The sequence below is a fragment of the Macaca mulatta genome, chromosome 3 (genome assembly GCF_049350105.2).
Source record: "Macaca mulatta isolate MMU2019108-1 chromosome 3, T2T-MMU8v2.0, whole genome shotgun sequence".
Taxonomy (NCBI): Eukaryota; Metazoa; Chordata; class Mammalia; order Primates; family Cercopithecidae; genus Macaca; species Macaca mulatta.
This window is the reverse complement of record NC_133408.1, coordinates 40,620,546-40,764,724: the sequence shown is the minus strand read 5'-3', so window position 1 is coordinate 40,764,724 and position 144,179 is coordinate 40,620,546. Positions and strand designations below refer to the sequence as shown.

The following is a 144,179-nucleotide window of genomic DNA, read 5'->3' as shown; positions in this document are numbered from 1 at the left end:
ATCATCCCACTGGTATGTGAGTCATTTGGAAGTAAGTCGTATTGATAATAAAGGAAATCAAACACAGGAGCGTGTGTGTATTCAACTAAAATAAAATCAGCAAGCACTGAAATAAATCGCATTTGGTGTGCATCAAAATGGCGTCTGGGAGATTCCGGGTCAATCGTCCAGCTGCGAAAGGTGCATCTCTGAAGCACAGTCCCTGACCTGCAGTGAGACTTGTTCATCCGAGGTGGTGTTGCAGTGGAAATGATTGTGGGAAATGGCCCCTTCCTTTTGTGTATTCGCTGATTGGATTTCAGGCTCCGTTTCTCGTTCGGTACAGCGATCCAAGTTGACCAACCCGAGAGGAAAGATGTCCAGGGCATAACTCAGGGCTCCGTACAACCACAGAATCTTGGGTGCAACCCTGCTCAAGCACACAAATGCGCGTATTAACAGTGTCTCTGTGTGTGACGTGTGTGCAAAGTACAGTGTGATGAGCATGACTGGCAGACAGGTGATCCATTGGGCTCACCTGAAAATCAGTTATGAGCATGAAAGAACACCGACGCCCAGGTCCCCGCTTCAGACATAACACCCACCAGCGTCTTGTGTGAAGCCACGGCATCTGGACTGCTCATGCTTCTGGGGATCATTCTCCTGAAAATGGTGGCTCCTTTCTCCCTGTGGAGCAACTCTCTACGCAGCGCTTCTTTCCTCCCCCAGGACTCATTTCATCGGGCCCGGGAAGCCTTCTGATTCAACACACCTGACCCATGAAAAGAAAAGGGAAAGAAAGGAGGCCAAAGGTCACACTCTCCTCATTCCACCATCCTCCCTAAAATCATCCTGATTTCATGGGCCCTGAGACCGGGGATGCTTCTGTACACCTCGAGGCCTTGGCGCCTGGCCCAAATTCTATTCTCTTTCTCATTATCTGAAAACTTTTAAGAAAATCCCTAGAGCCAGGATCTTTATTCCTAGTAAGCCGAAAGTCCCAAAGAAACACCCAAATTCTGTCCCTCTTAGTTTGGGAAATAAGTCTACCTTCATCAGCATGACATTTTCCACCAAATGTGGTAACTGCAAGTCCACCACACAATGCTTAACTGGAATTGGAAGCAACATCTCAGACGATGAAAAATACATGCAAGAATCCCTAAGACAAATGGTTTATTTTTCCCTTTCTTACTAAAACAACTGCCAGTATTAACAATGGTATGCAAATCTCTTTTAGACGCCCTGCTTTTAAATCTCTATGTTTCTTCCTGAGACAGGGACTCATTCCCATCACCCAGGCATTTACAGTGTTTAATTCTGGTTATATGCTATTCTCAAATTTACAACTATTCATTTCATCTCTCTCAAATGTTGATCTATTATCACATACGTATTAAAATATTATCTCCCATGCTGCGTGATATGTTGTTTTTATATTCATCCTTTCTTAAATGAACCAAAGGTTTTAGTTGGATGAGATTGTGATTAGTCAAGTTTTCTGATTTCATGATTTCTTAAATTGCGGTCATACGACCTCAATCACTGGAAATAGAATGTCATGAGTATTTCTCTTTACTTGCAATCATAAATTCGGGGAATGTCATCAATTGGTATGTCGGTGATTGCATGATTTCCTGAAAGTCTTTCACAGTCTAATTTGGGCACTAAGTATTTCGTCTAGGTTCAGTGCACGTTTCCAACACTTGATGCTTTATGATTTGGGTATATAGCTTCCACAAGAGCATTTCCTGCAAAGACATGTCTTGGTCCCCACTGGTAAGTCATTTCACTCGAACACAGAATCAATAGGCCGAACATGGAAAGGTTACTGCTAGAATACTTATTAGACTGCATGGATCTATTCTTTGATATTAAGGAAACAAATACACTGTGTTATTAACTGTACTTCATTGATGATTCTCAAGTCAGAAAGTACAGGTCTGACTTCCTGTCCTTCAATGCCTGAAAGGATGATCGTATCTGCCAAAAGCACATAGTTAGAAGCACATCGCAGCTCAAACACACACACACACCCAGAAATATAAACAAACACAAAGAAACACTCACATGGGCATGATTCTGCATGTTTTAAGTAAACTAACGCATTTTAAGTAAACTACCACTTAAGTTTACTGTTTTAAGTAAACACCACTGTTTTAAGTAAACTAACGCATTCCCCAGGAGTTTTAAGTGAACTCCCTGGGGAATACAAGGGGACACACCCTATGATTCATTCTTTAACTGAGTGCTGATATTGGATGGGTGGACCGCGTACCTGATGGGTGGGTGGGGTGTTCGAGGTAGGCGGGGTTGAGTTATATAAGGGCTGATGCGGCCAGATGGCGTGTCATTTGAAGACTCTCTCGGAAGAGATAGCATCTTTCTGCAACGTGCGGTCCCAGCAGAGAAAGCTTGTGATCCTTGCTCCTGGCGACATGGAGGCCGATTCACTCCACTTGGGAGGTGAGTGGCAGTTCAACCACTTTTCAAAACTCACATCTTCTGGGCCAGATGCAGCTTTTGCTGAAATCCAGCGGACTTCTCTACCTGAGAAGTCACCACTGTCATCTGAGACCCATGTCGACCTCTGTGATGGTTTGGCTCCTGTGGCAAGACAGCCTGCCCCTGGGGAGAAGCTTCCTCTCAGTAGCAGGAGACCTGCTGCGGTGGGGGCTGGGCTCCAGAATATGGGAAATACTTGCTATGTGAATGCTTCCCTGCAGTGCCTGACATACACACCACCCCTTGCCAACTACATGCTGTCCCGGGAGCACTCTCAACTTTGTCATCATCACAAGTGCTGCATGCTGTGTACGATGGAAGCTCACATCACACGGGCCCTCCACCGTCCTGGCCACGTCATCCAGCCCTCACAGGCATTGGTTGCTGGCTTCCATCGAGGCAAGCAGGAAGATGCCCATGAATTTCTGATGTTCATTGTGGATGCCATGAAAAAGGCATGCCTTCCCGGGCACAAGCAGGTAGATCATGACTCTGAGGACACCACCCTCATCCACCAGATATTTGGAGGCTGCTGGAGATCTCAAATCAAGTGTCTCCACTGCCAGGGCGTTTCGGACACCTTTGACCCTTACCTGGACATTGCCCTGGATATCCAGGCAGCTCAGAGTGTGAAGCAAGCTTTGGAACAGGTGGTGAAGCCCGAAGAACTCAATGGAGAGAATGCCTATCATTGTGGTCTTTGTCTCCAGAAGGCGCCTGCCTCCAAGACGTTCACTCTACACACTTCTGCCAAGGTCCTCATCCTTGTATTGAAGAGATTCTCCGATGTCACAGGCAACAAACTTGCCAACAATGTGCAATACCCTGAGTGCCTTGACATGCAGCCATACATGTCTCAGCAGAACACAGGACCTCTTGTCTATGTCCTCTATGCTGTGCTGGTCCATGCTGGGTGGAGTCGTCACAACGGACATTACCTCTCTTATGTCAAAGCTCCAGGAGGCCAGTGGTATAAAATGGATGACGCCGAGGTCACTGCCTGTAGCATCGCTTCTGTGCTGAGTCAACAGGCCTATGTCCTCTTTTACATCTAGAAGAGTCAACTGGAAAGATGCAGTGAGAGTGTGTCAACGGGCAGGGAACCAGGAGCCCTTGGTGCTGAACACAAAGACAGGCGAGCAACGCAAGGAGAGCTCCAGAGAGAACCCTGCCTCCAGGTACCCGACTTGGAGGAGCACTTGGTGGAAAGAGCCACTCAGGAAAGCACCTTAGACCACTGGAAGTTCCTCCAAGAGCAAAACAAAACCAAGCCTGACTTCAACGTCAGAAAAGTCGAATGTACCCTGCCTCCCAACGTGCTTGTGATTCATCCATCAAAATACAAGAGTGGGATGAACAACCGTCATCCTGAACAGCAAAGCTCCCTGCTGAACCTCTCTTCAAGGAACCTGGCACCTCAGGAGTCCATGAACACTGGCACACTCACTTCTCTGCAAGGGAGGACCAGGAGATCCAAAGGGAGGAACAAACACAGCAAGAGGGCTCTGTTTGTGTGCCAGTGATCTCAGGAAAAGTCTCCATGCAAACGCAGGAGTGCATGCGCACACACACTGACACACACACACATACACGTACACACACACACCCACCCACGAGGGGGTTCGCGCGCGCACACACACACACACCATCACATACGCAGTCAATCCGACATAAAGTAATGAGGAGCCCAGGTGTCTGTGTACACAAGAGGGAAAACTGGATAGTGATGGCTGCGTTTCAGGATGAGCCCAGACATGGGAAACATCGAGTTTTGCAGTCGTGAGTCTTCTGAACCTGTGGAGGGATCTGTCTGTGTGTTTGTGTTCACGGTAGATGTCATTCAGTGTGAATTTCTGAATATGACATATTGCGGTGTAGGGTTGCGCGTGAGGTTATTGCAGGGGACGGGGTTGACTATTTTCTCTTGGGGTGTGTTTCATTCGTCAGTTGTTGGTGAGCACCAGAAGTTGAAATTTTGCGAACGTGGGACTTCTGTGGATCCTTCTCGCTACCTTGAGTAGTGGAAACTGGAACGCATTTGAAGAGAGGAAGGGTGTTCTTCTTTTGAACCTGCCTCGCCGTTTTTACATTACTTGTTGAATGGACGTCAGGCGCCCTAGGACTTGTGCCCTTGGTGGAACCCACAGAATGCTGGAGACAGACAGACAGACACACTTGCCTATTGAATGGTGTCCATTTCCAATGAATTGAAGCAGAAAATCATCCCACTGGTATGTGAGTCATTTGGAAGTAAGTCGTATTGATAATAAAGGAAATCAAACACAGGAGCGTGTGTGTATTCAACTAAAATAAAATCAGCAAGCACTGAAATAAATCGCATTTGGTGTGCATCAAAATGGCGTCTGGGAGATTCCGGGTCAATCGTCCAGCTGCGAAAGGTGCATCTCTGAAGCACAGTCCCTGACCTGCAGTGAGACTTGTTCATCCGAGGTGGTGTTGCAGTGGAAATGATTGTGGGAAATGGCCCCTTCCTTTTGTGTATTCGCTGATTGGATTTCAGGCTCCGTTTCTCGTTCGGTACAGCGATCCAAGTTGACCAACCCGAGAGGAAAGATGTCCAGGGCATAACTCAGGGCTCCGTACAACCACAGAATCTTGGGTGCAACCCTGCTCAAGCACACAAATGCGCGTATTAACAGTGTCTCTGTGTGTGACGTGTGTGCAAAGTACAGTGTGATGAGCATGACTGGCAGACAGGTGATCCATTGGGCTCACCTGAAAATCAGTTATGAGCATGAAAGAACACCGACGCCCAGGTCCCCGCTTCAGACATAACACCCACCAGCGTCTTGTGTGAAGCCACGGCATCTGGACTGCTCATGCTTCTGGGGATCATTCTCCTGAAAATGGTGGCTCCTTTCTCCCTGTGGAGCAACTCTCTACGCAGCGCTTCTTTCCTCCCCCAGGACTCATTTCATCGGGCCCGGGAAGCCTTCTGATTCAACACACCTGACCCATGAAAAGAAAAGGGAAAGAAAGGAGGCCAAAGGTCACACTCTCCTCATTCCACCATCCTCCCTAAAATCATCCTGATTTCATGGGCCCTGAGACCGGGGATGCTTCTGTACACCTCGAGGCCTTGGCGCCTGGCCCAAATTCTATTCTCTTTCTCATTATCTGAAAACTTTTAAGAAAATCCCTAGAGCCAGGATCTTTATTCCTAGTAAGCCGAAAGTCCCAAAGAAACACCCAAATTCTGTCCCTCTTAGTTTGGGAAACAAGTCTACCTTCATCAGCATGACATTTTCCACCAAATGTGGTAACTGCAAGTCCACCACACAATGCTTAACTGGAATTGGAAGCAACATCTCAGACGATGAAAAATACATGCAAGAATCCCTAAGACAAATGGGTTATTTTTCCCTTTCTTACTAAAACAACTGCCAGTATTAACAATGGTATGCAAATCTCTTTTAGACGCCCTGCTTTTAAATCTCTATGTTTCTTCCTGAGACAGGGACTCATTCCCATCACCCAGGCATTTACAGTGTTTAATTCTGGTTATATGCTATTCTCAAATTTACAACTATTCATTTCATCTCTCTCAAATGTTGATCTATTATCACATACGTATTAAAATATTATCTCCCATGCTGCGTGATATGTTGTTTTTATATTCATCCTTTCTTAAATGAACCAAAGGTTTTAGTTGGATGAGATTGTGATTAGTCAAGTTTTCTGATTTCATGATTTCTTAAATTGCGGTCATACGACCTCAATCACTGGAAATAGAATGTCATGAGTATTTCTCTTTACTTGCAATCATAAATTCGGGGAATGTCATCAATTGGTATGTCGGTGATTGCATGATTTCCTGAAAGTCTTTCACAGTCTAATTTGGGCACTAAGTATTTCGTCTAGGTTCAGTGCACGTTTCCAACACTTGATGCTTTATGATTTGGGTATATAGCTTCCACAAGAGCATTTCCTGCAAAGACATGTCTTGGTCCCCACTGGTAAGTCATTTCACTCGAACACAGAATCAATAGGCCGAACATGGAAAGGTTACTGCTAGAATACTTATTAGACTGCATGGATCTATTCTTTGATATTAAGGAAACAAATACACTGTGTTATTAACTGTACTTCATTGATGATTCTCAAGTCAGAAAGTACAGGTCTGACTTCCTGTCCTTCAATGCCTGAAAGGATGATCGTATCTGCCAAAAGCACATAGTTAGAAGCACATCGCAGCTCAAACACACACACACACCCAGAAATATAAACAAACACAAAGAAACACTCACATGGGCATGATTCTGCATGTTTTAAGTAAACTAACGCATTTTAAGTAAACTACCACTTAAGTTTACTGTTTTAAGTAAACACCACTGTTTTAAGTAAACTAACGCATTCCCCAGGAGTTTTAAGTGAACTCCCTGGGGAATACAAGGGGACACACCCTATGATTCATTCTTTAACTGAGTGCTGATATTGGATGGGTGGACCGCGTACCTGATGGGTGGGTGGGGTGTTCGAGGTAGGCGGGGTTGAGTTATATAAGGGCTGATGCGGCCAGATGGCGTGTCATTTGAAGACTCTCTCGGAAGAGATAGCATCTTTCTGCAACGTGCGGTCCCAGCAGAGAAAGCTTGTGATCCTTGCTCCTGGCGACATGGAGGCCGATTCACTCCACTTGGGAGGTGAGTGGCAGTTCAACCACTTTTCAAAACTCACATCTTCTGGGCCAGATGCAGCTTTTGCTGAAATCCAGCGGACTTCTCTACCTGAGAAGTCACCACTGTCATCTGAGACCCATGTCGACCTCTGTGATGGTTTGGCTCCTGTGGCAAGACAGCCTGCCCCTGGGGAGAAGCTTCCTCTCAGTAGCAGGAGACCTGCTGCGGTGGGGGCTGGGCTCCAGAATATGGGAAATACTTGCTATGTGAATGCTTCCCTGCAGTGCCTGACATACACACCACCCCTTGCCAACTACATGCTGTCCCGGGAGCACTCTCAACTTTGTCATCATCACAAGTGCTGCATGCTGTGTACGATGGAAGCTCACATCACACGGGCCCTCCACCGTCCTGGCCACGTCATCCAGCCCTCACAGGCATTGGTTGCTGGCTTCCATCGAGGCAAGCAGGAAGATGCCCATGAATTTCTGATGTTCATTGTGGATGCCATGAAAAAGGCATGCCTTCCCGGGCACAAGCAGGTAGATCATGACTCTGAGGACACCACCCTCATCCACCAGATATTTGGAGGCTGCTGGAGATCTCAAATCAAGTGTCTCCACTGCCAGGGCGTTTCGGACACCTTTGACCCTTACCTGGACATTGCCCTGGATATCCAGGCAGCTCAGAGTGTGAAGCAAGCTTTGGAACAGGTGGTGAAGCCCGAAGAACTCAATGGAGAGAATGCCTATCATTGTGGTCTTTGTCTCCAGAAGGCGCCTGCCTCCAAGACGTTCACTCTACACACTTCTGCCAAGGTCCTCATCCTTGTATTGAAGAGATTCTCCGATGTCACAGGCAACAAACTTGCCAACAATGTGCAATACCCTGAGTGCCTTGACATGCAGCCATACATGTCTCAGCAGAACACAGGACCTCTTGTCTATGTCCTCTATGCTGTGCTGGTCCATGCTGGGTGGAGTCGTCACAACGGACATTACCTCTCTTATGTCAAAGCTCCAGGAGGCCAGTGGTATAAAATGGATGACGCCGAGGTCACTGCCTGTAGCATCGCTTCTGTGCTGAGTCAACAGGCCTATGTCCTCTTTTACATCCAGAAGAGTCAACTGGAAAGAGGCAGTGAGAGTGTGTCAACGGGCAGGGAACCAGGAGCCCTTGGTGCTGAACACAAAGACAGGCGAGCAACGCAAGGAGAGCTCCAGAGAGAACCCTGCCTCCAGGTACCCGACTTGGAGGAGCACTTGGTGGAAAGAGCCACTCAGGAAAGCACCTTAGACCACTGGAAGTTCCTCCAAGAGCAAAACAAAACCAAGCCTGACTTCAACGTCAGAAAAGTCGAATGTACCCTGCCTCCCAACGTGCTTGTGATTCATCCATCAAAATACAAGAGTGGGATGAACAACCGTCATCCTGAACAGCAAAGCTCCCTGCTGAACCTCTCTTCAAGGAACCTGGCACCTCAGGAGTCCATGAACACTGGCACACTCACTTCTCTGCAAGGGAGGACCAGGAGATCCAAAGGGAGGAACAAACACAGCAAGAGGGCTCTGTTTGTGTGCCAGTGATCTCAGGAAAAGTCTCCATGCAAACGCAGGAGTGCATGCGCACACACACTGACACACACACACATACACGTACACACACACACCCACCCACGAGGGGGTTCGCGCGCGCACACACACACACACCATCACATACGCAGTCAATCCGACATAAAGTAATGAGGAGCCCAGGTGTCTGTGTACACAAGAGGGAAAACTGGATAGTGATGGCTGCGTTTCAGGATGAGCCCAGACATGGGAAACATCGAGTTTTGCAGTCGTGAGTCTTCTGAACCTGTGGAGGGATCTGTCTGTGTGTTTGTGTTCACGGTAGATGTCATTCAGTGTGAATTTCTGAATATGACATATTGCGGTGTAGGGTTGCGCGTGAGGTTATTGCAGGGGACGGGGTTGACTATTTTCTCTTGGGGTGTGTTTCATTCGTCAGTTGTTGGTGAGCACCAGAAGTTGAAATTTTGCGAACGTGGGACTTCTGTGGATCCTTCTCGCTACCTTGAGTAGTGGAAACTGGAACGCATTTGAAGAGAGGAAGGGTGTTCTTCTTTTGAACCTGCCTCGCCGTTTTTACATTACTTGTTGAATGGACGTCAGGCGCCCTAGGACTTGTGCCCTTGGTGGAACCCACAGAATGCTGGAGACAGACAGACAGACACACTTGCCTATTGAATGGTGTCCATTTCCAATGAATTGAAGCAGAAAATCATCCCACTGGTATGTGAGTCATTTGGAAGTAAGTCGTATTGATAATAAAGGAAATCAAACACAGGAGCGTGTGTGTATTCAACTAAAATAAAATCAGCAAGCACTGAAATAAATCGCATTTGGTGTGCATCAAAATGGCGTCTGGGAGATTCCGGGTCAATCGTCCAGCTGCGAAAGGTGCATCTCTGAAGCACAGTCCCTGACCTGCAGTGAGACTTGTTCATCCGAGGTGGTGTTGCAGTGGAAATGATTGTGGGAAATGGCCCCTTCCTTTTGTGTATTCGCTGATTGGATTTCAGGCTCCGTTTCTCGTTCGGTACAGCGATCCAAGTTGACCAACCCGAGAGGAAAGATGTCCAGGGCATAACTCAGGGCTCCGTACAACCACAGAATCTTGGGTGCAACCCTGCTCAAGCACACAAATGCGCGTATTAACAGTGTCTCTGTGTGTGACGTGTGTGCAAAGTACAGTGTGATGAGCATGACTGGCAGACAGGTGATCCATTGGGCTCACCTGAAAATCAGTTATGAGCATGAAAGAACACCGACGCCCAGGTCCCCGCTTCAGACATAACACCCACCAGCGTCTTGTGTGAAGCCACGGCATCTGGACTGCTCATGCTTCTGGGGATCATTCTCCTGAAAATGGTGGCTCCTTTCTCCCTGTGGAGCAACTCTCTACGCAGCGCTTCTTTCCTCCCCCAGGACTCATTTCATCGGGCCCGGGAAGCCTTCTGATTCAACACACCTGACCCATGAAAAGAAAAGGGAAAGAAAGGAGGCCAAAGGTCACACTCTCCTCATTCCACCATCCTCCCTAAAATCATCCTGATTTCATGGGCCCTGAGACCGGGGATGCTTCTGTACACCTCGAGGCCTTGGCGCCTGGCCCAAATTCTATTCTCTTTCTCATTATCTGAAAACTTTTAAGAAAATCCCTAGAGCCAGGATCTTTATTCCTAGTAAGCCGAAAGTCCCAAAGAAACACCCAAATTCTGTCCCTCTTAGTTTGGGAAACAAGTCTACCTTCATCAGCATGACATTTTCCACCAAATGTGGTAACTGCAAGTCCACCACACAATGCTTAACTGGAATTGGAAGCAACATCTCAGACGATGAAAAATACATGCAAGAATCCCTAAGACAAATGGGTTATTTTTCCCTTTCTTACTAAAACAACTGCCAGTATTAACAATGGTATGCAAATCTCTTTTAGACGCCCTGCTTTTAAATCTCTATGTTTCTTCCTGAGACAGGGACTCATTCCCATCACCCAGGCATTTACAGTGTTTAATTCTGGTTATATGCTATTCTCAAATTTACAACTATTCATTTCATCTCTCTCAAATGTTGATCTATTATCACATACGTATTAAAATATTATCTCCCATGCTGCGTGATATGTTGTTTTTATATTCATCCTTTCTTAAATGAACCAAAGGTTTTAGTTGGATGAGATTGTGATTAGTCAAGTTTTCTGATTTCATGATTTCTTAAATTGCGGTCATACGACCTCAATCACTGGAAATAGAATGTCATGAGTATTTCTCTTTACTTGCAATCATAAATTCGGGGAATGTCATCAATTGGTATGTCGGTGATTGCATGATTTCCTGAAAGTCTTTCACAGTCTAATTTGGGCACTAAGTATTTCGTCTAGGTTCAGTGCACGTTTCCAACACTTGATGCTTTATGATTTGGGTATATAGCTTCCACAAGAGCATTTCCTGCAAAGACATGTCTTGGTCCCCACTGGTAAGTCATTTCACTCGAACACAGAATCAATAGGCCGAACATGGAAAGGTTACTGCTAGAATACTTATTAGACTGCATGGATCTATTCTTTGATATTAAGGAAACAAATACACTGTGTTATTAACTGTACTTCATTGATGATTCTCAAGTCAGAAAGTACAGGTCTGACTTCCTGTCCTTCAATGCCTGAAAGGATGATCGTATCTGCCAAAAGCACATAGTTAGAAGCACATCGCAGCTCAAACACACACACACACCCAGAAATATAAACAAACGCAAAGAAACACTCACATGGGCATGATTCTGCATGTTTTAAGTAAACTAACGCATTTTAAGTAAACTACCACTTAAGTTTACTGTTTTAAGTAAACACCACTGTTTTAAGTAAACTAACGCATTCCCCAGGAGTTTTAAGTGAACTCCCTGGGGAATACAAGGGGACACACCCCATGATTCATTCTTTAACTGAGTGCTGATATTGGATGGGTGGACCGCGTACCTGATGGGTGGGTGGGGTGTTCGAGGTAGGCGGGGTTGAGTTATATAAGGGCTGATGCGGCCAGATGGCGTGTCATTTGAAGACTCTCTCGGAAGAGATAGCATCTTTCTGCAACGTGCGGTCCCAGCAGAGAAAGCTTGTGATCCTTGCTCCTGGCGACATGGAGGCCGATTCACTCCACTTGGGAGGTGAGTGGCAGTTCAACCACTTTTCAAAACTCACATCTTCTGGGCCAGATGCAGCTTTTGCTGAAATCCAGCGGACTTCTCTACCTGAGAAGTCACCACTGTCATCTGAGACCCATGTCGACCTCTGTGATGGTTTGGCTCCTGTGGCAAGACAGCCTGCCCCTGGGGAGAAGCTTCCTCTCAGTAGCAGGAGACCTGCTGCGGTGGGGGCTGGGCTCCAGAATATGGGAAATACTTGCTATGTGAATGCTTCCCTGCAGTGCCTGACATACACACCACCCCTTGCCAACTACATGCTGTCCCGGGAGCACTCTCAACTTTGTCATCATCACAAGTGCTGCATGCTGTGTACGATGGAAGCTCACATCACACGGGCCCTCCACCGTCCTGGCCACGTCATCCAGCCCTCACAGGCATTGGTTGCTGGCTTCCATCGAGGCAAGCAGGAAGATGCCCATGAATTTCTGATGTTCATTGTGGATGCCATGAAAAAGGCATGCCTTCCCGGGCACAAGCAGGTAGATCATGACTCTGAGGACACCACCCTCATCCACCAGATATTTGGAGGCTGCTGGAGATCTCAAATCAAGTGTCTCCACTGCCAGGGCGTTTCGGACACCTTTGACCCTTACCTGGACATTGCCCTGGATATCCAGGCAGCTCAGAGTGTGAAGCAAGCTTTGGAACAGGTGGTGAAGCCCGAAGAACTCAATGGAGAGAATGCCTATCATTGTGGTCTTTGTCTCCAGAAGGCGCCTGCCTCCAAGACGTTCACTCTACACACTTCTGCCAAGGTCCTCATCCTTGTATTGAAGAGATTCTCCGATGTCACAGGCAACAAACTTGCCAACAATGTGCAATACCCTGAGTGCCTTGACATGCAGCCATACATGTCTCAGCAGAACACAGGACCTCTTGTCTATGTCCTCTATGCTGTGCTGGTCCATGCTGGGTGGAGTCGTCACAACGGACATTACCTCTCTTATGTCAAAGCTCCAGGAGGCCAGTGGTATAAAATGGATGACGCCGAGGTCACTGCCTGTAGCATCGCTTCTGTGCTGAGTCAACAGGCCTATGTCCTCTTTTACATCCAGAAGAGTCAACTGGAAAGAGGCAGTGAGAGTGTGTCAACGGGCAGGGAACCAGGAGCCCTTGGTGCTGAACACAAAGACAGGCGAGCAACGCAAGGAGAGCTCCAGAGAGAACCCTGCCTCCAGGTACCCGACTTGGAGGAGCACTTGGTGGAAAGAGCCACTCAGGAAAGCACCTTAGACCACTGGAAGTTCCTCCAAGAGCAAAACAAAACCAAGCCTGACTTCAACGTCAGAAAAGTCGAATGTACCCTGCCTCCCAACGTGCTTGTGATTCATCCATCAAAATACAAGAGTGGGATGAACAACCGTCATCCTGAACAGCAAAGCTCCCTGCTGAACCTCTCTTCAAGGAACCTGGCACCTCAGGAGTCCATGAACACTGGCACACTCACTTCTCTGCAAGGGAGGACCAGGAGATCCAAAGGGAGGAACAAACACAGCAAGAGGGCTCTGTTTGTGTGCCAGTGATCTCAGGAAAAGTCTCCATGCAAACGCAGGAGTGCATGCGCACACACACTGACACACACACACATACACGTACACACACACACCCACCCACGAGGGGGTTCGCGCGCGCACACACACACACACCATCACATACGCAGTCAATCCGACATAAAGTAATGAGGAGCCCAGGTGTCTGTGTACACAAGAGGGAAAACTGGATAGTGATGGCTGCGTTTCAGGATGAGCCCAGACATGGGAAACATCGAGTTTTGCAGTCGTGAGTCTTCTGAACCTGTGGAGGGATCTGTCTGTGTGTTTGTGTTCACGGTAGATGTCATTCAGTGTGAATTTCTGAATATGACATATTGCGGTGTAGGGTTGCGCGTGAGGTTATTGCAGGGGACGGGGTTGACTATTTTCTCTTGGGGTGTGTTTCATTCGTCAGTTGTTGGTGAGCACCAGAAGTTGAAATTTTGCGAACGTGGGACTTCTGTGGATCCTTCTCGCTACCTTGAGTAGTGGAAACTGGAACGCATTTGAAGAGAGGAAGGGTGTTCTTCTTTTGAACCTGCCTCGCCGTTTTTACATTACTTGTTGAATGGACGTCAGGCGCCCTAGGACTTGTGCCCTTGGTGGAACCCACAGAATGCTGGAGACAGACAGACAGACACACTTGCCTATTGAATGGTGTCCATTTCCAATGAATTGAAGCAGAAAATCATCCCACTGGTATGTGAGTCATTTGGAAGTAAGTCGTATTGATAATAAAGGAAATCAAACACAGGAGCGTGTGTGTATTCAACTAAAATAAAATCAGCAAGCACTGAAATAAATCGCATTTGGTGTGCATCAAAATGGCGTCTGGGAGATTCCGGGTCAATCGTCCAGCTGCGAAAGGTGCATCTCTGAAGCACAGTCCCTGACCTGCAGTGAGACTTGTTCATCCGAGGTGGTGTTGCAGTGGAAATGATTGTGGGAAATGGCCCCTTCCTTTTGTGTATTCGCTGATTGGATTTCAGGCTCCGTTTCTCGTTCGGTACAGCGATCCAAGTTGACCAACCCGAGAGGAAAGATGTCCAGGGCATAACTCAGGGCTCCGTACAACCACAGAATCTTGGGTGCAACCCTGCTCAAGCACACAAATGCGCGTATTAACAGTGTCTCTGTGTGTGACGTGTGTGCAAAGTACAGTGTGATGAGCATGACTGGCAGACAGGTGATCCATTGGGCTCACCTGAAAATCAGTTATGAGCATGAAAGAACACCGACGCCCAGGTCCCCGCTTCAGACATAACACCCACCAGCGTCTTGTGTGAAGCCACGGCATCTGGACTGCTCATGCTTCTGGGGATCATTCTCCTGAAAATGGTGGCTCCTTTCTCCCTGTGGAGCAACTCTCTACGCAGCGCTTCTTTCCTCCCCCAGGACTCATTTCATCGGGCCCGGGAAGCCTTCTGATTCAACACACCTGACCCATGAAAAGAAAAGGGAAAGAAAGGAGGCCAAAGGTCACACTCTCCTCATTCCACCATCCTCCCTAAAATCATCCTGATTTCATGGGCCCTGAGACCGGGGATGCTTCTGTACACCTCGAGGCCTTGGCGCCTGGCCCAAATTCTATTCTCTTTCTCATTATCTGAAAACTTTTAAGAAAATCCCTAGAGCCAGGATCTTTATTCCTAGTAAGCCGAAAGTCCCAAAGAAACACCCAAATTCTGTCCCTCTTAGTTTGGGAAACAAGTCTACCTTCATCAGCATGACATTTTCCACCAAATGTGGTAACTGCAAGTCCACCACACAATGCTTAACTGGAATTGGAAGCAACATCTCAGACGATGAAAAATACATGCAAGAATCCCTAAGACAAATGGGTTATTTTTCCCTTTCTTACTAAAACAACTGCCAGTATTAACAATGGTATGCAAATCTCTTTTAGACGCCCTGCTTTTAAATCTCTATGTTTCTTCCTGAGACAGGGACTCATTCCCATCACCCAGGCATTTACAGTGTTTAATTCTGGTTATATGCTATTCTCAAATTTACAACTATTCATTTCATCTCTCTCAAATGTTGATCTATTATCACATACGTATTAAAATATTATCTCCCATGCTGCGTGATATGTTGTTTTTATATTCATCCTTTCTTAAATGAACCAAAGGTTTTAGTTGGATGAGATTGTGATTAGTCAAGTTTTCTGATTTCATGATTTCTTAAATTGCGGTCATACGACCTCAATCACTGGAAATAGAATGTCATGAGTATTTCTCTTTACTTGCAATCATAAATTCGGGGAATGTCATCAATTGGTATGTCGGTGATTGCATGATTTCCTGAAAGTCTTTCACAGTCTAATTTGGGCACTAAGTATTTCGTCTAGGTTCAGTGCACGTTTCCAACACTTGATGCTTTATGATTTGGGTATATAGCTTCCACAAGAGCATTTCCTGCAAAGACATGTCTTGGTCCCCACTGGTAAGTCATTTCACTCGAACACAGAATCAATAGGCCGAACATGGAAAGGTTACTGCTAGAATACTTATTAGACTGCATGGATCTATTCTTTGATATTAAGGAAACAAATACACTGTGTTATTAACTGTACTTCATTGATGATTCTCAAGTCAGAAAGTACAGGTCTGACTTCCTGTCCTTCAATGCCTGAAAGGATGATCGTATCTGCCAAAAGCACATAGTTAGAAGCACATCGCAGCTCAAACACACACACACACCCAGAAATATAAACAAACACAAAGAAACACTCACATGGGCATGATTCTGCATGTTTTAAGTAAACTAACGCATTTTAAGTAAACTACCACTTAAGTTTACTGTTTTAAGTAAACACCACTGTTTTAAGTAAACTAACGCATTCCCCAGGAGTTTTAAGTGAACTCCCTGGGGAATACAAGGGGACACACCCTATGATTCATTCTTTAACTGAGTGCTGATATTGGATGGGTGGACCGCGTACCTGATGGGTGGGTGGGGTGTTCGAGGTAGGCGGGGTTGAGTTATATAAGGGCTGATGCGGCCAGATGGCGTGTCATTTGAAGACTCTCTCGGAAGAGATAGCATCTTTCTGCAACGTGCGGTCCCAGCAGAGAAAGCTTGTGATCCTTGCTCCTGGCGACATGGAGGCCGATTCACTCCACTTGGGAGGTGAGTGGCAGTTCAACCACTTTTCAAAACTCACATCTTCTGGGCCAGATGCAGCTTTTGCTGAAATCCAGCGGACTTCTCTACCTGAGAAGTCACCACTGTCATCTGAGACCCATGTCGACCTCTGTGATGGTTTGGCTCCTGTGGCAAGACAGCCTGCCCCTGGGGAGAAGCTTCCTCTCAGTAGCAGGAGACCTGCTGCGGTGGGGGCTGGGCTCCAGAATATGGGAAATACTTGCTATGTGAATGCTTCCCTGCAGTGCCTGACATACACACCACCCCTTGCCAACTACATGCTGTCCCGGGAGCACTCTCAACTTTGTCATCATCACAAGTGCTGCATGCTGTGTACGATGGAAGCTCACATCACACGGGCCCTCCACCGTCCTGGCCACGTCATCCAGCCCTCACAGGCATTGGTTGCTGGCTTCCATCGAGGCAAGCAGGAAGATGCCCATGAATTTCTGATGTTCATTGTGGATGCCATGAAAAAGGCATGCCTTCCCGGGCACAAGCAGGTAGATCATGACTCTGAGGACACCACCCTCATCCACCAGATATTTGGAGGCTGCTGGAGATCTCAAATCAAGTGTCTCCACTGCCAGGGCGTTTCGGACACCTTTGACCCTTACCTGGACATTGCCCTGGATATCCAGGCAGCTCAGAGTGTGAAGCAAGCTTTGGAACAGGTGGTGAAGCCCGAAGAACTCAATGGAGAGAATGCCTATCATTGTGGTCTTTGTCTCCAGAAGGCGCCTGCCTCCAAGACGTTCACTCTACACACTTCTGCCAAGGTCCTCATCCTTGTATTGAAGAGATTCTCCGATGTCACAGGCAACAAACTTGCCAACAATGTGCAATACCCTGAGTGCCTTGACATGCAGCCATACATGTCTCAGCAGAACACAGGACCTCTTGTCTATGTCCTCTATGCTGTGCTGGTCCATGCTGGGTGGAGTCGTCACAACGGACATTACCTCTCTTATGTCAAAGCTCCAGGAGGCCAGTGGTATAAAATGGATGACGCCGAGGTCACTGCCTGTAGCATCGCTTCTGTGCTGAGTCAACAGGCCTATGTCCTCTTTTACATCCAGAAGAGTCAACTGGAAAGAGGCAGTGAGAGTGTGTCAACGGGCAGGGAACCAGGAGCCCTTGGTGCTGAACACAAAGACAGGCGAGCAACGCAAGGAGAGCTCCAGAGAGAACCCTGCCTCCAGGTACCCGACTTGGAGGAGCACTTGGTGGAAAGAGCCACTCAGGAAAGCACCTTAGACCACTGGAAGTTCCTCCAAGAGCAAAACAAAACCAAGCCTGACTTCAACGTCAGAAAAGTCGAATGTACCCTGCCTCCCAACGTGCTTGTGATTCATCCATCAAAATACAAGAGTGGGATGAACAACCGTCATCCTGAACAGCAAAGCTCCCTGCTGAACCTCTCTTCAAGGAACCTGGCACCTCAGGAGTCCATGAACACTGGCACACTCACTTCTCTGCAAGGGAGGACCAGGAGATCCAAAGGGAGGAACAAACACAGCAAGAGGGCTCTGTTTGTGTGCCAGTGATCTCAGGAAAAGTCTCCATGCAAACGCAGGAGTGCATGCGCACACACACTGACACACACACACATACACGTACACACACACACCCACCCACGAGGGGGTTCACGCGCGCACACACACACACACCATCACATACGCAGTCAATCCGACATAAAGTAATGAGGAGCCCAGGTGTCTGTGTACACAAGAGGGAAAACTGGATAGTGATGGCTGCGTTTCAGGATGAGCCCAGACATGGGAAACATCGAGTTTTGCAGTCGTGAGTCTTCTGAACCTGTGGAGGGATCTGTCTGTGTGTTTGTGTTCACGGTAGATGTCATTCAGTGTGAATTTCTGAATATGACATATTGCGGTGTAGGGTTGCGCGTGAGGTTATTGCAGGGGACGGGGTTGACTATTTTCTCTTGGGGTGTGTTTCATTCGTCAGTTGTTGGTGAGCACCAGAAGTTGAAATTTTGCGAACGTGGGACTTCTGTGGATCCTTCTCGCTACCTTGAGTAGTGGAAACTGGAACGCATTTGAAGAGAGGAAGGGTGTTCTTCTTTTGAACCTGCCTCGCCGTTTTTACATTACTTGTTGAATGGACGTCAGGCGCCCTAGGACTTGTGCCCTTGGTGGAACCCACAGAATGCTGGAGACAGACAGACAGACACACTTGCCTATTGAATGGTGTCCATTTCCAATGAATTGAAGCAGAAAATCATCCCACTGGTATGTGAGTCATTTGGAAGTAAGTCGTATTGATAATAAAGGAAATCAAACACAGGAGCGTGTGTGTATTCAACTAAAATAAAATCAGCAAGCACTGAAATAAATCGCATTTGGTGTGCATCAAAATGGCGTCTGGGAGATTCCGGGTCAATCGTCCAGCTGCGAAAGGTGCATCTCTGAAGCACAGTCCCTGACCTGCAGTGAGACTTGTTCATCCGAGGTGGTGTTGCAGTGGAAATGATTGTGGGAAATGGCCCCTTCCTTTTGTGTATTCGCTGATTGGATTTCAGGCTCCGTTTCTCGTTCGGTACAGCGATCCAAGTTGACCAACCCGAGAGGAAAGATGTCCAGGGCATAACTCAGGGCTCCGTACAACCACAGAATCTTGGGTGCAACCCTGCTCAAGCACACAAATGCGCGTATTAACAGTGTCTCTGTGTGTGACGTGTGTGCAAAGTACAGTGTGATGAGCATGACTGGCAGACAGGTGATCCATTGGGCTCACCTGAAAATCAGTTATGAGCATGAAAGAACACCGACGCCCAGGTCCCCGCTTCAGACATAACACCCACCAGCGTCTTGTGTGAAGCCACGGCATCTGGACTGCTCATGCTTCTGGGGATCATTCTCCTGAAAATGGTGGCTCCTTTCTCCCTGTGGAGCAACTCTCTACACAGCGCTTCTTTCCTCCCCCAGGACTCATTTCATCGGGCCCGGGAAGCCTTCTGATTCAACACACCTGACCCATGAAAAGAAAAGGGAAAGAAAGGAGGCCAAAGGTCACACTCTCCTCATTCCACCATCCTCCCTAAAATCATCCTGATTTCATGGGCCCTGAGACCGGGGATGCTTCTGTACACCTCGAGGCCTTGGCGCCTGGCCCAAATTCTATTCTCTTTCTCATTATCTGAAAACTTTTAAGAAAATCCCTAGAGCCAGGATCTTTATTCCTAGTAAGCCGAAAGTCCCAAAGAAACACCCAAATTCTGTCCCTCTTAGTTTGGGAAACAAGTCTACCTTCATCAGCATGACATTTTCCACCAAATGTGGTAACTGCAAGTCCACCACACAATGCTTAACTGGAATTGGAAGCAACATCTCAGACGATGAAAAATACATGCAAGAATCCCTAAGACAAATGGGTTATTTTTCCCTTTCTTACTAAAACAACTGCCAGTATTAACAATGGTATGCAAATCTCTTTTAGACGCCCTGCTTTTAAATCTCTATGTTTCTTCCTGAGACAGGGACTCATTCCCATCACCCAGGCATTTACAGTGTTTAATTCTGGTTATATGCTATTCTCAAATTTACAACTATTCATTTCATCTCTCTCAAATGTTGATCTATTATCACATACGTATTAAAATATTATCTCCCATGCTGCGTGATATGTTGTTTTTATATTCATCCTTTCTTAAATGAACCAAAGGTTTTAGTTGGATGAGATTGTGATTAGTCAAGTTTTCTGATTTCATGATTTCTTAAATTGCGGTCATACGACCTCAATCACTGGAAATAGAATGTCATGAGTATTTCTCTTTACTTGCAATCATAAATTCGGGGAATGTCATCAATTGGTATGTCGGTGATTGCATGATTTCCTGAAAGTCTTTCACAGTCTAATTTGGGCACTAAGTATTTCGTCTAGGTTCAGTGCACGTTTCCAACACTTGATGCTTTATGATTTGGGTATATAGCTTCCACAAGAGCATTTCCTGCAAAGACATGTCTTGGTCCCCACTGGTAAGTCATTTCACTCGAACACAGAATCAATAGGCCGAACATGGAAAGGTTACTGCTAGAATACTTATTAGACTGCATGGATCTATTCTTTGATATTAAGGAAACAAATACACTGTGTTATTAACTGTACTTCATTGATGATTCTCAAGTCAGAAAGTACAGGTCTGACTTCCTGTCCTTCAATGCCTGAAAGGATGATCGTATCTGCCAAAAGCACATAGTTAGAAGCACATCGCAGCTCAAACACACACACACACCCAGAAATATAAACAAACACAAAGAAACACTCACATGGGCATGATTCTGCATGTTTTAAGTAAACTAACGCATTTTAAGTAAACTACCACTTAAGTTTACTGTTTTAAGTAAACACCACTGTTTTAAGTAAACTAACGCATTCCCCAGGAGTTTTAAGTGAACTCCCTGGGGAATACAAGGGGACACACCCTATGATTCATTCTTTAACTGAGTGCTGATATTGGATGGGTGGACCGCGTACCTGATGGGTGGGTGGGGTGTTCGAGGTAGGCGGGGTTGAGTTATATAAGGGCTGATGCGGCCAGATGGCGTGTCATTTGAAGACTCTCTCGGAAGAGATAGCATCTTTCTGCAACGTGCGGTCCCAGCAGAGAAAGCTTGTGATCCTTGCTCCTGGCGACATGGAGGCCGATTCACTCCACTTGGGAGGTGAGTGGCAGTTCAACCACTTTTCAAAACTCACATCTTCTGGGCCAGATGCAGCTTTTGCTGAAATCCAGCGGACTTCTCTACCTGAGAAGTCACCACTGTCATCTGAGACCCATGTCGACCTCTGTGATGGTTTGGCTCCTGTGGCAAGACAGCCTGCCCCTGGGGAGAAGCTTCCTCTCAGTAGCAGGAGACCTGCTGCGGTGGGGGCTGGGCTCCAGAATATGGGAAATACTTGCTATGTGAATGCTTCCCTGCAGTGCCTGACATACACACCACCCCTTGCCAACTACATGCTGTCCCGGGAGCACTCTCAACTTTGTCATCATCACAAGTGCTGCATGCTGTGTACGATGGAAGCTCACATCACACGGGCCCTCCACCGTCCTGGCCACGTCATCCAGCCCTCACAGGCATTGGTTGCTGGCTTCCATCGAGGCAAGCAGGAAGATGCCCATGAATTTCTGATGTTCATTGTGGATGCCATGAAAAAGGCATGCCTTCCCGGGCACAAGCAGGTAGATCATGACTCTGAGGACACCACCCTCATCCACCAGATATTTGGAGGCTGCTGGAGATCTCAAATCAAGTGTCTCCACTGCCAGGGCGTTTCGGACACCTTTGACCCTTACCTGGACATTGCCCTGGATATCCAGGCAGCTCAGAGTGTGAAGCAAGCTTTGGAACAGGTGGTGAAGCCCGAAGAACTCAATGGAGAGAATGCCTATCATTGTGGTCTTTGTCTCCAGAAGGCGCCTGCCTCCAAGACGTTCACTCTACACACTTCTGCCAAGGTCCTCATCCTTGTATTGAAGAGATTCTCCGATGTCACAGGCAACAAACTTGCCAACAATGTGCAATACCCTGAGTGCCTTGACATGCAGCCATACATGTCTCAGCAGAACACAGGACCTCTTGTCTATGTCCTCTATGCTGTGCTGGTCCATGCTGGGTGGAGTCGTCACAACGGACATTACCTCTCTTATGTCAAAGCTCCAGGAGGCCAGTGGTATAAAATGGATGACGCCGAGGTCACTGCCTGTAGCATCGCTTCTGTGCTGAGTCAACAGGCCTATGTCCTCTTTTACATCCAGAAGAGTCAACTGGAAAGAGGCAGTGAGAGTGTGTCAACGGGCAGGGAACCAGGAGCCCTTGGTGCTGAACACAAAGACAGGCGAGCAACGCAAGGAGAGCTCCAGAGAGAACCCTGCCTCCAGGTACCCGACTTGGAGGAGCACTTGGTGGAAAGAGCCACTCAGGAAAGCACCTTAGACCACTGGAAGTTCCTCCAAGAGCAAAACAAAACCAAGCCTGACTTCAACGTCAGAAAAGTCGAATGTACCCTGCCTCCCAACGTGCTTGTGATTCATCCATCAAAATACAAGAGTGGGATGAACAACCGTCATCCTGAACAGCAAAGCTCCCTGCTGAACCTCTCTTCAAGGAACCTGGCACCTCAGGAGTCCATGAACACTGGCACACTCACTTCTCTGCAAGGGAGGACCAGGAGATCCAAAGGGAGGAACAAACACAGCAAGAGGGCTCTGTTTGTGTGCCAGTGATCTCAGGAAAAGTCTCCATGCAAACGCAGGAGTGCATGCGCACACACACTGACACACACACACATACACGTACACACACACACCCACCCACGAGGGGGTTCGCGCGCGCACACACACACACACCATCACATACGCAGTCAATCCGACATAAAGTAATGAGGAGCCCAGGTGTCTGTGTACACAAGAGGGAAAACTGGATAGTGATGGCTGCGTTTCAGGATGAGCCCAGACATGGGAAACATCGAGTTTTGCAGTCGTGAGTCTTCTGAACCTGTGGAGGGATCTGTCTGTGTGTTTGTGTTCACGGTAGATGTCATTCAGTGTGAATTTCTGAATATGACATATTGCGGTGTAGGGTTGCGCGTGAGGTTATTGCAGGGGACGGGGTTGACTATTTTCTCTTGGGGTGTGTTTCATTCGTCAGTTGTTGGTGAGCACCAGAAGTTGAAATTTTGCGAACGTGGGACTTCTGTGGATCCTTCTCGCTACCTTGAGTAGTGGAAACTGGAACGCATTTGAAGAGAGGAAGGGTGTTCTTCTTTTGAACCTGCCTCGCCGTTTTTACATTACTTGTTGAATGGACGTCAGGCGCCCTAGGACTTGTGCCCTTGGTGGAACCCACAGAATGCTGGAGACAGACAGACAGACACACTTGCCTATTGAATGGTGTCCATTTCCAATGAATTGAAGCAGAAAATCATCCCACTGGTATGTGAGTCATTTGGAAGTAAGTCGTATTGATAATAAAGGAAATCAAACACAGGAGCGTGTGTGTATTCAACTAAAATAAAATCAGCAAGCACTGAAATAAATCGCATTTGGTGTGCATCAAAATGGCGTCTGGGAGATTCCGGGTCAATCGTCCAGCTGCGAAAGGTGCATCTCTGAAGCACAGTCCCTGACCTGCAGTGAGACTTGTTCATCCGAGGTGGTGTTGCAGTGGAAATGATTGTGGGAAATGGCCCCTTCCTTTTGTGTATTCGCTGATTGGATTTCAGGCTCCGTTTCTCGTTCGGTACAGCGATCCAAGTTGACCAACCCGAGAGGAAAGATGTCCAGGGCATAACTCAGGGCTCCGTACAACCACAGAATCTTGGGTGCAACCCTGCTCAAGCACACAAATGCGCGTATTAACAGTGTCTCTGTGTGTGACGTGTGTGCAAAGTACAGTGTGATGAGCATGACTGGCAGACAGGTGATCCATTGGGCTCACCTGAAAATCAGTTATGAGCATGAAAGAACACCGACGCCCAGGTCCCCGCTTCAGACATAACACCCACCAGCGTCTTGTGTGAAGCCACGGCATCTGGACTGCTCATGCTTCTGGGGATCATTCTCCTGAAAATGGTGGCTCCTTTCTCCCTGTGGAGCAACTCTCTACGCAGCGCTTCTTTCCTCCCCCAGGACTCATTTCATCGGGCCCGGGAAGCCTTCTGATTCAACACACCTGACCCATGAAAAGAAAAGGGAAAGAAAGGAGGCCAAAGGTCACACTCTCCTCATTCCACCATCCTCCCTAAAATCATCCTGATTTCATGGGCCCTGAGACCGGGGATGCTTCTGTACACCTCGAGGCCTTGGCGCCTGGCCCAAATTCTATTCTCTTTCTCATTATCTGAAAACTTTTAAGAAAATCCCTAGAGCCAGGATCTTTATTCCTAGTAAGCCGAAAGTCCCAAAGAAACACCCAAATTCTGTCCCTCTTAGTTTGGGAAACAAGTCTACCTTCATCAGCATGACATTTTCCACCAAATGTGGTAACTGCAAGTCCACCACACAATGCTTAACTGGAATTGGAAGCAACATCTCAGACGATGAAAAATACATGCAAGAATCCCTAAGACAAATGGGTTATTTTTCCCTTTCTTACTAAAACAACTGCCAGTATTAACAATGGTATGCAAATCTCTTTTAGACGCCCTGCTTTTAAATCTCTATGTTTCTTCCTGAGACAGGGACTCATTCCCATCACCCAGGCATTTACAGTGTTTAATTCTGGTTATATGCTATTCTCAAATTTACAACTATTCATTTCATCTCTCTCAAATGTTGATCTATTATCACATACGTATTAAAATATTATCTCCCATGCTGCGTGATATGTTGTTTTTATATTCATCCTTTCTTAAATGAACCAAAGGTTTTAGTTGGATGAGATTGTGATTAGTCAAGTTTTCTGATTTCATGATTTCTTAAATTGCGGTCATACGACCTCAATCACTGGAAATAGAATGTCATGAGTATTTCTCTTTACTTGCAATCATAAATTCGGGGAATGTCATCAATTGGTATGTCGGTGATTGCATGATTTCCTGAAAGTCTTTCACAGTCTAATTTGGGCACTAAGTATTTCGTCTAGGTTCAGTGCACGTTTCCAACACTTGATGCTTTATGATTTGGGTATATAGCTTCCACAAGAGCATTTCCTGCAAAGACATGTCTTGGTCCCCACTGGTAAGTCATTTCACTCGAACACAGAATCAATAGGCCGAACATGGAAAGGTTACTGCTAGAATACTTATTAGACTGCATGGATCTATTCTTTGATATTAAGGAAACAAATACACTGTGTTATTAACTGTACTTCATTGATGATTCTCAAGTCAGAAAGTACAGGTCTGACTTCCTGTCCTTCAATGCCTGAAAGGATGATCGTATCTGCCAAAAGCACATAGTTAGAAGCACATCGCAGCTCAAACACACACACACACCCAGAAATATAAACAAACGCAAAGAAACACTCACATGGGCATGATTCTGCATGTTTTAAGTAAACTAACGCATTTTAAGTAAACTACCACTTAAGTTTACTGTTTTAAGTAAACACCACTGTTTTAAGTAAACTAACGCATTCCCCAGGAGTTTTAAGTGAACTCCCTGGGGAATACAAGGGGACACACCCCATGATTCATTCTTTAACTGAGTGCTGATATTGGATGGGTGGACCGCGTACCTGATGGGTGGGTGGGGTGTTCGAGGTAGGCGGGGTTGAGTTATATAAGGGCTGATGCGGCCAGATGGCGTGTCATTTGAAGACTCTCTCGGAAGAGATAGCATCTTTCTGCAACGTGCGGTCCCAGCAGAGAAAGCTTGTGATCCTTGCTCCTGGCGACATGGAGGCCGATTCACTCCACTTGGGAGGTGAGTGGCAGTTCAACCACTTTTCAAAACTCACATCTTCTGGGCCAGATGCAGCTTTTGCTGAAATCCAGCGGACTTCTCTACCTGAGAAGTCACCACTGTCATCTGAGACCCATGTCGACCTCTGTGATGGTTTGGCTCCTGTGGCAAGACAGCCTGCCCCTGGGGAGAAGCTTCCTCTCAGTAGCAGGAGACCTGCTGCGGTGGGGGCTGGGCTCCAGAATATGGGAAATACTTGCTATGTGAATGCTTCCCTGCAGTGCCTGACATACACACCACCCCTTGCCAACTACATGCTGTCCCGGGAGCACTCTCAACTTTGTCATCATCACAAGTGCTGCATGCTGTGTACGATGGAAGCTCACATCACACGGGCCCTCCACCGTCCTGGCCACGTCATCCAGCCCTCACAGGCATTGGTTGCTGGCTTCCATCGAGGCAAGCAGGAAGATGCCCATGAATTTCTGATGTTCATTGTGGATGCCATGAAAAAGGCATGCCTTCCCGGGCACAAGCAGGTAGATCATGACTCTGAGGACACCACCCTCATCCACCAGATATTTGGAGGCTGCTGGAGATCTCAAATCAAGTGTCTCCACTGCCAGGGCGTTTCGGACACCTTTGACCCTTACCTGGACATTGCCCTGGATATCCAGGCAGCTCAGAGTGTGAAGCAAGCTTTGGAACACGTGGTGAAGCCCGAAGAACTCAATGGAGAGAATGCCTATCATTGTGGTCTTTGTCTCCAGAAGGCGCCTGCCTCCAAGACGTTCACTCTACACACTTCTGCCAAGGTCCTCATCCTTGTATTGAAGAGATTCTCCGATGTCACAGGCAACAAACTTGCCAACAATGTGCAATACCCTGAGTGCCTTGACATGCAGCCATACATGTCTCAGCAGAACACAGGACCTCTTGTCTATGTCCTCTATGCTGTGCTGGTCCATGCTGGGTGGAGTCATCACAACGGACATTACCTCTCTTATGTCAAAGCTCCAGGAGGCCAGTGGTATAAAATGGATGACGCCGAGGTCACTGCCTGTAGCATCGCTTCTGTCCTGAGTCAACAGGCCTATGTCCTCTTTTACATCCAGAAGAGTCAACTGGAAAGAGGCAGTGAGAGTGTGTCAACGGGCAGGGAACCAGGAGCCCTTGGTGCTGAACACAAAGACAGGCGAGCAACGCAAGGAGAGCTCCAGAGAGAACCCTGCCTCCAGGTACCCGACTTGGAGGAGCACTTGGTGGAAAGAGCCACTCAGGAAAGCACCTTAGACCACTGGAAGTTCCTCCAAGAGCAAAACAAAACCAAGCCTGACTTCAACGTCAGAAAAGTCGAGTGTACCCTGCCTCCCAACGTGCTTGTGATTCATCCATCAAAATACAAGAGTGGGATGAACAACCGTCATCCTGAACAGCAATGCTCCCTGCTGAACCTCTCTTCAAGGAACCTGGCACCTCAGGAGTCCATGAACACTGGCACACTCACTTCTCTGCAAGGGAGGACCAGGAGATCCAAAGGGAGGAACAAACACAGCAAGAGGGCTCTGTTTGTGTGCCAGTGATCTCAGGAAAAGTCTCCATGCAAACGCAGGAGTGCATGCGCACACACACTGACACACACACACATACACGTACACACACACACACACACCCACGAGGGGGTTCGCGCGCGCACACACACACACACCATCACATACGCAGTCAATCCGACATAAAGTAATGAGGAGCCCAGGTGTCTGTGTACACAAGAGGGAAAACTGGATAGTGATGGCTGCGTTTCAGGATGAGCCCAGACATGGGAAACATCGAGTTTTGCAGTCGTGAGTCTTCTGAACCTGTGGAGGGATCTGTCTGTGTGTTTGTGTTCACGGTAGATGTCATTCAGTGTGAATTTCTGAATATGACATATTGCGGTGTAGGGTTGCGCGTGAGGTTATTGCAGGGGACGGGGTTGACTATTTTCTCTTGGGGTGTGTTTCCTTCGTCAGTTGTTGGTGAGCACCAGAAGTTGAAATTTTGCGAACGTGGGACTTCTGTGGATCCTTCTCGCTACCTTGAGTAGTGGAAACTGGAACGCATTTGAAGAGAGGGAGGGTGTTCTTCTTTTGAACCTGCCTCGCCGTTTTTACATTACTTGTTGAATGGACGTCAGGCGCCCTAGGACTTGTGCCCTTGGTGGAACCCACAGAATGCTGGAGACAGACAGACAGACACACTTGCCTATTGAATGGTGTCCATTTCCAATGAATTGAAGCAGAAAATCATCCCACTGGTATGTGACTCATTTGGAAGTAAGTCGTATTGATAATAAAGGAAATCAAACACAGGAGCGTGTGTGTATTCAACTAAAATAAAATCAGCAAGCACTGAAATAAATCGCATTTGGTGTGCATCAAAATGGCGTCTGGGAGATTCCGGGTCAATCGTCCAGCTGCGAAAGGTGCATCTCTGAAGCACAGTCCCTGACCTGCAGTGAGACTTGTTCATCCGAGGTGGTGTTGCAGTGGAAATGATTGTGGGAAATGGCCCCTTCCTTTTGTGTATTCGCTGATTGGATTTCAGGCTCCGTTTCTCGTTCGGTACAGCGATCCAAGTTGACCAACCCGAGAGGAAAGATGTCCAGGGCATAACTCAGGGCTCCGTACAACCACAGAATCTTGGGTGCAACCCTGCTCAAGCACACAAATGCGCGTATTAACAGTGTCTCTGTGTGTGACGTGTGTGCAAAGTACAGTGTGATGAGCATGACTGGCAGACAGGTGATCCATTGGGCTCACCTGAAAATCAGTTATGAGCATGAAAGAACACCGACGCCCAGGTCCCCGCTTCAGACATAACACCCACCAGCGTCTTGTGTGAAGCCACGGCATCTGGACTGCTCATGCTTCTGGGGATCATTCTCCTGAAAATGGTGGCTCCTTTCTCCCTGTGGAGCAACTCTCTACGCAGCGCTTCTTTCCTCCCCCAGGACTCATTTCATCGGGCCCGGGAAGCCTTCTGATTCAACACACCTGACCCATGAAAAGAAAAGGGAAAGAAAGGAGGCCAAAGGTCACACTCTCCTCATTCCACCATCCTCCCTAAAATCATCCTGATTTCATGGGCCCTGAGACCGGGGATGCTTCTGTACACCTCGAGGCCTTGGCGCCTGGCCCAAATTCTATTCTCTTTCTCATTATCTGAAAACTTTTAAGAAAATCCCTAGAGCCAGGATCTTTATTCCTAGTAAGCCGAAAGTCCCAAAGAAACACCCAAATTCTGTCCCTCTTAGTTTGGGAAACAAGTCTACCTTCATCAGCATGACATTTTCCACCAAATGTGGTAACTGCAAGTCCACCACACAATGCTTAACTGGAATTGGAAGCAACATCTCAGACGATGAAAAATACATGCAAGAATCCCTAAGACAAATGGGTTATTTTTCCCTTTCTTACTAAAACAACTGCCAGTATTAACAATGGTATGCAAATCTCTTTTAGACGCCCTGCTTTTAAATCTCTATGTTTCTTCCTGAGACAGGGACTCACTCCCATCACCCAGGCATTTACAGTGTTTAATTCTGGTTATATGCTATTCTCAAATTTACAACTATTCATTTCATCTCTCTCAAATGTTGATCTATTATCACATACGTATTAAAATATTATCTCCCATGCTGCGTGATATGTTGTTTTTATATTCATCCTTTCTTAAATGAACCAAAGGTTTTAGTTGGATGAGATTGTGATTAGTCAAGTTTTCTGATTTCATGATTTCTTAAATTGCGGTCATACGACCTCAATCACTGGAAATAGAATGTCATGAGTATTTCTCTTTACTTGCAATCATAAATTCGGGGAATGTCATCAATTGGTATGTCGGTGATTGCATGATTTCCTGAAAGTCTTTCACAGTCTAATTTGGGCACTAAGTATTTCGTCTAGGTTCAGTGCACGTTTCCAACACTTGATGCTTTATGATTTGGGTATATAGCTTCCACAAGAGCATTTCCTGCAAAGACATGTCTTGGTCCCCACTGGTAAGTCATTTCACTCGAACACAGAATCAATAGGCCGAACATGGAAAGGTTACTGCTAGAATACTTATTAGACTGCATGGATCTATTCTTTGATATTAAGGAAACAAATACACTGTGTTATTAACTGTACTTCATTGATGATTCTCAAGTCAGAAAGTACAGGTCTGACTTCCTGTCCTTCAATGCCTGAAAGGATGATCGTATCTGCCAAAAGCACATAGTTAGAAGCACATCGCAGCTCAAACACACACACACACCCAGAAATATAAACAAACACAAAGAAACACTCACATGGGCATGATTCTGCATGTTTTAAGTAAACTAACGCATTTTAAGTAAACTACCACTTAAGTTTACTGTTTTAAGTAAACACCACTGTTTTAAGTAAACTAACGCATTCCCCAGGAGTTTTAAGTGAACTCCCTGGGGAATACAAGGGGACACACCCTATGATTCATTCTTTAACTGAGTGCTGATATTGGATGGGTGGACCGCGTACCTGATGGGTGGGTGGGGTGTTCGAGGTAGGCGGGGTTGAGTTATATAAGGGCTGATGCGGCCAGATGGCGTGTCATTTGAAGACTCTCTCGGAAGAGATAGCATCTTTCTGCAACGTGCGGTCCCAGCAGAGAAAGCTTGTGATCCTTGCTCCTGGCGACATGGAGGCCGATTCACTCCACTTGGGAGGTGAGTGGCAGTTCAACCACTTTTCAAAACTCACATCTTCTGGGCCAGATGCAGCTTTTGCTGAAATCCAGCGGACTTCTCTACCTGAGAAGTCACCACTGTCATCTGAGACCCATGTCGACCTCTGTGATGGTTTGGCTCCTGTGGCAAGACAGCCTGCCCCTGGGGAGAAGCTTCCTCTCAGTAGCAGGAGACCTGCTGCGGTGGGGGCTGGGCTCCAGAATATGGGAAATACTTGCTATGTGAATGCTTCCCTGCAGTGCCTGACATACACACCACCCCTTGCCAACTACATGCTGTCCCGGGAGCACTCTCAACTTTGTCATCATCACAAGTGCTGCATGCTGTGTACGATGGAAGCTCACATCACACGGGCCCTCCACCGTCCTGGCCACGTCATCCAGCCCTCACAGGCAATGGTTGCTGGCTTCCATCGAGGCAAGCAGGAAGATGCCCATGAATTTCTGATGTTCATTGTGGATGCCATGAAAAAGGCATGCCTTCCCGGGCACAAGCAGGTAGATCATGACTCTGAGGACACCACCCTCATCCACCAGATATTTGGAGGCTGCTGGAGATCTCAAATCAAGTGTCTCCACTGCCAGGGCGTTTCGGACACCTTTGACCCTTACCTGGACATTGCCCTGGATATCCAGGCAGCTCAGAGTGTGAAGCAAGCTTTGGAACAGGTGGTGAAGCCCGAAGAACTCAATGGAGAGAATGCCTATCATTGTGGTCTTTGTCTCCAGAAGGCGCCTGCCTCCAAGACGTTCACTCTACACACTTCTGCCAAGGTCCTCATCCTTGTATTGAAGAGATTCTCCGATGTCACAGGCAACAAACTTGCCAACAATGTGCAATACCCTGAGTGCCTTGACATGCAGCCATACATGTCTCAGCAGAACACAGGACCTCTTGTCTATGTCCTCTATGCTGTGCTGGTCCATGCTGGGTGGAGTCGTCACAACGGACATTACCTCTCTTATGTCAAAGCTCCAGGAGGCCAGTGGTATAAAATGGATGACGCCGAGGTCACTGCCTGTAGCATCGCTTCTGTGCTGAGTCAACAGGCCTATGTCCTCTTTTACATCCAGAAGAGTCAACTGGAAAGATGCAGTGAGAGTGTGTCAACGGGCAGGGAACCAGGAGCCCTTGGTGCTGAACACAAAGACAGGCGAGCAACGCAAGGAGAGCTCCAGAGAGAACCCTGCCTCCAGGTACCCGACTTGGAGGAGCACTTGGTGGAAAGAGCCACTCAGGAAAGCACCTTAGACCACTGGAAGTTCCTCCAAGAGCAAAACAAAACCAAGCCTGACTTCAACGTCAGAAAAGTCGAATGTACCCTGCCTCCCAACGTGCTTGTGATTCATCCATCAAAATACAAGAGTGGGATGAACAACCGTCATCCTGAACAGCAAAGCTCCCTGCTGAACCTCTCTTCAAGGAACCTGGCACCTCAGGAGTCCATGAACACTGGCACACTCACTTCTCTGCAAGGGAGGACCAGGAGATCCAAAGGGAGGAACAAACACAGCAAGAGGGCTCTGTTTGTGTGCCAGTGATCTCAGGAAAAGTCTCCATGCAAACGCAGGAGTGCATGCGCACACACACTGACACACACACACATTCACGTACACACACACACACACCCACGGGGGGGTTCGCGCGCGCACACACACACACACCATCACATACGCAGTCAATCCGACATAAAGTAATGAGGAGCCCAGGTGTCTGTGTACACAAGAGGGAAAACTGGATAGTGATGGCTGCGTTTCAGGATGAGCCCAGACATGGGAAACATCGAGTTTTGCAGTCGTGAGTCTTCTGAACCTGTGGAGGGATCTGTCTGTGTGTTTGTGTTCACGGTAGATGTCATTCAGTGTGAATTTCTGAATATGACATATTGCGGTGTAGGGTTGCGCGTGAGGTTATTGCAGGGGACGGGGTTGACTATTTTCTCTTGTGGTGTGTTTCCTTCGTCAGTTGTTGGTGAGCACCAGAAGTTGAAATTTTGCGAACGTGGGACTTCTGTGGATCCTTCTCGCTACCTTGAGTAGTGGAAACTGGAACGCATTTGAAGAGAGGAAGGGTGTTCTTCTTTTGAACCTGCCTCGCCGTTTTTACATTACTTGTTGAATGGACGTCAGGCGCCCTAGGACTTGTGCCCTTGGTGGAACCCACAGAATGCTGGAGACAGACAGACAGACACACTTGCCTATTGAATGGTGTCCATTTCCAATGAATTGAAGCAGAAAATCATCCCACTGGTATGTGAGTCATTTGGAAGTAAGTCGTATTGATAATAAAGGAAATCAAACACAGGAGCGTGTGTGTATTCAACTAAAATAAAATCAGCAAGCACTGAAATAAATCGCATTTGGTGTGCATCAAAATGGCGTCTGGGAGATTCCGGGTCAATCGTCCAGCTGCGAAAGGTGCATCTCTGAAGCACAGTCCCTGACCTGCAGTGAGACTTGTTCATCCGAGGTGGTGTTGCAGTGGAAATGATTGTGGGAAATGGCCCCTTCCTTTTGTGTATTCGCTGATTGGATTTCAGGCTCCGTTTCTCGTTCGGTACAGCGATCCAAGTTGACCAACCCGAGAGGAAAGATGTCCAGGGCATAACTCAGGGCTCCGTACAACCACAGAATCTTGGGTGCAACCCTGCTCAAGCACACAAATGCGCGTATTAACAGTGTCTCTGTGTGTGACGTGTGTGCAAAGTACAGTGTGATGAGCATGACTGGCAGACAGGTGATCCATTGGGCTCACCTGAAAATCAGTTATGAGCATGAAAGAACACCGACGCCCAGGTCCCCGCTTCAGACATAACACCCACCAGCGTCTTGTGTGAAGCCACGGCATCTGGACTGCTCATGCTTCTGGGGATCATTCTCCTGAAAATGGTGGCTCCTTTCTCCCTGTGGAGCAACTCTCTACGCAGCGCTTCTTTCCTCCCCCAGGACTCATTTCATCGGGCCCGGGAAGCCTTCTGATTCAACACACCTGACCCATGAAAAGAAAAGGGAAAGAAAGGAGGCCAAAGGTCACACTCTCCTCATTCCACCATCCTCCCTAAAATCATCCTGATTTCATGGGCCCTGAGACCGGGGATGCTTCTGTACACCTCGAGGCCTTGGCGCCTGGCCCAAATTCTATTCTCTTTCTCATTATCTGAAAACTTTTAAGAAAATCCCTAGAGCCAGGATCTTTATTCCTAGTAAGCCGAAAGTCCCAAAGAAACACCCAAATTCTGTCCCTCTTAGTTTGGGAAACAAGTCTACCTTCATCAGCATGACATTTTCCACCAAATGTGGTAACTGCAAGTCCACCACACAATGCTTAACTGGAATTGGAAGCAACATCTCAGACGATGAAAAATACATGCAAGAATCCCTAAGACAAATGGGTTATTTTTCCCTTTCTTACTAAAACAACTGCCAGTATTAACAATGGTATGCAAATCTCTTTTAGACGCCCTGCTTTTAAATCTCTATGTTTCTTCCTGAGACAGGGACTCATTCCCATCACCCAGGCATTTACAGTGTTTAATTCTGGTTATATGCTATTCTCAAATTTACAACTATTCATTTCATCTCTCTCAAATGTTGATCTATTGTCACATACGTATTAAAATATTATCTCCCATGCTGCGTGATATGTTGTTTTTATATTCATCCTTTCTTAAATGAACCAAAGGTTTTAGTTGGATGAGATTGTGATTAGTCAAGTTTTCTGATTTCATGATTTCTTAAATTGCGGTCATACGACCTCAATCACTGGAAATAGAATGTCATGAGTATTTCTCTTTACTTGCAATCATAAATTCGGGGAATGTCATCAATTGGTATGTCGGTGATTGCATGATTTCCTGAAAGTCTTTCACAGTCTAATTTGGGCACTAAGTATTTCGTCTAGGTTCAGTGCACGTTTCCAACACTTGATGCTTTATGATTTGGGTATATAGCTTCCACAAGAGCATTTCCTGCAAAGACATGTCTTGGTCCCCACTGGTAAGTCATTTCACTCGAACACAGAATCAATAGGCTGAACATGGAAAGGTTACTGCTAGAATACTTATTAGACTGCATGGATCTATTCTTTGATATTAAGGAAACAAATACACTGTGTTATTAACTGTACTTCATTGATGATTCTCAAGTCAGAAAGTACAGGTCTGACTTCCTGTCCTTCAATGCCTGAAAGGATGATCGTATCTGCCAAAAGCACATAGTTAGAAGCACATCGCAGCTCAAACACACACACACACACAGAAATATAAACAAACACAAAGAAACACTCACATGGGCATGATTCTGCATGTTTTAAGTAAACTAACGCATTTTAAGTAAACTACCACTTAAGTTTACAACACCACTGTTTTAAGTAAACTAACGCATTCCCCAGGAGTTTTAAGTGAACTCCCTGGGGAATACAAGGGGACACACCCTATGATTCATTCTTTAACTGAGTGCTGATATTGGATGGGTGGACCGCGTACCTGATGGGTGGGTGGGGTGTTCGAGGTAGGCGGGGTTGAGTTATATAAGGGCTGATGCGGCCAGATGGCGTGTCATTTGAAGACTCTCTCGGAAGAGATAGCATCTTTCTGCAACGTGCGGTCCCAGCAGAGAAAGCTTGTGATCCTTGCTCCTGGCGACATGGAGGCCGATTCACTCCACTTGGGAGGTGAGTGGCAGTTCAACCACTTTTCAAAACTCACATCTTCTGGGCCAGATGCAGCTTTTGCTGAAATCCAGCGGACTTCTCTACCTGAGAAGTCACCACTGTCATCTGAGACCCATGTCGACCTCTGTGATGGTTTGGCTCCTGTGGCAAGACAGCCTGCCCCTGGGGAGAAGCTTCCTCTCAGTAGCAGGAGACCTGCTGCGGTGGGGGCTGGGCTCCAGAATATGGGAAATACTTGCTATGTGAATGCTTCCCTGCAGTGCCTGACATACACACCACCCCTTGCCAACTACATGCTGTCCCGGGAGCACTCTCAACTTTGTCATCATCACAAGTGCTGCATGCTGTGTACGATGGAAGCTCACATCACACGGGCCCTCCACCGTCCTGGCCACGTCATCCAGCCCTCACAGGCATTGGTTGCTGGCTTCCATCGAGGCAAGCAGGAAGATGCCCATGAATTTCTGATGTTCATTGTGGATGCCATGAAAAAGGCATGCCTTCCCGGGCACAAGCAGGTAGATCATGACTCTGAGGACACCACCCTCATCCACCAGATATTTGGAGGCTGCTGGAGATCTCAAATCAAGTGTCTCCACTGCCAGGGCGTTTCGGACACCTTTGACCCTTACCTGGACATTGCCCTGGATATCCAGGCAGCTCAGAGTGTGAAGCAAGCTTTGGAACACGTGGTGAAGCCCGAAGAACTCAATGGAGAGAATGCCTATCATTGTGGTCTTTGTCTCCAGAAGGCGCCTGCCTCCAAGACGTTCACTCTACACACTTCTGCCAAGGTCCTCATCCTTGTATTGAAGAGATTCTCCGATGTCACAGGCAACAAACTTGCCAACAATGTGCAATACCCTGAGTGCCTTGACATGCAGCCATACATGTCTCAGCAGAACACAGGACCTCTTGTCTATGTCCTCTATGCTGTGCTGGTCCATGCTGGGTGGAGTCGTCACAACGGACATTACCTCTCTTATGTCAAAGCTCCAGGAGGCCAGTGGTATAAAATGGATGACGCCGAGGTCACTGCCTGTCGCATCGCTTCTGTCCTGAGTCAACAGGCCTATGTCCTCTTTTACATCCAGAAGAGTCAACTGGAAAGATGCAGTGAGAGTGTGTCAACGGGCAGGGAACCAGGAGCCCTTGGTGCTGAACACAAAGACAGGCGAGCAACGCAAGGAGAGCTCCAGAGAGAACCCTGCCTCCAGGTACCCGACTTGGAGGAGCACTTGGTGGAAAGAGCCACTCAGGAAAGCACCTTAGACCACTGGAAGTTCCTCCAAGAGCAAAACAAAACCAAGCCTGACTTCAACGTCAGAAAAGTCGAATGTACCCTGCCTCCCAACGTGCTTGTGATTCATCCATCAAAATACAAGAGTGGGATGAACAACCGTCATCCTGAACAGCAAAGCTCCCTGCTGAACCTCTCTTCAAGGAACCTGGCACCTCAGGAGTCCATGAACACTGGCACACTCACTTCTCTGCAAGGGAGGACCAGGAGATCCAAAGGGAGGAACAAACACAGCAAGAGGGCTCTGTTTGTGTGCCAGTGATCTCAGGAAAAGTCTCCATGCAAACGCAGGAGTGCATGCGCACACACACTGACACACACACATACACGTACACACACACACACACCCACGAGGGGGTTCGCGCGCGCACACACACACACACCATCACATACGCAGTCAATCCGACATAAAGTAATGAGGAGCCCAGGTGTCTGTGTACACAAGAGGGAAAACTGGATAGTGATGGCTGCGTTTCAGGATGAGCCCAGACATGGGAAACATCGAGTTTTGCAGTCGTGAGTCTTCTGAACCTGTGGAGGGATCTGTCTGTGTGTTTGTGTTCACGGTAGATGTCATTCAGTGTGAATTTCTGAATATGACATATTGCGGTGTAGGGTTGCGCGTGAGGTTATTGCAGGGGACGGGGTTGACTATTTTCTCTTGGGGTGTGTTTCATTCGTCAGTTGTTGGTGAGCACCAGAAGTTGAAATTTTGCGAACGTGGGACTTCTGTGGATCCTTCTCGCTACCTTGAGTAGTGGAAACTGGAACGCATTTGAAGAGAGGAAGGGTGTTCTTCTTTTGAACCTGCCTCGCCGTTTTTACATTACTTGTTGAATGGACGTCAGGCGCCCTAGGACTTGTGCCCTTGGTGGAACCCACAGAATGCTGGAGACAGACAGACAGACACACTTGCCTATTGAATGGTGTCCATTTCCAATGAATTGAAGCAGAAAATCATCCCACTGGTATGTGAGTCATTTGGAAGTAAGTCGTATTGATAATAAAGGAAATCAAACACAGGAGCGTGTGTGTATTCAACTAAAATAAAATCAGCAAGCACTGAAATAAATCGCATTTGGTGTGCATCAAAATGGCGTCTGGGAGATTCCGGGTCAATCGTCCAGCTGCGAAAGGTGCATCTCTGAAGCACAGTCCCTGACCTGCAGTGAGACTTGTTCATCCGAGGTGGTGTTGCAGTGGAAATGATTGTGGGAAATGGCCCCTTCCTTTTGTGTATTCGCTGATTGGATTTCAGGCTCCGTTTCTCGTTCGGTACAGCGATCCAAGTTGACCAACCCGAGAGGAAAGATGTCCAGGGCATAACTCAGGGCTCCGTACAACCACAGAATCTTGGGTGCAACCCTGCTCAAGCACACAAATGCGCGTATTAACAGTGTCTCTGTGTGTGACGTGTGTGCAAAGTACAGTGTGATGAGCATGACTGGCAGACAGGTGATCCATTGGGCTCACCTGAAAATCAGTTATGAGCATGAAAGAACACCGACGCCCAGGTCCCCGCTTCAGACATAACACCCACCAGCGTCTTGTGTGAAGCCACGGCATCTGGACTGCTCATGCTTCTGGGGATCATTCTCCTGAAAATGGTGGCTCCTTTCTCCCTGTGGAGCAACTCTCTACGCAGCGCTTCTTTCCTCCCCCAGGACTCATTTCATCGGGCCCGGGAAGCCTTCTGATTCAACACACCTGACCCATGAAAAGAAAAGGGAAAGAAAGGAGGCCAAAGGTCACACTCTCCTCATTCCACCATCCTCCCTAAAATCATCCTGATTTCATGGGCCCTGAGACCGGGGATGCTTCTGTACACCTCGAGGCCTTGGCGCCTGGCCCAAATTCTATTCTCTTTCTCATTATCTGAAAACTTTTAAGAAAATCCCTAGAGCCAGGATCTTTATTCCTAGTAAGCCGAAAGTCCCAAAGAAACACCCAAATTCTGTCCCTCTTAGTTTGGGAAACAAGTCTACCTTCATCAGCATGACATTTTCCACCAAATGTGGTAACTGCAAGTCCACCACACAATGCTTAACTGGAATTGGAAGCAACATCTCAGACGATGAAAAATACATGCAAGAATCCCTAAGACAAATGGGTTATTTTTCCCTTTCTTACTAAAACAACTGCCAGTATTAACAATGGTATGCAAATCTCTTTTAGACGCCCTGCTTTTAAATCTCTATGTTTCTTCCTGAGACAGGGACTCATTCCCATCACCCAGGCATTTACAGTGTTTAATTCTGGTTATATGCTATTCTCAAATTTACAACTATTCATTTCATCTCTCTCAAATGTTGATCTATTATCACATACGTATTAAAATATTATCTCCCATGCTGCGTGATATGTTGTTTTTATATTCATCCTTTCTTAAATGAACCAAAGGTTTTAGTTGGATGAGATTGTGATTAGTCAAGTTTTCTGATTTCATGATTTCTTAAATTGCGGTCATACGACCTCAATCACTGGAAATAGAATGTCATGAGTATTTCTCTTTACTTGCAATCATAAATTCGGGGAATGTCATCAATTGGTATGTCGGTGATTGCATGATTTCCTGAAAGTCTTTCACAGTCTAATTTGGGCACTAAGTATTTCGTCTAGGTTCAGTGCACGTTTCCAACACTTGATGCTTTATGATTTGGGTATATAGCTTCCACAAGAGCATTTCCTGCAAAGACATGTCTTGGTCCCCACTGGTAAGTCATTTCACTCGAACACAGAATCAATAGGCTGAACATGGAAAGGTTACTGCTAGAATACTTATTAGACTGCATGGATCTATTCTTTGATATTAAGGAAACAAATACACTGTGTTATTAACTGTACTTCATTGATGATTCTCAAGTCAGAAAGTACAGGTCTGACTTCCTGTCCTTCAATGCCTGAAAGGATGATCGTATCTGCCAAAAGCACATAGTTAGAAGCACATCGCAGCTCAAACACACACACACACCCAGAAATATAAACAAACACAAAGAAACACTCACATGGGCATGATTCTGCATGTTTTAAGTAAACTAACGCATTTTAAGTAAACTACCACTTAAGTTTACTGTTTTAAGTAAACACCACTGTTTTAAGTAAACTAACGCATTCCCCAGGAGTTTTAAGTGAACTCCCTGGGGAATACAAGGGGACACACCCTATGATTCATTCTTTAACTGAGTGCTGATATTGGATTGGTGGACCGCGTACCTGATGGGTGGGTGGGGTGTTCGAGGTAGGCGGGGTTGAGTTATATAAGGGCTGATGCGGCCAGATGGCGTGTCATTTGAAGACTCTCTCGGAAGAGATAGCATCTTTCTGCAACGTGCGGTCCCAGCAGAGAAAGCTTGTGATCCTTGCTCCTGGCGACATGGAGGCCGATTCACTCCACTTGGGAGGTGAGTGGCAGTTCAACCACTTTTCAAAACTCACATCTTCTGGGCCAGATGCAGCTTTTGCTGAAATCCAGCGGACTTCTCTACCTGAGAAGTCACCACTGTCATCTGAGACCCATGTCGACCTCTGTGATGGTTTGGCTCCTGTGGCAAGACAGCCTGCCCCTGGGGAGAAGCTTCCTCTCAGTAGCAGGAGACCTGCTGCGGTGGGGGCTGGGCTCCAGAATATGGGAAATACTTGCTATGTGAATGCTTCCCTGCAGTGCCTGACATACACACCACCCCTTGCCAACTACATGCTGTCCCGGGAGCACTCTCAACTTTGTCATCATCACAAGTGCTGCATGCTGTGTACGATGGAAGCTCACATCACACGGGCCCTCCACCGTCCTGGCCACGTCATCCAGCCCTCACAGGCATTGGTTGCTGGCTTCCATCGAGGCAAGCAGGAAGATGCCCATGAATTTCTGATGTTCATTGTGGATGCCATGAAAAAGGCATGCCTTCCCGGGCACAAGCAGGTAGATCATGACTCTGAGGACACCACCCTCATCCACCAGATATTTGGAGGCTGCTGGAGATCTCAAATCAAGTGTCTCCACTGCCAGGGCGTTTCGGACACCTTTGACCCTTACCTGGACATTGCCCTGGATATCCAGGCAGCTCAGAGTGTGAAGCAAGCTTTGGAACACGTGGTGAAGCCCGAAGAACTCAATGGAGAGAATGCCTATCATTGTGGTCTTTGTCTCCAGAAGGCGCCTGCCTCCAAGACGTTCACTCTACACACTTCTGCCAAGGTCCTCATCCTTGTATTGAAGAGATTCTCCGATGTCACAGGCAACAAACTTGCCAACAATGTGCAATACCCTGAGTGCCTTGACATGCAGCCATACATGTCTCAGCAGAACACAGGACCTCTTGTCTATGTCCTCTATGCTGTGCTGGTCCATGCTGGGTGGAGTCGTCACAACGGACATTACCTCTCTTATGTCAAAGCTCCAGGAGGCCAGTGGTATAAAATGGATGACGCCGAGGTCACTGCCTGTAGCATCGCTTCTGTGCTGAGTCAACAGGCCTATGTCCTCTTTTACATCCAGAAGAGTCAACTGGAAAGATGCAGTGAGAGTGTGTCAACGGGCAGGGAACCAGGAGCCCTTGGTGCTGAACACAAAGACAGGCGAGCAACGCAAGGAGAGCTCCAGAGAGAACCCTGCCTCCAGGTACCCGACTTGGAGGAGCACTTGGTGGAAAGAGCCACTCAGGAAAGCACCTTAGACCACTGGAAGTTCCTCCAAGAGCAAAACAAAACCAAGCCTGACTTCAACGTCAGAAAAGTCGAATGTACCCTGCCTCCCAACGTGCTTGTGATTCATCCATCAAAATACAAGAGTGGGATGAACAACCATCATCCTGAACAGCAAAGCTCCCTGCTGAACCTCTCTTCAAGGAACCTGGCACCTCAGGAGTCCATGAACACTGGCACACTCACTTCTCTGCAAGGGAGGACCAGGAGATCCAAAGGGAGGAGCAAACACAGCAAGAGGGCTCTGTTTGTGTGCCAGTGATCTCAGGAAAAGTCTCCATGCAAACGCAGGAGTGCATGCGCACACACACTGACACACACACACATACACGTACACACACACACACCCACAAGGGGGTTCGCGCGCGCACACACACACACACCATCACATACGCAGTCAATCCGACATAAAGTAATGAGGAGCCCAGGTGTCTGTGTACACAAGAGGGAAAACTGGATAGTGATGGCTGCGTTTCAGGATGAGACCAGACATGGGAAACATCGAGTTTTGCAGTCGTGAGTCTTCTGAACCTGTGGAGGGATCTGTCTGTGTGTTTGTGTTCACGGTAGATGTCATTCAGTGTGAATTTCTGAATATGACATATTGCGGTGTAGGGTTGCGCGTGAGGTTATTGCAGGGGACGGGGTTGACTATTTTCTCTTGGGGTGTGTTTCATTCGTCAGTGGTTGGTGAGCACCAGAAGTTGAAATTTTGCGAACGTGGGACTTCTGTGGATCCTTCTCGCTACCTTGAGTAGTGGAAACTGGAACGCATTTGAAGAGAGGAAGGGTGTTCTTCTTTTGAACCTGCCTCGCCGTTTTTACATTACTTGTTGAATGGACGTCAGGCGCCCTAGGACTTGTGCCCTTGGTGGAACCCACAGAATGCTGGAGACAGACAGACAGACACACTTGCCTATTGAATGGTGTCCATTTCCAATGAATTGAAGCAGAAAATCATCCCACTGGTATGTGAGTCATTTGGAAGTAAGTCGTATTGATAATAAAGGAAATCAAACACAGGAGCGTGTGTGTATTCAACTAAAATAAAATCAGCAAGCACTGAAATAAATCGCATTTGGTGTGCATCAAAATGGCGTCTGGGAGATTCCGGGTCAATCGTCCAGCTGCGAAAGGTGCATCTCTGAAGCACAGTCCCTGACCTGCAGTGAGACTTGTTCATCCGAGGTGGTGTTGCAGTGGAAATGATTGTGGGAAATGGCCCCTTCCTTTTGTGTATTCGCTGATTGGATTTCAGGCTCCGTTTCTCGTTCGGTACAGCGATCCAAGTTGACCAACCCGAGAGGAAAGATGTCCAGGGCATAACTCAGGGCTCCGTACAACCACAGAATCTTGGGTGCAACCCTGCTCAAGCACACAAATGCGCGTATTAACAGTGTCTCTGTGTGTGACGTGTGTGCAAAGTACAGTGTGATGAGCATGACTGGCAGACAGGTGATCCATTGGGCTCACCTGAAAATCAGTTATGAGCATGAAAGAACACCGACGCCCAGGTCCCCGCTTCAGACATAACACCCACCAGCGTCTTGTGTGAAGCCACGGCATCTGGACTGCTCATGCTTCTGGGGATCATTCTCCTGAAAATGGTGGCTCCTTTCTCCCTGTGGAGCAACTCTCTACGCAGCGCTTCTTTCCTCCCCCAGGACTCATTTCATCGGGCCCGGGAAGCCTTCTGATTCAACACACCTGACCCATAAAAAGAAAAGGGAAAGAAAGGAGGCCAAAGGTCACACTCTCCTCATTCCACCATCCTCCCTAAAATCATCCTGATTTCATGGGCCCTGAGACCGGGGATGCTTCTGTACACCTCGAGGCCTTGGCGCCTGGCCCAAATTCTATTCTCTTTCTCATTATCTGAAAACTTTTAAGAAAATCCCTAGAGCCAGGATCTTTATTCCTAGTAAGCCGAAAGTCCCAAAGAAACACCCAAATTCTGTCCCTCTTAGTTTGGGAAACAAGTCTACCTTCATCAGCATGACATTTTCCACCAAATGTGGTAACTGCAAGTCCACCACACAATGCTTAACTGGAATTGGAAGCAACATCTCAGACGATGAAAAATACATGCAAGAATCCCTAAGACAAATGGGTTATTTTTCCCTTTCTTACTAAAACAACTGCCAGTATTAACAATGGTATGCAAATCTCTTTTAGACGCCCTGCTTTTAAATCTCTATGTTTCTTCCTGAGACAGGGACTCATTCCCATCACCCAGGCATTTACAGTGTTTAATTCTGGTTATATGCTATTCTCAAATTTACAACTATTCATTTCATCTCTCTCAAATGTTGATCTATTATCACATACGTATTAAAATATTATCTCCCATGCTGCGTGATATGTTGTTTTTATATTCATCCTTTCTTAAATGAACCAAAGGTTTTAGTTGGATGAGATTGTGATTAGTCAAGTTTTCTGATTTCATGATTTCTTAAATTGCGGTCATACGACCTCAATCACTGGAAATAGAATGTCATGAGTATTTCTCTTTACTTGCAATCATAAATTCGGGGAATGTCATCAATTGGTATGTCGGTGATTGCATGATTTCCTGAAAGTCTTTCACAGTCTAATTTGGGCACTAAGTATTTCGTCTAGGTTCAGTGCACGTTTCCAACACTTGATGCTTTATGATTTGGGTATATAGCTTCCACAAGAGCATTTCCTGCAAAGACATGTCTTGGTCCCCACTGGTAAGTCATTTCACTCGAACACAGAATCAATAGGCTGAACATGGAAAGGTTACTGCTAGAATACTTATTAGACTGCATGGATCTATTCTTTGATATTAAGGAAACAAATACACTGTGTTATTAACTGTACTTCATTGATGATTCTCAAGTCAGAAAGTACAGGTCTGACTTCCTGTCCTTCAATGCCTGAAAGGATGATCGTATCTGCCAAAAGCACATAGTTAGAAGCACATCGCAGCTCAAACACACACACACACCCAGAAATATAAACAAACACAAAGAAACACTCACATGGGCATGATTCTGCATGTTTTAAGTAAACTAACGCATTTTAAGTAAACTACCACTTAAGTTTACTGTTTTAAGTAAACACCACTGTTTTAAGTAAACTAACGCATTCCCCAGGAGTTTTAAGTGAACTCCCTGGGGAATACAAGGGGACACACCCTATGATTCATTCTTTAACTGAGTGCTGATATTGGATTGGTGGACCGAGTACCTGATGGGTGGGTGGGGTGTTCGAGGTAGGCGGGGTTGAGTTATATAAGGGCTGATGCGGCCAGATGGCGTGTCATTTGAAGACTCTCTCGGAAGAGATAGCATCTTTCTGCAACGTGCGGTCCCAGCAGAGAAAGCTTGTGATCCTTGCTCCTGGCGACATGGAGGCCGATTCACTCCACTTGGGAGGTGAGTGGCAGTTCAACCACTTTTCAAAACTCACATCTTCTGGGCCAGATGCAGCTTTTGCTGAAATCCAGCGGACTTCTCTACCTGAGAAGTCACCACTGTCATCTGAGACCCATGTCGACCTCTGTGATGGTTTGGCTCCTGTGGCAAGACAGCCTGCCCCTGGGGAGAAGCTTCCTCTCAGTAGCAGGAGACCTGCTGCGGTGGGGGCTGGGCTCCAGAATATGGGAAATACTTGCTATGTGAATGCTTCCCTGCAGTGCCTGACATACACACCACCCCTTGCCAACTACATGCTGTCCCGGGAGCACTCTCAACTTTGTCATCATCACAAGTGCTGCATGCTGTGTACGATGGAAGCTCACATCACACGGGCCCTCCACCGTCCTGGCCACGTCATCCAGCCCTCACAGGCATTGGTTGCTGGCTTCCATCGAGGCAAGCAGGAAGATGCCCATGAATTTCTGATGTTCATTGTGGATGCCATGAAAAAGGCATGCCTTCCCGGGCACAAGCAGGTAGATCATGACTCTGAGGACACCACCCTCATCCACCAGATATTTGGAGGCTGCTGGAGATCTCAAATCAAGTGTCTCCACTGCCAGGGCGTTTCGGACACCTTTGACCCTTACCTGGACATTGCCCTGGATATCCAGGCAGCTCAGAGTGTGAAGCAAGCTTTGGAACACGTGGTGAAGCCCGAAGAACTCAATGGAGAGAATGCCTATCATTGTGGTCTTTGTCTCCAGAAGGCGCCTGCCTCCAAGACGTTCACTCTACACACTTCTGCCAAGGTCCTCATCCTTGTATTGAAGAGATTCTCCGATGTCACAGGCAACAAACTTGCCAACAATGTGCAATACCCTGAGTGCCTTGACATGCAGCCATACATGTCTCAGCAGAACACAGGACCTCTTGTCTATGTCCTCTATGCTGTGCTGGTCCATGCTGGGTGGAGTCGTCACAACGGACATTACCTCTCTTATGTCAAAGCTCCAGGAGGCCAGTGGTATAAAATGGATGATGCCGAGGTCACTGCCTGTAGCATCGCTTCTGTGCTGAGTCAACAGGCCTATGTCCTCTTTTACATCCAGAAGAGTCAACTGGAAAGATGCAGTGAGAGTGTGTCAACGGGCAGGGAACCAGGAGCCCTTGGTGCTGAACACAAAGACAGGCGAGCAACGCAAGGAGAGCTCCAGAGAGAACCCTGCCTCCAGGTACCCGACTTGGAGGAGCACTTGGTGGAAAGAGCCACTCAGGAAAGCACCTTAGACCACTGGAAGTTCCTCCAAGAGCAAAACAAAACCAAGCCTGACTTCAACGTCAGAAAAGTCGAATGTACCCTGCCTCCCAACGTGCTTGTGATTCATCCATCAAAATACAAGAGTGGGATGAACAACCATCATCCTGAACAGCAAAGCTCCCTGCTGAACCTCTCTTCAAGGAACCTGGCACCTCAGGAGTCCATGAACACTGGCACACTCACTTCTCTGCAAGGGAGGACCAGGAGATCCAAAGGGAGGAGCAAACACAGCAAGAGGGCTCTGTTTGTGTGCCAGTGATCTCAGGAAAAGTCTCCATGCAAACGCAGGAGTGCATGCGCACACACACTGACACACACACACATACACGTACACACACCCACACACCCACGAGGGGGTTCGCGCGCGCACACACACACACACCATCACATACGCAGTCAATCCGACATAAAGTAATGAGGAGCCCAGGTGTCTGTGTACACAAGAGGGAAAACTGGATAGTGATGGCTGCGTTTCAGGATGAGACCAGACATGGGAAACATCGAGTTTTGCAGTCGTGAGTCTTCTGAACCTGTGGAGGGATCTGTCTGTGTGTTTGTGTTCACGGTAGATGTCATTCAGTGTGAATTTCTGAATATGACATATTGCGGTGTAGGGTTGCGCGTGAGGTTATTGCAGGGGACGGGGTTGACTATTTTCTCTTGGGGTGTGTTTCATTCGTCAGTGGTTGGTGAGCACCAGAAGTTGAAATTTTGCGAACGTGGGACTTCTGTGGATCCTTCTCGCTACCTTGAGTAGTGGAAACTGGAACGCATTTGAAGAGAGGAAGGGTGTTCTTCTTTTGAACCTGCCTCGCCGTTTTTACATTACTTGTTGAATGGACGTCAGGCGCCCTAGGACTTGTGCCCTTGGTGGAACCCACAGAATGCTGGAGACAGACAGACAGACACACTTGCCTATTGAATGGTGTCCATTTCCAATGAATTGAAGCAGAAAATCATCCCACTGGTATGTGAGTCATTTGGAAGTAAGTCGTATTGATAATAAAGGAAATCAAACACAGGAGCGTGTGTGTATTCAACTAAAATAAAATCAGCAAGCACTGAAATAAATCGCATTTGGTGTGCATCAAAATGGCGTCTGGGAGATTCCGGGTCAATCGTCCAGCTGCGAAAGGTGCATCTCTGAAGCACAGTCCCTGACCTGCAGTGAGACTTGTTCATCCGAGGTGGTGTTGCAGTGGAAATGATTGTGGGAAATGGCCCCTTCCTTTTGTGTATTCGCTGATTGGATTTCAGGCTCCGTTTCTCGTTCGGTACAGCGATCCAAGTTGACCAACCCGAGAGGAAAGATGTCCAGGGCATAACTCAGGGCTCCGTACAACCACAGAATCTTGGGTGCAACCCTGCTCAAGCACACAAATGCGCGTATTAACAGTGTCTCTGTGTGTGACGTGTGTGCAAAGTACAGTGTGATGAGCATGACTGGCAGACAGGTGATCCATTGGGCTCACCTGAAAATCAGTTATGAGCATGAAAGAACACCGACGCCCAGGTCCCCGCTTCAGACATAACACCCACCAGCGTCTTGTGTGAAGCCACGGCATCTGGACTGCTCATGCTTCTGGGTATCCTTCTCCTGAAAATGGTGGCTCCTTTCTCCCTGTGGAGCAACTCTCTACGCAGCGCTTCTTTCCTCCCCCAGGACTCATTTCATCGGGCCGGGAAGCCTTCTGATTCAACACACCTGCGCCATGAAAAGTCAATGGAAAGAACCGGGTCAAAGGTCACAGTCCTCTCATTCCACCATCCTCCCTAAAATCATCCTGATTTCATGGGCCCTGAGGCCAGCCTGTTTCTTCACACCTCGCCGAGGCCTTGGCGCCGTGCCTAAAATCTGCCCCGTTTCTCACTCTCTGAGACATTTGGACGAAATCCCTGGAGCCAGGATCTTCATTCCTGGTAAGCCAAAGGACCTGAAGACACACCCAAATTCTGCCCCTCCTAGTTTGGGGATCATGTCTATGTTCATCAGCATGACATTTTCCACCAAATGTGGGAACTGCCAGTCCACCACACAATGCCTAACTGGAAACGGAGGCAACATCGCACATCCTGAACAATCCATGCAAGAATCCATGAGATAAAAGCCTTCTTTTCGCCTTTTCCTCATGAAATAACGGCCAGTAGTAACAATGGTGTACAAACCTCTGTTCCACTCCCTGCTTTAAAATCTCTCTGTTTCTTCTTGAGACAGGGCGCCCCACTCCCGTCACCCAGGCTTTTCCAGTGTTTAATTCTGGTTGTTTGCTTTTGTCAAATTTACAACTTTTTATTGCATCTCTCTCAAATGTTGATCCATTATCACATACATATGAAAACGTCATCTCCCATGCTGTGTGATATGTGGTTTTTATTTTCATCCTTTGTTAAAGGAACCGAAGGTTTTAGTTGGCATAGCTTCTGATTACTCAAGTTTCTTGATTTCATGATTTCTTCAATTGCCTTCGTACGTCCCCAACCACCGGAAATAGAATGTCATGAGTATTTCTCTCTTCTTGCAATCATAAATTCGGGGAATGTCATCAATCAGCCTCTCGATGATCACATGATTACCCAAAAGACTTTCACCGTCTAAATTTTGCACTGAGTATTTCGTCTAACTTCAGTGCATGTTTCCAACACTCGATGCTTTATGATTTGGGTATCTAGCTCCCACCAGAGCACTTCCTGCAAAGACTTATCTTGTTCCGCACTGGCAAGTCATTTCACTCGGATATAGAATCAAGAGGCTGAACATGGAAAAAATCAAGAGGCTGCAATGTCTATTGGATTCCTCGGATCCCTCCATTGTTATTAAGGAAGCAAATACGCTGTGTTAATTACTGTACTTCCTTGACTGTACTCAAGTCAGAAAGCGCACTTCCGACTTCCTGTCCTTCAGTCGCCGAAAGGATGATGGTATCTGCCAAACGCACATACGTGGAAGTACATCCCAGCACAAACACACACACACACAGACATAAACACACACAGAGACACACTCACGCGGGCGTGCTTGCTAGTGCTCGTGTGCTCTCGCCTGCGCGCACGCACGCACGCACACACACACATGCAAGCATACACACACTGTTTCATACGTACACAATTCTTCCCTGGCATTGTTTTACCTAAACTAAGGCAAATGTGTGGCCACTGTCCTAAGCCTTGGTTACACCTGCACCACAGCCTGACCAACAGACACAAACACACACAGGCCTCTCCTCTTTTCCCATGGTCAAAATTAGGAAGCCTATGACGATGGTTTCTGACAAAGAAGGAACACAGATATCTTGTGAATGAGAACATCAAAATCACTGAGTTTTGTATGTTAATTGACACAAGTCCAGATATTCAATTCCCTCACTGATTTTAAAACACAGGGATCCCTGACTCTGCCCACATGTGGAATATGATTTCTGCCTGTAGATAAACACTGTGGGATTTCTCAGAATGTATTATCTCAGCTTTATGTCCTAGCAATGTTTCTCCAACACCAATCACAGCCTTCTGAAGCCTTACTCCACTTTTACTTTCTCTCAATTTCAACTTTTGTATTTCCCCTTGGAACTCGGAAATCAATCAAGTAAGAATCTGTTTTAGGGTCAAGTGCGGTTGCTCTCACCTGTAATTCCAGCACTTTGGGAGGCCAAGGCAGGTGGATCAGCTGAGGTTAGGATTTTGAGACCAGCCTGGCCAAAATGGTGAAACCCCATTTCTACTAAAAATACACAAATTAGCTGGGCATGGTGGTGCTTGCCTGTAATCCCAGCTACTCAGGAGTGTGAAGCAGGAGAATTGCTTGAACCCAGGAGACAATTACAGTGAGCCGAGATCCTAACCCTGCACTCCAGCCAGGGCGACAGAGCAAGACTCTGTATCAAAAAAAAAAAAAAAAATGTGTTTTATAATGGGGATAATCCATTCAGGAATTTATTTCACTTGGAGGGTCAACACTCGCATCCTGCTGATGTGGCCCTTAAAATCCCCTGCATCAGAAATTCACAGCAGTACCTTGGGTCATGGTGTTTCTATCCTGTGTATACAGTCACAATCCTCTACGATGCTCAGAAAACACAAAATGACTTAGGGCTGAGAGAAATTTAGCAGCTCAGTCTGATATTTTACTAAGGTAGTATCTAAAATTCCTGCAATCATGGTTCATATTAGTCTCCGTTAGTTGCAATTTCTCTGATTATCATGATACATATTTGCTGAGAAATACTGATGTCCATGTGTATATTCATACATAGATATGTAGGTATATAGATGGGTAGGTTTATATGAATGCATGTGTTTGAGATGGCAGAAAACATGCATGTATTATTTCCCTGCTAAAAATATAAAAATAATTAAATATACTTTATGTACCACTGATAATTATGTGTCATAAAAAATTAACTGACCCATTTGTACATGAAGTCCAGGAAAAATAAAAAGGGTAACTTTGTATTAATTGTGACATTGTGCTTACAGATATACATAAATTTCTTTATTTAACCCTTATAATAACCCTGCTGATTATAGTTTATTTACTAGTTTAATAAATGATCAACAAAGTTTGAAAAATATGACAAAATTACAAAATTAGAAAATGACACAGCAATACTTTTAATTATATTCTGCCTTGTCACTGCCTCTTCTTGCTTTTTTACAAAATTACTCCCCTAACCAAGGTTCTCTATGATTCTGGGGACTCCAGGATTAAGACCCCAGTTCCCAAACTTCACTGTGTCTATTTTTACTGCCACATTTTAATACACATTTACAGACTTCAACAAGCACTTTCCAGTATCAACTTTTTTCTTATTCCTTGGACTATTTCCTACATCTGTTCATCAAGACTCCAGTAACATACGACTCCATCTGCCTGTCCCTTCCATGAATGTACCTGACAGTACATGTATTATGTTGTCTATAATTCAAGCAGAAAAGATATTCTTTCAAAAAAATAAGGTTTTAGAGAATGCCTACAAAGCTTCAGTGAAACCAGCTGTAACCCTTAATATTATTACCATGTAAACTCTTCCTTGAATATCAAAATAAGATTTGGACTTTAGAGAATATTTGTGTGTGATTATAATCCAAACATGAACTAAAAGTAATTTAAATGGTCATATAGAGACTGTCCCAGGGACAAAAAAGGACAAATATTATAAGAATATTAAAGTGCACTTATTTCCTAAAGGACTCTTGTGTGGAATCTATAAAAACTATTTCAAGATATAGAGATTAAATATATTTCAAAACACATACATACACAAGCAATCTTTAGGATAAACTTTTTCAAACTTATGTTATGGGTCTAAAATTTTCATTAATTCATGGAAAAAATGTATTGACAAACTTCTCACCAGAGCAGGAATAACAACTTACGTATTTGGTGACTGCAAGATGAGAGCCTGCACAGCCTAGTATCTCCCTCCAGATCTCTCTCTCTCTCTCTCCTTTTTTGTTTTTTGACAGAGTTTCGCTTTTGTTGCCCAGGCTGGAGTGCAATGGTGAAATCTCAGCTCACTGCCACCTCCACCTCCCAGGTTCAAGCTATTCTCCTGCCTCAGCCTTCCAAGTAGCTGGGACGACAGGCATGCGCCACCACGCTTGGCTAATTTTGTATTTTCAGTCGAGATAGGGTTTCTCCATTTTGGTCAGGCTGGTCTGGAACTCCTGACCTCAGGTGATCCACCCACCTCAGCCTCTCAAAGTGCTGGGATTACAGGTGTGAGCCACAGCGCCCGGCCCAGATCTCTTAAAAAGACATGAGGAAGGAGCCATTCTGCATCCTCAATATTACCTTAATATTTTAAGGACACCCATAACAATTAAGAGGCTGACTTGTGACTTCCTAGCCCTTTCAGGGCTATTTAGGCACACCTTAGTGAAGTATTAGGAATGCAGTATTAGGTCTCAGGTTCCTGGACACCAAAACCATGTTCTCCAACAGATCTTCAGTACAAATAGCTGATGTCTATATTCTTTTGCCTGTCCTTTCTCTTCCTTTTAATTCAGAATTGTGGTCTCGAAAAGTGCTATCATTTAGTAGATTCTCTCAATTCTCAACACCAGCACTATACAGTGTTGAGTAACATCTCAGGTGCTAGGGAAACAGCAGCTGACATTCTAGCAATGCACAAATAGAAAAGAAAAGATCACCACAGAGTAAAAGAGAATAGATTTTTTAAAAGTATGAAACCAAAACGAATATATATCAGATTACACTATAAATGGAAAATCCTATTATCTTGACTGGATTGCAATTCAAAACCTCCCATGGCCTCCAACATCCAATATATTCAAAGCAGTTCAGGAATGGTGAAAGTGGAATGGAATTTAAAATTATTCAAAGGTTGCATGTGTGAAAGAACCATGCCATGAAACAAAATATTTATTTTTAAAGTGCGTAATGAACACTGCATACAAAGTTTGTATAACAAGAGAGAGAAAAAATCTCACATTTTAAAAAAAGGAATATGCAACATATTCACATATAACAAAATAAAATTAAACTAAAATAACAGCAATGGAAGACACAATCTGATCTCTGAAAATCAAGGGAGAAATCTCTGTTAAATAAACTTGACACAATTTTTAAAGTAAGTTATGAAAAATAGTAATATCTGAATATAGTATGTAAAAGTACCAACACAATAAAGCTAAAACAATATCCGTGGAAAAATTATTTGCTGTATATTATTTTTAAAAAATGATCTAAGTACTTTCCCCAAGAAGGTAGATGAATGAAATTTTAAAATTGCCTCAGAAATTCTGTGAAACGAAATGAATATAGAGAAGCAGAATATAATTTAACTATAAAGCACACAAATAGAATTTAAAAATAAGGCCGGGCACAGTGGCTCATACCTGTAATTCCAGCACTTTGGGAGGCGGAGGCAGGCGGATCACCTGAGGTCAGGAGTTTGAGATCAGCCTGACCAACATGGAGAAACCCCGTCTCTACTAAAAATAGAAAGAAAGAAAAAAAAAAAAAACCAGGTGGGCGTGGTGGCACATGCCTGTAATCCCAGCTACTAGGGAGGCTTAGGCAGGACAATCGCTTGAACCTGGGAGCTGGAGGTTGCAGTGAGCTGAGATCACGCCATTGCACTCCAGCCTGGGCAACAAGAGCAAAACTCTGTCTCAAAGAAATAAAAAATAAAAATAAGTGGCAGCCAACATGCCCAACATGATTTTCTGTGATGAAAGAAATTCTCTGCATCTACATTATCCAATGCAGTAACTACCACACATATGTAGTTACAGAATTTCTAATTTGGCTACCAATTTGGCTATTACTACTAAAGATATGCCATTTAGTTATTTAATTATAATTAATTTACAGTTTATAGCCACATGTGACTAGTAGTTACTCTATTGGTCAATGCAGATCTAGAATCTTGGAGAAGGCAGTTAAAATAATGAGATATGGTCAAAACAAAAATGGAAAAGGCACCCAAATAGTGAACACAGAATATGAGAATGTGAAGTAACAATTCACACAGTAAAATTTACTAATGAGATGCTGCCTTGATGGGACACATGTCTAATGATATTCAAGGCTTGTCTTGTTACAGGTAGAAGAGCAGGAGCAGGGCAGGAGAGGGCTCTTCCCCTACCCACTAGAAATGTCAGGTGATGGCCTGTTAATGATCACTTTGCCTCTCTAAAAACGATAATTAGGCAGCGCCAGAGAAAGGCCATTTCATGGTGGTCTACACCTGTTAACATCAAAAACGTTAATGAAATGCAGACCCCAGGAAGAAGCAACTTCTTGGGCATGCATGTTAAGAGACAAAAATGGCAAAGTATAATCTTCCGGGGACACACTCCACTGGAAGAGGAAAGAAAGCCTCAGATGGACACGCATATAACTCCCTAAACACACCGTGCATGCTCAATTCCGAAGGGTAAGGAAAGCACTGTGCATGCCGGAAACTCTCCCTAAAGAAAGAATCATGGGAAAGAGGCAAGGCCATCCCAGGATCAAGGTTAAAGGCCCTTCTCTTTTCTCTCTTGGACCTTCAGGCATCCACTTGGGTCTCTTCCAAGAGAATTTTCCTTTCCTTTCTGTTCTAAAGCCTTTTGAAATAAACTTCCACTCCTGCTCTGAAACTTAGTCTCTTTTTCCGCTGTATGCCCCTCAGTTGAATTCTTTCTTCTGAGGAGGCAAGGACTGAAGTTGCTTATGGACCCATGCAGATATGCTGCCAGTAACTCAAATCTATTCTACTGGTAACAGTATCATTGTAAGGGAATGAGGCCAGTTCACTTCTCAGTGCTCGGAGAACTCACCAAAAATAAAAAGTTGGAGGATGCTGTGAACTTATCTACCTTCCAAGGAAAGTCCCACAAGCAAGCAGTAAAACTCTCTTCCCCCAAGGTCTTAAACTCTTCTGATGCTCCTTCTCTGGGAAAACGCATCCTCTGATTGGCTTCCCCTTATATAGGAAAAAACAATTAATAAACCTAATTAGCACTACATTCCAAGAGACATGCCCTGACTGCACAGATATTGAACCTAATCAAAACTTCATTCTGGAGACACACCCGGGTCAATTTGATTGGATTTTTGAGACAGCTACTAAAAACCCCACATAAACTTGGAAACCAAAGAGTTAAGGCTATTTTGAAGGAAAAATAGGAAGATTCATTCCTTTTTTTCATTCATAAGTACTTTTTTTTTTTTTTTTTTGAGATGGAGTCTTGTTCTGTTGCCCAGGCTAGAGCGCAGTGGTACCATCTCGGCTCTCTGCAAGCTCCACCTCCCGGGTTCACGCCATTCTCCTGCCTCAGCCTCCCAAGTAGCTGGGACTACAGGCGCCTGATACCACGTCCGGCTATTTTTTTGTATTTTTTTTTAATAGAGACGGGGTTTCACCCGTGTTAGCCGGGGTGATCTCCATCTCCTGACCTCGTGATCCGCTCACCTCGGCCTCCCAAAGTGCTGGGATTACAGGCGTGGGCCACTGCATCCGGCCTCATAAGTACTTTTGAGTGTATTGTATGTACTAGAAAGCATTCGCAGTCATGGGGTACAGCAAGAAACCAGACAAACTAGAGTCTTATGGAGACTCTATATTCTAAAATTATTTGGAAGTAAACTGGACTTGAAAACAAATGGAAAGTGAATAGATATAAAAAGTTTCAATATTCATGATGATGTAAAAAAATAAAATATATTGTAGAAATGAAGTCAGGAAGTGTTAGGGGTCATATGGTACTTTTAAGGCCATTGTTATCCTCTGAAATTCAAGCAGGCTGAAGACATTTGCATAACTAAAAGGAAAGCAGATACTAATAGAAGACAGTGAAGAGCCTGAAAGGCATTTCAGAGACCTTGGCTGGTGGCAGCCCCTCCCTTCAAAGGTCTGGAGGCTTATAAGGGAAGACTGGTTTTGTGGGCTGGGCCTAGGGCTGCACCACCCCAGGCAAGCGCAGGACAGTGCTCACAGCATTCTACCTCCCAACCCCTCCAGCTCCAGCCATGGCTAAGAAGGCCCCAAACACAGTTTGGGTCACTGCTTTGAGGGTGCAATCCATAAGCCTTGGCAATTTCCATGGGATATTAAACCTGCAGTTGCACAAAGTACAGGAGTGCGCTGCTGATAAAGACATACCCGAGACTGGGCAATTTACAAAAGAAAGAAGCTTAATTGGACTTACAGTTCCACATGGCTGGGGGAGGCAGAAGGCGAAAGGCATGTCGTACATCACAGCAGGCAAGTGAGAGAATGAGAGCCAAGCAAAACTGGTTTCGCCTTATCAAACCATCAGAACTCATAAGACTTATTCACTACGACGAGAACGATATGGGAGAAACTGTCCCCATGATTCAATTATTTCCCACTGGGTCCCCCCACAACATGTGGGAATTGTGGGAGTACAATTTGAGGTGAGATTTGGGCGGGGACACAGAGCCAAACCATATCAGAAGCCTTCACCTGGATTTCAAAAGATGTATGGAAAAGTCTGTATGTCCAGTAGAAGCCTGCTGGGGTGGAGACCTCATGGCAAATGTCTACTACAGCAGTGCAGAGGGAGAATATGGGGTAGGAGCCCCCACAGAGTCCCCACTGGGGCACTGCCTAGTGGAGGTCTGAGAAGACGGCCACCATCCTCCAGACCCCAGAATGATAGATCCACTGACAGCTTGCACCATGAGCCTGGAAAAGCTGCAGGCACTCAACGCTAGCCCTTGACTGCAGCCATGGGGACTGACCCTTGTATCCAAAAGAAAATAAATTGTTCTACCATAAAGACATGTGCACTCATATATTTATTATAGAATTATTTGCAATAGCAAAGACATGAATATTTCCTCTATCATTGGATAGAGAAAATGTAGTGTATGTACACCATGGAATACTATGCAACCATTTAAAAAATTATGTCCTTTGCACCAACATGGATGCAGCTAGAGGCCATTATTCTAAAATAATGCAGGAAGAAAAAACCAAATACCATATGTTCTTAGTTATAAGTAACAACAAAGCACTGATTGCACATGGATGTAAAGATGGGAACATGGATACTGGGGACTACAAGAAGGGGAAGGGAAGGTGGGGACCAAGACCTGAAAAATATATACACCATGAAATATTATGTTTTCTACCTGGGTTACAAGATCATTCATACTCCAAGCCTCAGCATCACACAATGTGCCAATGTAAAACCCTGCACATGCATTCAGTGAATCTAAAATAAAAGTTGAAATTATTTTTAAATAGGCGAAGATCTGAATAAACGTTTCCCAGAAGAAGAGATACAAATGGCCAACAAATATATGACAAAATTCTTACCATCTCTAATTGTCAGGGGGATGCAAATAAAAACCACCATGAAATGTCACCTGACACCTCTTAGAATAGCTGTTATCGAAAAGATGAATAGCAAGTATTAGTGAGGATGTGGATAAAAGATAACCCTTGTATACTCGTGGCGGAAATACAAACTACTGTGGCCATTTTGGATAATAGTATGAAGGTTTCTCAAAAAATTGTTAAATAAAACTACCTGCTGATGAGGCTGTTGAGATATAGGAACACTTTTACACTGTTGGTGGAATGTAAATTAGTTCAACCATTGTGGAAGACAGTATGGTGATTCCTCAAAGACCTAGAACCAGAAATATCACTTGATCCAGCAATCTCATTACTGTGTATATACCCAAAGGAATATAAATCATTCTGTTATAAAGATGCATGCACACACATGTTCATTGCAGCACTAGTCACAATAGCAAAGACATGGAATCAATCCAAATGTCCCTCAATGATAGACTGGATAAAGAAAATGTGGTACATATACACCATGAAATACTATGCAGCCGTAAAAGGGAATGAGATCATGTCCTTTGCAGGGACATAGATGGAGCTGGAAGCCATTATCCTCAGCAAACTCACCTGGGAACAGAAAATCAAACACTGCATGTTCTCACTGACAAGTGGAAGCAGAACAATGAGAACACATGGATACTGAGAGGGGAACAACACACACTGGGGTCTGTTGGGAGGCAGGTGGAGGAAGAGTATCAGGATAAATGGGTAATACATATATGCATTGGAATATTATTCAGTGTTACATAATAATGAATCCCTGTCATTTATGACAACATGGGTAGACTTCGAGGGCATTACGTTATATGAAATAGGCCAGCCACAGAATGACAATTACTATATGATTTCACTTGCATTTGAAATCTAAAATAGACAAACTCACAAAAGCAGAGAGTAGAATGGTGGTTGCCAGGGGCTGTGGTGCAGGGGAAATGGGTAGATGTGGTTAGAGCACAAAGTTTCACATATACCATATAAGTAAGTTCTGGAGGTCTCATTTACAGCACAGTGCTTATAGCTAAGAATACTGTATTGCATACTGAAAATTTGCTAAAAGGGTGGATTTTGTGTTCTTACCAAAATTTCTTACCAGTAATAATAATAACAATAATGATGGGGGGGACTTTAGGAGGTGAAGGATATGTTTATAATCTTAAGGGTAGTGGTGTTCATGATGTATACTTATCCCCAGACTCACTGAGATGCATACCTTAAACATGCACAGCTTGTTAAATGTAATCATAACTCAACAAATTGGGTTAAAAAAAGGGGGGGTTGGTTAAAAAATTTAAAAGGAGGGGTAGATGTTCCCTTGTTTTTCTCTCTTGGCTATTTTCTTTCCTGCTGTCTGGAATTAAAAAATGATAGGTGTAGGCCGGGCGCGGTGGCTCAAGCCTGTAATCCCAGCACTTTGGGAGGCCGAGACGGGCGGATCACGAGGTCAGGAGATCGAGACCATCCTGGCTAATACGGTGAAACCCCGTCTCTACTAAAAATACAAAAAACTAGCCGGGCGAGGTGGCGGGCGCCTGTGGTCCCAGCTACTCGGGAGGCTGAGGCAGGAGAATGGCGGGAACCCGGGAGGCGGAGCTTGCGGTGAGTTGAGGTCCAGCCACTGCACTCCAGCCCAGGCGACAGAGCGAGACTCCGTCTCAAAAAAAAAAAAAAAAAATGATAGGTGGGTATTTAGCAGCCAAACTGGAGCCTCTTCTAAAGTACAGCAGAGCAGACAGCTGGAAGGGGCCTGCGTCCCTAATGAATTTGGCAAGCATCTGTACCAGCCATGATAGGTGTAACTATAGATTTCAGTGAGAAAGAAATAAACTTCTGCCTTGTTTAAGCCACTTTGTTCAGACATTAATTTCATATGCATATAGAGAATATATGCTCCTTACGAGTAGGAAAAATGTTTATGCCATATGGTTCATAATGGGTGTTCAGCAATGTAGGATGATCCTGATTATGATGACAATGGTGACAAACAGCATGAAATAATAAGGAATGAAAAAAAGTGGTTTGGGTTAATAGTTGTATATAGATACTTTATTTAAAGATTCTGCTGCTAATATCATTCAATGTATTTGTATGCCGGTGGGAGTTTTATTAGATGTAGACTAAGAAAGTTTACATTATTTAATGAAAAATACTAGATCAATTTTAAAAAACAGTAAAAATATCATGAGATGGAACTAAGCATCTATATTGCAAAGCAACTCTCCCAGTTGATTTTATGCATAGTAATGATTGAGAATCCCCTGATCTACATCCAACAGATCTCAACCTTTATAGGTGCTATCAAGGAAGCACCTAAGGAAGACAATTTTCCTGACTATAACCATACCTCCAGTTAGTAATAAATCTGGAGATCTAGAACCCAAATCCAGACCTCCTGCTTCCATGTGCAGTGGTCTTTCGCTGTTCTGTTTTGTTCCACTTGGTGAAGAGGATTAGAGAATAAATGGCCTCATGATTCAAATCCCTCCTCTGCTCTGAGGAATATAGCCTTGTCCTAGCAAGCAAGAAAATCATACAGTAGTGGAAGAGGCAAATATACATTCACTAATCTAACATACAAGGCAGTAAGCACCGTAACATCAACAAAGCACTTTGGGGTTTCAGACCAGGAGCAAGTGGGGTGATTAATTCTTAGCAGGGCTAGTAAAGTCTGGGAAGTGTTCGCTACAAAAATGTCTGATCATTAACGAAAGCAACGGGTTTCTCAACACAGTCTAACTTATTGTAACAATATAAATGGTTGTTTGTTCATAAACTTTCATCTTTTGCCAAAATGTTTGTAGCTTATATTCCCATTTAACAAGGTTTTCTGGCCAAAACTGTGCACCCACATCAGTCCTCCCATAAAAGCAATTTTGCATGCATAGAACACCTCTATCTATGAATATCCCTAATGAGGTACAGAAAGGCTCTTATTATCCAAACAGAGACATTCCACTGCTGCTGGAGAGCCACAGACGGAAGTTTTCTCTGCCTCCTGGAAATGAAGCCAAACTTTCTTCTTTCTTCAGCCATGAGGATTCCTGTCCTCCTTTTCACCATTTTGTTTATGAGCCAAGTTCTACCAGGTAACAAAATAAACTTGGTAAGAACGGAGTGCCTAACACCTTACAGGGATTCAGTACTTAAAGAAAAATCACCATCATCTATGACCAGATAGGGGATCTCATAGGAAATCTGGAAGACACACCAGTCTCTGGCTCCCTGGTTAGGCCCAGTTCTGTCCAACCCACCTATACAGGCCCCACACACCCGGTGCCCACCAGGCTCCTGTCAGCCAGGAGGACCAGTGCTCATCCCCTGAAATATCCGTGGGAGCCTGCATCCCACAGGGACTCACATCTGGGGGTCTACCTCCATGAGGGCCTCTTGGTTGTGGTGGCAGGGGCGGGGGAGTAGTTGACCTCCAGCCCTCCCATCCTGGCCACTGTATTTTGTGGGGATCATTCAGTCCTGGGAGGTTCCTGGGGACCCCAAAAGGAAGAGAACAGGGTGGTTATGGCAGCCTCAGCCCCAGGCTCTGGGCCAGAAGTTGATAACGACCAATTCAGAGCAACCACTGAATTCAATCCTCTTACAGATACACGAGAAGTTGGTGAAAAACTGAATGTCGACCATTCTATGGTCATCCAGCATTTGAAGCCAATTGGAAAGCTGAAAAATCTTGATAAGTGGGTGCCTCATGAGCTGACCAAATATTTTAAAAATCATCCTTTGAAGTGTCATCTTTTCTTATTCTATGAAACAATGAAACATTTCTTGATCAGATTGTGACATGCCATGAAAAGTGGATTTCATACAACTGCCAGCTCACTGGTTGGACTGAGAAGAAGCTCCAAAACATTTCCCAAAGTCAAACTTGTACCAAAAAAAGGTCATGGTCACTGTTTGGTGGTCAGCTGCCAGTCTTCTGGCAGTTTTTAAATCCACTACAGTTTTTGAATCCTGATGAAATCATTACATCTGAGAAGTATGCCAAGTTAATCGATGAGATGCATGGAAAACTGCAGCACCTGGAGCTGGCACTGGTCAACATGAAGGGCCCAGTTCTCCACAACCCATGACCACATGTCATACAACCAGGGCTTCAAAAGTTGAATAAACTGGGCTATGAAGTTTTGTCTCATCTGCCATATTCATCTGACCTCTCGTCAACCAACTACTACTTCTTTAAGCATCTTGACAACTTTTTGCAGGGAAAACACTTACACAACCAGCAGGATGAAGAAAATGCTTTCCAAGAGTTCATCGAACGCTGAAAGCAGGGAATAAACAAGTTTATTTCTCATTGACAAAAATGTGTTCAATGTAATGGTTTCTTTTCTTTTTTTAAGACCGAGTCTCACTCTGTCACCCAGGCCAGAGTGCAAAGGTGCAATCTCGGCTCACTGCAACATCTGCCTCCTGGGTTCAAGAGATTCTCCTGCCTAGCCTCTTGAATAGCTGGGATTACAGGCACATGCCACCACACCCGGCTACTTTTTGTGTTTTTAGTAGAGACGGGATTTCACCACGTTGGTCAGGCTGGTCTCAAACTCCTGACCTCCTGATCCGCCCGCCTCAGCCTCCCAAAGTGCTGGGATTACAGGCGTGAGCCACTGTGCCCAGTCCATTGTAATGGGTTCTATTTTGATTAATAAAGATGTGTTGCAGCCTAATTATAAAAATTTAAAATTCACGGTCCAAAACCACAATTACTTTGGCACCAACCTAATAATAGAAGAATTAAAAGAGGCCTTTATATTAGAGAACCCATGGATGATAAAATAATAAAGAATATTACAATCTCCATAACCCGCAAACTTGGTAACTTAGACCAACTGGATGAATTAAAAGACACAATCTATTAATACTAAAACATAGGAGAAATAGGTAATCTAAATATATTGATAACTATTTTGAAAATGGAATCAATACCTAATAACCTTACAGAAAACCTATAGATTCCAAAAATCTGACATTCTGTCATGTTATTCTAACTGGTGGGATTCGGGGATTTCCATTTTGATAAGAACATAGGTGAGTCGCACACACTGACTTTTAGTGTTCATTGGTCAGGAAACCTATGTCCACCATAGGATACTGGAGAGCGATGCGTTTTGGAGAATTTAGGCAAGATAATATGATTTTCAGAGTTAAAGGAAGACAACCTGTTTTATGTACAGTAATTCCTCATAATATCACAGGGGATACCATATTTAAATTTTGGGGTATCCCCAGGTATAATTCTTATTTGAGCCACATGTGAATTTCAGACACGGAGGCTGCCCAACTTTGGTGGCTTGCAACAGATGTGGAAGTTAATTCACAACCTACTTTGTGGAGGCATAAAATTCAATGAGCACTCATTTAGCATTTTATTTGAAATATTATTTTTGTAAAGTTTGCATTTCCAATTAGGTGAAATTTTAAACCTGTTTCAGTTCTTATCCACTTTTTTTTTTTTTCCCTGAGATGGAGTCTTGCCCTGTCACCCAGGCTGGAGTGCAGTGGCGTGGTCTTGACTCACTTCAACTTCCGCCTCCCAGGTTCAAGCAATTCTCCTGCCTCAGCCTCCCAAGTAGCTGGGATTACGGGTGCCCACCACCACGCCCGGCTAATTTTTGTATTTTTAGTAGAGATGTGGCTTCCCCATGTTGGTCAGGCTGGTCTTGAACCCCTGATATCTTATTATCTGCCCACCTCGGCCTCCTAGAGTGCTCGGATTACAGGTCTGAGCCACGGTGCCTCGCCTCTCCACTCTTTTTAGGCAGAGGGGAGTAAGGTTTTCTTTAAGTTAGGAGGGACTCCCGTGTACCCAACCCATTTGTGTAAATTTCTTCCTTCAGACTTCTTCAAATCAGCATCACCATTGTTAAAGGCCTCCCGCATGGTAATAATTGTGCTACAGGGTTTTACGAACATGAAGTTTATGTTTGGCTGAATTAACCTCCTTACTGTGACACAAGGGGAGCATAGGTGTTTCCACCAATTATGAAGCGGGTTCACTGTGCAATGGCTACCAACTTTTCTGAGTACAATGAGACCAAACACATTCATACATAAATTCCATGAAGTGAATTTATTACTTACAAATAGCAAACAAAAGACAACAGAAGTCTAGGATTCAATATGAACCGCTACCACAAGATCAGGAAGGCTACCTAGAACAGATGGATGGAGTTTTGACTGTAAATGCTTCACTTGCACCACAACTGAGGGACCCCAGAAAGCAGCCCACCTTGGGTTTTCTCAAATGATGTGGTTTGCTGGACACAAGTGTTAAAGGCCATTCTGTTTCGAGCAGGGACTATAACAGAGCCTGGGCTGTTCTGACCAATGTCACCTGATTATCAGGATATTGCCTTCTCAGCATATCATGCAGTTATCTTGAGAACTACCAGTAAGAAAGGAAGGAAAATGGCCCTACACCCTTAAAACTGAAGGATCAGGATATTTGTTGTGACAGAAGCACAGACAGTAGCAACAGAGTGTTCTTGTGAGCCATCTACTAGTTCTCTTGACCGGAGCATGGCACCTAACTGTCTTTCTCTTTCCTTTCAATGGAAACTGTTTCAGAATATTTTGAATATTTTGAGTTTCTACATCTACAGAGTTGAGGCACATGATCACTGGCAGTGTAGACTCTCTGCATGGTTACAGGAAAGAGTTCAGGAACTCATCAAGTCACATTGGAGGAGACCACCTAATCCTCCAGAGACTGTCACTCTATCTTCCTGGCGTTAGCTCCACACGCAGTAAGGCCATTATGTCTAAGGCCAGCAAGACTTGCCGTCCGAAGATTCGACTTTTGACATGCTGATAAGCAGCAGTGATAAGAAAAGCCCACACACTCGCTAGGAATTTTTCAATGCAAGCAACTGAGACTCTTCTTCATATCCTTCGATAGGGGCTAATGTCAAACTCTTTCTTCCCATTTTCTTTACTCATCAGTGCCTGAACCATGAGGAACCATAGATGTACACCTCATCAGGAGGGTGTATGGAAAAGCGGCAAGGGGAGCAGCAGCACAAGAAACAAACAAGGCCACTACTTCTGCCTACATAATAACTATTATCTTGGAGTGTACAATAATTAATAATGTTCACATGGCTGCCCTCAGCATACAGAGATGGTGACCAGAGTAGATGCAGGGACTACAGAGATACAGCCTGATCCTTGCTAATTAGGACTTAAGTGTTGGCTTATGTGCTGCGCTTTTGTACATTAATAAGTCAGGGCCTCAAAACTGCCTGCTAAGCAAAGGCCAAATGTCATGCTGGGGTGCAATGAAACATTCATGTCTAGGAGATGAGAGCATTTTAGTGTGGGAGAAGATGAAAACACCTGAAGACCACAGAACGCTGTGCAGGCCAAAGGGAAGGCCCATCGTCACCTCACAGTTCTGACTCAGGTGACTGCTGATGTGTTACGGAACCGTCAGCCGACAGCAGGTAGGTCAAGTTGAGCAGGTGTCCTGCATGAGGGCTGGTCCATTCCATTTGTGTTGCCAATTATTTCAATAGCATCTCATGCACCCCACTGGTGAGAAAGGAATGAGTACCCTACGTTTACTGGCACCGTTAAACACATAACATCTATTACTAAACAGAAAAACCAGACATCAGTTATTAATTACATATAGGAGGATGGTGTAAGCTCCCATAGGCCCAAACAGGGATTAACTTAGGAGCAGAGAGTGGTATAGCATGAAAAAAGTGAGGATGTTCCTTTTTTTTTTTTTTTTTTTTTTTTTTGGAGACAGCAAGCTCCGTCTCCGAGGTTCACAACATTCTCCTGCCTCAGCCTCTCTAGAAGCTGGGACTACAGGCACCCATCACCACACATGGCTAATTTTTTGTATTTTTAGTAGAGATGGGGTTTCACCATGTCAGCCAGGATGGTGTGGATCTCCTGACCTCATGATTCACCGGCCTCGGCCTCCCTAAGTGCTGGGGTTACAGGCGTGATCCACTGCACACCCCCGGCCGAGGATGTTCCTTTGTTCCTACAGGAGTACGTGATTGCTTTGTCTGTTGGCTGGTAGGGAACTGAATCATGTCACACAGACTGGTAAGACTGTAATACTCTAAAAAACAATATATAAACTATCATATCATAATGGTGCAATACTATCTACTACAATGAGAAAGGCATCGATGAAAAGCCGAATGATATCATATGTGACTGAGAGATTGAATGCTTCCTCCCTCAGATTGGTTACAACATGTTGTCCTATCACAGTCCTCTCTCCTTCATTCAAAGTGAATGATCCAAATAATAGACAGAAATAATAAAGAATAAAGGGCAACACATGCAAAGAACTCACGAGATGATAATCCATGGTAAAATTTATGTACTTAGGAATTAATACCAAGTCATTATTAGCAAGAAATAAACATCTTTACATCAAGAGTAGTTTTTCCTTTAATAAAGAAAGGTGGAATGTGTATAATGAACAAGGGATAATCAAAATTTACCAAATGAGGCTAGTAAGACTATCCCAACAATTCACAATCATTATTCACTGGTCCATTAATCACAGGACAATACATACAAATGAAACTTACCTGAACGGGTGCAGTGGCTCATGTCTGTAATCCCAGTACGTTGGGAGGCCAAAGTGGGCAAATCATGAGGCCAGGAGTTCAAGACCAGCCTAGCCAACATGGTGAAATCCTGTCTTTACTAAAAATACAAAGAATTAGCTGGACATAGTGGTGGGCACCTGTATGCCCAGCTACTCGGGAGGCTGAGGCAGGAGAATCACTTAAACCCAGGAGGCGGAGGTTGTAGCGAGCCGAGATTGCACCACTGCACTCCAGCCTGGGCAACAGAGGGAGATTCCATCTCAAAAAAAAAAATAATGAAATAAAAAAATTAAACGTACCTACATATTAGAAAAATTAAATTCAACCGTGAATCCAGCACATTATCAAATGAATAGACAAAAATTCTATCAACAAACTTAATATCATTATCTATGAAACTCAAGTACTACTGCTTAAAGAGCATTTACAGAACTCTCACCTCAAGGTTTCCCGCAAAACAAGGTGAAATGCCTACTCAAGACTCTTTAAGAATGAGCCACTGATAAAAGCAATATACTTGTAACTTCTGTAACATTTCATACATTTTTTTCAAGCACTGCACCATAATTAATTTGCATCAGGCTTTCCAAATTAGAAAAGCTTCACTTATAGAACTTCTTTCCCATGGGAGTTTTCACATGACTTTTCAAGTAAATGTGAAAACTGAAAATATTCTTGCAGTTTCTAAACTATTAGAGTTTTAATCCTGTGTACGTTCTTGTATTTACAAGGTCCAGCCAGCTACAGTGTGCATTTTCATAAGTCCCTGAGTGGGTATGAGAGAAATGAAACATTCCCACATTCTGGACATTCATAGGGTTTTTCTCAGGAATCAGCTGATGTCTTCAAATGGAACTAACATAACTGAAGGCCTTACCACAAATTTAGATTCAAAAGGCTTTTCTCCACCCTGAGTCCTCCCAAATCTTCAAAAACAGGAAAATCTGAAGGCCTGACCACATTTCCTACATTCTTAAGGTTTCTGTGCAATGTGAGCCTTTTCATGCTTATGAGGGAATGGGAAAGAGTATATGTTTTACCACATTTCTTACATTCAAGGGGCTTTATTTATTTATTTATTTATTTATTTATTTTCTTTAATTTTGAAATGGAATCTCACTCTGTCACCAGGCTGGAGTGCAGTGGCACAATCTCGGCTCCCTGCACCCTCCGCCTCCTGGGTTCAAGTGATTCTCCTGCCTCAACCTCCTGAGTACCTGGGATGGCAACCATATGCTACCAAACCCAGGTAATTTTTGTATTTCTAGTAGAGACGAGGTTTCACCATGATGGCCAGGATGGTCTCGATATCCTGACCTCGTGATCCGCATGCACAGGGCTTTCCCCCAACCCCCTGTGGCTTTTTATGTCCTTGAAAAAGAACTAAGACAACTGAAATGTGCCACCATGCCCAGTTAATTATTTTCTTTTTTCTTTTTTTCTTTCTTTTTGAGATGGAGTCTCGCTCTGTCGCGCAGGCTGGCATGCAGTTGTGCGATCTCGGCTCACTGCAAACTCTGCCTCCCAGGTTCACACCCTTCTCCTGTCTCAGCCTCCGGAGTAGCTGGCTTGAGCCAGCGTGCCTGGCATTATTTTATTTTTTCTAGAGACAGGGTTTCACCGTGTTGCCCAGGTTGTTTCACACTGTTTTAATCCGGGCTGGTTATGAACTCCTGGGCTCAAGCAATACACACACCTTGGCCTCCCAAAGTGCTGGGATTATAGGCTGAGTCACTACACCCAGCCTCTATATCATGACTTCTTTCATGGCGAGTAAGATGACTGGAACGAGCGTAGTCTTTACCGCATCTCTTACATTCATAGGGTTTTTCTCCAGTATGAATTCTTTCGTGGAGGTGAGGGGAACTGAGATGACTGAAGGCTTGGTCACATTGTTTTCATTCATAGGCTTTCTCTCCAGTATGAGTACTTCTATGGTTACAAAGGGAACTCAAATGACTAAAGGCTTTGCCACATTGTTTACATTCATAGGGTCTCTCTCCAGTATGAATGCTCCATGGTTACGAAGGGAAGTGGAACAGCTGAAGGCTTTATCACATTTGGTGCATGTATCGGGTCTTTCTCCAGTGTGAGTCCTTTCACGCATCTTAAAACAACAAGAAAATCTAAATATTTTCCCACATTCCTTACATTCCTAGGGTTTCTCTCCAGTGTGAGTTCGTTCATGTATTAGACAACAACCGGAAACAGTGAACGCTTTACCACATTGTTTATATTTATAGGGTTTTTCTCCTGTGTGAGTTCTCTGATGTCTTTCAAATGAATTGAGAAAATAAAACACTTTCCCACATATCGTACATGTATAACTGGATTTCCACTGTACATTATCATGTTTCTTCTAACACCTGGAACAGAAACGAAGAATTTCCCACATTGTTCACGTTTATATTGCTTCTCTCCATATGGTTTGTATCCTGAGTGAGCCAGGATGTGCCTATTAAGGAGGGAATGATGTACAAAGACTTTTCCACAAACACTGCTTTCACATTGTTTTAATCCAGTAGAAATGTTCTCATTCAGATCAAGATTTGGAATTTGGCTGACTACTTGTCCATACTGTCTACCTTCTTTGCTTTCACACAGTCTCTGTACCACATGATTTCTGTAAAAAAATGACAAGCACATTATTATTGGTTGGTTTAATAACTTTCCACTTACTAATAGGTCTTGGCCTTACACTGCTACCAATACCAAGGAAAAAGCATTGTTATTATTATTATTGTTATTATTATTTTTGCCATGATTGAATTATTTGAAAGTAAATGGGTTACTACTGAAAACACAGCTACCACCTGCATGGCTATGACCAAATTAGTAACATTCATATACACAATTTTGTAGTGCTATTTTCAAGTAAACTGTTTTCCAAACACTGACTGCTACCTTGAAGTACGTTACATTTTGGGTGAAATTTTTCTAAAAAAAAATAAATTTCAAGTGACTCTATTTGTTTTGATTGCTTGTTTTTAAGTTCATGACAAGCTAAGATTCCTTCAGAGGACTTTATTTCCTCTTCTCAGTGCAAATTATCTTATATCTTTCCCAAGTTTTTCAAAGTGATCTTCAATATTCTGGTCTTTCCATTTGTTTCCTAAAATGCAGACCCACAAAATTATCATGAATTATTACAAACTACAGAAACATTACTAGATTTCATGTTCATTGTACACAGTGCCCATGCCTGATTTCTTCACCAAATCATTCCCTTACCACATTCCAAATCACAAATAGCACTGATGATAGGGAAATACTTCTGTAATTAAGTGAAATGTGTTGTCATTCTTACCTACAGAAGCCAGGTTCCTGCAGGTTTCCTGCATCACTTCTCTGTAGAGATTCTTCTGAGAAGAATCTACCAAAGCCCATTCCTCCTGGGTAAAGTTCACAGCCACTTCCTCAAAAGCCATGGAGTCCTAGAACATTCCACACATGTGGATAGAAGGACGGGTGAGACTGACAGCACTGGGAATCTATACTCAATCCATAAGCTGTTTACATGATTCTAAAATTTCCAAGCATTTATTCTATGACTTGATTGTCACAACTCTTACTCTGTTCACACATACTCCCTCCCACACAGCAGTACTAATGTGAGAATTGAACTATTCAAAAAGGCAACAGCAAAGTAGAAACACCCATCTCATTAGAAAATCCAGGGAGTAAGATGTGCTGCTAGGAGTCACCTTTTAACTTCACTTTGTACATTTCTAGTATCTGTCATAATAAAGTTCTACCTGATGTGTATAAAGGAGTTAATATTATCAGTCCTGAGACTACTTATTCTTAAAAATGCCTGCTCACAAAGTTCCATCTTTGTTTGTATTAGTAACTTACATTTTGAAAGGGATTCCACCAACCCAAGTAATAAGAATGACTCACTGCTCTAAATGGCTTATGCAATATATTTGCCAAAACTTTTTCTGCCGAAGGTCTATTATTTTCACTGCAGTGGTGCTTAGGGAACCAGACACCAAAACACAGTCTGAACACTAAGTGTTCAATGAGGTTCCCTGGTAGACAATATTTTACATGTGCTGTCACTTATTAACTGGGGAGTTGAGCCCATTCCATGTGATTATACCAAAAGACAGTAGGCTTATTAAATTTAATTGAGTAGTAAATAAAACCAATAATTGATATTGGACAATATTAATACAATAATTTTTCAAATTTCTATTGCACAATGTCAAGGTAGAAAGGAATAAGAGGAAATACGACACCTGTTTTTAAAAAAGGACATTAATGTCACCACTTCCAGATGCTATTCCTATGAAATCACATAAATTCCCAAATCAGGTTTTTTTTAGGCAGGAAAAATTACTTTTTCATGCATAGTAAAAATGACAAATGTCTAATGCTTTTTAGTCATCTAAAAAAAGAGTGATGGCTTGTCTAACATACTTCTAAGATTTTCAAGCGAAAATACTCAGGACAGCACAGTATTAGCAGAGAGATGAGCAAGCAGACCAACGGGAAGAAAAGTCTTAATGACCCAGCATTTAAATGGAAAGTTGATGAATGATAGAGTAGGCACTGTAGAATAGAAAAAGAAATCACATGCACTTTAAAATATGAGGCAAACCAGGCTGGCATCTGCTTAGGAAGATGCATTGCATTCTTCTCTATTCCATGATCCATAATCAACTTATTATATATTCAAATATGAAAGATAAAACCAGAACACTTTCAGAAGTCACAGAAAGATTTTTTTTTTTAACGAAGGATTAGGCAGAATTTATTTTATGTAAGAAAACAGTGATAAAGGAACAGACAAACTCAAATATATTAAAATTTAGGGAATAAAAAGAAAATAGTGTGGGCAGGGCATGGTGGCTCACGCCTGTAATCCCAGCACCTTGGGAGGATGAGGTGAGCAATCATCTGATGTCAGGATGTTGAGACCAGCCTGGCCAACATGGCCAAACCCCGCCTTTTTGCCGTTTGTATTTTTTGTTTTTTGAGACGGAGTCTTGCATTGTCACTTGGGCTGAGGTGCAGTGGCAAGATCTTGGTTCATGCAACCTCCACCTCCCGGGTTCAAGCAATTCTCTTGCCTCAGCCTCCCAAGTAGCTGGGATTACAGCTAATTTTTTTTTTTTTTTTTTTTTTTTTGTATTTTTAGTAGAGACAGGGTTTCACCATATTGGCCAGGCTGCTCTGGAACTCCTGACCTCGTGATCCGCCCACCTTGGCCTTCCAAATTGCTGGGATTACAGGCCTGAGCCACAGTGCCAGGCCTAAAACCCCGTGTTTACTAAAAATGCAAAAATTAGCTGGGTGTGATGGTGGGTGCCTATAATCCCAGTAACTCGGGAGGCTGACACAGGAGAATCACTTGAACCCGGGAGGCAGAGGTCGCAGTAAGCAGAGATAGTGCCACTGCACTTCAGCCGGGCTACAGAGCAAGACAGTGTCTCCAAAAAAAAAAAACATAAAACAACACCAAAAAACCCCTCAGATATCCAGATAAGAGGACACAGATGTGTCCACTGTCATAAATTCTTCACCATGCTACAAGAGGGGAACTGACATTTTGGTGAATCCTTGTAAATCATCAATTTATCTATCATACTTTTATTTCACCAGTAGCATTCACAAAGCTAAGTCCTACAATTCCATTTGAAATTACCCTTGAAAAGAACAGACCTTTAAATCTTACTACACTCACTCTGGGGAAGAAATAAATATGAACTTTTAGCAAATAAAATACGTCATTTTACCTTGCTACTTTGGAAATAGTACCTTTATCTTTCAAACTGTACTGACAACATGTATCTTACAGTCAATGAAAAACTGAAACTCATATAAGCGGACAAGCCTTATCAAGGTAACAAACTCAGGGAGAGGCAGCACTGACTCCAACACAGACCTTTCTAAGTGTCACGGCAGGCATTCTATCCCTCGGGACACCCATCCTGTTCAGTAAAGTCCTCAGTGACCACCTAGGAGGCACTGGCACTGCTCTTTGTCCTCCTGTGTGCCTTCAGTGCATTTTCATATTCAGGTTCTTGCACATCCTCTCTGGGGTGGGTTTTCCTTGTCCTTTGGGACAGTTTTTCTCTCTTCACAAGTCTGAGACAATCTAGAGAGCAGAAATCATTTCTGCCTTTTCCCTTCAATATCAGCATCCCATTGGCAGACCGTCAATGTGTCTCTGAGGAATAAAAGCTCCGGCTGGATGAACAGTTTTAATGACCTAGCTTTAATGACATTACGTTGTATTGTCCATTCATTTTAATGTCGTAAAATTTTAATAACCCTAAGGGGTCACCATTTTAGATGAAACTATACCAGGAGATTCCTCTAAGGCCAAGAGCATCCAGCTGCTCCCCTGAGAGACTCTACCCCCTACCTCAGGCTGTCCTTGGGGATGAGATGACCCCGGGGCTGATGCTCACTAGACCCTCCAATAGACATGGCCACAGCGGGTATCCTGGATCATCTCCAGACAGTTCTAAAATGCCAGGACTAGGAAAAGACAGGAGGGTGTCTGAGGACACAACACCCTGTAAAGTTTTCACGGGGGGACCTCAACCTAAAGACATTTTGGTAATATGTACACTTAGGAAAGATGAAAAGAAGAGAGGCACAAAGATTTTCTTTTTATAGTAGTATGTCAGATGATTTATTCTCCGCTTTCCTCTCTTGTAAAATGTTTGGAAACAGAAAAATATTTTGGACAAGGTGGCTCTCGCATGCATTCCCAGCGCTTTAAGAGGCCGAGGTGGGCGATCAGTTAAGGTCAGGAGTTCAAAACCAACCTAACCAACATGGCAAAACCCTGTCTCTACTAAAAATACAAAAATTAGCTGAACGTGGTGGTGGGCGCTTATAAGCCCAGCTACTTGGCAGGCTAAGGCAGGAGAATCGCTTGAACCCGGGAGTCAGAGGTTGCAGTGAGCTGAGACTGCGCCATTGCACTCCAGCCTGACGACAGGGCAAGACTCCGTCTCAACAACAACAAAATATATATATATATATATAAACATACATTTAAAATTACTACATGTAGATAGTATTTGAAGTCATGGGACTGACTGAAGGTAGAAACAAGAGAAGGCAAGGAAAGTTTTTATATTGATATTTATATATAATTATATAAAATTAATAAACATAATTATAATATATAAATATATCATATAGGCTGGGCACAGTGGCTTACACCTGTAATCCCAGCAATTTGGGAGGCCGAGGTGGGCAGATCACCTGAGGTCAGGAGTTCGAGACTAACCTGACCAACATGGAGAAATCCCATCTCTACTAAAGATACAAAAATTAGCCAGGCATGGTGGTGTGTGTCTGTAATCCCAGCTACTCAGGAGACTGAAGCAGGAAAATCCCTTGAACCCAGGAGGTGGAGGTTGCGGTGAGCCCAGATTGTGTCATTGCACTCCAGCCTGGGTGACAAGGGTTAAACTCCAACTCAAAATAAATAAATAAATAAATAAAACAAGAAATATATATTTATGTCTAAATATATAATTATAATACATACATGTATATGTAAATATACATTTATTATAAATTTGTTAATATATGAAATGTGTTTATTTCTGAGACAGGGTCTGGTTCTGTCACCCAGACTGGAGTGCAGTGGCACTATCATAGCTCATTGGAGCCTTTAACAGGTGGCTCAAGCGATCCTCCCACCTCAGCCTCCTGAGTGGCTCCTCCTGAGTGGCTAGGATTGCATGCACACACCACCATGCCTAGCTAATTTTAAATTTTTTGTGGAGACAGGCTCTTCCTTTTTTGCCTAAGCTGGTCTTGAACTCCTGGGCTCAAGTGATCTTCCTGCCTCAGGCTTCCAATGTGTTAGACGTGGGCCACTGCATCTGGTTTAATGCATTTTTTAATTTGCGAGTTTATATTATTTGATATTTTTAAGTACTGAATGTGTTGAACAATCAACTTGCAGAATTCCTGAACAATGGACGGTCAGCTCTCATGTCCTGGTTCAAATCGCCCCAGCACACCACGGCTACAAACCTTTCAGCCAACTTCCACTTATGTCTCCCGGGGCAGGACAATGTCACTTGGCCAATCCCCACTAAGAGGGACTCCGGAAAGGCATGAAACTATTCTGTTTTCTATAATGGAACCTGACCAGGGAGAAGGCAGCTGGGAGGGCCAGCTGGGCCCTCCAACCAGCAGCGTCCACCATCGACCAACTGCCCTAGAACTACACCGTGCTGGGCATTTGGGACACTGTTATGAGCAAGAGTTTCCATTTTTCTTCTCATGGGACCTTCATACTAGTGGCAAGAGACTTTTTTTTTTTTTTTTTTTGAGACAGAGTTTTGTTCTTGTCACTCAGGCTGGAGTGCAATGGTGTCATCATGGCTCACTGAAACCTCTGCCTCCTGGATTCAAGCAATTCTCCTGCCTCAGCCTTCGGAGTAGCTGGGATTACAGGATTGCACCACCACATCTAGCTAATTTTTGTATTTTTAGTAGAGATGGGGTTTCACCATGTTGGCCAGGCTGGTCTGGAACTCCTGAGCCACTGCACCCAGTCAAGAGGGAGATTTTAAATCAATAAGTAGAATTGTGATGAATGCCAGAAGGAAGAATGTGTGTGATGGGGAGGGGACCTAAGTTATTGTCTCACATTTTAACACTTTCATAGGCAATAACTAAAAATGTAGAAGCTTTAAACAACACAAGCCAATTTTGGCAAGCTAGGAGTTGAGCCTATTTAAGCGGGTCCTGTGCTTGGGATCTCATGCTAAGCAGCTGGGCTGCATCCTCATCTGAGGCTCCCCCAGGGCAGAATCCATTTTCAGGTCTGCTGAGGTTACTGGCAGAATTCATTTCCTCAGACCCGCTTGGCAAGGGCCCAGCTTTTTGCTTCCTTGCCTACGGGGCCCCTCCAAAGGTCTTTCTCAGCACAGCATCTCCCTCCAGCAGCACCTGCAGGTGGAACATTTCTCTCTAGTGTGCGAAGGTGATGCACTGTGACAGTGACATCCCATTGCTTTTGCCAGGGCCTATGGCTTAGAAGCCAGTCACCGGTTTTGCTCGTATCTAAGGTCAGGAAGACTATGCAAGGGCATAGGTTATTGGGGGGTCAGTCACTTTAGGGTGTGGCTGTCACCACAGAACTTGGTGAGACTTTAAGGGTTGGTAGGAGCTGGCCAGGTACAGGGGGGAGGGTGTGTCAGGCAGGGGTGAGGGCATGGAGGGGGATGCAGAGGCCTGCACCCTGGAATGTCCTTTCACTCCCTGAGGTTTTGTTCTCCTGATCCCTGAGTACATCCCAGAACACGGTGGGGCCCTAGCAGGGGAGAGGTAGGGAAGCCTGTGTTGTTCATCCGGGGACCTTGTTAGGCAAATCAGATTAGGGGCCAGGCTTTCAGTGGTGGGTGCGAGCGTGGGAGTGATGAGTGTGCAGGTGTGTGTGGGAAGAGCGATGGGGATGGGGTCAGCCCCAGCCACCATGAAGACCTTAACTGTGCATCCACCCATCCCAGCAGCCTCCCTGAGTGAATGCCTTCAGGGTGCAGGTCCTGTTTTGCACATGGAAGTGAATCAGAGTGGGACACTGCCTTGCCTTAGAGAGGTCACACTTCTTCTTCTTCTTCTTTTTTTTTTTTTTTTAATTTGCAACAGAGTCTCACTCTGTTGCCCAGCCTGGAATGCAGTGCTGTGATGTTGGCTCACTGCCACCTCTGCATCCCAGGTTCAAGCAATTTTCCTGCCTCGGCCTCCTGGGTAGGGTAGCTGGGATGATAGGCATGCATTACCATGCCTGGCTAATTGTTGTATTTTAGTTTCACCATATTGAGCAGGCTGGTCCCAGTCTCCTGGCCTCAAGCGATCTGCCCGCCTCAGCCTCCCAAAGTGCTGTGACTACAGGCGTAAGCCACCACACCGGGCGAGAGGTCACACTTCATGCCAAGTGGGTGGCAGCGACTCAGACAGCACCCCAGCTGGTGCTGGGAGTGAGGGGTGCTCAGCGTCCTAGGAAGGCAGAGGGCTGCATGAGAGGTTCGGGGAGGAAGGACTGGAGGAGGATTTGAGATTTTCACCTGAGCAACTGGGTGGATGGAGGGGCTGTTTACAGAGAATCACGAGAATGTGGATGAGCAGGTTAGGGCACTAATAAACCACTTTGTTTTGGCCCACGGAAAATTTGAGATGCTTCCCTGTGTCCAGCTGGGGCTTTGGGAAAGGTCAGGGCTGGGCATCTGACTGGGATGGATGTCTGTGGCAGGCAGCAGAGCATGTGGATGGTTTGTGAAGCCCGGAAGGGCATGAGATTTCCTGTGGCGGTGCCCACTGCAAATGGAAGGGCATTTGGCCTGAGCCCAGACATATACAAGTTTGGCAGAGTAGCTATGGAGGTACAGGAAAACCAAGGGTGTGGGGGCACATGAATCAGGAAGCTCAAATAAGATGAGGAAAGAGGTTTTAAAGACGATCAGGGCTGGGGACAGTGCTTCATGCCTGTAATCCCAACACTTTGGGAGGCTGAGACGAGAGGATAGCTTGAGGCCAGGAGTTTGAGACCACCCTGGGCAACATAGGGAGACCCCATTTCTATAAATAAATAAATTCCATTGGTACTTGGCATTTCAGGCGGGGAACAGCAAACATATGAAAGCTCTGAGGCAGGAAAGGGAAGTGATTAGTGCTCGCTCCTGGTTCCTTTATCAGACCTTAAAGAGATGCAGAGACATTTCAGGCACTCCTTGGCCGAGCTCCTTCAGGGAAGGCCTAAGTTCGCTTCTACTTCCCATCTATTAATTTTTTTTTTTTGGAGACAGAGTCTCACTCTGTCGCCCAGGCTGGAGCGCATGCAGTGGCACTATCTCAGCTCACTGCAACCTCCACATCCAGGGTTCAAACGATTCTCCTGCCTCAGCCTTCCCAGTAGCTGGGACCACAGGTACGCGCCACCACGATCGGCTAAGTTTTTGTATTTTTAGCAGAGATGGGGTTTCATCTTGTTGGCCAGGCTGGTTTCGAACTCTTGGCCTCAAGTGATCCACCTGCCTCGGCCCCACAAAGTGCTGGGATTACAGGCGGGAGCCACCGCGCCCGGCCCTACTTCACTCCTAACGCCCACCATAAGTGCTTCCAAATGTTTGCTGAATGAGAAGGTGAACGAGTGAATGGGACTACGTGACTTCGGGCAACAGGCAATCCTATTCCTTGGACCTCAGTTTCACTTTTTGTAAAGCAAGCCTGTCTCTCGCTGTCTGCCCTAAAAGCCTGAGTTCTGGCCTTGAGATGAGCGCGTCCTGTAGAGCAGACTGCAGGTGGACGTTGAGCTGGGTCTTCTAGGGGGCCAGGATCCGGCCAGCTCTTGGGTCCGGTCCTCCCGCGGGACCCCGCACGCCCAATCCCAGCGCCGCCCCGCCCAACCTGCCTTTGTTCCCCCAGGCCCCGCCCTCTCCGCGCGGCTTGCTCCCCATTGGCCGGAGGGGGCCCTAGGCGCCCGGCTCCGCTGGGGGCGGGGCGGCGGGGCGGCGGGCGGCGGGCGGCGGGCGGCGGGCGGCGGGCGGTGGGCGGGTCCGTGTGCACCTGCATGGTGTGTTTCCTGGCCGCAGCCCCGCGCCAGCTGCAGCTCCTTGATCCGAGCCGGATCCTGAACGGGGAACACGGGCTGAAGCGGCGCGGCTGCCCCGCCCCGGGGCTCCATTGTTGAGGCTGCCGCGTCTCTGTCGGCTGCTCAGCTGCGCTCCAGTGAGCCCAGGCTCCGCGGCCAGGAGCGAGCGATGCGAGGCGGCGGCCTTAGGTGAGAGGGCGCGACGGGCGACGGGTTCTCCGGACCGGGCGGGGGTCTCTGCCCCGGGCGTGGCGGCTCCGAGCTGGGCTCCGCAGGGTCCGAGTTCGGGATCCGGAGTCCTTGCGCCTGGGCTTTGTCTCGGCCTCGTGTGGCACCGGGGGCTTCGCCCCTGCTGCGATAATGCGTGGGCCCGCGCGGCGGTGCCGGTCGCCCTGCGGGTGGGGGCCGGTCCCTACTGCTCCCCAGCTCCCCGCGCCTGCCGCGGAGGGGACTTCATGGACCCGGGCGCTGGCTTCTGCCCGGTCCTCCGCGGCGTGGCTGGTCCCCGCGTGCGCAGAGGGGGCCCTGCGAGAACCCACTCGTGGGGCGGGGCCCGGGTCACCGCGAGTGGGAGACTCCGCCACCCTCCCCGCCTTCCCTCTCAGCGAGACTGCTTCGCTAGACTCACCGAGGGGACTGCGCGGACCCTCGGACGAGGGAGTCCGTGACTCTGGGTGGGGGCTTTTTCCTGGCCCCGCATGACAGTTTCCTGAGTGTTTTGTCACCTATATAGGTGGCTGCGTGGACCCACGCGCTTTGGTCCTGGCCGCCCTGCTAGTGGGGCTGTGCGCCCCCCCGTGGCTCGTCTAGGTCGACCCCGCCTGGGACGCGTGTAGTGGGGGTCCGTGCGCGAGGGTCGCGGTTGGTGGGGTCGCACCGCCCCCGCCGCATGGTTTGTCCTCTCACTTGCCCGGAGGGAGGAAGCGAGAGGCGCGGGCCCGGAGCTGTCGCACAGCGGCCGCACCGACCTGTGTCCCGGCCGGCGGGTCCCGGGGGGCGAGGGGCTGTCACCAGGCGTCCCACCAGGCGTCCCACCGCCGCACTTCCTGCTCTGGCCCCGAGCTGGGCTCTGATTGGAGGGAGCAGGGCCCTTCTGCCGGGCGCTTCTTGATTTCTTCCGTTAGTAATGGGAAGAAAAAAAAATCTGGAAAGCCAGATTGAACTTTGTAACTCTCAGCGCTTGGAGAGTGGAAGAAGCTCTCCCAAGAATTTGGCGCGCTGGAAAATGCGTTTCAAGCAGGAGCATCCACACCCATGGAATGAGGCCAAGGCAGTTACAGTTAGAGGTCAGATTTATGAGGGGAGAGCGAGGGTGAGGTCCGTGGGTGGGGAGATTCTGACCTCAGCTTGATGGGAAGACGTGATGCTGCCCCTCAGACGCCTATTTCTCAGGCACCAGAGAAAGTGGAATCACTCCTTAGTGAATGCTTTCATCAGACTTTTGAAAAACCTGTAATGTTCCAGGAAGGAAAATCGAACTGGACAGTTTTCCCCTTTTAAGAGTGTTAAACGTCCCGGAGACAAACAGCAGAAGGCTCAAGGAGTCCAAATACTCAACCTGAAGTTCTTTCTGAACAAGAGATGGTGTATAAGTAACAGGCATACGAGACAAACCTGAACTAATCACCGCAGCTGTGGCTCCTAGCCCTGTAGCGTGTCATGCAGGCCCTTTTGCCTTCTCTGCCCTCCGCTGTCCCAGACCCCAACGCTACCGCGCACCTCCAGTCATCAGCTCCTGCCGACCCATTGCTATGAACTCTGTTTCGGTGGCTCTCTTCTCTCTGAAGTTTTGCTCTTTCTCCTGAAGTCCTGGTCTTGAAGAGCTTATGATCTGCAGGGACAGATTGGATTTGGGCAGTACATAGTTAACTGTAGCACAGCTTGAAAAATGCTCTGATAGAGGTGGGCAGGCAGTTTGTACATGCGGGTAAATGCGAGGTCCTTTTTCAAAACCATGAATCCAAGTATTCATGCTCTTTTAAGTCTGCAATTCTTTGACTCTCCAGAGGATTTTTAGATTAATTCTTTTTTCTGTTACTCCCTAGTGTTTGTTGCATAATTCAGAGTACTTGATTAAAACTTACCAGGTCGGCCGGGCACGGGGGCTCACGCCTGTAATCCGAGGACTTTGGGAGGTCTAGGCAGGCGGATCACTTGAGATCAGGAGTTCGAGACCAACATGGCCAACATGGTGAAACCCTGTCTCTACTAAAAATACAAAAATGAGTTGGGCGTGGTGGTGGGCGTCTGTAATTGCAGCTACTCAGGAGGCTGAGGCAGGAGAATAGCTTGAACCCAGGAGGCGGAGGTTGCAGCGAGTGAAATGGCTCCACTGTACTCCAGCCTGGGCCATAGAGTGAGACTTTCTCTCTAAACAAAAACAAAAACAATGTATGGGGTCTACCTCCGGCTCTGGAATTTTCCTGGAAGGCCTTCTCTTCTGGGCTTCATTTTTCTCACTTTTGAGGATCGTAAACTACATAATTTCCAAGATTTTTGCCCTACACCTTTAATTCTTTCAAGCAAATAGAGCAGAGAAATATTCTCTTCCCCGTAATGATGTAAGGAATTCTCTCACAGAAGGGAACACATGGGTATGGAGAAGACAGAGGGTGTATATATATATATATATATATATATATATATATATATATATATAAAAATATGTGTGTGTATATATATATAAATATGTGTGTATATATATATAAATATGTGTGTGTGTATATATATGTGTGTGTGTGTGTGTGTGTGTGTATATATGTTTTTTGGGGTTTTTTTTTTTTTTTTTTTTTTGGAGACAGAGTTTTGCTCTGTTGCCCAGGCTGGAGTGTAGTGGCAGGATCTAGGCTCACTGCAAGCTCCGCCTCCTGGATTCACTCTGTTCTCCTACCTCAGCCTCCCAAGCAGCTGAGACTATAGGCGCCTGCCACCACGCCCGGCTAATTTTTTGTATTTTTAGTAGAAACAGGATTTCACTTTACTAGCCAGGATGGTCTCCATCTCCTGACTTCGTGATCTGCCTGCCTCGGCCTTCCAGAGCGCTGGGGACTACAGGTGTGAGCCACTGTGCCTGGCCGACAGAGGATATATTTTTGAGCTCTACATTTCAGAGTTCTTTTCTCTAGCCCTGGCCTGGGTCCCAAGCAGGGAACTTAATTCACTCTATCACTGAAGTAGTCTCTTGCTTTGATACCATTGATATGTTGTCCTAGAGATTTGCTGTGGCTACTAGGAGTGTTTCATAGTTAAGAACTGATGCAACCTCTCTTTTGTCAGTTGATGAGTCTATGAACCATGTTGTTTCCTTTAGTATTATCTGCCTGGAACTGGAAGGTCAGAGATGAAGTTTTCTTAGATTGTAAGTCTCAGTCTTTGCTATGTACCTTTGTCTGTCTCCCATGTCACCTGCTGTTTTTCCCCCCGTTTTTCATTTTAATGTTTTTATTGGATAGGTGTCTATTATTGCAGGCTACCTCAAAACGTTTTTGGATATTGACAGGATATAAGTATGAATAATATGTAAAAGATAACTTCTTCTAGTTCTTTTGAGCAGAAGATTTGGTTTCTACATGTGGCCCTATTAAAGCTTTTGTTAAGTCCAAGTGCTTTCTGAACTTCAATTCCCTTACCTGTAGAATGGAGTTAGTTGTTAGTAATACCTGTTCTGCCTAACTCAGGAGATTGTTTTGAGGATCAAATGAAATCATGAATGTGATGGAATTTTGTAAATTTTAAATGAAATATTGTATTACCTAAGAATTTTTTTTTAATGCCCTATTAAGAATGGAATGAATCTGGGTTTTCCTTTGAAATCCCAAATGTTTAATGTACAGAGAAGTTTTAATGTGTCTGTTGGGGAGCTTCATTAGGATTGTTTTCTATCTTTAACTGGCCAGTATTGTTTTATATTTTAGCATTTTTGGGGAACATCAAAATTTGTGTTTCAGTTATCATTAATATTTTACAAAGTTATTGAATGTGCATGATTTAGTCTTTACCAATCTCTTCAATTATTTACATTCCCATGTAAAAAAATGCAGTAATGGACGTCCATGTAAATAACATTCCCATGCTTTAATGAAGCATAATTTCTTGACATTGCAGTTTCTAAGTGCCCTGTGTTGAGGTCGGGAAAGCTAAAGGGCAGTCAGAGGTCAAGGTCAGCAAAGCACCACCTTTGACATTTGAAATTCAGCAGCAGGTATCACAGTGAACCCCATTCCAGCATCCAGGAAGTTTCTCTGCCCTGCCTCTCCTCCAGCCACCTCGGAATCTGTGTCTGCAGTGTTGGTCCTGCTTTCCTGTCTCTCCTCTGCCTTTTCTTTCTCTTCACCAACTTCTACCGAGTGCCTCTGGTGTCCCAGACAGTGGCAGTGGGAGGACAAAGGCTAATAAACCCGGCCCTGGTCCTCAAAGAATTGATGTTTTCTGTGCAGACATTAAGTTACACTGTCATATATAGTGTTGACAGACATTGACACAGATTTCCTGTGAAGTGCAGAAGCACCATCCTGGAAGCAGAGATGCAGAGGCAGCACCGGTGACTCACACATGGAGAGCTGGAGTTCTTGGTCTAGTGGGATAAACTGACCTGGACATCATTTCAGTGCAGCGGAGTGAGTGCTGGGATGGGCTCCCTCGGGGCATCTGGGGCTGGGTTTGTCTGGTGTTTAGTCTCCTGCTTGGTACTTAGAGTTTATCAGTAAGATGAGCATTGGGAGGTTTCTAAGTGAAAGGAAAGGCAATCACTTACCTGAAACCTGAAATTTGTAGGTGTTCTGGGCCATTTATAATTCACTGAATCTGTTTTGTCAGAACAAGTCTATCATCTATTGTTTTGGATGGAGTGTGGCCAGCCCTGTCTTGCGATGTAAGGAAGTCCGGAAACGCCTGTCAGGTGTCAACACCGTGCCAGACACTCTTCTAGGGGTTTCCATGTAAATCACTGTATTCATTTCTGTTGCTGCTTTACCACATTTCCACAAATTTCGGGGCTTAAAACAATTGAAATTGTATCATCTCACAGTTCTGTGGGACAGAAGTCTGACGTGGGTGTCACTGGGCAAAAATCACCATGTGGGCTGGGCTGCATTCCTCACTGGAGAATTGTTTCCAAGCACTTTTGGCCAAACATAGTTCTTTGTGGTTGCAGGACTGAGGTGTCTGTTCCCTTGCTGGCCATCTGTTGGGGGCTGCCCACAGCTCCTGAGACCTCTATCTGGTCTTTGCACGTGGTCCCATCAGCTCAGGACTAGCTAGGCCAGGGACCTGGTCAGCCTCTCCAGTTCCCCTGTGTGCATTTCTCTTCTTCCACTCGGAGAAAGTTCTATGCCCTATTTTAAAATTTTTTTTGAGATGGAGTCTCACACTGTTGCCCAGGCTGGAGTGCAGTGGCGTGATCTCAGCTCACTGCAACCTCTACTTCCTAGGTTCAAGTGATTCTCCTGCTTCAGCCTCCTGAGTAGCTGGAACTACAGGTGCCCGCCACAACACCCGACTAATTTTTGTATTTTTAGTAGAGATGGGGTTTCACCATTTTAGCCAGGATGGTTTCCATCTCTTGATCTCGTGATCCGCCTGCCTTAGCCTCCCAATGTGTGGAGATTACAGGCAAGAGCCACCGTGCCTGGCCAGTTCTATGCTCTTAGAGGCTCATGGGATTAGACTGGACCTCCCTGGATAGCCCAGGATACTCCTCCTAAGGCCTGTGGCAAAGCCCTTTTGCTGTGTGACATAGTCACAGGTCTCGGGGGGGTTGGAATCTCCCATCACAGTTACTGATCCAGTTACTACAGCAGCCTGGGAGGTGCTTTTCATTGCCTCTGGTTAACAGATACCAATTTTTTTTTTCATTTTTGCAAATTGGCAAGAACATGAAGATCCCTCTTTTTTTTTTTTTTTTTTTTCCAGACGGAGTCTCATTCTCTTGCCCAGGCTGGAGTGCAGTGGTGCAATCTTGGCTCACCACAATTTCCACCTCCCGGGTTCAAGCAGTTCTCCTGCCTCAGCCTCATGAGTAGCTGGGACTACAGACATGTGCCACCAGGCCCGGCTAATTTTTGTATTTTTAGTAGAGACAGAGTTTCACTATGTTGGCCGGGCTGGTCACAAACTCGTTAACTTGTGATTTGCCCACCTTGGCCTCCCAAAGTGCTGGGATTACAGGCGTGAGCCACCACACCCAGCCATGAAGATCCTTCTTAAGTGAAAAAACCGTTCCTCTGAAGTGATGTGAGGCTGTTGGTGAGATTGATAGCAATGGAGACAGGTCCATTAGAAATGGAGCTAAACTTTGTGTTTTGGAGTATTTTGATGGCCTGCCCTGATTATGTAAGTTTTGCTAAGAAGTCATTAGAGTCATTCCTCTACTGGAAGAAACACCCATATGGGGAATTTGGGACCTTGCCTTTTCAAGTTTTACACAAAGGACTCTCTATGAGTGAAAAGTACGTGATTCCAGGTCCATTTCTAGAATGGAAACAGCTGCATCAGCCCAACAGCGATTCACATTCCTGAGTTTGAGAGAATCTGACTATTTCAAGGCTGAAGCCAAAAGCCCGATAAACAATGTTTGTACCTTTATTCATAGTTAGGACTTAGGTGCATCCTGTGGTCAAGAAAACAACTGATGGTGGCCAAGTAGTTTAAAACCAAGCAGGACCTCATTTTATCATGTGGGTGTTTTTGATTTTTTAAATGAAGTTTTTATTTTCCTGTGCAATAAATGACAAGCTCTGACTTGAAATACATTTCCTTTAATAAACCAGAATCTAGGGCTGGGCGCGGTGGCTACGCCTGTAATCCCAGACTTTGGGAGGCCGAGGAGGGCAGATCACGAGGTCAGGAGATTGAGACCAACCTGGCTATGGTGAAACCCTGCCTCTATTAAAAATACAAAAAATTAGCCGGGCATGGTGGTGGGCGCCTGTAGTCCCAGCTACTCAGGAGGCTGAGGCAGGAGAATGGTGTAAACCCATGAGGCGGAGCTTGCAGTGAGCCGAGATCACGCCACTGCACTCCAGCCTGGACGACAAAGCGAGACTCTGTCTCAAAAAAAAAAAAAAAAGAAAAAAAAAAGAAACCAGAATCTATAATCCTAAGGTTTTTAACCTGGCTTTCAGAAATGTATGAAGTCCCCAAAATCCTGTGCAACAATTTTGTGTATATGCATCCATGTGTGTTTATGGGGAGACGATTTATAGCTCTCCATACATTTTCAAAGTGGTTGGATTCCAAAAAATTTTAGAATACGCCACTTGGGCCTGGTGTGGTGACTCACATCTGTAATCCCAGCACTTAGGGAGGCTGAGGCAGTAGGATCCACTGAGATCAGGAGTTTAAGACCGGCAACATAACGAGACCTCCACCTCTACCAAAAAAAAAATAAAAATGCTGGGCGTGGGGGTGCATACCTGCGGTTCTAGCTGCTCGGGAGGTTGATCACCTGATCCCAATAATCTGAGGCTGTGGTGAGTTAGAATTACACCACGGCACTCCTCCCTGGGCAACAGAGCAAGACCCTCTCAAACAAAAACAAAAAACTGTATCACTTAATATACTATTGTTGTTGGTCAAGTATCAGATTTTGTTTAAAAATTAAATACTCTTTCTTTTTTTTTCAGATGGAGTCTCGCTGTGTCGCCCAGGCTGGATTGCAGTGGCATGGTCTGAGCTCACTGCAAGCTCTGCCTCCTGGGTTCGCACCATTCTCCTGCCTGAGCCTCCTGAGTAGCTGGGATTACAGGTGCCCACCACCATGCCTGGCTAATATTTTGTATTTTTAGTAGAGATGGAGTTTCACCGTGTTAGCCAGGATGGTCTCGATCTCCTGACCTCGTGATCCGCCCACCTTGGCTTCCCAAAGTGCTGGGATTACAGGTAAATACTCATTTTTGCAAAGTTGTACAGGCATACAGCTCTAAGAGTCAGAAATTAACAAGGCTTACAATAAAACCCAGCAATCCCCCACCTTACCCTTCACCCTGATCCCTGCTCCTTGGAGGTTACTATGTTTATGTTTTAGCTGGTTCTTCTAGATTGTGTGGAAGACAAGGATTCAGGTTGCTTACCCTCTCCCCTCCTCCTGTTGCCCACGTTTTTCTCCCCCATCCTCTCAGTATAATTATTGTGATAGTGAGGCCAGGCATGGTGGCTTGTGACTTATCCCAGATTTTTGGGAGGCCGAGGCAGGCAAATCACTTGAGGCCAGGAGTTGAAGGCCAGCCTGGCCAACACAGTGAAACCCTGTCCTACTAAAAAATACAAAAATTCGTCAGTTGTAGTGTCGCACACCTGTAGTCCCGCTACTCAGGAGTGTGAGGCACAAGAATTGCTTGAACCTGGGAGGTGGAGGTTGCAGTGAGCTGAGATCGCATCATAAGCTGTACACACCACTGTACTCCAACCTGGGCAACAGAGGTCGACGCTGTCTCAAAAATAAAAAGTATCGTGATAGTGGGATACATAGTACAATAGTGTATATATTTAGTATTCTTCCTGGTTTTTGGCCCAGAGCTTCTAAAACCCTTGTAATTTCCTGAGTGATAGGAACATCATTGGTTATAATATTTGGTCTTAGGTTTCAATACCTGACACAAGAGCTTCTAAGACTTTTGGAATCTCTGGGGTGATAGGAGTGTCTTTTGTATGATAATGAGATGACAGGTGGCTTCGGGCCCCTGGACAGGTTCAGGATTGGGGCTGGTTGCCAGAAAGATGAGTCATGAGTAAAGAGTTGGACATACCAGCCCCACCCCTACCTCTGGGAGGGGAGACGAGACAGGCTGGAGATTGAGCTAGTCATGGGTGGCCAATGGCTTCATCATGTCTATGTTATGAAAACTCCATAAAACCCTCTAAATACTGGGTTTGGAGAGCTTCTGGTTTGGTGAACTCATTTGGTGCTGGGGAGGTGGCACTTCCAGGGACGGCATGGGAGCCCCGACCTCTCTGCCCCGTGGTGTGCCCTGTGCATCTCTTGCATTTGGCTGCTCGTGTGTTCTCTTCTTTGTAATAAACCAGTAAGAGTAAGTAAGTGCCAAGCACTTTGCGTCTGTCACCTCTCTTACTTTTTCAGCAACACTGTGTGGCGGATAATGTCCTCATTTTGCTGGTGACAAAATGAGATTGATGCCTTGAGTAACTTGCTCAAGGTCACATAATAAGTGGAATTCAAGCTCTGACTCCAAAGCCTGTGCTTTTAACCAGCATGCTGCATAGCCGCCTCTTTATTTGTTAGGATTTTTGGTGTCTTTAGGGCCTGACACCAAGTTGGTCGTTGTGGCCTAGAGCTGTTATAAGGGAGCTTTTAGCAGCCCTGCTGAGAACAGAGCCAGCACCTCTGGATTGGCAGGGCAGGGGCTGTTCCTGCTGGGAGCCGCAGGCCATTCATTCCCTGTGGCCCTTGGCTATCTTGCTCATCCACTCCCTCCCTCATTCAGTAGGTCCTGAGTGCCGCCTCCATGTGGAGGAGAAGGAGGCAGCCTTCCAGCCCAGGTGGGGCCTGCAGGTACACACAGTGAGAGGCAGCTGTGCACTGAGCTGGCTGTCGGCTGGGACAGTGTGGCTCCAGACGTGGCGATAGAATGCTCTGGGACTGCAGAGGGAGCACGTGCTTGTGAAAGGGAGGAAGGGGCAGGCACCGCAGAGGAGGTGTACGTGAGTTGGACTTTGAGGGAGGAGTTGCATTTCCACAGTGGAACCGAGCAGCTGAGGCTTTCTCAGCAGCTGAAGATCACAGCCAGCCAGCCTCAAATGTTCAGCTTTTCCTGAATTCTCTTCTTTACAACACAGCAGTAAGTTTTCAACAGAGATGAAGCAGTCACCTCCATGTCATTAATGTTCTGCAAATCCTGTGTGTAGTTTTCGATGCTTAGCAGATGGGGGCAGCCTGGGCCATAAGAGAAGAGCCTGTGTGTCCACCTGTTGGTACATCAGTCAGGTGTGGCACAGGGCAGTGATCACTGCCTGCCCCTGAGGAACTCAGTTGTACTTTTATGTGGAGAGGCCAAAGAAAGCTGTGGTACAGGGGGCAGGAGACATTTCACCTCCAAAGCAAGGCACAAAATACATAGTCTGTGCCCTGCATGAGAAACCGAGCAGAACCGTGTGCTGATTCCCACCCCTGCCTCCCCTCCTGAGAGCGAACCGTCCATTGTACTATGGCGGAAGGCATTTCTGCAGCCTCTGCAATCGGAGTGATCTGTCACTTGCCCATTGAGCCTTAGGGGCAGCAACCAAGTGGTGTGGCTGAAACACAGGCCTTGGCCAGACCTGGTTGGATATGTTGGTTCTGCCACTGATTGTGAATTACAAAACCTTGGAGAAGTCATTGTCTTTCTCTGTGCCTCTCGTGTAAGATGGGGAACACTGCGGCCATTGCAGAAAAGCAGGTAGGTGGAGCGAGTATGAAGTGCTTTGTGTGTGTGTCACACGGTGAATGAAATGGCACTGATTGACATTATTGATAGTAATAACAGGTTTCATTCAGGAACAAAACCGGTAAAGTAGGCCAGGTGCAGTGACTCACGCCTGTAATCCCACCACTTTGGGAGGCCGAGGCAGGCGGATCATGAGGTCAGGAGTTTGAGACCAGCCTGACCAATATGGTGAAACCCCATCTTTACTAAGAATACAAAAACTAGCTGGGTGTGGTGGCATGCCTGTAGTCCCAGGTACTTGGGAGGTTGAAACAGGAGAATCATTTGAACCCAGGAGGCAGAGGTTATAGTGAGCCGAGATGGCGTCACTGCACTCCAGCCTGGGCAACAGAGTGAAACTCTGTCTCGAAAAAAAAAAAAAATCTGGTAAATTGTTTTACCCAGCCTAGGTACGTGTGGCAGAGCCAAATGAAAGCTTAGAAAAAGATGACTTGAGAACTAGCCCAGCAGAAGAATCAGGCGGGATGTGTTGTTACTGAGTAAGTGAAATTTGCACCTGCTTTCTCCCAGGCCTTGCTGAGTTGTGTACAACAGAGAGCTCAGGTGTTGGGGACAGTTGACTGGTTGAAGAATGCATTGCTATTATGTGAGGAACATTGGGCTTTGAAAAAGCAGAACTGGATCCACGTTCTTGCCTGGTAACTCTAATTATCATCTAGTTTGTAAAGGGGAATGCAGTTCACTGAAAAATTCGTATGACAGTGGGACAAGGATTGGGCCTCTGCATTGGTTTGTGTAATATAGGTCACATGAAAGAGCATTTAGGCTGCAGGGAGACTTTTCATCTCTATAAATTTGCTTTCACAGGACAATTCCATCATGATTTGAAGATTTGGGAGTCAAAACTACATTGTTCTGGTATGTGTTTCGGGGCAGATTTATGCATACAATTTGCTTAAATATTTCAGATGATACAAGAATATATGTGTGGTGTAAAAAGCTGAAATTTGCATTCCCCCTTCTCTAGAAGTAACCATTGTGAATAGTTAACTCTGTATTCCAGCTATTTTGTATATTATAAATACACTGTGAACATTTGAGTGTATATATACATGTATGTTACACACATTTTTAGAGATGGAATATTGCTGTGTTGCCCATGCTAGTCTCAAACTCCTGGGCTCAAGGGACCCTCTCGCCTTAGTCTCCCAAAGTTTTGGAATTACAGGTGTGAGCCACAGCGCCTGGCCTGCATGAGTATATTTACTAATTGCTAAGTTACTCTGTTCAATACGTGTCTATTGAACTCCCCATGTGCCAAGCATTGTTCTGAATACCTTATATGCACCAATTCACTTAATTTTTAGAGCAGCTCTATTATTGTGGCCCTTTTACAGTGAGGAAACTGAACCACAGAGAGGCTGGGGACGTTGTCTAACATCACACAGCCAGTGCTGTTGGTATTGAGGTTTGAACCCAGACAGCTGGCTTCAGATCTCTTAGCTGTTATCATAGATGGCACACCCAAACCTTAGGGCCACCTCCCAAGCCTTGCCTCCGATACGGGCTCGCCTGAGCTCTGCGAGAGCCGTGTACGTGAGGTTTCTTTCCTCTTTAAGAACACAAGCCTTGAAATTGTCCCAGACCCTGGAAGGACCTCTTGAGGACCAAAAACAGGGATTCTTCAAGCCTGCCCCAAGGGCCAGATCTCTGATTTAGCTACTTGGAAGGTAGATGTAGAAGAGAGTAATTTTGCCAGAACAAAATGTCAGGATGGCTGGGCTGACTCGGCCAGATGCAGTGGCTCATGCCTGTAATCCCAGCAATTTGGGAGGCCAAAGCATGTGGATTACCTGAGGTCGGGTGTTCGAGAGCAGCCTGGCCAACAAGTTGAAACTCCGTCTCTACTAAAAATATAAAAATTAGCTGGGCGTGGTATCGGGTGTCTGTAATCCCAGGTACTTGGGAGACTGAGGCAGGAGTATTGCTTTAACCCGGTTTACAGAGGTGGTAGTGAGCTAAGATTACGCCACTGCATCCAGCTTAGGTGACAGAGTGAGACTCCATTTCAAAAAAAAAAAAAAAAAAGAAGAAGAAGAAGAAGAAGGGGGAAGGAGAATGGCTGGGCTAACTCATAGGGTAGAGGCCCTACAGCGGCCGTAGGACCTTGGCCACTTGGGTGGAAAAGAAGGAAGGAAGAGCTTCACCCATGGCGGTGACCTGGACTGCAGAAACCACACTAAATATCCACATCCTGGAGCCTGGCCACCCCATTTGCTTCTCTTCTCCTGGGTAGAGGGTGTGGGGAGCTTTCTACCCTGGAGGCTGAGCAGCGCAGCTTCCAACCAGGGTAGGCGTTTGTCTGTCCCTGGGAATACAGACAGCATTCTCATAAGCAGCCCAAATACTCCTGAACAGCTTTTTGTAGGGTGGGGCGGGGCGGGGCAGAGGGTCATTTTGACTCATAGGTACCTTTTCCACTTTCACTGCTGATAACTGTGTTACAGATTAAAGTTTTGTTTTTGATACTGAAGAGGGCTTAAGAGAGTGAGCTATTATGGTACATCTAAGTCTGCTAAAATAGAACCACGGGGTAGAGTAGGAAAATCTCTTCTAAATTATGGATGATATATGGTGAACGTTAGAAGCCATATGTACCTAAGTTGAAAAATCAAAACATGTCTTGTATTTGGGTGACCCCGGTAAGTCTGGATGCCACTGCGCCTTGTGTGAAGACAGGATGCTGAGGTGTAGGGACCAACAGGCTTTTTCTGGACATCTTGTGCTTCTCCCTTGGGGTAAAGTGGGGCGGCAGTAGGAGCGCACAGCTGTTGGGCCCCTAATATTTGTCAGCTGGTTTACATGTGGGATTCCATTTAATGCAATCTTGGAGGTAAAATGATTTTATTGAAGATGAAGATAGAGGCTTAGAGAAGTTAAGAAAATTGTTCAATGTCACGTCATTTGTTTTGTTTTGTTTTGTTTTGAGGCAGAGTTTTGCTCTTCTTGCCCAGGCTGGAGTGCAATGGCACGATCTCGGCTCACCACAACCTCTACGTCCCTGGTTCAAGTGATTCTCCTGCCTCAGCCTCCTGAGTAGCTGGGATGACAGGCATGCACCACCACGCCAGGCTGATTTTGTATTTTTAGTAGGGACGGGGTTTTTTCATGTTGGTTAGGCTGGCCTTGAACTCCCAACCATGAGTGATCTGCCCAACTCGGACTCCCCAACTGCTGGGATTACAGGTGTGAGCCACCACACCTGGCCGAGGCCATGTAATTTCTTAAGTGGAAAGATGAAGTACTTGATGAACTCAGAAGTTTGACTTCAAGGCCCTTCATCTTTCCATAACACGTGGTTCCTTCCCTGGTTGGTGGGAGTGACTGAAGAACTCAAGGAAGCTGTGTTTTGTGGAAAGAAGACCTGAGGGGTGTATGGTCTTTCCAGGCTTGGAATCTGCCATGCTGGGCTTCTGAATTGTATAGCTTGGCCATATAGAGAGAAGCCCCTCATTTAAGACTTATTCTTTGGGGGAAATAAAGGAAGGCCGCCCGCATGAGACAGGCAGAGGTGATTTTCTCAGAACTGCTGTGGCAAGAGAGTCAGCACCATTACTTGCGTGTGGCAGAGACTGACATGCAAGTGAGTGGCTGATGAAGAGTGGGGAAATTTCAGGATGGAAAAGAACGGCTCCCAGTGGAGGCTGTTGTGGGGACTGGAGGCGGCTGTGCAGAAGTGGGTTGTCCTATGTGATTGGTTAGGGGCGTATTTGGCTTTCTCTGAATGATCCTAACTGGAAACAGGGGCCAAAATTAGGGTAGCTGTCAGTTTTGAGTCAAGTCCTGGCCACATGGACAGAGTTGTGGTTTAGTTTCTGGGTTGTGGAGAGAGAGCAGTCTGGCTTCCTGCCTGATGTGCTAGCCTGGCTGGCCTCCTGGCTGTTGACTGTAGATAGGGGATTGGTTTCCTGGGTGGGCAGCTACAGGTTGTGGTCTGAGTTCTGTCTTTATACATATGATCAGGCATGGTCTGTTTGTATATTCAGTCCCTCATTTTTCTTGTCAGTAAAAATATCAAATGACAAATTGGATACATTGGGAACTTTTTAGATGTCTGTGTCCCCTGGAGGAAGTTTTCATGTTCACATTTAATCAGAATGAATATAAACAATTGGGCATTTATCTTAAGATTTAAAATAGGAAATCTTCCACAATACTACCTCGGCGCCATTGCCTCTCTGTCTGTCGTTAGGGAATGTGTTTTTATCCACCCCCGGCTCATCGTCCACCAGTTTGTGGTTGATCCAGTTCTCTATACGTCTTGTCTTGTGTGCATCTCATTGTTTGCTAGTGTTAGCTTTCCCCTTCGTCAGTGTAGTTTATTTGTGTAGCATCTGTTGGTAGGAAGTTATTTGTGGAATTTGTGAATGGAAGGGACCTTGGAGGTCCGCTAGGTCAGCCCAGTGACTTTCAAGATAAACGGAAATACAGGGAAATGTTCCAGCTTTTTTGGTGGCAAAACCAGGAATAGAAAGCAGTGTTCTTTGTGCCACAATGTCATTGAAAGACAGCTCAATGTGGGTCTAAAATGCAGAGTAACTAACTTTCATTTATCTCTGCTTCTGACTCTTGTTATCAGACATTTTAAATTGACCTTAATGTGTTAGCAGAAATATGAAAAGTCCTGACTTGTTTACATATAAGGTACTTCTTTGCCTACTCATTTGGTTGTTTTTTTCAACAGGATTGAAAAGACATTGTTCTAAACTGAATGTTTATGTCTCCCCCAGATTCTTGTACTGGAGCCCTAACTGCCAGTGTGATGGTATTAGGGGGTAGGACCTTTGGGAGGTGATAAGTGTTAGATGAGGTCATGAGCGTGGGCCCTTGTCTCACAGGATTAGTGCCCTTAGAAGAAGAGAAACCAGGCCGGGTGTGGTGGCTCACACCTGTAATCCCGGCACTTTGGGAGGCCGAGGTGGGCAGATCACGAGGTCAGGAGATTGAGACCATCCTGAAACCCTGTTTCTACTAAAAATACAAAAATTAGTTGGGTTTGGTGACATGTGCCTGTAATCCCAGCTACTCGGGCGGCTGAGGCAGGAGAGTTGCTTGAACCAGAGAGTCAGAGGTTGCAGTGAGCTGAGATTGTGCCACTAGACTCCAGCCTGGTGACAGAGCGAGACTCTGTCTCAAAAAAAAGAAAGAGAAAGCAGGCAGTTCCCACTGCCCTGGTGTGAGGAAACAAGAAGAAAGGTGGCTGTCTGCAAGCCAGGAAGAGGTCCCTGTCCCGGAACTGAGTTGGCCAACACTTTGATCTTGGACTTCCAGCCTCCAGAGCTGTGAGAAATAAACTAATGTTTAAACCACACAGCCTATGGCGTTTTTTATGGTATTTCCCTATGGTATTATGGCCATCTGATTTGACTGATACAGAGATGGTTCCAGAATACTGTAGCCTGTATCCAAGTTGGTGATACCATGAAAATAAATGTGGTAGTTCATTCCTTTATATGAAGATAGCGCTGTGAGCCCAGGGCCTTTGCTCATGTCTTAGTTGAGTCTTGTTTTCTTATAATAGCTTCCTAAATTCTCTTTTCCCCCTCTAATTTATATTATATATCTGAATTAATTCATATATGGTATGATTTTATACTTCATGTCTATACAAACTTTTAGTGATTTTATTTCATTTGATTTGATTTTTGAGACATGCCCTTGCTCTGTTGCTCAGGCTGGAATGCAGGCGTACCATCACAGCTCACTGTAACCCTAAATTCCTGGGCTCAAGTGATCCTCCCGCCTCAGCCTCCTGAGTAGCTGGGACTACAGGTGTGCTATCCTTAGCAGTCCTCTCGCCTCAGCCTCTCAAAGCACTGGATTACAGGCATGAGCCGCCACACCCAGCCCAGTGATTTTTCATTATTAAGATCAAGGACGGGTTCCCTGGCTTGGCATTCAAGGCTCATGATCAGGGCGTGATATGCAAGTTTGGGTTTCAGTGTTTCCATTCCCACCATCAGCCTTGCGTTCCAGCTTCTTTCCTAAGCCCTGTTCTGAAGCCCAGCCTCAGAGCTGCACTTAGAATTTATACCTTCTCATCTCTTCATCGTCTTCGCCTATGTTCTAATCTCCATCTGGGACATCGTCTTCGCCTATGTTCTTATCTCCATCTGGGACATCATCTCCACACTTCCGCCTCTTTCAATCTTCTCTATCCTTCAAGACTTGAAATACTCATTTCCTTTACATGATCCCTACTCTGACATCCAAGCTAGAATTAATCTTTCTTCCTTTGAACTCTGATAGTGCTTAATATTTTTCATTCTTTAATTATACAGCAGTCCTGTGTGTTAGATATTCTTATTCTCCCAGTTTTTCATAGTTTCTTTGAAAATATTTGCTGTAGTCATGTATTTTGAATATGTAATGTGAGTGACATTCAAAAGGTCCTGGAGAGTGAAAGGCAGTCCTACTCCCATCACTGCCCTGTGACCACTGTTGCCAGTTTTTGTTTGTTTGTTTGTTTTTCCAAGGCAGAGTCTTGCTCTGTCACCAGGCTGGCGTGATCTCAGATCTCTGCAACCTCTGCCTCCCGGTTTCAAGGGATTCTCCTGCCTCAACCTCCTGAGTAGCTGGGACTACAGGCGTGCGCCACCACGCCCAGATAATTTTTGTATTTTTCGAAGAGACGGGGTTTCACCATGTTGGCCAGGATGGTCTGGATATCTTGGCCTCGTGAGCCACCTGCCTCAGCCTCTCAAAGTGCTGGGATTACAGGCGTGAGCCACTGCGCCGAGCCTATGTGTCTTGTTTTTAAAAACACAGATGTTGGCATAAGATAAACACGGTTGTCCGCCGGTAAGTATTTAGGTTGTTCCCAACCGTTTGGATTAATCAATGCTGAGTTGTACATAAATCTTGCATATTTGCGTGAATATGTTCATAGGATGCATTGCTAGAAATGGAATTGAGGGATCCAGGGTTCTGCGCATTTTAAATTTTGATGGGTGTTGCTGGATTCCCTTCCGTTGGGGCCATACCGTTATCTCACTGTCAATGTGTAAGGGCGACTATTTCTATTTCCTTGCCACAGTTTCTTCTCAGCTGTTTTCTTTGACATCACACACACACAAATACCCCTTGTTCCAAAAACATGGACATTTTACATATCTACTTAAAGTGTGCATACACTGATTGAAGCTCTGTGTTGCAGTGATATGTGCTGCTAGGATTGTGGCTCTGTTTCGAATCTGCTAGCCAGGCTATGGCTTTCCAGTCAGGTATTTTTTGTTTTGTTCATGCTGTTGCTGTCATTGGGCTGTGTGAATTTCCCTCCATTGCCCATCCAGATTTCCTTTCCGGTGGGCGGGCTTAGTGTCTAATCTGGCAGCCCTGTTTCCTAGTGACCTGGGCCGAGTGTCTCATTCGGCAGCCCTGTTTCCTGGTGATCTGGGCTGAGTGTCTCTTTCGGCAGCCCTGTTTCCTGGTGATCTGGGCCCCATGTCTCATCCAACAGCCCTGTTTCCTGGTGATCTGGGCCGAGTGTCTCCTCTGGCAGCCCTGTTTCCTGGTGATCTGGGCCAAGTGTCTCATCCAGCAGCCCTGTTTCCTGGTGATCTGGGCTGAGTGTCTCCATGAGAAGTTGCACCCATCTTCTCCAGTAGTGCATCTTTTCACAGCAAGCAAAACATTTTCACCACGTTTCCAGTGGGACAGGCACTAGCTCTTTTCTGGGCATCAGGAGACCTGGCTTTGTTCTGGTTCAAGCAACAGCTGGTGAGTTACCAAAGACAATTCGCATCTGGCCCCTGGTCCTTTTCTTTATAAGTAGAATCACAGTCCGAGTGGGCATCACTGCCCGGGTCTCTATGCGGTGCTGAGTGTTGTGGGGATGATGGCTAAGTGTCAGGGTGCATTTCCACCACTAGGGGATTACAGGTCAGCCAAAGACACAGGAGGAAAGCTAACAGCCCCGGGCAGGTACACAGAACCAGAGGAGTTTGGAAGGGTGGTTCCAAGCTCCTTGGTGTGATGGATGTGATCACAATAAACATTTTATCTCTAAGTCTTGGGCCGTTGGACCAAGAGAAGAGAGAGCTGGTGTTGAGTTGTAGTGAGAGGTGCGTGGTTCCTGTACCTGCTGAACCTGGCTGGGACTCAATTCCATTGAGTCCCATTCCATTTAACCTTCTGTTTCCACATTTTTCATGCTCCTGCTTGTTTCTCCAGAAAAAAATGCAATAAATTCCTTTCAAAAACTTTACAAAAGCCATAGACGCTTATTGAAAATAGTTCAAATGATATGGAAGTCAGAAAGATAGTGAGTGTTTTTCTGTTGTGTGTTTGGATGAATGTGTCTTTGGGGTAGTCACTATTAACACTGGGTGTATTTCCTTCCAGATCTTTTCCAGTGTGCCTACAAATATATATGTACACACTATAAAAAACAAAATAGTACCTGATCAACATTGAGTTCCCCTATTCTCACTGCGTAGTCGACATGGACATCCTTTCATGGTGATACGATGAGGCCTGATCGACTCCTTTTGTTCGCTGGAGTGGCAGGTAATAATAGCTACAGATAACTCACCTTCAGTGGGCATTTACCATGTGACAGGGTCTGTGCTCCAGGCAGGCTACATGAAGTGGGTCTTAAGGCTTTTTACAACAATGCTATGGGTGAACACAGTAATTGTTAACATTTTGCAAATGATAGAATTGCAGTAGAGAGAAGCAAAGCTGCTTGCTCAAACTCATGGCACGATTCCTGAGAGAGAGAGAGAGAACACTTTTAAAACAGTTGTTGTTATAGTCAGTTGATTTATGATCATTTCAAGAAATAGTGCATTCAGTGAATACATTTCAGGGTCTGGTACAGTCTGGGAGCTGGTTCTGAAAATGCTCTGCGCTAGAGGTAAGGGAGCGATCCATTGGCCCTGGGCTCCTAGTGCAAGGAGGGAGGTCCCGGGGAGAGGGGGCATGGAGAGGAGGTCTCTGAACAAACCTTGCAACATCCATTTCTGCTGAGTCTGGTCCGAGGTCTGGTTCTTGACATGTACACTTTTCAGAGATACTTGGTTTTGATTTTTATCATGGCTCAGCTGAGCAGCCATGGTTGCAAACTGCCTGGAGATGTGGTCTGGCAGGCCAGTGCTATGCCCATCCCTCCCGCTCCTGCAGGAGGGGAGTCATCCTGGGACTAGAGGGTTTCGCCTGTAATCAGCTATCTCATAATAAGTGGATTTGATGCTGGGTTCGCTAGGTCAGGAAATTTCCCATTTAGAAGGAAAACTGATACTTGTTTTTGGGTTTTGCTGAGGAGCCACAGGGCTTAGAGCAGGGACTGGAAGTTTGTTGAGACACACGTGAGTGCACTCAAACATCTTCCATGAAACGTGGAAATAAAGACAGTGTTCCAGAGAGGTCCCTGGCTTTGGGATATAAATATTTCTGTAACAGAATGGCACTGGCTGTCTGCTGTATTTTTTTCTCTGCTATTTTGGCAAGTTTTATTTGGGTGTGTGTCTCCTGTACAGAAGGTATGACATCAGTTTTTGCCACCAAGTATTTACAGCCGTTGGTACCTCCTGTGTGGGTCACTTTTGTGCCGTGGTTTCTTTGGGGAAATTGTAGGTCTCCTACCCAAAGCACATTGCCCATTTCAAGGTGCTCCTGGTTTCTGAAGACCTGTGGCAGTGCCTTCCATGTGGGTGAAGCCAGCCGAGAAAGTACCCCTCCCCAGGAGGTGGGGACTGGTGATTGCCTGAGTGAGGAGGCCAGGGATGAGCCCTGGACTAGAACTTGTGACCGGCTGCTTTTCCTTCCCCTCCTCTCCGTCCTATTTTGCCACCACCCCCACTTTTGAAAAATTTCTTATTAAAAATTAAGCAACTATTTTGGTTTCCTTTATTCGCTATTCCTTGCTAATCGTACGCAGAGTGAGCCTGGGACAGTGGAAAGGAAAGTTGTACTTAGCTTCAGATGATCCTACCAGTCCCGCATTGAAGGGTTTCTGCCAGGCGGCATTGTCAAGTGGCGTTGTGGAGGTTCTCCTTTCAGTCCTCAGCATTAACCAACAGAGGTAGGTGGTACTTATTCCTGGTTAATGTTGAGGAAGTTGAGCTCAAATTGGCTAAGGGAACTTCCCAAAGTCACATAGGAAGTAGCAGAGTAGAACCAAACACAGATTGTCTCTGAATCAGGCAGGTTGTCAGATTCCAAAATAGGCTCTTAATTTTTGGAGGTCAAAAAGCTGAACAGACACAGATATTTCTTTTTTCTTCTTCTTCTTCTTCTTCTTTTTTTTTTTTTTTTTTTTTTTTTTTTTTTTTTTTGGCGCTAGGGTTTCGCTATGCTGCCTAGGCTGGTCTAGGCTCAAGCTGTCCTACTGCCTTAGCGTTCTGAGTGCTGGGCTTACAGGTTTGTGTCACCACACCCAATAAAACAGACATTTCTTTAAAGAAGACATACAAATGGCCAAAAAATATGTGAGAAAAATGCTCAGTATCACTTATAATCAGAGAAATGCAAATCAAAACCACAGTGAGGTATCATCTCACCTGTTAGGATGAGTATTATCAAAAAGACAAAAAATAGCAAGTGCTGGTGAGGCTATGGAGACAAGGGAGCTCTTACACACTGTAGGGGGGTGTGCACTAGAGCAGCTGGCTGGGCGCGGGGCGCACGCTGACATCTCAGCACTTTGGGAGGCCGAGGCGGGCAGATCACCTGATGTCAGGAGTTTGAACCAGCCTGGCCAACATGGTGAAACCCCGTCTCTACTAAAAACACAAAAATTAGCTGGGAGCGGTGGATCATACCTGTAATCCCAGCACCGTTGGGCAGCTGAGGTGGGTGGGTCACTTGAGACCAGGAGTTCAAGACCAGCCTGGCCAACGTGGTGAAACCCCATCTTTACTAAAAAATACAAAAATTTACCAGGTGCAGTGGTGGGCGCCCATAATACCAGCTACTCAGGAGGCTGAGGCATGAGAACTACTGGAACCCTGGAGGCGGATGCTACAGTGAGCAAGCCGAGATTGCACCACTGTGTTCCAGCCTGGGCAACAGTGAGACTCTGTCTCGAAGAGAAAAAAAGAAAAAGAGTAAGAGTAAGCTACGGCACCCACTATGGCAAACAGTATGGAGGTTCCTCAGAAAACTGCAAATGAATTTACAGTGTGATCCAGCAGTCCCACTACAGTGTAGATACCCAAAGAAAAGGAAATCAGTGTCGGAGGGGCATCCGCACCTCTGTTTCCTACAGCACTGTTCACCATAGCCAAGATAAGGAATCAGCCTCGGTGTCCAACAGCAGATGATGGATAGAGAAAATGTGGTATTTATACACAGTGGAGTACTATTCAGCCATAACACAGGAAGAAGTCCTGTTATTCTCAGCAACGTGGATGGAACTGGAAGATATTATGAAATAAGCCAGGGACAGAAAGTTACACAGCACATGTTCACTTATGTGGAAGGCAAAAAGGAGTGGATCTCATGGAATTTGAAAGTAGACAGAGGATCCTAGAGGGTGAGAAGGGTCGGGGAAGAGGCAGATAGGGAGAAATTTGTTAAAGAATACAAAATTATAGCTGGATAGGAAAAAGTTCTAGTGTTCTATAACATAGGATGACTATAGTTAACAAGAATATATAGTTTCAGGCTGGGTGTGGTGGCTCATACCTGTAATCCTAGCACTTTGGGAGGCTGAGGTGGGTGGATCACCTGAGGTCAGGAGTTTGAGACAAGCCTGGCCAATGTGTAGAGAAACCCCGTCTCTACTAAAAATGCAAAAATTAGCCAGGCATAGTGGTGGGTGCCTTGTAACCCCAGTTACCAAGGAGGCCGAGGCAGGAGAATAGCTTCAACCTAGGAAGCAGATGTTGCAGTGAGCTGAGATCACACCACTGCACTCCAGCCTGGGCAACAGAGCCAGACTTTGTCTCAAAAAAAAAAATATATATATATATATATAGTTCCAGATAATTGGAGAAAGGGCATTGAACGTTCGAACACAAAGAAATGGTAAATGTTGAGATGGTGGATATGCTAATTATGCTGATCACATACATTACATGTATTATAACATCACTATGTGTACTTCATACATATGTACAGTACACAATTATGTGTCAATTAAAAAAGAAAAGCTGAACTTAGATTGGAATGGCTATGAAGTAGCTAGCTTTTTCGTATTTTTGATATAGACCCTAGGCATTTATTTTAAGTAAACTACAGTTGGCTTCAGGAAGTGTTTAGTATTTGAATTGTAGCCTTGCATTTTATAATACGGAGAAGTAAAACTGTAGGCTTGCTTTAGATACAGTCACAGGGGTTTGCCGTGATGACTTTTTTATGTAATAAGGGGGAAATGTACCTTAATTAATAGGCATATATGATCATTTTTCTCCCTCATACACATTTTTAGTTGTTGTCCAGGCATTGTGATACTTATGTAAACAGTATGCGATACCTTAGGCAGGAATCAGAATTTTAAGGTAAGAATACTTAGAGTTATATATGTTTCAACCTTTCAAACTGGACATTTTACATGTCCATTATATAACTGTAATTAAATTTTCAAAAAGACAATGTGTGTCTTGAATATGGGTGATGCTCTATTTTTTTTTTTTTTTTTTTTGGAGACAGGGTCTCACTTTCTCCCAGGCTGGAGTGTAGTGGTGCAATCACGGCTCACTGCAGCCTCAGCCCTATAGGCTTGAGAGATCCTCCCACCTCAGCCTCCCAAGTAACTGGGACCACAGGTGTACAACACCATGCCCAGCTAATGTTTAAAATTTTTTGCAGAGATAGGGCCTCCGTCTGTTGCTCAGGCTGGTCTGGAATTCCTGGATTCAAGTGATTCTCCTGCTTCATCCTCCCAAAGTGCTGTGATTACAGGCATGTGCCACTGCCTGGCCCCATATAAGTGGGATGATGACTTGAGCCTAGGAGTTCCAGACCAGCCTGGGGAACATGGCACAAGACCCTGTCTCTACAAAAACTAACAAAATTAACTGGTCATGGTGGCACCTGCCTGTGGTCCCAGCTACTCCAGGAGGCTGAGGCAGGAGGATAACTTGAGCCCAGGAGTCGAGGCTGGAGGATAACTTGAGCCTAGGAGTCGAGGCTGCAGTGAGCTCTGATCCTGTCATTGCACTCCAGCCTGGGTGACAGAGTAGACCTTGTCTCTTAAAAAAAAGTTACTGGCTACCTGATTATTCATAGGAAAAAAACCTGAACTCTGATCGAAACCTCATACCTTGTACAAAAATTAACTCAAAATGGATCATGGACTAAAATGTAAAATGCAAAATAAAGATGAAAAGAGGAGCTAGAGACTGGGAGAAACTATTTGCAAACCACATGTCTGATGAAGGACTCATATCTATAATATATAAACAACTATCCAAATTCAGCAGTGAAACCAAGTCTAGTTTGAAAATGAATAAAAAACCTGAAGAGACATTTCAGATAACATATAAGCACATGAAAAGATGTTCAACATCATGAGCCATCAGAAAAATGCACACTAAAGCCACGTCACTACACACCTATCAGAATGCCTAAAATAAAAAGTAGTAACAAGAGCAATGCTGGTGAGGATGCGGGGAAACGGAATCACTCACACTTGGCTGGTGGGAATGGAAGATGGTACAGCCATTCTGGAAAACAGCTTGACAGTTTCTTAAAAAACTAAACGTGCAATTGCTGTAGGAGGCAGCACTCACATTCACGGGCAGTTATCCCAGATAAATGAGGACTTATGTTCACACAAAAACCTATATGTATCTGTTCATAGCAGCATTATTTATAAAGTCTAGAAACTGGACACAGCCCGGAGACTGCTCAGCAGGTGAATGGTTAAACAAACTGGTGCACCCAGGACCCAGATACCACTCTGCAGTAGTTAATGACGTCCTTGTTCATCAGTCTTTCAACCTCGAAACCACCATCATGCTTAATCCCCTTTTTTCCATCCTGGGTCTGAGTGGACTTCATTTTGCATTTCTTTCTAATGCATTTTCCCTCTGTCCTTTCTGCTTGAGCCTCATGCCTCATTGGAACCATTGTAAGAGCCACCGAATTGTTTCTCTGCCTCATCATGGAATCCTTTCTACACTTCATGCCCCGCATTGCCATTGGAACAATCTTTCCAAAACATGAACAAACTAACTTAAAAGAAATATCCCAGGTAGCCTTCCAAATAAGTATAAGCTTTCTGTTAGAAGTTTGACGTCTTGTCTATAGGGAACCCCAGGACTGTAGAGAGACAGATTTGCTGTCTGCATTTTAAGATCAGGCAGAAATCCCTGGAGGGGCCCATGTGGAATAGTGGCACAAATACTGGTTCTAGAATCAGAAGCCCTCATCTCCTGGTTCTAACACTAGCTGGATGTTCTTGGGAAAGTTTTGGTTTCAAACCTCAGTATGAGGAAGCATCCTCAAGGGATCACACAAGGCTGCTGGGAGGAGCAGATGAGGGCCATGGTGAACATGCTGTGTAATCCGTGAAGCACGTCGTATGTGTGAGAAGTGGAGCTGTGTGGATAGCGGTTCTGGAATCATTGTATGAAAACGATGGAAAGCACATTCGTAGTTCTGCCTGATGATACCACTGGGCACCTGGGTTGTACACGCCTGCAACATGGGTGAGGCCTGGGTCAGTACAGCTCACAGTTTGGTTTTCATGCAGTTAGAAAGGCCCGAGAGGACCCTTCCCCCCTCCAGCTGTAGGAAGGAGGCGGCTGTCTCCTGCTTATATTTGGTGGGATTGTCTGTGGCTCCTTGGGGACAGGAATGCAGGGAGTGGGGGAAGAAAGCCGGCCTGACTGCTCGCTAGTCAGCCTTCCCCCAGGGAAGAGTGGAGGGGTCATTTCGTGGTAACTTGCCAAGTCTTTCTTAACCCATCTGCTCTTAGAAATGACCAGCATGACAGGTAAAAGACCCATTAGAGACAGATGGGCTGTGTGTCCCGTGCGTTTATGGCTTTGTGGTCTCAGAGCTGCCAGAACTCGATAGCTTTCTGGGGAATGCTGGGTCAGCCAAGGGGCTGAAAATAGTGAGAGGAAGAAAATTCCCCCTCGCTGCTCTGGTCTGGGAGTGATTAGTGAGTAGAGCGGCATGGAGGGCCCAGCCGTGGGGTCCCTCTCAAGCACACCCTCACTGCAGTGGGAACGCGGGTCTCAACCTCCCTAGGCCTCCGTGATTTTTGTCTGTCACATACTCACCTCCAGCAGGGATGTCTGTGGTGATGAGATGAGGGAGCATCGTAGCACATGTGGCACTTAGTAGGCTTGTGGTGAGTGGACGCTGGCGTCAGTGGAACAGGAGACTGGGCGCTGTGTGTGGACGCACTCACGTACTGGTGGCATGGGTGGACAGAGGAGAGAGGGACGCTCTGCAGTTCTCCTTTTGGTCTGTCACCCCCGCTGTTGTGAGCAGAATCCGTGAGTGTATTCTGTTGCCCCAGTCAACCTGGTAGGCTGATTGCTCAATTTTCTGCTTCCACTTTTGATTTCTTAAGAATGGGAAAACGAATACTTCAGATACTTTTCTGGTTGATGCTATACATTCCTTGATATCACCTTAATGCTTTTTAATTTCTATGTATTTTGGATGTTGGAGCGTGCCTGACATCTGTGCTTTTATGTCTCAACCTCTCGCGTAACTGTTGGCCACACCAGAACCAGAGAGACGTGAGTAGACCGATTGGTAGCAGGGCTAGGACTGGAATTCCCCAGCCTTTTGGCGCCCAGCAGGCTCTGTTTTCTGTATTGCACTGCTCTTCTCTATTTCGACCCCTGTTAGGACAGTGGGTGTGAAATGTAGCTGGGTGCTTTTGGGGGTGTGCTAGGAGTGTGGCAGATGCCTCAGACTGGCATTTCCCCCTGATTCTGAATTCTCATGGCTCAGAGTCAGTCTCTAGGCTACTGACTGGGAAGATGCAGGAAGTTGTTTTGTATGACAAACTATGCCAGGGCATTTTTTTCACCCGGCAATTTGTTTGGTTTGGACTGGAATAAATCTCTGATCTTGGTTTCTTTGTCTATATTATTAGGGAGTGGAGCCTGACTTGTTAACTTAGCCCAATTCATAGTGCTTAGAATCTCAGTGAGTGTGTGTTGAACTGAGCGGAAGTGTGAGAGCATCTTGGACAGTGGTTTGCAAACCTAGCTGCGTCTGGGGGGCTGTGAAAAAAGCATGTGTGCTTACTCCCGACCAGTTGAAATAGAATCTGCAGGAATGGAGCCTGGGCAGGTATAGTGCTGTTAAAAACCCCCAGGTGGTTCTGATATACTGTAAAGGTTGAGTAAAGGTTGAGATGCCCTGATCCACAGTGAATTGGAGTCCTGGATCATAGACATGCCTTATGCTTTCACCAGCTTAGAATGGTTCTTGTGCTTTAGAACTGTGAAAAAGTGTTATGCAAACAAATGTGGAAACAGCCTAAATGTCACATCCTGTTACTACCTGTCATGAAGTATATTTACCGGTTACTCACTCTACTCTGATCTCTACCCATTCCACCTTTTCTTCATGGTATGAAGTACTCTTTAGGCATTTATTGAACTCTTGTTTGTACCACCGCTGTGCTGGACAGTTTATAAATATTACTTCTTTAAACAAGGCCTATGGACTCAGGCTGCCTGGGTTTTGCTAACTAGCTGTGTCATTTGGGGCAACTTTTTAAGCTTATATAAACCTGACTTTCATCTATGAAATGGGATGACAGGGGGTCATGATCATCTCACAGGATCATGCAAATGTGTGTGTAAAGTGCTTAGTTTGGTGCCTAACACATAGTAACTACTCAGTAAAGTTATTATTACACCATCATCATCATATTTAAATGTAAATATTAAGAGCTAATAAATTTGTAAAAGGTAGTATACCCTTACCCCTTGAACCAAAGACTACTTTAGTTTTAAGTGGTTGGGTTAATTTATCACTTAAATATTGGCCTCTTGAATACCTTGAATTTCAATTGAACGTAACCAGAGGATTTCATAATTGGACCGTTGCCTCTGGAAGTTGGAGCTTTGTTTGTTTGGTTTCACTTCCTACACTAAGCATATGGCTGTGCACATCTTTATGATGACTTTTGGTACTGGGGAATCAAAGCTTCATTCGCTTTTTGGAGGAGATGACCTTATGCTGTATGAAGCACTCAGACTTCGTTAACTATGTACCATCCAGACAAGACCAGGTGCTTCCCACGGCAGCCTGTCCTTTTCTTATCTCTCTCATCAATCTAGCATGTTCCTTCTATTCCTCTTTATATTAGAACTTCTCTTTGAACAAGGAATGTTGTTTTGTCACTGCTAGGTCCCCAGCAATTAGTAATGCCTAGCACATACTAGGTGCCTCCTGAATGTTAATAGGTGATAATCTAGCAGTACACAAGATAAATTCGCAGGTTGAGATTTAAGCTGTGTGGTATGAAGGCTGCATTGGCAAACTTATTAAATCAATTTTGTTAATACAAGTTTAACATATCTTAGTAACTGACTTAGTTCAGGAATCATTTGCTGAGTGTCTTCTAGGCCAGACATTGGGGACAGAAAGGTAATAATATATGATCCCTGCCTCATGTGCAGGAAGTCTAGTGTGATGGACAGATGCGTGCTAATGGCTGCCATGGAATACGGTGAGTATTAGATAAAGGGGCACCCTGTGTGCCCTTGGAGCATAGAGCAGGGCTTGTGTTCTGGGAACATGGGCTCCATGTGAAAACACCATTTAAATTCTCTTTTTTCTTTCTTTCTTTTTTTTTTTTTTTTTTTTGAGACAGAGTCTTGCTCTGTGGTCCAGGCTGGAGTACAGGGGTGTGATCTCGGCTCACTGCAACGTGCTCCCCCCAGGTTCAAGCGATTCTCGTACCTCAGCCTCCCGAGTAGCTGGGATAACAGGTGTGTGCCACCACGCCTGGCTAATTTTTGCATTTATAGTAGAGATGGAGTTTCACCATGCTGGCTGGGCTGGTCTTGGACTCCTGACATCAGGTGATCCTCCCGCCTCGGTCTTCTAAAGTTCTGGGATTATAGTCATGTATGTATTTATCCTTTTAAATATCTGCGGGTAGCATTTAACTTTAAATGGGTACTAATTAAACTATTGAATGACTTTAGTATGGATTGAATGACTTTGCTCGGGCCTCGTTTTTAATTTCCTTCATTAGAGAGAAAAAAAAAATGCAGGTTGAATATCCCTCATCCAAACTTCTTGGAATCAGAAGTGTCTCAGATTTTTTTCCTTTTTTGGATTTTTGAATATTTGCATTATACCTGCTGGTTGAGCATCCTGAATTCAAAAATCCAGAGTCTGAGCTGTTCCAATGAACATTTCATTGAGCATCACCTCGACACTCAAAAGTTGAGGATTTCGGAGTTTCTGGTTAGGGAGACTCATCCTGTATGGGTGCTGGGTTGTTGCAGGAGTTTTGGACCAGAGGTTGGGTGACTAGGCTTTGGTTTTCGCTTTGTTATTAAACGGGCTGTTTTATTCCATAATCTCAGCTTTAGATTCCCCGGTTGTCAAAGAAGGGAACGGGCCATCTGATGTTTAAGGCCTCTGTTAGTTCTGACTTGGAGACACCTGGCTTCAGTTCATCTTCCTTAGGAGTGGACAAAGAATATGGAAATTTTGAAATCGTTAGTCAACATCTACAGGGTCATTGCAGCCTGGTTTTGGGTAAGGTCATCTTTAGTGAGCCCAGGGAGAAACAGTGGTTTAGCTGTCAGCTGAGAGGGGTAAGCGGTCCTATTAATTTTCCTCTGTGTTAGTGAAAGCATTGTTAAGGGTCACAGCGTTAGTGGAGCTGGCTGGAAAGAGGAGGGGAACTCACTGTTACAGGTTATATTGAATGTCTTTTCAGTCACTAAATGCTTTTTATGATATGTTTTTCAGGATTTCAGTGTTGTATGATTTCTCTGTGTTAAGCACAGGAAATTTAACATCAGCAAAAAAGAATGCTCTTTCTTTTTTTTTCCTTTGAGATGGAGTTTCGTTCTTGTCGCCCAGGCTGGAGTGCAGTGGCGTGATCTCAGCTCACTGCAACCTTGGCCTCCTGAGTTCAAGCGATTTTCCTGCCTCAGCCTCCCGAGTAGCTGGGATTACAGGTGCCCACCAGCATGCCTGGCTAATTTTTGTATTTTTAGTACAGATGAGGCTTTGCCATATTGGCCAGGCTGTTCTTGAACTTCTGACCTCAGGTGATCCTCCTGCCTCGGCTTCCCAAATTGCTGGGATTACAGGCATGTGCCGCCACGCCTGGCCTTGAATGTTCTTTCTATGGGAATTTACAAAAGCCAGCTTTTGAGTCTAGTGGCAGAAAACCTCTTCATTGTTTAGCTGTGCTGTGAGCTTGGAGGGCTTCAAGCCCAGCTGAAAAAGCTGTAGTATTCTATATCAGTTGGCTGTCTTGGAACTTAATGAGCACTGGACTGGAGTGATACTGTCAGAGTTCATGAGCGGTTTGAGGCTCTCAAAGCCTAGATACTGGGGTTGCCCAAATACCTCAGCTGGACTCACTATTTCTCTCGGGAGTCGGGGGGTGGAAAATGCTGTGGTCTTAACTCTGCTCTTAATTTTACAGTGCTGTTATTAATGGTAAGAATGATTTCATACGTTTGCATTTTGCTTTGTAACTCACAGAGAATTTTAAAATCTGTTATCTGATTTTATTCCCTCAGCAGTTCTGTGAAAAAGGTAGAGCACTTTCATATCTTCTGTTTTTCCATGATTCTCTTGTGGCTCACAGAAGCTAAGAGCCTTCACCAAGGTCATAGGGTGAATGAGTTGCAGAGCTGGGAGTAGAGGCTCAGGCTTCTAGTGACCCTGTTTCTTCCTTGATAGCTTGCTCTGGTGGCGCTATGCTCAGGTAACTGCGCATGCTCGGTTTGGTCTTTTGTAAATCCCTGCCCCATTTCGGGGGAAGTTCTTGGGAGGCTTCTATTCATTTTGGAGCATTTAAGTATCTTGTCCTCTCTCCCTCTTCCCAGATGCATGGGCATTTCTGCAGGCCCCCAGGCTGGCCCTTGTGCGTGGGGGCGTCTCCTGTCTCCACGTTGCTTGCACGCCCCGGGGCCCCCTCGTGCCTGCCTCCACACTGCAAGCTGTTTGGTAAATGTTACTAAGTCAGCATCGTTGTTTTCTAGAAATGGGACGGGGTATGGATGCCACGTTCTTTTCTGTGTGAAGTCTGCGATTGTATCATCTTGCCTTCCCCGTGTGTGCTCCTTGAGGGTGTCGCTGTGCTGCGGTCATCTGTGTTCCCTAGGGTGCCTCCCTTGGAGTTCGGGCGGTAGTAGACATGCAGTCAGTGTTCACGGCCTGAATGAGAGGAAGGCCAACAGAGCCATTAAATCTGGAAAATGACAAGTGAGGGAAAGGAATTTTTATTGAAGGCATGTGAAAAAGAAATCTTTTTAGAAAAGTTGACCTGTTTCTCAACTAGAGTTGAATTTCAGCTCAGAAAAGCAGCTGTGTGCCCAGAGGGATTTGGGATTTCAGTTTGTGACGGATGAATTGAATTTGTTGTTGTATGAATGTATTATCCTTTTGTGGTTTTGTTAGGCCTTTCTCCCAAATGCAATCGATTTTTCTATAAAAGTCACACTTCCTTTTTGAGAAGTGTAACACTAATTGTATGGGATGGTCTCCCAAAAGATTACCTGCCAGGAACCAAACACACTGCCTGAGACTCACAGCCCCTGGTTTCTGCCTGTGCAGCTGCAGGGCAGAGAGGCACGCTCGAGCTGAAATCAAGACGCGTGTCTGCATCTTCTCTTTCTTGACTAATGTTTCGTCTCTGAGCTGGCCTGCCTTCAATGTCTAGGAGCTTGGTGGGTGTAGACACATTACGGTATGGAGGAGGGATATGGTGTTGCCACAGCCAGGAGACTGGCTGAAGTCTCTGTTCTCTTCCTGCTCACTGCTCTGACTTTGTATGAGTCACATTTGTAGGGCTGTGCACAGCGGCTTACACCTGTAATCCCAGCACTTTGGGAGGCCGACCTGGGAGGATCTCTTGAGCCCAGAGTTTGGAACCAGTCTGGGCAACATGGTGAAACCCCATTCCTACAAAAAATAAAAATTAAAAAATTAGCCAGATGTGGTGGCTCCTGCCTGTAATCCCCGCTACTGGAGAGGCTGAAGTTCGAGAATCACTTGAGCCTGGGAAGTCGAGGCTGCAGTGAACCATCATCACGCCACTGCACTCCACTCTGGTCACAGCAAGACCTTGTCCCCAAAAAAACAAACAAACAAACAAAAACTCATTTGTAATAGTGGCAGTAGTTAACTTTTGAAAGTTTGAAGAAAAGTTTCTAAATAACCTGTGACCATGGACAACTTACTTAGCCTTTCTATGCCTCAGTTTCCTCATCTATGAAAAATGAGAGAATATGGTACTGATCTTACAGGATTTCAATGAGAACTAGACGAGATCAAACTCAGAGCCTGGCACCTCGTGAGTGCACACTCAATGTTATTTCAACATTTTAGAGGAAAAAGAATGCTAATGGGTCACTATGGCTAAACATAGTCTATCACTGGCGTTACTCATGGTATTGGAAGGAAGTTGAATTCCATATAGATAGTGTGATGGAGAAAGTATTTTCGGCATTGGCAGGATTTATTCAAAGAACAAAGGATGTGTCTGTCCTGTGTGGAGAGCCGTTTCCGCTTGTTTCTTTAAATGTTATGGGAAAAGCACTCGACCTTGTGCTCTCTGCCGGACAGCTTCAGTCTCCGCGTATTGATTTGGCCAATGGTCGCTCGCCATCATCATGGCAGCAGCAGTTGAAGGGACAGCTTGTCTTGATTTGCATTTTTGGGTGTTTGTGCTATTTATAGACAATTAAGACTTGGAAGCCTGTTTATGGCAAGCTGGTAAATTCAGCAAAACATGGAAAAACCTGTTAGCAGAGTTTGCACGTGTGCAGGCACAGAGCAGCCAAATAAACACACAAGTTTTCCTGTATTTTAAAACTCTCTGAAAAAAAAAAAAAAAAGACATTAAACCATTGCCCAGATGGCTTATAGAGCTAGAGCTTTTTCCTTGAAGTACGTGAGTATGACTGTCAGACATCTGAAACCCCAAGCCATCTTAAAACATCATTTGGATGCTACCCCCTCTCTGCCCTTTTTTTCCATTTGTAAGGGACAAGGATCCAGGAAGGAAAGTATTAGTTTACAAAGGCTTTTGTTACAATTAATCGTTCATGTTCTTTCTTTTGGTATCTTATTCTCTGTTTACATTTTTTTTTTATTTTTACATTTTTTGAGACAGAGTCTTTCTCTGTCACCCAGGCTGGAGTGCAGTGGCACGCTCTCGGCTCACTCCAACCTCTGCCTCCCAGGTTCAAGTGATTCTTGTGCCTCAGCTTCCTGAGTAACTAAGATTACAGGCGTGTGCCACCACGTCCAGCTAATTTTTATGTTTTTAGTAGAGACAAGGTTTCGCCGCATTGGTCAGGCTGATCTTGAACTCCTGAACTCAGGTGATCTGCCTGCCTCAGGCTCCCAAAGAGCTGAGAATACAGGTGTGAGCCACCGCGCCTGGCCGCTGTTTCCATTTTGTAACACTAGCGTCACCCCAGTGTAGGGTGGCTAGGGGTATTCTTCTTTCCTGTTTCCTGGTGTATTTTCCTCTATAGCGTTGATCACTCTTTAACATACTTTTTGGTTGTCTGTCTCTACCTACAAAAATATATGTTCCCTGTTATATCACCAGTGCCTGGCACGTAGATAGTCAGTCAATATTTGTTGAATGAATGAATGAATGAATGGGCTGAAAGAACCTTATTCTTTCTTCTGTCACTTCACACCAAATGCTTTTGGAAAATGCTATGTGAACAGGGATCATAAGCAGCAGAGGTTACACACATGGCTGTGGGATAGCCCATCATCCTCAGATACTTGTCTGGAAGGAGGTGGAGTACATGAGTAGAAATGATACAAGATAACTTCTTCAGGAAATCAGCCAGGTGTCACAACTTTTCACATAGGCGTGTGATGTTAGTGTATGTGTGTATGAAGAGCTGTCGTGGCCTAGAATCACGGGCCTTTAGATCCCTTGTACAGATAGAAAAGTAAAGGTGGAGGCCCAGGAATGCTGTAGGCCACCGAGGTAGAGTCCCTGTCTATCCTTCTCAGTGTCCGGTCACTTCTCAGTGCACTCCCCTCTTTACTGCTAAAGCCACTTTCCCTGACTCTGAATGTGTAACCACGAGGGGGAAAATGTCCTCCAGGCTCACAATTTGTGGAGAAAAAGCCCAGCACCTAAAATAATGTTCACAAAGTTTGTACCTAGAAAACGTGGCCATTTCTATCATATCTTTGAATTTCCCTCTTTCTCATACATTTTATAAACAAGACAGTAGAAGGAGATTCGTGAACAGCCACTTTAGAACAAGGGGGAAAAAATCAAATCTAGAACATTCCAGTTTCTGTTTTCTTCTCAGTTTAGGGCTGAGGCACTTTAGCTTCCTGTCTAAGGGACTACTCAAATCTGATTAGAAGCCATTGTGGGCTGGTAATTATCCGTAATTTTAGGAAGACAGATGCAGCACCAACTCTATTCTCTGATAGTAGGCTTAAGAATTTTAAATTTGCATGGCAGGAGAATCAGATGGTGAGGTGGGATAAGCGTTCAGATGCTTGGTCATTGATAGCTTTTTACTTCCACGTATCACATGGGGATTTGGGACTCGGGAAGCCCGCTGAGAACTGATGACTATCTGTCCCCTGAACAGCTGGGGTCTTTTTCATCCTGAGCTCAGAAAGATTGCTCCTACTGCAGCCAGGGAAGACAGGTTGTTGGCTGGTTAGAAATCATGGCAGGTTATTTTCTCCACCCGCAGTTCGCAGTTGAAAAGCAGAGCTATCAAAAAGTTGTCTTCTCTGTTGTATTTCAAATCTGGGTGTTTAAAAAATTATGTAAGCAAATTAAGCATTTCTGTAATGGTAGTTGTGTGTGTTCTTGATGCGAATGAGAGGTGCATTCCCTTGTAAAATCTCTGGGACTTTATAGGAGTATGTGAGCCTTAGAACAAAAGTTGGTTTTCTAGATGATCACGTAGATATGATGCTGAGCACTAGACAAAGATGTTGATTGAAGCGATTTAAAAAAAATTTTTCTGAGTTCAGATTTTACACCAATATTTAGAAAATCAGCAAAAGAACTTGGAGGAATGTTCTCAGGCATCCAGTTCAGCCCCCTGCGCACATTGTCATAAAATCCGAGTGTGTGTACAGGGAGACGCATTCCTTTCTGTTCTCATCACTGGTCCTTTCCTGGCTCTGCACCTGCCTGTCATGCGCGTCTGTGCGAAGAGACCACCAAACAGGCTTTGTGTGAGCAATAAAGCTTTTTAATCACCTGGGTGCAGGCGGGCTGAGTCCAAAAAGAGAGTCAGCGAAGGGAGATAAGGGTGGGGCCGTTTTATAGGGTTTGGGTAGGTAAAGGAAAATTACAGTCAAAAGGGGGTTCTGTGGCGGGCAGGAGTGAGGGTCACAAGGTGCTCAGTGTGGGAGCTTTTTGAGCCAGGATGAGCCAGGAAAAGGAATTTCACAAGATAATATAATCACTTAAGGTAAGGACCCGTCATTTTCACTTCTTTTGTGGTAGAATGTCATCAGTTAAGGTGGGACAGGGCATTTGCACTTCTTTTGTGATTCTTCAGTTACTTCAGGCCATCTGGGCATATACGTGCAAGTCACAGGGGATGCGATGGCTTGGCTTGGGCTCAGAAGCATGACATTGCCCTCTTCCCGACTTTCCCTACCTTTTCCCTCCTGTGCGGTTCTCTCACAAAGTGAATGGCCTCAGCCACAGCTTCTCTGCAGCTGCATCAGACTGTGGCGACAGGAGTGGTAGCTCCTGCAGGGCCTGCTGTCCCCACGGAGCCCAGTCTTGCTTGCGGCTGGAACCTGGTCACCATTTGCACCGAAAGTATGTAATTCTACAGAACGAGAGCCAACATGCTGGGAATGGAGGTGTCTTTATCACGGTGCTCTGCATATTTTAATCTTGGGTAGAAAGTATGGAAAAGTATGTGATACCTGTGGTTTGATGTCAGAAGGACGTTGTGAACTTGATGTGGACTGAGGATGTTCAGGTGCAACAGGCACCCTGGCTTCATTAAATGAGACTTCCCCACCTCCCTGCCAGGCATGCACAAGTGTATGGCCACATCTTATGTGTCATCCTTATCTAGAGTGCGCCTTGTCATGCTTAAAGTTCCATGATGATATTCTGCCTCATAGAGTAGGTCCCAAACCGCATTCAACACAGAAATATACTCTTGCTATTATACATAGAAAGGGCTTTCATATACCAAGCGGGAGAGCAGTCCTAAAATCTGGGCTGGAATCACAGAAGGAAGGTTTGGGAAGCAACAGATTCCCTACTCCAAAGCTGGTTTTTGATGAACCTAGAAACAGGACCAAGAGAAGTGAATTTCCCTAAGGCCCTGACAGTGTCTCACGGTAGCATTTGAACCTAGCAGTTTCTTGACCTATTTCTTTAAATGATTAGTCATGCTTCCTCTGATTCCTATATAAACGTATTCCTCATTCATTCTTTTGTTTCAGTGAATTATTGCAGTGCTACCACGTAACAGTATTGGAGTCAAAATGTGGCAGTGTTTATCCCTTTCCAAGGTTTTTAGTTGCACAGTTTGTCAAAGTTGTGCTAACAGTTTCTTGTTGGTTGCAAGGTGTCCTTTCAGAAGCCAATTGTGTGGTGTATTGACGTTGATTGTTGGAGGTAGTTTGGTTAGAACGTACTTCGAGTGGCTGGCGTGGGCCTGGGGAACAGTGACAACTGCCTGCTTCATGGGCAGAGATGAAGTAATTGCTTCCTGGGAAGTACCATCCTCCTGGCCACACTCTCCAGCCCATTTCGTTTGTGTTGGTTTCCTCGCATCTGCACGTTTCTGGCTTCATGTGAGTCTCATTTATTGTAGCATATGACTTCAGGCTGTGGGGAAGAATGGCCATTTTAGCACAGAGATGCACACAAAGGAACAACTGGCTAAATGTGAGTGAAGACATTCTTAGAGGGGGTTTCATTTTTTTTATTCTTTAACAGGCAGTCTGGGAAGCATTCTGGACATGTGGCCTGCGCTGTCACAGTTCCTCCCTGCAGGATCCCAGATGTTTGGAGATTGTAGTGATAACTGTTATCATTGAGAATGTCATTCTCACAGGCTCTAATAAGTCAGGATTTATTCAGTGTTAATTTGTTAAAGACAACTGTATTTCTAGCCAAATCCATGTGAGACGTTTCTCCTGGCAGTGTTGCTGGGGGTATTCCCGTGGCTTAGTCACTGATACACGTCTCAGTCAGACCTGATGGATTCTTGACCCCTTCCTTTCTTAATTTTTTAATTTTTATTTTTAATTTTTGTTTTTTAAGAGCATAACCCCTTAGGTGGCCACCATGAATCTCTGGTGTTTTCAGTTGGCTGCAGCCTATTTGCCGTCTCTGGTTCAAACATATTCGAAGCCTGATGATGCTTCCCTCGGTTGTTCTTCTGCTGTGTGACCTCCGCGCCCGCAGGGTTCAAGAGTGTCAGAGCTGGGAGCCACCTTCACAACTACCAGGGTTTCCAGAACCTCCTTTATCTAGCCCTGGGGACGGAAGAGGTGTCATCAGAGTCGGAGGCTTATCAGGGTTACATGCCATTGATAACAAATGAGGAGGTTTTCTTTTATATAAGGGGAGCTTCTTATAATGTGCTTTAGTAGGGTAAAGAAGCTTTTGAGATTTGCTTTCTCTGGAAAGATAATTTGTGATCCTGCTGTTGCTTTCAACAAAAATATAATTTGCATACCAGTGCATGTTGTATTACTGAGCACTGGCTGACAAATGGTTCTTAACTCATCATTCACTCCGCCACTGTTTCTTGAATGGCATATGTGTGCCAGCTGTAGTAGGAACTTGCTAGGCTCTAGGACTAACCCTTATGAAATAGGGGTCCTGGGGGAAGCAAATGCATATAACTATAAACGTTTGAGGGGATATCAGAGGGGTGCCTATAGGTACAAAACTTTGTTCATTCATTGTCCCATCTAGGAGGTTTTGTGTCTTAGCAGCGTGTTCCATAGCAACCCATCCCTCTATCAAAATATTCATCATATTATTTTGAAATTCTCTGCTTAGGTATGTGTTTTTCTGACTACGTTTAGAACTGGTTAAGGACAGGCTATGGGGTATGTATTATATATATCTACACACACACATATATTTATATATATACACATTACCATTGTAAATATACTATATATTTATATATATACTCATATATATATTTCTCCCTCTCTATATATACATACACACCACACACATATATATACACACATATATATGAAATACACACGCACACACACACACACACACACACTTCTACTGCCAAGCACAGAAAGTCAATACTAGGCAAGAGTTCTTTTAGTGTTCATGAAAAAATAGATGTGTTAGTTGAGAGCGTCCTTAAGTTGCCAGGGGAAAGACAGGATGGATTCACAAAGGGAGATAGTGTGTTTTTTTTTCCTTTGTTTAACTCTTGAATTCGAAATAATCCAGACTTATGGAAAAGTTGCAAAAATAGTACAGAGAATTCCCATATACTCTTCCCTCAGATTCCCCAAACATTTCACCCCATTTGTACTTTCTTTCTCTGTGGATATAATTTTTTTTTCTGAAATGTTTGAGAGTGGAAGGTAGCATGCAGGCAGGGTGAAAGGCGGAAGGAGAGAGGTGGGTTGGGAGGCTTTTTTTTTTTTTTTTGACCTTCTGAGATGGCGTTTCACTCTTGTCACCCAGGCTGGAGTGCAATGGCACGATCTTGGCTCACTGTAACCTCTGTCTTCTGAGTTCAAGTGATTCTCCTGCTTCAGCCTCTGGGATAGCTGGGATTACAGGCGCCCACCACCATGCTTGCCTAATTTTTTGTATTTTTAGTAGGAGCATTGCACCATTTTGGTCAGGCTGGTCTTGAGCTCCTGACCTCTGATGATCCACCTGCCTTGGCCTACCAAAGTGCTGGGATTACAGGCGTGAGCCACTGTGGCTGGCGATTGGGAGGCTTTTGCAGTAACCCAGAGCGCTATGATGAGGGCTGGACCTGGTTGGAAATGATGAGAAAGGTGAGAAGTGGTTAGGTCTGGCATATATTTTGAAAGGAGAGTTTAAATGGGTTGGATGACAAGAGAGAGAAAAAGAAGTTTTAAGGATGATGTCAAGGATTTTGGCCTGAGTAACTGGAAGACTAGAGATGCTGTTATTGGGATCGGGAAGACTATGGGAGGAGTGGGTTATAGCAGGGGGAATCAAAAGTGTGTTTTCGGCATGCTAAATTTGAGGTCCAAAAAGGGATATCAAGAAGTGTTGGCTGGGCGCGGTGCCTCACGCCTGTAATTCCAGCACTTTGGGAGGCTGAGGCGGGCAGATCACCTGAGGTCAAGAGTTCGAGACCAGCCTGATAATTATTAAAATCGATCATTGATGTTTACTAACTAATCATATTATTGCTCCTAATACTGCAGGGGGTGTATACCTACCTGTGATGTTGTTCCTAATATCCAGGGACAGAGAGCATGATTTTAGTTTTAATATCACAGTAGGTGTACACTCACCATGTGAAACTGATCCTAATATCCAGGGGGGTAGAATATGACATGACTTCCAACATAGCAATGAATGGACAGCCACCTGGTGATATTACTCCTAATATACACAGAAGAAGCGTATGATATTACTCCCAATATCCCAGGGAGGGTACAGCTCTTCTGTGATATGGTTCCTAGTATCTGGAGGGGGAGAGGATGATAATAATTCCAGTATCACAGGCTGTGTTCACCCGCCCTGTGATATTGTTATTAATATTCTGGAAGGGAGAGGATGATATGATTCCCCATAGAGCAGGAGGCGTACACCCAGCCTGGGATATTGTTCCTAATATCCATGGAGAGGAGAGGCTGATGTTACTCCCAATATGGCAGGGGGTGTACATCCACCCTGTGATATTCTTCTTAATATTCCAAGGCTGAGAGGTTGATACTACTCCCAGTATCGCAGACACCGTACACCCCCATGTGATATTCTTCCTGATATCTGGAAGGGGAGAAGATGGTATTAATCCCCATATCGCAGGAGGTGAACACCCACTCTGTGATAGCTTTCCTAATATGCAGAGGGAGAGAGGATAATATTATTCCCAATATTGCAGAAGATGTACACGCCCCCCCATGATATTGTCCTTAATATTCCAAGGCACAAAAGACGATGTTACTCCCAATATCGCAGAAAGTGTCCACCCCCCAGTGATATTGTTCCCATGATCCAGGAGGGAAGAGGATGATATGACTTTCAACCCCTGCACCCTGCAATGCTCTCACCCTGCAACACCGACACCAGCTCAATCTGACATGGGACCAGAGGTGCTGGCTGGGGGTGTTCATTGCTTCTCTTTTCTCCCTTGCCAGACTCAGTAGAGGAAGCTGAGACCGAGCAGCCGCAGGAACAAGGTAGGTTTTGCCCGTGGCTCAGGCTTCCTCTGGTTATGAGCTGGGTCTTGGAGTAACACTGGGAGAGGGGACAGAGCTGAGTACAGTGGGCATTGGATGTGGCTGTCACCCCTCTGTGGTGTGGGCCGGGGACTTGAGGGACATCGCCTGAGGTGGGCCTGAACCTCCCGTCTACTCTGGCACTGGAGGCCGTGGGGTCCCACACTTCTTCCAATGAACATGCTGACCCCTGCCTGGTCACCGACCGAGGTGGGACATCCTTTCCACTGCTGGGGCCCACATGTAGCTGTGGGTTCCTTCTTCATGACCTGGAGAAGCTGCAGTTCACCCTGTGCTCCGCCTCAGAGATGGGAGGCCACACTGCCCTCAGCGGGTAGCAGAATGCAGAGCTTTAGGTTGCAGGGGCTTCAATTGAGGTCCCTGAAGGGTCTGCTCCTTCCTGAGGGGAGCCAGTGGGGAAGGGAAGGCAGTTGTAGGTTTGCCTCAGGGAGGGGGTGGTTCCACCCTCTGCCAAAGACACTGGAGCAAAGGCACGTGGCTCTCCAGCTGCCCCAGAGGCCAGGGTAGTGGCTGGGAGGGGCTGTGTGCCTCTGCCGGATTGGGGAGATTTCTTAGCTAATCTACTGTAGTCAAGTCAGACATTTGCCTCTAAATCATATTTATTTATTTTTTTAATTCCAAGGCTTTACAGATGAATAAGGAGGCAGTTTGTACTGAAAATATTTTTTACATGTGAGCTTGAAACACAGAGTCTGTTTAAATCTAGTTTTTTCCTTCCCAGTAATGCCTCCTTTCACCCCAGGTTTTCCAACAGGAAATGCGCTTGTTTGCTCACCTCTGGGAGGGGGCTTTGGCTAGGAATCCACCAAAGCCAGCAGGCACCAGTGGGCTGCTGGAGCACGCTGGCCTTTGTTAACCCTTTAGGAACTGTGGGCTTCAGGTTTTCAGACCATTGAAGGTGAAGGTGGCCACAGGGGCCTGGAAGCTTTCCCATCCTTCCTGCAGCGATGGTCCGTTTCCCTGCACGGAGCTGAGTACATGGGTACAACAGCCCTGTCCTGTGCCATCGGTGGCTTTACCAATTTTGCATAGCAGCTTTTGAGCTGATCAATAGCTCTGATTGGCTGTTGAGGATTTCATGGATTCCTGTACCCCACCGGGGGGCCCAATATGCTGACAAAAGTTACATTTGTAGTTGTAGTGCTGCATATACATGGGTCCAGTTAGAAGGCTTTGATTCTTTCTAAAGGGAAAGGCATCTCTGAGGGATCACTGAGCTGACATAGTCTCCTAAAACCATGCTGTGAGGTGGGCGACAAAGCAGGACAGGAGGGTGATTTTGTAGGAGAGTCGGGCCACGGGCCTGCGTGTTCTCTCTGTCTCCATAGTGCCGGAGTTCCTATGTGCTCCAGGCCCGGGTTTGCATTGCACATAATTCTCAAGGGCTCATGGCAAGCTGTGCCAGGGACACAGAGAGGGGGGATGTGGGGACCTTGTCCCCAGTGGACCAAGGACTCAATGCTGAACTCTAATCTGTCTAGGTGTTTTTGTGACTTGCAGAAATACCTCCACCTTGCCTGGGCCTGGAGCCACAGGCGACCCTGCCGAAGGTGAAGAATGTTCTAGAACAATGCAAGACCTGCCCAGGCTGCCCCCAGGAGCCAGCATCCTGGGGTCTCTGTGCGGCATCCAGCAACATGAGCTTGCAGGACCCCGAGGAGCCTTCCTTCTTCTTGGAAGCTGAGGATGACTGGGAGGACCCAGAGGCCCTGACCTCACTGCTGTGTTCCTGAACGCCCCCGGGTACAAGGCCAGCTTCTGTGGCCTGTACGGTGTGGCATGGCCATGGCTGAGCGGCATGTTCTGCAGCTTTAGCGACGAGGAGGAGCTGACTGGGCGCCTGGCACAGGCCCGAGGGGTGGCCAAGAAAGCTGGCCTCTTCATGGCCCTGGCCAGACTCTGCTTCCTCCTGGGGCGGCTGTGCAGCAGGAGGCTCAAGCTGTCCCGGGCCCGGGTGTACTTGGAGGAAGCACTGGGGTCCCTGGAGGGCAGCTTTGGGGACCTGTTCCTGGTGGTGGCTGTGTACGCCAACCCGGCCAGCATTTACCGGAAGCAGAACGGGAGAAGTCTACACAGGTGGTTCCCAAAGCCATGGCCCTGCTCCTGGGGATGCCGGGTCACATCTGCAGCACCGAGGTGGAGGAATAGCTCCTGCAGCTGGCCCTGCAGCAGATGGTGGGTGGCCAGAGCCTGCAGGCCGCGGCCCGGGCCTGCTTCCTGCTGGCCAGGCACCATGTGCACCTCAAGCAGCTCGAGGAGGCCCTGCCCTTGAGGACACAGGACTCGCTGGCCGACTCGCTAAGAAGCGTGAACCTGGTGCTCCAGAACGCCCTCCAGCCCCACAGCCGCCCCACCCAGACTTCCCACTACCTCAGGCGAGCGCTGGCCTCCCTAACCCCGGGCACAGGCCACGTGCTGCGCGGCCTTCTCCACGCCAGCCTGGCCCAACTGTACAGCCACCGTGGCTATCACGGCCCAGCCATCACCTTCATGACACAGGCGGTGGAAGCCAGTGCTGTTGCCGGAGTCTGTGCCATCGTGGACCCCCTGGTGGCCCTGGCCTGGCTGCACGTGCTTCATGGACAGAGCCCGGTGGCCCTGAACATCCTGCAGTCTGTCCAGGATGCAGTGGTGGCCAGCGAGGACCAGGAGGGTGTGATTGCCAACATGGTGGCCGTGGCTCTGAAGAGGACAGGCCAGACGAGGCAGGCAGCTGAGGGCTACTACTGCGCCCTACGGGCGGCTTGGTACCTGGGCCAGCGGAGGAACCAGGCAGTGGTGCTGGCCAACTTCGGGACCCTGTGCCTGCTCTGGGGTGCCAGAAGGCTGGCCCAGCACTACCTCCTGGAGGCCGTGCGGCTGTTCTCGAGGCTGCCCTGCAGGGAGTGTGGCCAGGACTTCACCCACGTGCTCCTGTAGCTGGGCCACCTCTGCACCCGCCAGGGCCCAGCCCAGCAGGACAAGGGCTACTATGAGTGGGCCCTTCTGGTCGCCGTGGAGATGGGCCATGTGGAGAGTGAGTGCCCCCGTTCCCCCTGTGCGCCTTCCGGGGCCACTCAGGTCAGGGCACACCTGGGGTTTGTGATTCGGAAACAAGTGGTGGTTTTTCCACCATCGAAAGTGCTGAGTCATGGCCAGCAGCAGATGTTGGCAAGCGCCCTGGAGACAGGCGGTTCCCATGCAGGGCCAGGTCCTCTGTGCCCTACTGAGGCAGCCAGCTCTTCCTGGTTTGCCCAGGGACCATCCTGCCTTGAGCATGGAAAGTCCTGCTTGCTGGGAATCCCTAGACATAACCCTGGGATCAAGGCAGGCTCTGCTGCGCTGGGACTTGGGGCCCCTCCATGAGCCAGGCCCTGACACCGGTTCTTGTGCCCGTGTGATCTGCTTGGTATGTTGGCAGCCTGCGCACCTGTCATCCCACTTCACAGGGGACAGGGGGTGGGTGATTGCCCAAAGCCGCAGAGCAGTTCATGCAGAGTGTGTCAGGCCCCACCCACAAATGGGGCTTGTGGAGTCCTCGGGTGGCAGGGACTGAGTGTGGGAATGGGAGCTTCAGGCCAGAGAAGCCACAAAAGTGTGAGTGGCGTGATGGCGGGGCACCAGTTGGCCCCGGGTTAGGGAAGCCTCTTTAGTGTGGGACCAGAGGGTTGAGAGGATTTAGTCAAGTAATAGGTGGTGGGGGAGGGGCTGGTGGTGTAGCCTGTGTGAAGCACCAGGGATGAGCGAGTGGGGGTGAGTGAGCGGGAGTGTGAGCGGGGATGAGTGAGTTGGGGTGAGTGAGCGGAGGTGTGATGGGGGTGAGTGAGCGGGAGTGTGAGCGGGGATGAGTGGGTTGTGAGCAGGGGTGCGTGAGTGGGGTGAGTGAGCGGGAGTGTGAGCGGGGATGAGTGGGTTGTGAGCAGGGGTGCGTGAGTGGGGGTGAGTGAGTGGGAGTGTGAGCGGGGATGAATGGGGTGTGAGTGGGGGTGAGTGAGCGGGAGTGTGACCGGGGATGAGTGGGGTGTGAGTGGGGGTGAGTGAATGGGGTGTGAGTGAACAGGAGTGTGAGCGGGGATGAGTGGGGTGTGAGCGGGGATGAGTGAGTGGGGTGAGTGAGCGGGAGTGTGAGCGGGGATGAGTGAGTGGGGGTGAGTGAGCGGGAGTGTGAGCAGGGATGAGTGGGGTATGAGCGGGGGTGAGTGAGCAGGGCTTATGCAGGGAGGTGCAGAGTTGGGAGTGGGTGGGTTGGGTGCTGGATGGTGAGAAGCTCTTCTGGAGAGCTAAGCAGGGCCTGGGGCCTCAGGCTGTGGCTTGGCCTTTTCCCCAAGAGCACTGGGGAGCCATCGGGTGCTATCGAACAGTCACTGCAGACTGAGCAGTGAACGGACAGTAGGTGGGCAGGGCTGTCTGAAATCTAGGCCGCAGAGGATAGATGAGGAAGTTGAGTCCAGGAAAATGGCTGAGTCGAGGGATACTGTTGAGTCCCCTCTGTCTTGCAGGGCTTTGTCATGGCATCGTGAGACCACTCAGAGGTGCCTCCTGTGGCCTGGGCCAGAGCCCCAGGGGCTGTGACCAAACCTGCCCATTTCCCAGCACAGGCCTGGCACCCACTCCTGGCCCTAGGAGGGATGAGATTTTGGAAAGGACCGTGTGAAGGGGCCCTGGTCCCACATATCTGCCCAAGGAGGGGTGGGGGGTTCTGACCCAGGCTTCTTCCCCAGGGGCATTCTCTGACTGGAAGGAGACCCTCCAGGAACCCAGCGCCCCAGCCCCCACTGCAGCCTCCGGTGGCTCCTGGCACAACAGCCTGTGGCACCTCCTCCTACGAGGCCCTCCCCGGCGTGCTGGGGGATTCAGACTTGGAAATGCAGGCCAGGGAACGGGGATCATGCTTCCCTGTCTCCCCACCCTGAGCTGAACAGTCGAGGAGACCGAGGGTGCCGCTGATACCCCACATGCTTCCTTGGGGTCATTTTTGAGTCACTTTCGGTAGTTTGTGTCCTTCTAGGAGTGTGGCTGTTGTGTCTGGATGGTCTGATTTCTTGGTGTACAATTGTTCGTAGTGTTTTCATGGAATCCTTTTATTTCTGTCAGGTCGGCAATAATGTTTCCTCTTTCATTTCTGATTTTAGAAACTTGGGTTTTTATTTATTTATTTTTATTAGGGATGGGGTCTCATCATGTTCCCCCAGGCTGGTCTTGAATGCTGGCCTCAGCGATCCTTCCACTTCCGCCTCACAAAGTGCTGGGATGACAGGCGTGAGCCATGGTGCTCAGTCTCTGATTTTAGTCATTTGTGTCCCGTCTTTCTTTTCTTGGTCAGTCTGGAGAAATATTCGTCAATTTTGTTATTATCTTCAAAAAACCCACCTTCGGTTCTGTTGATTATCTCTTTTGTTTTTCCATTCTCTGTATTTTTACTTCCCATTTCCACTCTCACATTTATTATTTTCTTCCTTTTATTCACTTTGGGTTTAGTTTTTTTTCTAGTTTCTCAAGGTGGAAGGTTAAGTTATTGACTTGAGATTTTTCTTCTTTCTTTGAATGTAGACATTTACAGTTATAAATTTCCCTTTCAGTGCTGCCTTAGCTGCATCTTGGAATTTTTGATACGCTGCGCTATTTTTTTTTGTTTGTTTTAAAGACAGAGTTGTGCTCTATTGCCCAGGCTGGGGTGCAGTGGTGCAATCTTGGCTCACTGCACCTTCTACCCAGGTTCAAGCCATTCTCATGCCTCAGCCTCCCGAGTAGCTGGAATTACAGATGTGCACCACCCCACCTGGCTAATTTTTTTTTTTTTTTTTTTTTTTTTTTTTTTTTATAGAGCGAGACGGGATTTCACCATGTTTCCCAGGCTGATCTCAAACTCCTGGACTCAAGAGATCCTCCCGCCTCGACCTCCCACAGTGCTGGGATGAGAGGCGTGAGCCACTGCGCTGGCCCGGACTGTGCATTTGTTTGCATTCTTCTCAAATTAGTTTTCGGTTTCCCTGATGGTCTCTTTGACTCACTGGTTGTTTAGGAGTGTGTAATTTCCACGTATTTTTGAATCTCCCACATTCCTTCACTGTTGATTTCGAGTGTTCGTGCCAGTACAGCTGAAGAACACCTCTGCTTTGGTATCAGTCCTTCTCCATTCACTGAGGCTCATTTTGTGACCTGGCACATGGTCTGTCATGGGGAATGTCCCATGGGTGCTCGAGAGGACTGTGTATTCAGCTGTTGTTGGGAGGCGTGTGTGACAGATGTCCATTCGGCGTACCTGGTTTCCGGTGTTAATCTCCGGAACGTTTCTCACACTAGAAAATCAGAAGCTTTTGACCGTTCCCAGCGCCCTGGCTTTGGGAGAGGCCAGTGAACCTGTGGGTTTGGAGCCTGGTGCCATGAGAGAAGCATGTGTGGGAACGCCAGGGGCCGGCTTTGAACCCCATTCCCCCAACATGATGCTGTGTGTGGCAGACATGACGCTTGGCTTTGCTCTCTCAGGGTTCCATCTGCGACAGGGGCTACTTGTGCCCCTGGCCTCATCAGCTCAGGCTGAAGGCGGCCCTGGTCCTGGCCAGAGGGGCTTTGTGAAGCAGAAATAGATGGCCTGGTGCAGGGGCCGAGCCTGGCCAGGACCTCGGCCCTGGGAGTTGTAAAGAAGGCCGGCCTGTACCATGAGCATCTGCATCAAGCTGTGCCCATGTCACGGTGTGCTCGGCGTCTGCCCTGGCACGGGTGCATGGCCTGTCTGCACTCAGGCTCCCCGCCTATGGGGCCCAGGCTCACAGAGGTATGAAAGAGGCAAGCACGGCACCGGGGTCTCCGAGCCCAGCCAGCCTCGCTTCGATGCAGGGAGACTAACGTCTTCCATTTTGTCCTCTGCCCAGGCCAGCTGCAGGCCGTCTAGCGGCTGTGCTACTTCTACAGCGCCGTCATGCCCAGCGAGGCCCAGTGTGTCATCTACCACGAGCTCCAGCTCTCCCTGGCCCGCAAGGTGGCCAACAAGGTGCTGGAGGGGCACATCCTGAAGACCATCAGTCAGCTCTACCTGTCCCTGGGCATGGAGCAGTAAGGGCTGGCTTTGCAGTGGTAGAGGTGGGGGCAGGCAGGGCAGGGAGAGGGGCACAGGGAAGCTGGCCCAGGGCGCCAGCAGCCCCTCTCCTTTTGATCATTTGGTTCTTTGGCATCAGATGCTTTGAGCTGGTGGGCCTGGGGTTGTTCCAGGGCTGCTGCTGGCCCGTGAGTCCCAGCTTGAGCCTCCCTTGTTGGGTCAAAGGTCATCTCATCCCCAGCAGAGGCAGTACATGCACTCTGGGCTGTTCTTCCTACTGTGGTGGCTTTTGTCGTCTGACCTCTGCCTGCCCCGAATCTTCCCTCCTGGCCTTCATCTGTCCCCTTAAATGTGACCACAGCAGCCACCTGTGGCTTCTCTCCCACAGAAGACAGAGCCAGTTGTGTCACCTGCTTCCCTGGGGCACGGTTTCCAAGGTCTCACGTCCCATAAGTGGCCTACTCGGCTTCCCCCAAGCATCCTGACCTGTTGGGGTAACCATGGCCCTGGCCACCCCACCCATAGGGCCCAGTGACATTGCTGCAGTCATACCCCCTCGAGTGTTGGACTTACTGAGAGAGCAGGGAAGGAGCCAGATTCCATGGCGACCCAGGAGACTGGCTCCAGTCTTGGCCTCAGGTTCACAGAAGGAAATGGGCCAGTGTGCTAGAGCCATGCTTCTCAAAGTGTAGTCCCTGGACCAGTAGAGCAGCATCCATGTCACCTAGGAGTTTGTGGCAAGTGGGAGTTCTAGGGCCTGCCCCAGGCCTGTGGAACCAGAAGCTCTGGGGGCAGGGCCAGCAATCTGTACAGACCGGCCTCCGGGTGACTGTGATGCCTGCACACCTTGGGAACCATCGGCCCAGATAGCCTCTGAACACTAACGGCTCCTGGTGCATCTGGAGAAGACACAGGCCATGTCTGGGAGGCAGGGGAGATGGACTAGCACACTCCTCCTGCCACAGGGCAGCATGATGCTCGATTCCCTCAGAAGGATGTCCTTCATCTTTTCCATGCCGTGTGTGTTCACCCTGGCCCTCCCAGCAGCCTGGGAAGGGCAGAACACTGCACACACGAGAGGGCCGTTCCCAGTCCCCACATTCCAGGTTCATCTGTCACCAGACCCACGGGTGGAGGCAGACTGGTTCCAGGAGGATGAGAGCCCTTGTTCTGACACCTGTGTCTGATTCCAGGGCCTACAAATCTGCTCTGGACTACACCAAACGAAGTCTGGGGATTTTCATTGACCTCCAGAGGAAAGAGAAGGAGGCGTATGCCTGGCTGCAAGCAGGGAAGATCTATTACATCTTGCGGCAGAGCGAGCTGGTGACCTGTACATCCAGGTGAGTGGCAAGGGATGCAGGAGGACCCCTGTGCTGTTCACTCTCTGTCCATCCACCCATCCATTCATCCTTCCATCATTTATTTACCTGTTCATCCTTCCATCCATCCATCCATCCATCCGTTCTTCTGTCCATCCATCCATCATCCATCCATCCACCATTCATCCATCCTTTTATCATCCATTTATTCACCCGTCTATCCATCCATTCATCTGTCCATCCACCCATCCATTCATCCTTCCATCATCTATCTGTTTACCTGCTCATCCTTCTATCCATCAATCCATCATCCATCCATCCATCCATTCTTCCATCATCTTCCCATACACCTGTGGGTCCTTCCATCCATCCATCCATCATCCATCCATCCATCCATCCTTCCATCCTTCCATCATCCATCCATTCATCTGTTCGTCTTTCCACGAATCCATCCATCCATCCATCATCCATCCCTCCGTCCATCCATCTATCATCCATCCATCCTTTTATCATCCATTCATTCACCTGTCCATCCATCCATCCATTCACCTGTTCGTCCATCCATTCACCTGTTCGTCCATCTATCCATCCTTCCATCTATCTTTCCATCATCCATCCAACTGTTCATCCTTCTATCCATCTATCCATCCATCATTCTTCTGTTCACCTCTTCGTCCATCCATTCACCTCTTCGTCCGTCCATCCATCCATCCTTCCATCCATCCATCCTTCCATCCATCCATTCTTCTGTCCATCCATCCTTCCATCCATCCTTCCATCCATCTTTCCATTATCCATCCAACCATCTTCCATCCATCCATGATCCATCCATTCACCTGTCCATCCATCCATCCATTCATTCATCATCCATCCTTTTATCATCCATCCATCCATTCACCTGTTCATCCATCCCTCCATCCATTCTTCCATCCTTCCATCATCCATTCACCTGTTCATTCTTCCATCCATCCATCATCCATCCATCCTTCCATCATTCATCCACTCGTCTGCTCATCCTTCCATCCATCCATCCATCCTTCTATCATCCATCCATTCACCTGTTAATCATTCCATTCATCTGTTCATCCTTCCATTCATCCATCCATCATCCATCCATCCATCCATTCGTCCATCCATCATTCATTCATTCAGCCACCATCCATCCACCTGTTCATCCATTCATCCATCCATCCTTCCATCATCCGTCCATTCACCTGTTCATCCTTCCATCCATCCATCCTTCATCCATCCATCCATTTATCCATTCATCCATATATCCATCAATCCATCTATCATCCATCTATCCTTCCATCATCCATCCACTCACCTCCTGTTCATCCTTCCATCCATCCATTTATCCATTCATTCATCCATCCATCCTTCCATCCTTCCATCATCCATCCATCTTTCCATCATCCATCCTTCCATCATCCATCCATTCATCCATTCATCCTTCCATCCATCCATCATCCATCCAGCCATCATCCATCCATCTGTCCATTCATCCATCCATCCTTTTATCATCCATCCTTCATCCATTTATCATCCATCCATTCACCCGTCTATCCATCCATTCACCTGTTCATCCATCCATCCGTCCATTCATCCTTCCATCAACCATCCATTCACCTGTTCATCCTTCCATCCTTCCATCCATCCACCTGTTCATCCTTCCATCCATCCACCATTCATCCATCCACCATTCATCCATCCACCATTCATCCATCCATCATTCATCCATTCATCCATTTATCCATTCGTCCATATATCCATCCATCATCCATCCTTCCATCAACCATCTACTCACCTCCTGTTCATCCTTCCATCCATCCATCATTCATCCATCTATCCATTTATCCATTCATCCATCCATCCTTCCATCATCCATCCATTCATCTGTTCATCCTTCCATCCATCCATCATCCATCCATCCATCCATCATCCATCCATCCATCATCCATCCATCTGTCCATTCATCCATCAGTCCATTCATCCATCCATCATTCATCCATTCTTTTATCCATCCATTCACCCGTCTATCCATCCATTCACCTGTTGTTCCATCCATGTGTCCATTCATCCTTCCATCATCCATCCATTCACCTGTTCATCCTTCCATCCATCCATCATCCATCCACATATCTGTTTATCCATCCATCCATCCATCCATCCATCATCTATCCATGCTTCCATCATCCATCCATGCTTCCATCATCCATCCATCCACCTGTTCATCCTTCCATCCTTCCATCATCCATCCTTTCTCCCATCCATCCATTCACCGTTCGTCCATCCATCCACCGTTCGTCCATCCATCCATCATTCATCCATCCACCCACCAATCTACCTATTAATCCATCCCTCCATTCATCTATCTGTCCATTTGTTTATCCACACATTCGTCTATCCACCATCTATCCATCCACATGTACATACATCATCTACCCTCCACCCATCCATACATTATCTACCCACCCATACATACATACAGACATACACACAAAATTCCACCCACCCACCCACCCATCCATCCATCCACCCACCCATCCACCCATCCATCCATCCATCCATCCAAGCATTCATCTATCCGCACACCCATCCATCCATCCATGTGTCTACATCTCCTCATCCATTCATCCATCCATCCACTCATTCCTAAACCACTGCTGAGCACCTGTTGTGTGCCTTTTCCCTCCCTCCAACTGGTTCCCTCACATCCTCCCCCAGTGGCCAGCATCTTCTCCCTGAGGGCAGAGGCGTGGCCCCTCACAGTGCACAGCACCTGCTGGTATACAGCACATGCTCAAATAATGTGACCACTCAGTTAACACACAGAAGAGCTTGCTCCAAGTGACACGTGGCACATCTCCTTACAAAGTGAATCTATCATAGTGGCTGTTTTCAGAGGCTTTTCCAAACACAGTGTGATCTGGAACAAATTGTGAAGCCCACGAGCCTGGTGAAGCTTTCATTATTGAGCACCTGCTGTATATCTCCTTGAGCTGAGGAGAGGGATCAAGAGCTCATGGCCAAGAGAGGACCAGGCCCACCCACAAACACTGCTGATGTGGCAGGGATGTGGCAACGCAGAAAGGTGCCAGGGGCTGGGCTCCCAGCAATCTGGGGGCCACGGAGACTGTTTTGAGTGCAGGGGGAGTGGGCTAGGGCTAGCCTTGTTGGTAGGATTCACAGGTATCGGGCTCCTGGGCTGCAGCTGCTCAGTCACCTCCTGGCACTCAGGTGCATCAGTTCATTGTCCTCATGCCAGTGGTGGGGGCAGCCCTCATGCACAGGGTTTGAAAAATGCTCAGGTGTACCTGTAGTGTGTGAGAGGAAGGAGGCTGGCAAAGGTGCGCGTAGCCACCTCGCTAGGTGTGGGTCTTGAGGGAACTTCTGTCTCCTTTCAGGTGGCACAGAATGTGGACCTGTACACAGGGAACTCCAACCTGGGGCTGGAGCTGTTTGAGGCAGCTGGAGACATCTTCAATGGGGCCTGGGAGCGGGAGGAAGGCATGTCCTTCTACCGGGTGAGCTGGCCTGTGGGCTGATGTGGGTGGGCCTCAGTGGGGCACGGTAGAGGTCTCCCACCTGGAGGCAGGGCCACCCATGCACATGATGAGTTTCCAAGTGGTCTCACCGGAATGATATTGACCGTGCCCCTCCCCGGGACAAACGCTCAGGCTCTGGACGTGACAATGGCTGTACCTTTGTACCTGATGACCTCAAGCAACCATGAGTGGGAAGTCCTGTCCCCATCTTCCAGATGAGGAAACTGAGGCTCAGAGAGGCACAGGGACATGTCAAAGGACACACAGCATCAGTGGGAGGCCCAGGTCTGCATGTACCCCGAAGTGGGATGGCTTCTCCCTTCCTCTGAGCTCACAGTGTGGCTCAGCCCTGGGCACAGATAAATGTGGTGTTTTTAGAGCAGAGAGGAGTGCTGGCTCCCCCCAGTCAGACCCCCGGTGCCCAGGTGGGAGAGGCTGGTCTGAGGCTGTCGAGTGTAGCTGGATGGGCCTCAGGTGACTCTTCAGCCCCCAACTTGGGTGTCTGAACTGTGTGTTATCCCAGAGCACAGAGCTGTGTCGAGGTGCAGGGGTAGCTGGGGCGTGGGAAGCTCCAAGTACATGTTTGAGCTCTGAGGAGGGCTGTGGGCAAGGTGGGTGCTGCGGGAAACCTGACCCCACCTGCCTGTGTGGTAGGACCAGGCCCTGCCCCTGGCAGTGACTACGGGCAACCGCGAGGCGGAGCTGCAGCTACAGCTGTGCAACAAGCTGGTGGCACTCCTGGCCACGCTGGAGAAGCCCCAGGAGGTCTTGGAGTTTGCCTACATGGCCCTAGCACTCAGCATCACTCTGGGTAAGTCTCCTGAGCCCCCACCCTGCCAGGACCCACATTTTGCCAGAGCCCAGCCTCCAGGTCTGCAGGCCAGGAGCTGAAACAGCTGCTGGATTTTCCTGGTCTCCTGTCCAGGCAGGCAGATCTGCCCAACTGGCTTCCCCGTCTGGCTGTGGGGCACAGCCCGAGGTCTCTCATGCAGTGCAGAGCTCCCTGCCTGCCTGAGCTCTGCTTCCTCTGCCTGTTCCTGCTGCTGACCACAAGGGCCGCCCAGTGTGCCCTCTGCCTTCCAGACATGCCAGGCATCTCGTTGGTTCCTGTATGTGTCAGGCTGAGTGGCACATTCCCTTTCTCTTGTGCCCTTCCCACCCTTATCAACCACATGGCTCTCTGGCTGATAAAATCCCAGTTCCCCTTCCAGCAGTCTGCCCCTTAAGGCCAGGTATCCCCTGGTGCTGCGCCAGGGTCGTCTGTCTCCCTCCAGAGACAGGGAACCCTAGGCAGGCCACATGCCCCAGCGCCTTGTGCCCCGTGGCCCAGTACACAGTAGGTGTGCAGCTGACTCCCCAAGGTAGGGGTTCTGATCGTGACACACCCAGGAGGAGTCAGATGTCACGTCGTTGGGTTGCCTGGAGCCGGGGTCCCGGGAGCACCTGGACTGCATGGCTTTTGGGCTCCCCTGGTTAAAACCAGTGAGCAGCCGGGCGCGGTGGCTCACGCCTGTAATCCCAGCTCTCAGGGAGGCAGAGGCGGGAGGATAGCTTGAGCCCAGGAGTTCGAGACCTGCCTGGGTAATATAGCGAGACCCCGTTCTCCACAAAAAGGAAAAAAAAAAAAAAAGACATAACACCAGTGAGCAAAGGCAGGTGGCTATGTGTAGGCACAGAGCTGGGCCATCCAAGTCCGACTTTGCCAAAGCCTCACAGTAGACAGGGGCAGGCCTTATTAGTTCTGCTTTGCAGATGGGAAAGTGAGTCTGGGAACCTGGAAGGGAATGGCCAGAGCTGCCCAGGTGACCACAGGTGCCTGGAGGCAAGCCAGGTGTGCTGCCCGGGGTCTGCATACCTGCTCCTGAGGGGCCTGTGCCCTCCCTGCCCCAGGGAGCCGCGTCCTCACACCTGCCCCTTTGGCCTGCACCCCAGGGGACCGGCTGAACGAACGCGTGGACTACCACCGGCTGGCAGCCCTGCACCACCGGTTGGGCCATGGCAAGCTGGCGGAGCACTTCTACCTCAAGGCCCTGTAGCTCTGCAACTTGCCCCTGGAGTTTGACGAGGAGACCCTCTACTACGTGAAGGTGTACCTGGTGCTCGGTGACATCATCTTCTACGAACTGAAGGTGGGTAGGAGGGGCAGGGCTTGGGGTGTTCCCGGCCCCCTTGGAGTGAGATCTCCACCCAGACCCCAGAGGCCTGGGTTCCAGCCTTCCTTAGGAATGGCCCAGTGGCCTCCCTGGAGCTCTGCACCCAGCTGGAGGAGCCGGCAAGCTTAGCAGATACAACCCAGCTCCCAAGATGGCCAGGCCCCACCCTCAGGAACTCAGTCTCAGCCAGGGAGGCTGACACATGATTGTGCAATGGTGGCCTCCGAGTAGAGAAGGGGGATTGTAGTCAGGGGGGCCCTCCTGGAGGAGGTGACACCAAAGCTGAGTCTTGACAGTCAAGTGTCAAGTTGCATTTAACAAAGAAAACAGGGTTGGGAGAAGGACATTTCGGAGGACGGCATCATCCTCACATTGAATCCACGTTGCAAGATCAAATCCTGGCACCTCCTCTAGGAAGCCTGCCCAGGGTGCCAGCCTGCACTGAGCAACTCCTTCCTGGAGTCCCGAGACACCTTGAATCTTCACACCACCCAGGAAGGGTGGGGTGGGACCCCAGTGTCTTACCATTGGGTTCACAGACAGGGAAACCCCAGCTTAGGGCAGGTGCAGTGGGGCGGGGCCCCAGCCAGCCAGGCTGAGGCCTTGCTGGGTCGGGTCTGTCTCGAGGGAAGGTGCTGTGCTCCCTCTGCCCCCAGCCCTGCAGGGGTGGAGAGCTGGGACTGGCAGACTCAGACCTGGGGTGTCTCCACCCCTCTGCCCAGCAGGCACCGCTCCCCCTCAGCATCGCACCGGCGCCGCGTCAGTGCTCCTTATGGGCTGAGGGGCCAGGGCGCTCCAGTCCAGGGGCCGAGATCTTGGCGGCCTTAGAACAACATGGGGAGCTGCGGCAGCCCTAAGACCCCGCCCCGTTTCCCCCACCGCAGGCCTGGGGCTGCCCGGGAGGCCTCTGCCCAGTGCTGGCGACACCTGGTGGTCAGAAGTGGTCCCTGTGGTCTCCCAAGTCCCAGCCAGACAGGGAGGTGCCAGGTGTCAGGCCCAGAGGGACGCTGCTCACCGCTCAGGGGCTCGCCTGGGACCCAGGGGGACTGGCCTCCCAGAAGAGGCCTTTATCTCTCTTGGTCAAGCCTGCCGCCCATTCCGCCTGTCCAGGAGAAAGGAAAGGGCCAAGTAGTACCTGAGAGGCCAAAGTCCACGGTTGGGGTCGAGGGGCAGAGGCCTCCTTCACCTCCTTCCCATGCACAGTCCTCCTTCCCATGTACAACCTTCCTTCACCTCCTTCCCGTGCACAACCTTCCTTCACCTCCTTCCCGTGCACAACCTTCCTTCACCTCCTTCCCGTGCACAACCTTCCTTCACCTCCTTCCCGTGCACAACCTTCCTTCACCTCCTTCCCGTGCACAACCTTCCTTCACCTCCTTCCAATGCACAGTCCTCCTTCACCTCCTTCCCGTGCACAACCTTCCTTCACCTCCTTCCCGTGCACAACCTTCCTTCACCTCCTTCCCGTGCACAACCTTCCTTCACCTCCTTCCCGTGCACAACCTTCCTTCACCTCCTTCCCATGCACAGTCCTCCTTCACCTCCTTCCCGTGCACAACCTTCCTTCACCTCCTTCCCGTGCACAACCTTCCTTCACCTCCTTCCCATGCACAGCCCTCTGGGCCTCATCGTGACTATGCTGTCAGCGCGGGCCAGCTTCCCACAGGGAGGCCGCCTTGGAATTCCCCAAGGGCGGCTGTCTTTCCAAGGCTACACCCTCCTTGTATAGGAGGCTCTGGACCCAGGGCCCAGAGGAGTGGGAGAAAAAGCCGGGCTGGATGGAGCCTGGAAGGCTGGCAGAGAAGCAGGGGTAAATGGGCATCTTTGCCAATTGCCTCTAAAATGGGGTCCCCTTTAGTCTACACATGTGAGCCCTGGAATAGGGTGGATTAGGTGTGTCCTGGCTCAGCCTGCCACTCACTAGCTGCTTCACACACTACAGGCACATGGAAATGCACACGCAAATGCACACAGACACAGGCACACACACACACAGGCACGCACACACACAGGCGCGTGCACACACAGGCACGCACACACACAGGCGCGTGCACACACAGGCACGCACACACACAGGCACGCGCACACACAGGCATGCACACAGGCACAGAAACATGCACAAGCACATGCACAGGCACACGCAGAGACATATGCTTTGGCTGGCTTCTTCCTGTTTAGTTGGGAAGCCCCCACCCCTTCAGGAAACCTTTGCCTTCCACCCCCGGCTGAGTCTGGGGCCTCCTGGGCTTCCCTCTGCCACAGCCCGGGCCACCCTCTGTGGTCAGTGTTCACTCCCAGGTCCCTCAGACTGGGAGCAAGGACGTTAGGCTCAGCCACGCACCCAGCACAGAGTCCAGTGTTCGGCTGGGCTGGGGGGCATTGGATGAGCAGTGGCGGTGACTCGGGGCCTTCTCACGCCCCTGCTCTGTGTGTGGGGTGGGGCAGTGAGGGAATGGACTGCTGCATCTTGGACTTTCTCATTGGCCCTGGGAGCCATCTTGAGATGGTAAAGAGGAACAGGCCAGGCATGGGTCTTAGAGAGGTCCCTTGGGTGACCCCCATGTGGAGGAGGTGCCTGGGGAGAAGCCGGGTGGGGGATGGGAGGGTCAAGGAGGAGGTCTGGGAGACGGCATCCCAACCCAGGGATGGTGAGTTTGAGCCAAAGATGCATTGAAAACAGGAGTGGATGTCTGGGGAGTCACACTCCGTCAGTATTTCAGGGAACATTGCCAGAGAGGACACCTGTGAGATGGTTTTGTACCTGGCCTGGCCCGTGGAGGGCCTGGAAATGGTCAGCATGGACAGGGGCCAGAGGGGAGCCTGGGTCACTCAACGCTGTGCCCCTGCTGTGGCTTGGAGCCACGGGTCCTGCATGGAACTGTCAGAGCAGGCAGGATCTGCCCTGACCTCAGCCCATGGGGAAAGCAGCCACTGCCTGCAGAGAGGGTGGCACTGGGGCAGGAGGCGTGGGGTGAGTGGGGCGTAGGGACAGTCAGGAAGGCTTCCAGGGGTGTCAGGGTCATCCTCACCTGCAGCTGAGACCACAGCAGTGTCACAGGCTTCGGGGCTCATGGGGTGAGCCAGCATTGGCTGGACATATGGAATGACCTGGAGACAGGAACGGCCTCTGGGAAGACGGGCTCCGAGTCCCCCTTTTGCTGAGCATGGCCTGTCCCTTTCAGGACCCCTTTTGATGCAGCCGGGTACTACCAGCTGGCACTGGCAGCTGCCGTGGATCTGGGCAACAAGAAGGCACGGCTGAAGATCTACACGTGGCCGGCCACCATCTCCCACAACTTCCTCCTGGACCGCGAGAAGTCGATCCTCTTCTACCAGAAGGCCAGGACCTTCGCCACAGAGCTCAACGTCCGCAGGGTCAACCTACCTCCTCTGCCACTCTGCGGGTGGGCCCCCTGGTTGACCCTCAGCCACCCTCGCTGAGGACAGCATCCGAGGGAATGGGTTTTGTGCAAGGAGGATGGTCTCCTGCCTCTCCTGGTGTCTCCGTGGCTCATTTTCTGGGAAATGGAGGCATGAAAACAGGGTTCAAATAGCAATAAATGGTTTTTTTTGCAATAACATACCAAAGTCCCCAGGGCATCCTTCCCTGTGTGCTTCCTGGGCTGTGTCTAGGGGCCAGCTCCTTCCCTGGTGGCAGCCCTCTTGGGGATGAGAAGGACTGTGAGTCCAACAGACCTGGGCCAGGTCACCATGAGCCTAGGTTTCCTCGGCGGCCAGAGGGGAGATGGTGGTGGAACTCTGGGCAGCTCCCTGCTCTCCCTGCTCAGAGCTTTTGCTGTAGGTCTCGTACCGCCGTTGCCTTTAACCTTCAGGCCACTGTGCCCGGATGTGGGGGATGCTAGTGTCCCTGTTCGCCATTGGAGAAATAGAGGCACAGAGAGGTTAGGTGTCTAGCCGACCGTCACACAGCAGGTAGGGGCGGAGACGCAGAGCCCAGTACACTGACCACCACACCACCCTGTCAGCCTGCAGCCAGGAAGGTGTCCCCCATTAGGACCCAAGGTCAGCTCCTGGACCTCTCTTGTGGTGTCAGGAGAGCCACAGGCCAGTGAGGGTGGCGACGGGGATCCCTCAATCAGTGTCCTCTGCTCCCAGACTTGGTTGGGCCGAGCCTGGCTAGTCCCACCTCTGGCCACTGGTCAGCCCTGTGGGAAGTGAGATGCAGGGATCTCTGCCTGTGTAGACGCTGTTACTTGGTATTGAAAGCCTTATCTGGGCTGACCGCAGCCATCCCCACATGCCCCTCCCCTTCCGGCCCCCGGCCCTCATCCCAGTCCCAGGAATCCCAGGTTTTCCTTCTTGGAATCTCTGGGCCCCAGGGAACACAGCTCACACGGTCTCTTTGCCAGTTTACGGCAAGGAAACCGAGGTTCAGAGACTGTGGGTGTCCCACGTGATTCTCACGTACACTGCACTCTCCCAGGCCCCTCTTTTAAACACTTTAAATGAGGTGACATTCACATCACATGCAATTAACTATTTCAACGCGATTAATGTGGTGGCATTTGTGCATTCACAGTCCTGTGCAACCACTCACGCCATCTAGTTTCAAAATGTGTTCATCTCCCCAGAAGAAACCTTCCATCCTCACTAAGCAGTTACCCCTCCTTGGTATCCCCCAAGCCCCTCGTTTAATGGAAGGGGAAACTGAGGCCCGCAGAGAGACTTGCCAGTGGATGGAGCTCTGATAATAAGGAATCAGGCACCCATCTGCTGGTTCAATCCTGGGATGGTTTTCCACCCAGCAGAGGTGACAGAGCCAGGAGGTTCTGGGACCCCATGCTTGAAGCCAGAGCCCTACCCTGAGCCTCCCCACCAGGGGGCAGCAGAGAGCTTTCCAGAACCAGCCGCGGGGCTGGCAGGAAGCAGCGCGTCAGAACTGCTGACAAACCTCACGAGGACTCCAGATCGCTGTCTCTGTGGGTTGGGCTTGGGAATTGGAGAGGAGGCCGCATGATTGGAAACGAAGACAGCACGGCCTGGCTGGAGCAGCCGGAAGCGCCGTCACGTTGCCTGAGGACAGACTTCGTGCCCGCTGGGTTGGACCTGCAGCCATTCTTCTCGGGGTGGGGCCCCTAGGTCAGGGTTGCTCTTGGTCCCCGACCTGCCTCAGAGTCCGGGGGGCTTTGGAACTGTGCCTCCCCATCTCCACCCACCCTGGCTGGTGCCATGAGGGGCCTGTATCCTGGGATCCTGTTCCTCTTGGGCAGCAGAGACTAGGGGACCAGAGGAGATGACGGGTCTTCAAGCCCCACATTCAAACCCCAGCCCACCACTGACAGTCTGGGGGTTCGCGATGAGGGAGTTGATGTCTCTGAGCCCCAGTTTTGCCACCACTAAAATGAGGCCGACATACTGGGGCAGAGTGCCAGTCCCCGGGCTAACAGAGGCCTGTTTCCTACTGACAATCCCTCTTACCCCTAGGAACAGCTCCAACAACCACACACTAGAGAACACTCAACCCAGGCCAACTTGTCAGAGGCACGAGAACCAGAGCGACTCCATCTTGAATGGGGGCTGGGTAAAGGGAGGCTGAGACCTGCTGGGCCGCATTCCCAGGAGGCTAGGCATTCTTAGTCACAGGATGAGATAGGAGGTCCCCACAAGATACAGGTCATAAAGACCTTGCTGATAAAGCAAGTTGCAGTAAAGTCGGCCAAAGCCCACCAAACCCAAGATGGCCACGAGAGTGACCTCTGATTGTCCTCACGGCTCATTATGTGCTAATTATAATGCATTAGCTGTTACAAGACACTCCGACCAGCGCCACGACAGTTTACAGATGCCATGGCAACATCTGGAGGTTGCCCTACATGGTCTTAGAAGGGAGGGCAGAAACTCTCAGTTCTGGGAATCGCCCACCCCTTTCCTGGAACACTCATGAATAGTCCAACCCTTGTTTAGCGTATGATCCAGAAATAACCATGAAAATGGGCAACCAGCAGCCTTTGGCGCCACTTTGCCTATGGAGCAGCCATTCTTTTTTTTCTTTTCTTTTTTTTTTTTTTTTTGAGATGGAGTCTCGCTCTGTTGGCCGAACTGGAATGCAGTGGCGTGATCTTGGCTCACTACAACCTCTACCTCTTGGGTTCAAGCGATTCTCTTGCCTCAGCCTTCCTAGTAGCTGGGATTACAGGCACCCGCCACCACGCCCAGTTAATGTTTTGTATTTTAGTGGCGACAGGGTTTTGCCATGTTGGACCAGGCTGGTCTCGAACTTCTCACCTCAGGTGATCCACCTGCCTCGGCATCCCAAAGTTATAGGATTACAGGAGTGAGCCATTGCGCCCGGCCAGAGTAGCCATTCTTTTATTCCTTTCCTTTCCTAATAAACTTGATTTCACTTTATGGACTCGCCCCGAATTCTTTCTTCTGTGAGATCCAAGAAACCTCTCTTGGGGTCTGGATCGGAACCGCTTTCCAGTAACAAACTTGCTTAACCTCTCAGACCCTTTTTCTCTTCATCTGTAACCAAAGACAAAGACTCCCCCGAGGTTGCAAAAGTGTGGAGAGAACGCATGGGAAACGAGGGGCACAGAGTTGGTGTGCAGAACCAATATCACAAACTGAGTGTCAAGCCACTGTCATACTGGAAGGAATATCATGCTCTCCCCCACAAGTTATGAGGAACAATATCACAGGGAGGTGTGTACCTTCTCCGGTAGTGGGACTAGTATCATCATCTCTTCCTTTAGATGACAGGAACGATGTCACAGGGTGGGTGTACACCCCGTGTGTTTTTGGAAGCAATGTCATTCTCTCCTAGGTTTTACGATTCACATCACAGGCGGGGTGTACACCCCTTGTTATATTGGATGGCGTCTCATCCTCTTTCAACCTGTATCTTTAGAACAATATCCCATGGGGGTTGTATATCTCTTCAATATTGGTAGTAATACCATCTTCTCCTTTCCTGGATATGAGAAACAATATCACAGGAGGTGTGTACACCCCTTGCGATGTTGGTAGTAATATCACCTCTCCCCTGTGGTTATTAAGGACAAAATCCCAGGGTGGCTGTACGGTTCCTACTTTATTGGGAGTAATATCATCCATTCACCCCCTGGATATCAGGAACCATATCACAGAAGAGTTGTCCACCCCCTTCGATATTATCAGCCATGTCATCTTCTTCCCGCCTGGATATTAGGAACGATACCCGAGGTTTGGGGGCGGTGTACACCCACTGCGATATCGAAAGTAAAATCAGCCTCTTTCCCGCTGGATATTAGGAACGATATCACGGGTGTGTGTGCACCTTCTGGGATACTGGGAGTACTATCAGCCTCCACCCTGCTGCATATCAGGAACAACACAAAGGGGGCAGGGTGGTTACATCCCATGTGATATTGAGAGCAATACTCTTCTCTTTCCCCTGTACATTAGGAACTACATCACAGGGGTCTGTACACCTTCAGCGATATTGGGATTCCTGTTATCCTCTCCCCCATTGAATGTCGAAAACGATATCACAGAAGGGTGTACACCCCGTGCAATACGGCCAGTAACATCATCGTCTCTACCTTTGGATACTAGGAACAACATCACAGAGGGTGTGTACACTCCCCTGCAATATTGGGCATAATGTTATCCTCTCTTCCCCTGAATATTAGAAACGATATCCCTGGTGGAGGGAGGTGGAGTACATTAAGAACAACATCACTGGGTGGATGTACTCCCCCTGTGATACTGTGTGTAGTATCATCCTCTCTTGCCTAGGATATTAAGAACAATATCACAGGAGGGGGGTACAGCCACAGTCCCTGCGTTATTGGGAGTAATAGCGTCTTCTTCCACTCTAGATATAAGCAACAATATCCCTGGGTTTGTGTACATCCCTTGCGATATAGGGCATATTGTCATTGTCACCCAATGTGGATATTGGGTGCAGTGTCTCAGCGGGGTTTACACCTTCTTCGATATTGGGAGTAATATCCTCTCCCCTCAGGATCGTAGGCTAAATGTCGAAGGGGTTTTACAACTCGTACGATATGGGCAGTAATAGCATCCTATCCCCACCTGGATGTTAGGAACTATATCACAGGGGACTGTACACTTCTTGGCATATTGGGAATCTTATCATCCTCTCCCATTTTGGATATTATGAAAAATATTAGAAACGAGGTGTACACCCGCTGAGATATTGAGAGTAATATTATGCTCTCCTCTTCGGGATATTAGGAACAATATTGCAGGAGGTGTGTACAACCCCTGTGATATTGGGAGTAATATCATTCTCTCTCTTTGAATATAAGAAACCATATCACAGGAGGATGTACCCCCCCGGTGATACTGGGAGTCATATGATGTTATTCGGAACAATAGCACAGTGGGTGTGTAAAATCCCTGCAATATTGCCACTAGTATTATCTTCTCCATCCCAGGATATAAGGAACAATATCACAAGGGGATGTACACCCCTGTGATATTGGGGATAATATCTTCCTCTCCCCGGCTGGATGTGAGGGAAAATATCACAGTGGAGGTCGACGCCGTTTGTGATATTGGGAGTAATATTATCCTCTCGCACCTTGGATAGAGGGAACAAGATGACCGAAAGGATGAATACACGTTGCGGTAGTTTCATTAATGTCAGCCACTACCCCCTGCTAATTAGGAATAACATGATAGAGGAGTGAACACTTTCTTCGATATTGGGAGGAATATCATCTTCTCAAGGCCGGATATCAGGAACAAGCCTATTAATTGTTAATATTAATAAATACAATAAAAATTGATACTAACCATCAACATTAATAATGACAATAAAGATACTAAATATTAATATTGATTCAAAATATTAACGATTAGTATTAATAATTAATAATCATAAAACTATTAATAATAATATAATGATATCAATAACTAATGATACTTAAATGAATACAAAGTGATACTGGCAAAAACACCATAATTAACATTAAGAATTAATATTAATAAATGACATGATTATTAAAAATTAATTTTTGGCATCCATCATCATCTATTTAAATTAATTATCAATATTAATGAGAAAATATTAATTGATAATATTATTGATAATTATTATAATTGATTCTTAATATTTAATAAATAATTCTATCATTGTTCCCTGAGCAATATTCTGAAGATACACACCCGTCTGTGAAAGAGTTAATCATTTCCAGAGAGAGAAACGATACTACTCGCAATATCGAAAACAGGATGTGAGTCCACAATGGCTCCCAATAGCCAAGGGGGGGAGAGGGGGTGGCTATTGGTCCCCACCTCGCGGGGGGTGGCTCACCCCCCTGCGAGGTGGCTCCCAATAGCCAAAGGGGGGGAGAGGGGGTGGCTATTGGTCCCCACCTCGCGGGGGGTGGCTCACCCCCCTGCGAGGTGGCTCCCAATAGCCAAAGGGGGGGAGAGGGGGTGGCTATTGGTCCCCACCTCGCGGGGGGTGGCTCACCCCCCTGCGAGGTGGCTCCCAATAGCCAAAGGGGGGGAGAGGGGGTGGCTATTGGTCCCCACCTCGCGGGGGGTGGCTCACCCCCCTGCGAGGTGGCTCCCAATAGCCAAAGGGGGGGAGAGGGGGTGGCTATTGGTCCCCACCTCGCGGGGGGTGGCTCACCCCCCTGCGAGGTGGCTCCCAATAGCCAAAGGGGGGGAGAGGGGGTGGCTATTGGTCCCCACCTCGCGGGGGGTGGCTCACCCCCCTGCGAGGTGGCTCCCAATAGCCAAAGGGGGGGAGAGGGGGTGGCTATTGGTCCCCACCTCGCGGGGGGTGGCTCACCCCCCTGCGAGGTGGCTCCCAATAGCCAAAGGGGGGGAGAGGGGGTGGCTATTGGTCCCCACCTCGCGGGGGGTGGCTCACCCCCCTGCGAGGTGGCTCCCAATAGCCAAAGGGGGGGAGAGGGGGTGGCTATTGGTCCCCACCTCGCGGGGGGTGGCTCACCCCCCTGCGAGGTGGCTCCCAATAGCCAAAGGGGGGGAGAGGGGGTGGCTATTGGTCCCCACCTCGCGGGGGGTGGCTCACCCCCCTGCGAGGTGGCTCCCAATAGCCAAAGGGGGGGAGAGGGGGTGGCTATTGGTCCCCACCTCGCGGGGGGTGGCTCACCCCCCTGCGAGGTGGCTCCCAATAGCCAAAGGGGGGGAGAGGGGGTGGCTATTGGTCCCCACCTCGCGGGGGGTGGCTCACCCCCCTGCGAGGTGGCTCCCAATAGCCAAAGGGGGGGAGAGGGGGTGGCTATTGGTCCCCACCTCGCGGGGGGTGGCTCACCCCCCTGCGAGGTGGCTCCCAATAGCCAAAGGGGGGGAGAGGGGGTGGCTATTGGTCCCCACCTCGCGGGGGGTGGCTCACCCCCCTGCGAGGTGGCTCCCAATAGCCAAAGGGGGGGAGAGGGGGTGGCTATTGGTCCCCACCTCGCGGGGGGTGGCTCACCCCCCTGCGAGGTGGCTCCCAATAGCCAAAGGGGGGGAGAGGGGGTGGCTATTGGTCCCCACCTCGCGGGGGGTGGCTCACCCCCCTGCGAGGTGGCTCCCAATAGCCAAAGGGGGGGAGAGGGGGTGGCTATTGGTCCCCACCTCGCGGGGGGTGGCTCACCCCCCTGCGAGGTGGCTCCCAATAGCCAAAGGGGGGGAGAGGGGGTGGCTATTGGTCCCCACCTCGCGGGGGGTGGCTCACCCCCCTGCGAGGTGGCTCCCAATAGCCAAAGGGGGGGAGAGGGGGTGGCTATTGGTCCCCACCTCGCGGGGGGTGGCTCACCCCCCTGCCATATTGGAAGTATTGTCAGCCTCTCCTCTCCGTGAATATTAGTAGCACTATCCCAGGCGAGGTGTACCCCTCCTGCTCTATGAGACGTCATATCATTCTCTTCCTTCCAGGATATTAATAACAGTATCACAGGCCGGGTGAACGCAGCTTTCCATACTGTGATTATTATCATACTCTCCCCCTCAGGATACTAGGAACCATATCACAGAAGACCTGTACTCTCCCTGGGATATTGGGAGTAATATCATAAGCTTCTTCCGTGAATATTAGGAGCAATTTCACCAGGTGGCTGTCCATTCTTTGTTATGTTTCGTTTCATGTCCTACTGTTTCACCGTAGATATTAGGATTAATGTCACCACGTGAGTGTACACCTACTGCGATATTAAAACTAGTATCATGATCTCCGTCCCTGGATATTAGGAATGACATCACAGGTAGGTGTACACTCCTTGTGTTATTAGGAGTAATAATATGATTAATTATTAAACATAAATGATTGATTTTAATAATTATCAATGACACTATTAATTAGTAAATACTGTTATTAATTTTGGATAACTCTTTTACATAGGTGATTATGCACGCTTAAAATTAATTATTAATTTTAATGTCATTTAACAATATTATTAGTTCTTAATATGAATCATTATTTTATTACCAACATCTCTTAGTAATGATTTAAGCAACATTAATTGTTGAAATCATTATTTTATTATTAATAATATTACTATTAATTATTAATATTAATCATTAACATTTTAAACCAGTATTAATTTTTACTATCTTAATTATGATTATTAATATCGATGATTATTATTAATTTTTATATTTATTAATATTAATAATAGACTTGTTCCTGATATCCAGCGGGGAGAAGATGATATTACTCCCAACATCGAGGAAAGTGTACACCCCTCTATGATGTTATTCCTAATAGCCAGGGGGTATAAGATAACATTATTGAAACTACCGTAGTGGGTGTCTGTCCCCTCGGTGGTCTTGTTTCTTATATCCTGGGTGGGAGAGGATGATATGACTCCCAATATCGCAGTGGGTGTAGACCTCCCCCGTGATATTGTCCCTAACATCCAAAGGTGGAGAGGATGATACTTCTTCCGATTTCACAGTGGGTGTACACCACCCCTGTGATATGATCCCTAATATCCAGTGGGCGAGAGGAATAGTCTCAATTTTGCAGGAGGTGTACACTGCCGAGTGATATTGTTCCTAATATTCAGGGATGGAGAAGATATCACCCCTATAGAGCAGGGTGTGTTCACTCCTTCTGTGACATTGTTCCTAATAGCCAGCTGGGGAGAGGAAGACATTACTCCCAATATTGTAGGGGGTATACACCGCCTTGTGATATTGTTTCCTATATCCTGGGAGGGAGATGATGATGCCAGCGGCAATATCGCAGGGGGTGTACACACCCACTGTGATATTGTTCTGAATATCCAGAGGGAAAGAAAATGATATGACTCCCAATATCACAGGGGGTGTACATCCTCCTGTGATATTGTTTCTTATATTCAGGGGGAGAGGATGATATGACTCCCAATATCCCAGGGGTTGTACACACCTCCTGCGATATTGTTCCTAATGTCCCAAAGGGGAGAGCATAATATTTCTCTCAATATCGTAGGGGGTGTACACCTACTTTGTAATATTGTTCTTAATATCCACGATGGGAGAGGATGATATGACTCCCAATATCACAAGAAGTGTACAGCCACCTGTGATATAGTTCCTAACATCTGGGTGAGGAGAGGATGATATTACTGCCCATACCGCTCGAGTTGTAAAACCGCTTTGATATTTTGCCTATAATCCTGAGGGGAGAGGATGATATTGCTCCCAATATCGAAGAAGGCGTACACTCCCCTGTGACACTATGCCTAATATCCACTTTGGGAGACGATGACACTATGCCCAATATCGCAGGGGATGTACACCCACACTGGGATATTGTTTCTTATATAGAGAATGGGAGAAGATGCTATTGCTCCCAATAGCGCAGGGACTGTGGCTGTACACCCCTCCTGTGATACTGTTCTTAATATGCTAGGGAAGAGAGGATGATACTACACCCAATATTGCAGGGGAAGTACACCCACCCAGTGATATTGTTCTTAATGTACTCCACCTCCCACCACCAGGGATATCGTTCCTAATATCCAGGGGAAGAGAGGATAACATTAAGCCCAATATCGTGGGGCAGTGTCACACCCTCTGTGATGTTGTTCCTAGTATCCAAAGGTAGAGACGATGATGTTACTGGCCATATTGCAGGGGGTGTACACCCTTCTGTGATATCGTTTTCGACATTCAATGGGGGAGAGGATAACAGGAATC

At 47.2% G+C, this 144,179-nt stretch overlaps 2 pseudogenes across 2 annotated transcripts; one reads left to right on the top strand and one right to left on the bottom strand.

Moving 5' to 3' along the window:
* Nucleotides 1-67,138: 67,138 nt before the first annotated feature.
* On the bottom strand, nt 67,139-77,144 carry LOC694243 (uncharacterized; annotated as a pseudogene).
* An 18,688-nt stretch (nt 77,145-95,832) lies between these two features.
* On the top strand, nt 95,833-134,652 carry LOC721553 (SH3 domain and tetratricopeptide repeat-containing protein 1 pseudogene; annotated as a pseudogene). Of its 2 annotated transcripts, none has more exons than XR_013415868.1 (8): nt 95,833-95,998; nt 116,930-116,971; nt 118,532-120,047; nt 125,240-125,389; nt 128,776-128,895; nt 129,571-129,727; nt 130,849-131,045; nt 134,252-134,652. The product of XR_013415868.1 is annotated as an SH3 domain and tetratricopeptide repeat-containing protein 1 pseudogene, transcript variant X1 (transcript). The 2 variants fall into 2 exon arrangements; XR_013415869.1 differs by having other exon boundaries at nt 95,834-95,998; nt 129,577-129,727.
* Nucleotides 134,653-144,179: the final 9,527 nt, after the last annotated feature.